General features: G+C 43.0%; 5 protein-coding genes across 15 annotated transcripts; 2 read left to right on the top strand and 3 right to left on the bottom strand.

Moving 5' to 3' along the window:
• Nucleotides 1-1,374: 1,374 nt before the first annotated feature.
• On the bottom strand, nt 1,375-2,116 carry LOC147458618 (uncharacterized). The gene is made up of 2 exons (XM_086510082.1): nt 1,968-2,116; nt 1,375-1,869 (listed from the first exon to the last, which is right to left on the bottom strand). Exons 1-2 carry the CDS (start codon nt 2,104-2,106, stop codon nt 1,457-1,459), a joined length of 552 nt encoding a protein of 183 aa, XP_086366208.1. The 5' UTR covers nt 2,107-2,116; the 3' UTR covers nt 1,375-1,456.
• A 210-nt stretch (nt 2,117-2,326) lies between these two features.
• Nucleotides 2,327-4,013, bottom strand: LOC147458617 (uncharacterized). Of its 2 annotated transcripts, XM_086510083.1 has the most exons (3): nt 3,932-4,013; nt 3,272-3,388; nt 2,327-2,788 (listed from the first exon to the last, which is right to left on the bottom strand). In XM_086510083.1, exons 1-3 carry the CDS (start codon nt 4,011-4,013, stop codon nt 2,340-2,342), a joined length of 648 nt encoding a protein of 215 aa, XP_086366209.1. In that variant the 3' UTR covers nt 2,327-2,339. The 2 variants fall into 2 exon arrangements, 1 of the variants encoding a protein (XP_086366209.1); XR_015187761.1 differs by lacking the exons at nt 2,327-2,788; nt 3,932-4,013 and adding an exon at nt 3,579-3,855 and having other exon boundaries at nt 3,271-3,388.
• Nucleotides 4,014-4,083: 70 nt separating this feature from the next.
• LOC147458616 (phosphatidylinositol 4-phosphate 5-kinase 1-like) lies at nt 4,084-63,158 on the top strand. 9 transcript variants are annotated; one of them, XM_086510072.1, is made up of 11 exons: nt 4,084-4,285; nt 5,237-5,694; nt 6,203-6,403; nt 7,740-9,113; nt 9,208-9,381; nt 9,868-10,038; nt 31,999-32,110; nt 32,257-32,447; nt 33,077-33,252; nt 61,633-61,759; nt 61,867-63,158. In XM_086510072.1, exons 4-11 carry the CDS (start codon nt 7,930-7,932, stop codon nt 62,138-62,140), a joined length of 2,409 nt encoding a protein of 802 aa, XP_086366198.1. In that variant the 5' UTR covers nt 4,084-4,285; nt 5,237-5,694; nt 6,203-6,403; nt 7,740-7,929; the 3' UTR covers nt 62,141-63,158. The 9 variants fall into 9 exon arrangements, with proteins under 9 accessions (XP_086366198.1, XP_086366200.1, XP_086366199.1 ...); XM_086510074.1 differs by lacking the exon at nt 5,237-5,694; XM_086510073.1 differs by lacking the exon at nt 4,084-4,285 and having other exon boundaries at nt 5,128-5,571.
• Nucleotides 63,159-99,009: 35,851 nt separating this feature from the next.
• LOC147458615 (uncharacterized) lies at nt 99,010-99,483 on the bottom strand. The gene has a single exon (XM_086509663.1). The coding sequence runs from the start codon at nt 99,481-99,483 to the stop codon at nt 99,010-99,012; it is 474 nt and encodes a 157-aa protein (XP_086365789.1).
• Nucleotides 99,484-100,174: 691 nt separating this feature from the next.
• Nucleotides 100,175-103,856, top strand: LOC147458614 (uncharacterized). 2 transcript variants are annotated; one of them, XM_086509662.1, is made up of 6 exons: nt 100,175-100,412; nt 100,551-100,596; nt 100,804-100,810; nt 102,311-102,442; nt 103,371-103,455; nt 103,657-103,856. In XM_086509662.1, exons 1-6 carry the CDS (start codon nt 100,343-100,345, stop codon nt 103,809-103,811), a joined length of 495 nt encoding a protein of 164 aa, XP_086365788.1. In that variant the 5' UTR covers nt 100,175-100,342; the 3' UTR covers nt 103,812-103,856. The 2 variants fall into 2 exon arrangements, with proteins under 2 accessions (XP_086365788.1, XP_086365787.1); XM_086509661.1 differs by lacking the exons at nt 100,175-100,412; nt 100,551-100,596; nt 100,804-100,810; nt 102,311-102,442 and adding an exon at nt 102,791-103,294.
• Nucleotides 103,857-121,896: the final 18,040 nt, after the last annotated feature.

Raw genomic sequence — 121,896 nt, 5'->3', positions numbered from 1 at the left:
TCTTTGAACACCGATGCGAGCGGACATATACAATGGTGTGGGAGTATACCGGTTTGGGGCAGGTCAAAAATGTCAACCATAGGAATAACTAAGGTTTTGCAAGCTTTGGAAAAAGGGGTTTTGTTTTCAGGTGAATTTTGTTACAAAGAAATGTTCAGTTCCCCACTTAATAGCTTCAAGAGTGTACCCCAATTGTCCGGTTGAAGCAATCTGTACCCCATACTCAATCGCACTCCAAGACAGCATTGTCATAGTGAAAGCCATTGGCAAGCCAAACTTGACATTGTAAACCTGCATCGTAGTATCCTCCAACTAGGTCCACCTGTGTGCATGCATACAAGGGCACGTTAATATGCCATCATGAGAAGGCATCAGCATCATGGGTCTAGAGCTAGATTTTGATGCTACTATAGAAGGCTCTGTAGTGTCCAGGAAAAGAAAACCCAAGTTTGATCACTACAAATAGATTAGATTTAGGTGCAATATGGCAGATGAATGCTGTAGGAAAGCTATACACCTTTCACATGTTAGAGCTTCAGCTACACTCAAGACTCAAACCTCTTGATGGAGAAATACAACTCATTGATTTCTTGATACAAAAGACGGTAGCCAAGAACGGATAGAAAGACAATAGATGTAGCAGATGATGCATGTGGCATGTCCAACCAAGGGCACATGATCTAGAAGGGAGAGCAAGGATAATCAAGCACACCAAGATGTATAACCACAATATCTCCCTACTAGTGTTGATGCCTAATAATATAGCTGCTTCTAAACTGTATGCAAACTACATTGCTTCCAAAATGGCATCAAGAAGCGGGCGATCTGACAGAAAAATTACAAACCTCAAGCACAATATGCATGATCCCAAATTCCCAATGTTTCTCTGCTCTGTATGCCATTAAAACCTGACTTACCATTTGGCCTCGTTGCCTATTGTCAACTTAAAATTGGACTGAGGCAAAACCTCTTGTTTTGGTAGCATACCCACTTTGCTCAGATTTGCAGACAAACCACAACTATTGGATACTGCCTGAGGGTTGAGCTTCATAGGTTCCATAACTCTTTGTTGAGGCAATGCAGAACAAAATCCTCCTTCTTGTGCTTCAATACATTGTCTAAGGCATTGAAATGTGCACCCGGCTTCACACTTCTTGCATGAGGGAGACATTAGAAAGTAAGGATCCGGCTACATATCCAATTTCTAGATTAAAGATCTTGAAGCGTCGGTCGTGGCGTGTGGCAATGGGACATATACAATGGTGTGGCAGTAGACTTACAAGCAATACAGCACTACAACATGAGCCATTTCAAGTTTGTACATTCAAACACAACCTTCAAACACCGTAATCAATGACATTCAAAACAATTAGATTAGGATCACCCAAATCAGGGACATCAGTTACAATACGAAACGATTAATGAAATCAGAGTAGCTTCACCCAAATCAGGGGCATCAGTTACAGAATGAAAGATTTATTGACATCAAGAATGTGGGTCCTATTACTGCTGAGCATTTCTCTCGTAACCTGCTCGTGAGATCTATATTTTGTCCACTATCTTGGATAGTGCATTGGAGATGCCATCCATAGCGTTGACGAACAGGTTTTGCCACTTGCAATGAATCCCCATGTCTTGCCCTTCTTCCATGTTCCGCCTCCTCCATGACCTTCGTCATGTCCTTTGTAGCTTCCTGCAACCCCACATCCAGCATGTGTGTTCTCCGTCGAGCTTTCTTGGGCACTCCACCATTTGTAGGGGTCCTATCAAATGTAGAGTTCTCCTCGGGTGCATCCATAGAGGGTGATGTGTGAGGAGATGCAGCCGCACTGGCAGGTGTAGCTGGAGCATCTTGTCTTCCAGAGGTCACTGCATGATAACACATTTGTTTTAGTAGCAAAAATCTGTTTTGAATAACTAATTTTTTGAAAGAGATGAATAGATAACAAGAAAGGCCGTTGACATACCATTTGAAGTATCCATGACTGAAGCTGGGGGCTCCAACACTGGATCATAGCCCATGCATCTTTCCATCAATTCAAACAATTCAGCTTCAAAATTGTTATGCGTGAATTTTTTCTCAATTGCCCTCTCTCTTGGTGACATGGCCCAGTAGCTGCTCTTGCCCGATGGAGGATTTCTTTCCCAATCGCTTATATCCTTGTAGCTCTAATACAGGCGACGCCACTTCTCGTATGCGGTCTTCCAATCAACATGGAAGTGGCGTTGAGCGCACAAGGCGATGATGTCTTCCCATTGTTCCTCAATAGTCTTTGACTTTTCAGCTATCACTGCATGAAATCTCTTGTCATCATACTGCTTTTTTGACTCAATCAGAACTATTGTATTTCGAATGTCCCAATGGAAACGCCCAGTAGAAGACTTCTCCTTTGTTTGAGTGCTTGTTGGGGCCGTCCTCTGCGCTTCGGAACCGGAACCTGTGCAGGCGGAGTAGGTGCATTGCTTGCCTGAACTCCAGGACTTCCTTTGGCCAGCAAGGGAGAGCTTAGCATGGGTGTCCTCGGATTGACAATTGATAAAGTCATTGGGGACGGATCTTCAGAGTTGAGGTCAAAAGCAAAGTCGGTAGAAGGTTGCGAGTCATAGACAACTTCCTGAGAATCAATCATTGCTTGCAAGTTGTGCTGGCTTGGTGGAGCAATAAGAGGGTTGAACTGTTGCGAATTGGTTGATACAGACCCATACTGAGCATGTGCTGGCTCTCTCGGCCGTGGGGGACCAGTGACGATGGGCGAATCCACAAACATGAAGGGGGGAAAAAAGGATCCTGCACCCACAACAATTTAACCAGTCCAAATCAAAAGAGGCAGACCTCCCCATCACAACATGGAAAATTGTTCCTCGACAGCTCAAAACAAATTGAGAGGAGAGCAACCGTAAACCCGTATTCATGGAAGGACAAAATTTGTCAAAGCAATTCTGTAATGTCAAAATAACACGTGGATTATGCCATTGAATCCGAGCTTAGGCTTTCACAAATGAATGGCAGACCAATGCAAAAATGAAATGTAGCAAAGCACCGCGAAACAGTAGGATGATGAAGACAATACTTTTTATCTTGAAAATACATGACAAAAAATCTGTTCCAGCGTTTCTATATGGACTATTCCAATCCATCCGGGCTCAGGCTGTCACAAATGAATGGCACAGCATGGACTGGGACTGGTACTGACACCATATGTGAGGCATAATTAATTGGAGGAGCAAGGGAGAACCAAACCAAAACACATATGAGATGCGAGAGGCAGACCTGGTGATCGCCCATTGCTTCCTTGTGCCATGTTGGTGAGGTGAGTCTTGATGGGGTGAAATTCTGCAGAAGGGGAGCTCTGGCATCGCGTTTGTAGTGTGCTACCAACGAAACCACCTTCGATTGCGACCAAAATCAGCGCTTTCTGTAGAAGCAGAGACTGCCAGAGACACACACACACACACACACACAGAGAGAGAGAGAGAGAGAGAGAGAGAGAGAGAGAGAGAGAGAGAGAGAGAGAGAGAGAGAGAGAGATAGAGAGATAGAGAGAGAGAGAGAGTGCACGATTCTGTTGAAGCAATACCTGCTAGTGGCGGTCAGGCGGTAGCTGTGACGACTACGATCAGTCCCTGGCGACTTTTGATTCGTTGGCTATTCGAAATCCTGGCGAAAAAGGCAAAATGAATTGCATTGCGAGTATTTAGGCGTAATCTTACTAAATCAGCGTGACCTCTTTTGAAGGCTTTTAAATTTATACTACTAATTTTATAAGTCCCTAGCGGGACCCGGCTCTTAATGGCTCCTAATGGTTCGCTAGTAAAGAAATTCGTTTTTTTTCGAGATCCTGTCCCAATATTCTCTCTCCCAACCCCCTTTGAAAAACAAATCGCACCTCCCTCCCCCACCCGTCTCCTCGACCCCCTCCGGCTCACACACCTCCCTCGCCTTGCTCCTGCCCCGTCTCGCCGTGCGGCTTGCCAGGCACCTCCTTCCCTTCCCCCACCTCCCGCGCGCTCATCGCATGACTGGAGGAGCTCTTCCCTGCGGAGAGAGAGAGAGAGAGAGAGAGAGAGAGAGAGAGAGAACACTCCCTCGCCCTGGTCCTGGCCCTGTCTCGTCGTGCGGCCTGCCTCCCCCACCTCCCTCCCCTTGGTGCATCTGCAGCTCGCCTCTACAATGAGCGCTGCTCTGCCCCCTGCTTGCTTTCGACGGAGCCCACGCAGCTACAAACAGGATTGCCGACTCAGCCTTCGATGCCAACCTGCTCAGTGGGGAAACGCAGGAATAGAGGTCGACCTTCAGTTTCTGCTAGAGGACGCGAGCCTGCGAGAGCGCGCGCGCGCGAGAGAGAGAGAGAGAGAGAGAGAGAGAGAGAGAGAGAGAGACCCAAATTGGGAAAAAAAGCCTCACCCTCCACGTGTCTTGGCTCCCTCCCCTCCCCTCCCCTCCCACTCTCAGCCTTCGACAAACTGCACTGCATTTTTATAGTACTAGCTTTGTAATTACATAAATCTGTTGCATTGGAAATTTGGATGATTGATGATTTGATCTGTACTTTTTGCAATTTCTTTGAAAGGGAAAAAAGCCTGGCAGTTTCCAGTTGGCGTCATGCTGAGGATCAGCTGTTGCTTTGTTTATGCATGAAGTTTGAAAGCTATGCGGATGCTAAAACTTCACAATCTGCCTCATATATTATTTGAATGGAGTTGTGGAGTCTTAATTTAGGCCCCAGTGCGGTCATGTGCAAGCTTTAAGCAATAATTTACATCTCCTTCCAGCATCAAAACATGGCTGATGGTGGTCATGATAAATAAATAATATTTGTTGATTATCTCTCCCAGCATGCCCAATCGCATCATCAGCTGCAGATTGAATCAGATCGGGCTAGTTTGCTTGATGCATTACCTTTAATTTCCAATTATTGTAGTCAAGCGACGCCCAAATGCCACGTTTGTTTTTGCCTTGCACATCTGCGCATACGCATGGCTTTGCAACAAAGCAAAGTATCCAACCCATGGAGCATGAAGATCTCACATGAACTTCTCTTAGGAATGGGGCACTGGGGATTAAAAAAGGTTCTCATGAAGCCAAAAATGCCAACTTGTTGGGCCCTACCCAGCTAGAGCTGGAGAAAACCAGATCTTTTTCCGAGATTAACAAGTCATGCCAATGATTAAAATTTCCATGTGCGTGGAATGTGGGATATTTAGAAAAAGGCTAGCTTTGTCTTTTGCCTTGCAGGAAATTGAGGAGAAGCTCAAAAGTTAGGCAGAGGAAAAGCCAAGCAAAGCTTGAAAACACCAAAAAGTCAAGAAACTTCAAAATTTTTGGAGGGAGCAGTGCATATCCCCACACACACACACACAACATGGTGACATAGGTCACAAGCTGCCAATTCAAAGCTGGCCCCCTTATGATAATGCTGATGACAAATCTCTCCCTCGGTGTCTCTCTCTCTCGACCCCCTCCCTTCCGCAGACTCTCTGTGGTCCCCAATTTCCAAATGCAAGCAAAGTGCAGTACCCATCACCAGCTGATGACAAAGCGCAAATCTATTCAAAGAATCTCAAACTTAGGTTCCTTTTCTTCCTACTTTTCATAATCAATCTGGCACTGTAGCTCTCGTTGCTGCTGAACTCCTGCGCTTTCATGTGGGGAAGAAAGAGACACACTTCTGCCCACGTGCAGATAAGAGCGAAGTAAGCCCCGGCCCCCTAATTAGATACGTGCGTGTGTGTGTAAATTATTACCCCAATCTGCCCTTCTGTAGGACTAATGGAATCTGCTTTCGAAAAAGACTCAATGCGAGCTGTTGTGTTTTTATTTGATGAAAAAGAAGAGACGGTGATCGAGAGAGCTTTGAAGATTCTCTCGATTTGGGCGCTCACAAATTTGTTTGCAACTTTGCATTTTGGAATTTTGGACGGCCAAGCCCAACTTTAGTTTTTTGTGACTAAATTAAGCTATGCCTTCTAAATTGAAGCGATTGTTTTGTCTAGTAGGGCCATCTCTCTTGCATCAGTCTAGCACTCTGCACCGTAATTATTCGTTTACAAAGCAAATTATTGCTGCATTTGAGGCGCATTTAATTGTGGGTTTATTTTTAGGCGAATGTGTGTCTTGTTTGCTATTTTGTTGAGTTTGAAACGAAAATCTGGGTAGAATTAAAATGAGCAGGACTGATAGAAAACGTTTTGTCCACAACAGCCGTTTCGATACCGATGATCACCTCTGCATTTAAATAAAGAGTTTGGAGATGGAGATCGAGATGGGAATGAGGTGGAGAAGGCCAGTTAGGGGACACGCAATTAGACACAAAGAAACTTGCAAGAGTGGGCATGGGCATGGGCTGCAACCTCCTGCTGCTGCAGTTAAAGACGATATGCATCCCATCACAACAGAAAACATGTGAGCCTACCTCCCGCCCTCATTCATGTACCTGTCTCTTCCTTGTCCCTGCTCTTTACAATGTGTGTGTTTACGCGGCCACGGCTATGCCTTTTGGGTCGCGCGCGCTCGTGTGTGTGTGTGTGTGTGTGTGAGAGAGAGAGAGAGAGAGAGAGAGAGATGCAAATTTGGTGAAGTTGTTTCTGTACTCTGATCTTTGAAGGATTCTCTGGCCTGCATTTTGAAGACATGCATTCAGCAGCTAGGAGAAAGTTTTCCTTTCCCGATTAACAAAACAAATTGTTATTAGAGTAGCTGAAGGCCCTGAGCGTATGGAACATGTACGGCACTGCGAGTGGGTATGTTACACACATGGGCGGACGCTCACCCATATTGGGTGGTGCAACGATATGTGCCTATGTCTATGTCTGTGTTTTTGTGTTTAAACGGATTAGCAGTGTTGTAAGCTGTATTTTGTGTGTGATACGGTATTACCTAGGCTGTGGGGCCATTGGGTCTCCTGTTTGCTCTAGTGAGCACTCGTATGTGTCACGTGTGTAAACCTTGTAGGAAAAGCACACACCCCCCCCCCCCCCCCCCCCCCCCCCCCCCCAAAACAAGGGGCGGGGAGTGTCTATTTGTTTGTGCACTGCGCTTTGAAATGTCCCGAGTCCTGACTCCTGTGGCTGTCATCTCGATGCATGCGGAGCTTTCTGTTGACTTAAATGCCGGAATGAGAATGTCCAACTTCTCTCTGGTATTCGGGAATCGGGGAGGTACAATGTACATCATGTACATATATCAGCCTAACAGTACCATGCTAGTAACGTTCTTTCACATTTAATGCTGGAATTTTCACATTCACTGTTTCATGCAACTCTCTACGTGTAGGGAGGTTCCGCCTTCATACTACTAGCCTTTTCCTTCCTGCCGCTGCAAATGGCAATGCTCTTAGCCTCTTTCTGTATCCCATAATCCCATTTCTTGATTGTGCGTGACACTGCGTTTGTGTGTGTCACTGTGTAGTCTGTATTTCTTCATTTGAGAGAGAGATTCTTTAAGACAAGAGTGGACGGCTCGGTATGATGAAAATTATGAGGTAATCATTAGCGCATTGGCCTCTTGCTATCTTCCCGTATTCACTAATGGAGAGGGGAAGAGAGAGGCCTCTTGCAAGTTGCTATCGTCCCGTATTCACTAATGCGCGCGCGCGCGCCCCCCCCCCCCCCCCCCCCCCCCCCCCAACACACACACACACACACACACACAGAGAGAGAGAGAGAGAGAGAGAGAGAGAGAGAGAGAGAGAGAGAGAGAATTTTGATGATCACACTGATGAAATTAATTTGATACCCAGCGTGGAGATGACAGTGTCAAAATCAAGCTAAATGGTATACTGTAGGCAACCGTGGTCTCAAGACAACGTGCTGGCTGTTTGGCAGTAGACATTCAAGTAACATGGTATATTACTGAGTAAAGATAGAATTCTTTCTTCCTTTGAGCTCACTCTTGTTTAAGGAGGACGACAGCTAATCAAGGAGAGCTTCATGGCACCTGGCGGCCTTTTCTGCATGTCTGGGCCTGTTGCCCACGCAGATGATGAGGATGATGACCATTGTGGCTACCTACAAATACAACAAGGAGCTCTGTTTCAGCCATTGTCTCTTGGGAGTAAGAAAGGTTCTGCTGCATTGCAAGAGCCTGCTGACAAGCAAGACTCTGGTAATCACAGATTAAGTGATGTTGAATTTTTGACGGATCAGTATTCGGAATGCTGCGTAAAATTTCAGTGCCCAGGTGGTACGTGCAAAATGCTATGGTCCTCTGATGCATGCTACAAAGGTGAGGTCTTGGATGGCAATCTGCATGGGGTGGGTACATATACAGGTGCAGATGGGACAGTGTATGATGGGAACTGGATTCTAAATAAGAAACATGGCTTTGGGGAAAAAAAGTATGTGACTGGGGATGTGTACGAGGGCTCATGGAAGTGGGACATGCCCGAAGGGCAAGGACACTATCTTTGGAACGATGGCAGCGAATATTGTGGGGAATGGAGAAAGGGTTTGATGTCTGGAATAGGGGTTCTCACATGGGCAGGCGGAGATAGTTATGATGGACAATGGCTGAATGGTTTGGCAGATGGCCATGGTGTCTATACATGGGCAGATGGTAGTGTATACATGGGTACTTGGAAGGAAGGTCTGAAGGTTGGGCCTGGTAGGTATTTCTCACCTGGAAGAAAGAGTGCAGATGATGCTAGCATGCCCGCTGCATGCATGAGTTTTCAAACGACTTCTGTCATTGGGGACGCACCCATCAACAGCTTAAAACAGAGTAAGTCTGATTCGAAGAGTGCTACGGCTGCAGAAGAAGATTGCCACTCTTGTCATGACTACCTGAAGAATTCAGTAATGTCGGCACAGCCTCATACTCTCACAGCAGTTGCTTCTCCTGACAAAGAGCAAGAAAGCCTTTTGATACTGGAGAGACTTCAGAAAATGGACAGCACCATAAGTCTGCTGAAATTTGAAGACACAATCAATGCATACAAGCCCTTGGACAAGAGAAGATCAAGCGCCTTTTGTAGAGAGCAAGCTGTAGATATTATCAGTCCAAGAAAGAGTGACTTTGATATGTTGTCTACAAGACATGAAGAAAAACCCGGCCAGGTGGTTGATGAAAGCCACAGAAGCTACAATCTAGTGACAGCATTGCAGCTGGGAATCAGGTAAGCTAAGAAAATTTACATTGTCTCTTTGTGGAGTAGTTTCGTGGGTTTGTTCTCTGGAATAGTCTCAATAAACGGGTGGGTTCATGTTTAGATACTCTGTGCTAGAAGCGTCATCGAAAGATCAGGGCAAGAAGCTCTCTCCTGGTGATTTTGGACCCAAAGCAACGGTAAAGGTCAACCTTCCTAAAGGGAGCACTCAACATAGTACAGACTACCTGGACATAGCTGATTTTCAATGGACTGACTATTGTCCGACCATTTTCAGGTTTGTTTCATGTGAAAGCTAGTGGTGACATCTTGAAGCATGAGACAGTACTTGAGCACTGAAGTTCTTTAAACATGATAATGCTGTGTAGTTTCAACCAATACAGGATTGTGACCAGATTTAGTACTCGTTTCCAGGGATTGACAAATGCACTTTGTATGCATTCTTCCTACTTGTATCTTACGTAACCTCCGGTAGTATAGTCCCTGTAAGTTGTATTTTCTCATCTCCCAATTTGTGGCAAGCTTTAGATCCTTGCATTGTCTAAATGTCGTAGTCTGTGCAATCATTTAACCTGATCATGTATCCTAGCAGTGTTTTCTTTTGAGCTCCAGATGAAATACGTAGATAAGCCAATTGCTTTATTATCGAATTCTTGCCAAGAAAAGCTGGCTCCTGTTGCCAACTCTGTCTGGCTTATCGGTCATATTTTTCATTTGCAATCATTTTTGCTCTTGCATCTCCATCTTAGCTATTATACTGCAGGCAATTGCGTGGAATGTCCAAGATCGTTGGAGCTAGTTACTGTCAATCTATTTGTGGAACTGCAGGATTGCGAGAGCTTCCTTCTCCTGGTAAAAGTGGGTGTCTTTTTTACCTCACACAGGATGACCGCTTCATGATAAAGACATTGAGAAAGGCAGAAGTTAAAGTGAGGTATTACTTCTCAGCAACTCATGCTTAGTCATAATATCGCTCCATAGATCAAATGTTTTATATGCACTTTTACATTGGTTGCCTATGTTTCCACATACAGCTGTTTCAGAGTAAGTCAACTAAACAAAAACCTCTTTTGCTTGTAAGGCAAAAGTGAGATTGTTAATAATGCTTTAGTGGCAGTGGCAAGTACGTCCGAGCTACTTGCTGCAAAAGAGAGAGTAAAATGAAATGATATATTAACGGCTTCGAAAAGGCCAAAATGACCTATGAGACCAAACTGTTACAAACTGGGGAATCTGATACCATGTCTGGGTACAAAAAAAGAGGGATACTATAAAGTGAAATCAGAGGTGCTACTGATTGGAAATGTGTATGGTATGTGTGATCACTGATACAGTGTGTGCCCAATACAAGAGGGTGATATAATGGGTAATGAGTCCATCCTCATATGCATTCTGGATGTCGGGCTAGTATGGCTCGAATCCTCTGCTGTAATCTCCATCGATGCTGTGAAGCTCCTCTCCTCAGTCGTGGGCGTCTCGATCTCCCTAGCTCCGATGCTCGATCAATGAGAGTACCGCGAGTGAGTATGAGCTGAGCTTTGCACTGGTGGCTGCTCCTCTAATTGTCTAGTGTCTGGTGTGAAGAAATGAGTAATCTGTCTCTACGATTGTCTCTCTCCAGATCTCCTCATTAGACTGCCTCTGTATGTGTGTAACTCAAGTAGATACAGTCCAAGGCATCTCTGGTCCTGATATATCATGACTCTGGAGAAAGGTCCGAAGCCTTCTTTGAATAGACAGTGGAAGCGACCCCGTATCTCGTAGTACACTGTACACTAACATATATAATGCATCTCCGTCTCTGGCTTCGTATGGCATAGGCGGCATATCCTGATGGCTGTTGGTATCCCTCTGAATCTACCAGTCTCAATCTCAAGCTGGTGTGAGGATGTCCGTATCTGACCAGTGGCACACCGTAACACATGAGATAGATGTGTATCCATATAGCTGGGTCGAATCACAAACCCATCCCTGTGTTGAAGAAGATGGTCTTTCTAGAAAGCCATCTTCATGCCCAACGCCTGTGTCGTCTCTATCCATGTCCTCTGGTGTCCAACTGGGTCAAGTCCTGGTGAATGAGTCTAGTAATCTCCATCCCTGTAAGAGACAACGATGGTGCATCAAGGGAGTACTGAAAAGGAGGTAACCTGTCCATATTGAAGCCATTTATCTGGAACCATGACGACATCTGCACCTACCTGCATGATGTGTCCCCCTGTAGAGCTACCTGTGCTGGGCCCATGCCTATGTGAGAACCAAGTAAACCCATCTGATGCGGGAAATAGCTGTAGGCCATTAAGTATGGCCAATCCATGTGAGGCCCCCATTGCCATTAGATATTTCTTGTACACAGTGTACTCCTCATCCTGTGAGCGTCTATCAAGCCCCATATCATTGGTATCTAGCTCTCTCAATATCATCATAAAAAAATTGTATGATGGTTTCTTGTGCGGGCATTAAAGTCTAGACCTTGCACTTTCCTTCAAGGGTGAATCTGGGCTTATCCTGGATTCATGTAGGTATATATATATATATATTAAAGTCCCCCAAAAGCATGATGTCACCATCTTTGGAAAACTCCCATATGTCCTCGTCTGATAGCGAGAAAGGGGATTGTCCTCTAGGTGTGGCATACACGGATGTGCTAGGGGCAAAGTTACATATAGCAATGTACAAGAATCTGCCCGTCTCAGCCCTCAATTTTACCCACATGTATAGTTCCTGATCATCTCTCCGAACAATGGGCAAAGTAACATATAGCAATGAACAAGAATCTGCCCGTCTATGTTACCCACATGTATCTTGCCTCATCATCTCTCCGAACAATGTGCACAAGCGGTTGTAACTCTTCTCTGAATAGAACTCCTACCCTTTGCCCCTGTCCTTTGATCTCGTCTCTTCTCCCGCACCGTCATGCGGAGTGTCGCTCCAATATCACCTGTCACAAACCAGTGCGTGGCATATCCAGACCGGACACACACACATTCTCTCTTGCAGTGGCAGAAGCCCCCGGAAAAATCACGTTGAATGCTGACGTGGCATTGCTGTACGGACTCCCGTAGTTTGCGCCGTGATTCACGGAAAGTAGTACGGACAAATGACGTGGCAGCAACGTACGGATTTCAGCTTTCTGGACCTGCTTTATTCTACGCACTACAGTAGGAGAGAGAGAGAGAGAGAGAGAGAGAGAGAGAGAGAGAGAGAGAGAGAGAGAGAGAGAGAGAGAGAGAGCCCTTTTTGCTTTATTATGATGCAAGGGGTTCAGAGAGAGAGAGGGAAGCCTCTTTTGCTTTATGCTACGTATTTGAAGAAAGAGAGAGAGAGCTTTTTGTTTGCTTTATTCCCGAGAGAGAGAGAGAGAGAGAGAGAGAGAGAGAGAGAGAGAGAGAGAGAGAGAGAGAGAGAGAGAGAGAGAGAGAGATGGTGAAAAGTACAAGGCTTTTGCCTTATTTTAAAAGCTTTTGATTACCAGCTTTTGGGGCTCTGCTTTTGGCAACCCTTGTAATCTTTAAATATGTGAGGAGGCCTCTCACAACTCAGAGCATCTGGACGCAAGGTCTGAGTGTGAGCGTCTGCCCGCACTCTTGTACTTTGAACATAGATTAATACAAAAAGAAATACCGAAAGGGGCGTCAGTCTTTGGGGCCAATATCTCTAGGCAGGAACTCCGCTAGGCCAGTGTTGAATCAATTGTGAACTGTGAACTGTTTTGAAGTATTTTTTTGTGCTGTGGCGGTTGATTCTTGACTTGGAGTGTCCAAGTCTGTTACTGTGGTATCAGAGCACGATCGATTTCTCTTCTACGGGAAATCCGATCCCTAATTTTTTTCCGCGGTACTTATGGCTTCAGGCAAAGATTAGTCGACTCCCTCTGCATCCGGAGATGCGGGAAGGGATCACAACGACGATTCATACGAGGAGTATGGCCCGTCTCTGCCTACTCAGGCGGAGCTCGAAGAGATGGAGCGTCAACGATTGATCGGCGACGCAACATAGATGATGCTCAATTTTGCGAAGGATCCAAAATTTGCAGAATATATATGAGCAAGACCTGTTTCGAGGAGGTGCACGCGCTATGGGCGGCAGACCACAAAACCACCCAAGAAACCTCCTACTCCCAGGATATACACAGAGCAAGAATTAGAAGAGGTGGTTGATGCACGAATTGCTTAGCTTTTTGACGTGCAAAACAAAGCTAAAAAGTAGAAGAAAGGCGTTGACTTCCTGGGTTATTTGGGTCGTCAGTTTACTTTTGAATCGGCAAGAAAGCAGAAGAAGCGTGTTTGATTTGAAGGAGTATCCAGTTCTTCTGCTTCTTCTTCTTCTTCTGACAGTTCTTCTAGCTCATCTGACTTGAGTAAAGAAGACAGAAAAGGCCAAAAGCGAAGCTTCGGAAAGAGCAAGAAAAAGGCAAAGAAGTCTAAATCTCGTCCCGAAGTTGACAATTCTACGAAGGACTCGTCTTCAGATTGTTAGGACTCGGATGACAACATCTTTTATGCAAAGAAGAAGAATTTTTATAAAGCCAACCAGTATGACTTTTTGGAAGACAAAAGCAAGAAAGTCCAAGAGTTTAAGGAAGGTGGACAATCAATTAAATTTGACACGTTTTCTGGTTATAGAGAAGCTTCAAAGGCTTTGTCTTTTACACAGCAGTTTGACATCGCCTTCTCTGGAGAGCGTTACTCAAAGCACTCTAAGATTCGCCGAGCTGCCTCTTACTTCAAGGGGAATGCTCGAACTTGGTGGTCCACGCTTCTATTAAACAGGACAACGCAAATTAAATGGCTGAAATTCAAAAGGCTTTTTATTTCTTCTTGGTTGACTCGAGAGTATGAACGCGATATACGAACCATAGGGACGCATTCCGGAATGGGGAACGGGGCTCAAATGGATTTTTAGTGTTAAAAAGAGGGCAAGACGGCAAGTGGGGACGGAAAAGTGAGGACGAGAAGCCCAAAAAAGGGCGTCCCCTGTGACTATGATACGAACTGCTTGGAACCATCTTCGAATGACCAAGAAGGATATAGTGGACGCTTATTGCGAGAGATTCTGGAGCTATTTTCTACCCGCCTCTTCATTCAAGAAGATCTCGTTCAAGGAACAGATTGAGTGGTTTACCTTGGGTCTACCTACAGAGATCCGAGATCACTACTTAGAACAAAAGTCAGCTTCCATTCAGGAGGTGATGAGTCATGCGAAACGGGGTTTTGCCATTCACTCTGGCAGTCTGACCTACCCCACAGATGAGATCATGACACAGAGTTGAACAGACTTTGAAAAATGAAAGTAGGAAGAGAAAGAGCAACCCAGAACAGAAAGACAAGGATTGCACGACCCAAGCTTACTCCTCAAGAGAGGGCTCTTTACATAAAGCAGGGGAAGTGCTTTGAATGTAAGGAAACTGGGCATATCTCCGCGAATTGACCTGACAAGGCACCGAATGAACAGGATGAAGAAAGGCTAGAAAGTTCTAAATCAGCTGAGAAACGTGGCAGAAAAGGCAGATAATAGTAGAACTGGTTCCACATTGCGTGTTAGGTGCAGCGGAATGAATGTTGTATTTTCTCAAGATTAGTGATCCTTATTGCTCAAGGTTCCTTTTAGTTCTTAGGGAAGGAGAGAGCCTTCCGTCTTGGGGAGAGTGCTATGATCACAACACAAAGTGAGTGGATATTGTGCGTGCAAGTGAATGAGACTGAGAGAAGGAGAGAGAAGAGATACGACACCCGAGAGGTTGTAAAACCCTCCTCCGAAGGCCCCACTCTCGTCGGCGCGAGTGGTCTAATCTTTGATTGCACGAAGGTGTACCTTGCGTATGCAATGGACTGATGCAATGGGACTATGCCGATGACAACGACGGTGATGACGACGACGACTTGATGGCTGAAATCTGGGATCTTCTAATCGCTCAATTTCGGGACTGTTTCAGTGGCTGAAAATGACTGTTTTGGCTGCGTTTTTATGGCTGAAAATGGGGGAGCATCTGCAGCAACTAGGGATGAACCGTCTGCTGCTGAGGCTTGCTGAAAACGCTGAGCATCTGCTGTCGCTAAGGCTGAAAACCAAAAACGCTGGGCAGATTTGTGGGCTCTTTTTTGTGGGTCTTTGATGCTGAAAATCTGCAGGTTTAGGGCTGAAAATTTAGGTTTATTTAGGCCGAAAACTGATGGTCTATCCGGGCTGAATCTGCTACCCTTTAGGTGAAAATTGTCGGTCCTTATCTGCTGCTGAAATATAAAAACGCCAGGGGCTGAATTGGTCCTTCTGTCGCCGGGGTTCTGCAAATGCAAAAACGCTAGGCTGATCTGCTGTGTAGCAATGGTGCCGGGGCTGATCTGTTGTGCACCAACACGCCAAGGCTGATCTGATCCAAAACGCTAGCTTTAGGCTTGTGAAGCAAAAACGCTAGGTCTCTTGGGGGGGTCTGTTGAGAAGTTCCCTGTTGAGCGTGGAGCTCCCGCTGCCTCTTCTGTTGTGGAGTGCTATCTTTGGGTTGCTTATATATTAACTTACCCAATTTGCCCTACTGACTACCCAACAAAAGTCACTTAATAAATAAGTGAAAAATGTCAAAAATAGGGAAAATGGGATAAAGTCACTTGAAAAATCCCCAAACTGACTGTGGTGGAATCTGAAGGGAATAATGATGATCATGCTGTTTGCAACCGGAGGATATGCATCTATGCTAAGTGACTGGGCATGCACGGTCTACGAATAGACTCACAAAGTGCCAGATCACTGCTAATCTAAACTGACTTGACTAACGGAAACCTTGCTATCGTGTAGCTTGTCCACGGACACATAGGGTTGGGATGTGTCACGTGACATCCCCTCCTTTTCAAAGTGAGGTAATGGTACCGAACTCTATGGCGTCGAGGGAGATCGCCAAGAGCATCCGGAATCCTGGAAGGGATTCTTCGCCGGCCCACTCTGATGTGTGGGTCGTGCGGTACTTGAACTTCATGAATGTCTGCAACGCTTGCTTATTTGGGCCGTGCTGAAAGCGACACAAAGTCTTTTGGGGCTCCTTCGTTGCTTCAAATTCATTTAGAGTCCCGCTTCTTTCGTCTTCAAGAATCTCTCTTGCTGAAAATTCCTGAAACCACTTCCAACACAAAACCATGAACATACCCATTCCATGTAAAGCGAAGGAAAAAAATCTTGTCTTCGCTAAAGACTGTGTATGCAATGTAGATGAACATAGAGGAGTGACAACCCGTTCATCAAACACATGCAAACCATGCGCTCGAATCTTTTCTGTTAGATCAAAATCAATCATTTGTGGTAAATCACAATGGAAATGCTCATGCTTGGTGCTCATACTATCATGTGCTCGTTCGGAAACTGTGTCATGCCAAGGAAGAGACATGGAATGCGACTTCCTTACATACAAACTTTTCAGCTTTTCATGAACAATACTCATATATGCGTGCTCATCCATGAGAGAAACGTGCTCAACATGCAATATGTCATGCCTAGGAAAAGGGATCACATAACGATGTTGACTAAAATACAGGAAACCTTCACGAATGAAACACTCGAACAATGCGTGCGTATCAATCATGCGAACACATAATACTTCCTGTGATGGTTCTTTGGACCTAGGCTCGAGAGCCAAGATCGCTTCTGCGGGATCTATCGAATCTTCTTGTGGGGGATCTGTGGACCTCGACTCGGAAGCCAATATCGATTCTTGGTGATTGATCGAATCTACAACGAGGTTAGTTGCGCTAGAAAAAGCATCCACTAACACATCATCCTTGTGAACAATCACATCATCTTCATGCAACTCATCATGCTTGGAAGAAATCAAATCTTGATCATGTAAATCATCATGCTTGTCAGTGTCATCCAAATCATTATGCAAATCATTGGCATCCAAATCATCATGCTTATCATTGTCATTCAAATCATCATCATGCTTCACACAATCATGCAAATCCTGGGGGTCATGCTTTGGAGAAGAAGAGACTGAGAGAGTCTCCTTTTCCCGATTCTGTTGCATCTGTGCCTGAGCTTGAGTAAAGAGTCGCAATAACTCTTACATTTGTGCTTTGTTCTCGCGATAAAATTTTGCTTCTATGGCTGCCCTTCTTTCTTGGTACTTACGCTCGATGGCTGCCATGTCTTCTTTGTAGGCTTTGCTTTCTGCGTCTCTTTCTGCTTTTCGTGCTTCGCGTTCTAACTTCTTGTCCATCATCCTCTTGTCGAAAGCCTCCATAGGAGTTAGTGCAATCGGTGTTGTAGGTGGAAAAGGGTCGGAAAAACGTCATGGTGGGGAAAATTCTTCTTCGCCTCTCTCATGCTCATCACTTCCAAGCGAAGTATCCATTCCGCTTCGAGTGATGATCATTCGGAAGTCGTGGGTTCTAAAGTTCACGAGGAACTTGGGTTCTTGGTTCTTAAGTTCACGAGGAACTTGGGTTCTTGGGGGTCTTGAGGTTCTTCAGTTCTTGAGGTTTTCTTTTGCTTGCAAATCGCGTTGGAGAAGGATCTTCTCTTCACCCGAGTTCTACTCCTTTCTGCGGGTGCACCCCTTGGCGGCCTTGCGCTCACACCAAGGTTCCTTTTTGCCACCTCACGTCGATTGGCCGGTCGCTAAGTGCACGGTCCGCTCTCAATGAGTGAAAAGAGACACAAGGGGAGGTTGGACAAGCCCTTCTTTCTTGGGATTCTTGTCACTCTTCAACAAAACACGATTAGGAATCGCCACGCCCAAGTAAACTTGGGTTCGTGCGATCTCAACAAGCAAAAAAAATTCTTGTGGTTCTTCTAGTTCTTTCCTTGAGTAATGCAGAACACTTCCAAAGCTCTGATACCAATGTTAGGTGCAGCAGAATGAATGTTGTATTTTCTCAAGATTAGTAATCCTTATTGCTCAAGGTTCCTTTTAGTTCTTAGGGAAGGAGAGAGCCTTCCGTCTTGGGGAGAGTGCTATGATCACAACACAAAGTGAGTGGATATTGTGCGTGCAAGTGAATGAGACTGAGAGAAGGAGAGAGAAGAGATACGACACCCGAGAGGTTGTAAAACCCTCCTCCGAAGGCCCCACTCTCGTCGGCGCGAGTGGTCTAATCTTTGATTGCACGAAGGTATACAATGCGTATGCAATGGACTGATGCAATGGGACTATGCCGATGACAACGACGGTGATGACGACGACGACTTGATGGCTGAAATCTGGGATCTTCTAATCGCTCAATTTCGGGACTGTTTCAGTGGCTGAAAATGACTGTTTTGGCTGCGTTTTTATGGCTGAAAATGGGGGAGCATCTGCAGCAACTAGGGATGAACCGTCTGCTGCTGAGGCTTGCTGAAAACGCTGAGCATCTGCTGTTGCTAAGGCTGAAAACCAAAAACGCTGGGCAGATTTGTGGGCTCTTTTCTGTGGGTCTTTGATGCTGAAAATCTGCAGGTTTAGGGCTGAAAATTTAGGTTTATTTAGGCCGAAAACTGATGGTCTATCCGGGCTGAATCTGCTACCCTTTAGGTGAAAATTGTCGGTCCTTATCTGCTGCTGAAATCTAAAAACACCAGGGGCTGAAATTGGTCCTTCTGTCGCCGGGGTTCTGCAAATGCAAAAACGCTAGGCTGATCTGCTGTGTAGCAATGGCGCCGGGGCTGATCTGTTGTGCACCAACACGCCAAGGCTGATCTGATCCAAAACGCTAGCTTTAGGCTTGTGAAGCAAAAACGCTAGGTCTCTTGGGGGGGTCTGTTGAGAAGTTGCCTGTTGAGCGTGGAGCTCCTGTTGCCTCTTGTGCTGTGGAGTGCTAACTTTGGGTTGCTTATATATTAACTTACCCAATTTGCCCTACTGACTACTCAACAAAAGTCACTTAATAAATAAGTGAAAAATGTCAAAAATAGGGAAAATGGGATAAAGTCACTTGAAAAATCTCCAAATTGAGTCTGATGGAATCTGAAGGGAATACTGATGATCATGCTGTGTGCAACCGGAGGATATGCATCTATGCTAAGTGACTGGGCATGCACGGTCTACGAATAGACTCACAACGTGCCAGATCACTGCTAATCTAAACTGACTTGACTAACGGAAACCTTGCTATGGTGTAGCTTGTCCACGGACACATAGGGTTGGGATGTGTCACGTGACATCCCATCCTTTTCAAAGTGAGGTACTGGTACTGAACTCTATGACGTCGAGGGAGATCGCCAAGAGCATCCGGAATCCTGGAAGGGATTCTTCGCTGGCCCACTCTGATGTGTGGGTCGTGCCGTACTTGAACTTCATGAATGTCTGCAACGCTTGCTTCTTTGGGCCGCGCCGAAAGCGACACAAAGTCTTTTGGGGCTCCTTCGTTGCTTCAAATTCTTCTAGAGTCCCGCTTCTTTCGTCTTCAAGAATCTCCCTTGCTGAAAATTCAACAAAGCACTTCCAACACAAAACCATGAACATACCCATTCCATGTAAAGTGAAGGAAAAAAATCTTGTCTTCGCTAAAGACTATGTATGCAATGTAGATGAACATAGAGATGGAGTGACAACCCGTTCATCAAACACATGCAAACCATGCGCTCGAATCTTTTCTGTTTGATCAAAATCAATCATTTGTGGCAAATCACAATGGAAATGCCCATGCTTGGTGCTCATACTATCATGTGCTCGTTCGGAAACTGTGTCATGCCAAGGAAGAGACATGGAATGCGACTTCCTTACATACAAACTTTTCAGCTTTTCATGAACAATACGCATATATGCGTGCTCATCCATGAGAGAAACGTGCTCAACATGCAATGTCATGCCTAGGAAAAGGGATCACATAACGATGTTGACTAAAATACAGGAAACCTTCACGAATGAAACACTCGAACAATGCGTGCGTATCAATCATGCGAACACATAATACTTCCTGTGATGGTTCTTTGGACCTAGGCTCGAGAGCCAAGATCGCTTCTGCGGGATTTATCGAATCTTCTTGTGGGGGATCTGTGGACCTCGACTCGGAAGCCAAGATCGATTCTTGGTGATTGATCGAATCTACAACGAGGTTAGCTGTGCTAGAAAAAGCATCCACTAACACATCATCCTTGTGAACAATCACATCATCTTCATGCAACTCATCATGCTTGGAAGAAATCACATCTTGATCATGTAAATCATTATGCTTGTCAGTGTCATCCAAATCATTATGCAAATCATTGGCATCCAAATCATCATGCTTATCATTGTCATTCAAATCATCATCATGCTTCACACAATCATGCAAATCCTGTGGGTCATACTTTGGAGAAGAAGAGACTGAGAGAGTCTTCTTTTCCCGATTCTGTTGCATCTGTGCCTGAGCTTGAGAAAAGAGTCTCAATAACTCTTGCATTTGTGCTTTGTTCTCGCGATAAAATTTTGCTTCTATGGCTGCCCTTCTTTCTTGGTACTTACGCTCGATGGCTGCCATGTCTTCTTTGTAGGCTTTGCTTTCTGCGTCTCTTTCTGCTTTTCGTGCTTCGGGTTCTAACTTCTTGTCCATCATCCTCTTGTCGAAAGCCTCCATAGGAGTTAGTGCGATCGGTGTCGTAGGTGGAAAAGGGTCGGAAAAACCTCCTGGTGGGGATTCTTGACTTGGAGTGTCCAAGTCTGTTACATCACCACCCTTCCATCCCGGTAAAAAGCAATCTTGCCTTTTTCCCTTGTCGCTCTAATACCTGGCATTACCTCTTGCATATGAGCAATCTGCAAGAGGGTGAGGTCATCTCCAAGAAAGATGTCCGTCGTCTTAAGAGTTGGTCTCTCCTTCAAAAAGTCCTTCTGCGCTTCCATGGAGGGGAAACGAAGGATGAGTGCCCTTGCCTTTGAGGTTTTCCCCTTGCTTCCACTTTTCTTATTGCCCACTCTCGAAGACCTCGTATCCGTTGGCTCATTGACCCCTGTCATAGTCACGAGTTCTTTCACCTCTTCATCAACATTATCTTGATCTTTGAGGCGACAGATCCTGACGTATAAGGAACGCACAAGTCTCCTTTGCTCCTCTTTAGTGTCAAGTTAATGATGGTAGGTGTGTGTGTGTGTGTGAGAGAGAGAGAGATTTGATTTGATTTGATTTGGTATTAACGTCCACGGAGGGCCAGAAATGACCCATGGGACCTCAAAGTGATACATAGTCTTCCCTCACGGGGGTGTATGGTGTGGTGTGTGTTATTTTCTTTTTGTGTTCCTATGAGTGTCTTTTGATGCTCAAGTATGCAGGTGAGGTATGTTCTGAGAGCTGTAGGGGAGGGGTCTGTCTTGGATAATAGGTCCGCAAAGGTAGGGAAACCGCTTAGAAGTGGTTGAAAATTAGCCCGGATGTGAGCGTATTTTGGGCATTCCAATGTCACATGTGCTTCATCTTCGGGAGCTTGCATTGTACATGATGTGCATATCCGTTTAGAAGCATCAATTTTCAGCCAGCCCTCTGTTTCTATTTTGAGCATACGTGACCTTGTGCGCATCAAAGAGATGGCTCTTCGTGCCATGTGGGGCATGGGTGTTCGTATGTGGTCTTGGGTTTCCATTGGGTTTGTGCTATAGCCTTCCCAATACTTTGTGTTGACATGCTTGCAATAGTATTCAAATTTCGAGCGGTGTTGCGTTGTCTTCCACTTGGTGTGGAGGCTATTTAGTAATGCAATTTCAAAATTCAGCATGTGTTCTCCCTCCTTGCCCTCCTCAATAGGCATGTCCACATATGCCTCTACATTCCATTTAGCGAACCATTTCTTAATGTCCTGTATGAGGCTCGATGACAGAAATTTGCTTTTTTTTTTGTCCTTTGCGGCGCAAATCCCGTTTCCCATGCAATGCGGGGGATTCGAGTAGTAGGCATCGCTTTGACCTTCATGATATACGTGTACTTTTTTTGCAATGCTTTCATTTCTAGTGGTCTCTTGCCTGTCTCCAAGAGTAGCACGGAGTATGGTTTCGTCTTTTTGACCCCCATGTGTCGATATAGAAACTTTTTCTGAATTTTTTCAATTTCATTCCATGTGTGGGCTGAAATGCTTGCTCCCCAGATTTCCACTCCGTAGAGGATGGCTTGCACTACGCATGTCTCAAAAATGGTCGCTTTTATCTCCCATCTTTTTATGCTCCTTTGTGTGCACATGTTTTCAAATTGATAGTACTTGGCATGGCCGATGTCAATTCTATTATGTGCGCATTGTCCCCAAGCAATTGTCCCCAAGCATAGTTGCACGGGATTTCAATCCCCAAGTACTTGAAACTGTCGACTTTCTCAATTTGTTTCCCTTGATACATGAGGGGGGCGTGGATATCCATCTTACGAGTCTTTACAATCATGAACTTTGTTTTGTCTACATTGATTGATAGACCCATATTTTCACAAAAAGCATGTAACGCATCGACCAATTTCTGTAGAGCTGTAATGTCATGGGCGAAAAGAGCCACATCGTCTGCATAGATGAGCATGAGAAGTGTAAGCATCCCGATGGCTGGTTCATCCCCTTCTAGTTGAGGGAGGAAGCTTTCTATTTGATCAATGCACAATCCAAAATGAGTAGGGGAGAGAGGGCATCCTTGTTTGACCCCCATGTTGCTAGAGAAAGCTTTGGACAGCCCTTTGTGCGTTTTTAGTTGACATATGACTCTGTCATAGAGACGTGCTACCGCGCTCTTGAGATGCATCGGTACTTTTATGCATTCCATCCTTTTCCATATACCCATTCTCGGGACCGTGTCAAAGGCTTTGGTGAAATCTACAAAGCAACAATATAATGTTTTTCCCTTTAGCCGACTCTCTTCCATTAATACCCTGAGTGAAACAAGGTGATCAATGGTGCTATGTTTTGGTCGAAAACCTGCTTGTTCTTTTGCTCGTTTTTCATTTGTCTCTGCCCATGTGCTTATGCTTTGTTCTAAGATGCTTCCCAAAAGCTTTGCCATGCAAGATGCTACCATAATGGTACGGTAGTTGGTAGGCTGATTTACATCCCCTTTTTTGTAAAGTGCTTTGATCCAATTCTTTTGCCAATCCTCTGGTAGCCCTTGAACAATGACTTGGTTTAGCATTCTATGAATCTATGTATCCACTCTCTGGCTCTCGTACCTGACCATTTAAGCATTTCTGAGTTCAAGTGTAGTATGTCCGGAGCTTTCCCATTTGCAAGTTTCTGTATGCCTTTTTTAACTCTTTCGGAATCAAAGTGGTCTTGGGCATGGAGATCGGTTTGCATGTGTGGCATATCTTCCGCATTATTATGCACATATAGTTGTTCCACATACATGTACATGTCATCTGTCCTTATGTCCCCCATAATGTCATGTCTCCGTCCTTTTATTTTCAGCCATTCCTTTTTGGGATTTTTCTTGAAGTTGGCTATGGCTTGTGTCTCCGTGCGTAGCTCATAGTTTCTTCTTTTCCGCCTCTTGAGATTTGTGTAGTCTTTTGATAGAGTTTTCCATTCCGTGTTTGTCGTTGACAGTGCCCGCAATTTCTTTTTTGACATACTTGCACTCTTCATCAAACCATGGGTTATGTGGTAGCCCTTTAACATGATTTCCTCGCCGATGCGCTTTTCCCATTGTTTGTTCCACGGCGTCACATAGAGCTTGTTTGAAAATTGGCCATGTTTGTTCAATGTGTGATGGCATGGGTACATGAGCACGCGCATTGTCTAGATGTTCTGCATACATTCTTTTCTTGTCCACTTGCATTTTGTATGTCCATGATCGGGCATGGGGCTGTTTTTGTGCTTTTTGAGTGGGAACTTGTAGCCATACATGGATTGGGGTGCGGTCCGAATTGGGTGACCTCTTCCCTATTGTAAAATTACTTACAATATGGGATGCCTCATATGCAATCAATACATAATCAATAACACTCATGCCTTTGTTGGCCGTGTAGCATGTGCATTCTCCCGATTTTTCTAACTTACTTGTTCCATTGACGGCGATTAGTTGTAAGTTCCATTGACGGCGATTAGTTGAGCAATGCAATACCTTGCGGGTTTGTAATAAGATCTTTCGAACATCTCTCCCATGTGGGATCTAGTATCTCATTATGTTCAAGCATTGGAGGTGTCATGAGATCCACCATTTGCATTTGCGCATGTGCTATGCGAGCATTCATGTCCCCAATAAGCATAATCATCCCTTCTTGTGCATAGGCATGGATATCGGCATACAGATCCTCGAAAGGGTAATTCTTCTCTACATTGAAGGCACCATAGAATGGTGACTCTCTATGGGGGATGTAGCACCCGGCAATGAACATAGGTTTAGGTTTTGTGTCAAACTTGATCCATATGTACCGGTAATGAGCATCTGTCTTGCAAATTGTGATCATTTTTCTGAGTTCTTCTTGGTATATCACTGCGACTCCTCCTTGCCCCCTCATTTTTGTACATGGCATCCGTAGGGAGTGTGTGACATATCCTTCAATGTGCGGTATTCTACATGCATCGTGTTCCCATGTTTCCAATAAAAAGAGAATGTCGGCTTGTGGTAGGACTTCCGTTAATCCTTCTCCTTTATGCCACGGGAAGCCTCTGCAATTCCAGCTTGTCACGTGTAGTTCCGTGAACCCATGGGTCTCGCATTGTCATTTTGTTTCCTCTTTTGCTTCCCCTTTCGTGTCCGCTTGGGCTGTTTTTTTGTTCATGCAAGCTTCGTATGCTTCACGTCTGGTCTTTTGTTGGTTCGGCGTTCTATCTTCACTGATGTATAGTGCGCTATCCTTTAAGTAGATGTGGGCGTTGTCGAGGATAATAGCCCTCTTGCGGGCATCGAGAAGTGTGCATACGATTGCCCGATTTGCTTCTGGTTTCTTCTTGCCTACTCGATGTGCACCATATACCACCACATCATGCATTCCGAAGTTAGCGGAGATCATTTCCGTGATGTCGGTGTTCAAGGTAATGACCTTCTTGTTGTCGGATTCGGGGATGCCCCGTATCACGATGTTCATTTTTCTTTTCTCTTGTTCAGTGTATTCTTTGTCATCCTCATTAGCATACATGTCTCTGTTCATTGAGGAAGTCTGAGGCATTGGTGTGTTTGTCAATGCATCTTTCCAAGAGCCCACATTTTCAGATACATTCATTTGCGCAATCTTTTCATCATGTGTGGCTAGCGTGTCTTGCATTGTAGCTGTATGCTTATCAAGAGCACCCTGGAGCTCCTGCATCTTCTCCTCTTGGTGACGGACTCGTAGGTCTTGCATTTGGAGCTTGTGTTCCAATTCTTGGTTTTTTAGAGCTAGGTCTTTGATTTCATCGCTCTGCTTCATGATGGTGGTGTGCATCGAGGAGATGAGTCCCCATATGTCTCGTAATGAGCATGGTGGCGTATTCCCTTCCATGATGTCCGGTTTCGGGGGGGTTGCTTGCTGTATTGGTTTGGGTCCCATGGTGCTTGTAGGTGAGGACCTGAGAGAGAGAGAGAGAGAGAGAGAGAGAGAGAGAGAGAGAAGAAGAAGAAGAAGAAGAAGAGAGTTTTAACGTCGTAGGAAACTATCCCAAGAGACCTTAAAGATCTAGCCGACAAGGAGAGTTGAACTGAAGACCTATTATTCAAGAGGGAAATGGCATAACCAATCTACCACACTTGGGTGATAGAAAGGTTATACCATTTTCCTGTTTTTATTAGCACACACCCACACCCACACCCACACACACACCTGAGAAGAAGAGAGTTTTAACGTCGTAGGAAGAGAGAGAGAGAGAGAGAGAGAGAGAGAGAGAGAGAGAGAGAGATGCTTTTACAATTTCAGCACGAATGGGCCTTGCACTTGTGGAGGCACTTGCGAGGGGAGTCTGACCTCCCATTACGCCCCTTTCGGTCAGTTTGTGCCTGTCCCTATGTCCCCCTTTTTTGCATTTAATCTCTGCAATTTTTCTGTTTTGACTGCTTTTTTCTTCTTTCCTCCCATTCCACCTCCCGGTCAGTTTATGCCTGCTTGTACGTCCCCCTTTTTTGCAGCTAATCTCCACAATTTTTTTTGTTTTGTCTGCGGTTTTTCTTCTTTGCTGATCGTGTCTGTTTGTTTGCTGCATACAATTTCTTTTCTTGTCTACGTTGTATGTGCCTGCTTTTGTTGTCTATGTATGTATTGGTATGCCAACTTACCTCCTTCCAGCCACCCCACACCCAAAGCCAGATAATTCTTGGAACTTATCCAAGGTATCTCGAGATCACCTTGCCTATTATCTTTCTTTTATTATACACCAGTTTTCGTCAAAATATTTTCTTCTTTCCATAACTTCTGGTTGCTCATCTGCAACCATATCCTCTAGCGCTTCTACTACAAAAGGTCGAAGAAGACTTACTTCAAAAGCGTAGTGTATCTGCAACGATGGGACAGTAGTAATTTGAAATGATACAGAGTCCCCACAAAACATTTCAAGTTCGAACAGTTTCACTCTCGAAATGTTTGTTTCACACCGAAACATTCCAGCCTATTGATAGAGCATAGTGAAGCGTGGGACAAAAATGTCCTTGCATAAAATTGGGTAAGCATCAAAACTGGTGAAAGATTGAAACAAATTGGAATTTGTTGCTATTGAATCAGCATGTGTTCACCCGACCAAGCAAAACGTTTCAATGCTTGAAACGTTTCACCTTCTAAACTTGTCGAAAAGAGTTACGAGGGGACCATGAATCTGAAAGATGCATCATTTATCCTTTATGTGAAGTGGAAAGGCTCGTGATTCCGCATATTAAGCTTCGGTTAACTTATCCTTTCCTCGAAGTTTTCTTAGTCTGGCCTTCTCACTCGAGAAGAATCCCCAAACCACTTCCTTAAGCTCCAAAACTGGTCGATGTTTATCTGCTGCCTTTTCTTGCATTTCTTGAGACCTTTAAGGATCTTGAACTCAAAATTGGTGAAATTTTCTTGTCACCCTAAGCAATCTCAAATGGAGCTTTCTGCATAGTTATCCGGAATGGAAAATTGGAATGGGGAACAAAGAATGGCAACTGGATTGGAATGCCATTCCCTCTTGCGGATACTCACGTCTGAAACACGAAATGGGAAGCTAGAATGGGAACGGGGAACGACGACTTGAAAATGACCATTCCCTGTAACTATGGCTTTTTATGTGGAAGTGTTACAGGCTTGGACACTCCAAGCAAGAAATCAATAGCAACACACGAACAGAAACTGCAAAAGCACTGAACTTAAATAGGAGCATAGAGAGAGACAACATGTAGATGCAGTAGCCCCTAAGACTGGCGCCCCTTTCGGTATCTCTTTATTATTATGCTTGCAAAAGTACAACTCCTCGAGGGTCCTCTGATCTCTTGTACTTTGATGATTGATTAATACAAAAAGAAATACCGAAAGGGGCGCCAGTCTTTGGCCGTAGCACCAAAGGTGCCATCATAGGTAAGGAAAGAGATACTCTTCCCTCCCTCTTTGAACTTCTTGAGCTTGGACGACTTCTTCCATGCGGCATAGGATTTCCTATGGCCTCTTCTTTTTGATGGTTCAAAGGTTGCACCATCTCTTTCTTCAGAAGGTGAAGAATTTGAGGAAGATGGAGAAGACGGTGACCTCTTTCTCACCTTTTTCTTGCCTTGATCTTCGTTGTCTTCACCATCACTTTCGTAAGAGGAAGAGGATGAAGAAGATGGAGAAGAGGGTGTCCTCTTTCTCGCCTTTTTCTTCTCTTGCTTTTTATCATCCCTCTTTGAATTATGGTGTGGAGAAGTATGCGATGGCCTTCTCCGCTTGGGAGGCGATGGAGAGCGTTTAGCCTGCCGTCTTCGTGGAGCCATCTCCGCCGAGGTGGCGGGAGACTCACTTCTTTCTCGTTCCTTCGGTGGAGGCTCTTGAGTTCTCCTTTGGGAAGGAGATGCATCATCAAGAAGTAAATTCTTGAGCCTTTCGTATGGATCCTCTTCTTCTTCCCGAATTGGAGAGAGACCTCTTTTGGAAGTCTCACAAGGAGGCCTCCTAGGTGTTCTCTCGTCATGGTAAGGAGCTTGGAGAATCCCATGAGCACGGAGCTGCTGTTGCACTTCACTTTGGAGAGATGGATTGCCCATGGCTTGTTGAAGCCTAGAAACAAGATAGTTAACAAGCATCGGGGCATCATTAGTAGCTTGCTCATTAGCAAAATCAAAGTTATCAACATTAATTTCACTCTCTTTACTATTGTCAGCCATTCTAACAACTTTTAGGTGTAAACTTTTTAGGTGTACTTTGGCACTTTAAGCCCTAGTTGCTACTCCTCTTTACCCCTTTAGAAAAAGCACTCAAGCTACTGTACCCGTGGCTCGAATACCATTAATTGCAAGGAATAGAAGAGAGGGTCGTTCAAACACCAAAACAACACCGGCTCCTGTCAAGCTTCTAATAGCTCAATAGTGCTTAAGCCGTAGGCAAGCCCTGTAGGACTCCACTATTAAGACCATAGCTCTCGACGGTGATGCCCCGTTAACTGCACGAAGGCAGGCGCACTACAAGGCTGAAAAATCCCTATTCTACTTACTCACATGCAATTAAAAATACCAACCATTTATAGCTAGCTTGAGGACCTCCCTTCTTGAGCAAGAAAAGAGAAACCTTGTGCTCTGATACCAATGTAACATTTAATGGCCTAATAACTTGTGTGTAGCGGAAAATGGCATGAACATAGTGAGCATTTCATTAGAATAGTTTCCTAATGAGAATAACAAGAGTGCTTGGGTGGAGAGAGCAACAAAAAGCATAACACCTAGTTAGATAGCATGAACAATACTTTCAAAAGAGAGAGAAATTAAGCTATTGACAACAGTTGAGGACCGGATTTGCATGGAGCCGGTCCCCCCTCCAAAAGGCTTTGTATTATGGTTTCTCCCATCAAGAGAGACATTGTACAATACAATTCTGTGTGTTCCTTCAAGACTAGCTAGTGCAATGAAGATGGAAACTTCATGCACCTAGCAAAACACTTATCAAACACAACATCAATTCCCTCACGGTCTCAGACCCAAGACCTCACACACCTTCGAAGATGGTGAGAGCTAGCGGGGTATGAGAGTAGATTGAGAGGAAGGAGTATTCTTCCGAGAAAGATGTACATCTCCTCACATAATCACTCATATTAGCATAGCTTAGCTTAGTAATTAGCATGGTAGAGGAGATGAGCATGCATTGAAGCTTGGCTCTTGGTTGGATTTGCGTCACAAAGCCAAGAGTTGTTGGTGTAGGCCTCCCTTCTCACAAGCTTGGAGTAGGTGATAAGCTTTCCATTAAAGCTTGAGAAGAGAGAGAGAGAGTCTTCTTACTTCCACACATGAGTTGTGTGTGTGTGAGAGGCAACAATGCCTTTGAAAATTCAGCCCCCTCTCTCTCTTGGTCGACCCCTCTTGCTATTTGCTCATGCTACTGTCTCATTGGACCTCCCCAGGCCTAGCCAATGGTAATTAAGCAGTATAAGTGATAGTCTTCTGACATGTGTCCCGCTTTCCCCTTTTGTGAGAGCTTTAGGTAATTAATAAATGCAACTAAACTCTCATTGGACCCCTTTGCCTCCTGGCCAATAAGAATCAAGCAAGCCATTGGGCTGCTGAATGCTCATTGGTCCCCTTGGGAGACTGTCCAATAGTCTTCTAGAGAGCTTAATTCTCATTGGTTCTTTTATTAAGTGTTTTTAAATTAATTAAACTAGATTTACTCTAGCCTAATTCTCATTGGTCCACCTCCAAGGCCATCCAATAGGAATTGGGTACACCTTGTGGGCATCTGGGCTAGGGAGCTGACATGTGTCCCTCATTCCCTTTGTGTAAAGGGAGTGTGTGTGCGTGTGACTTTCTCTCTCATCCCCTACTTCTTGGGCTCTCCCCCTCCTTTGTAGGCCTTGAGAAGACTTTTAATGACACACACCAAGCATCCAATTTCCCTAGTGTTTGGCCTTTGGACACAACCTTTGAATTTTGGAACCTTAGCATTTTGGAAGTCTTAATGGGCTGAACCTTATGGTCTTTTAAGCCCATTGTTGCACATTGTTCTTTTGCAGATGGCCCCCCCTTTGGATCCCTAATTTCCCTTCTTTGGATCCCTACTGTGGTCGGTCTGCTAACTTAACCAATATTCTAGCTTTTTCTCCCCTGGCACATTAAATGATCAGTTTAACATGAGAAAATCATTTAGGAGAATTAGATATTGATTATTATGACACCAAGTCTGTTACAGTGGTATGAGAGCACGACTTATTTCCCTTCTACGGGAAATCCGATCCCCAAGTTTTTTTCCGCGGAACCTATGGCTCCACACAAGGATCAATCGACTCCCTCAGCATTTGCAGATGCGGGCTGGGATCACAACGAAGATTCAGGCAGAGAGTATGGCCCGCCTCGGCCTACTCAGGCCGAGAGACAAGAGATGGAGCGTCATCAATTAATCGGCGATGCAACGAAGATGATGCTCAATTTTGTGAAGGATCCCAAATTTGCAAAATATATGAGCGAGACTTCTTTTCAGGAAGTGCATGAGCAGTGGCAGAAAACCACTACACCACCCCCGAAATCTGCTTTCAAGAAACCTTCTGATCCCAAACAATATTCACAGAAGGAACTAGAAGAGGTGGTTGATGCACGGATTGCTCAGCTTTTTGGCGCACAGAAGAAAGCCAAAAAGCATGGCAAAAAGCAAAAGAAAAGCACTGACTTTCCAGGTTATTTGGGTCGTCAATCGACATTTGACAAAGCAAAGAAACAGAAGAAGCATGTTCGATTTGAAGGAGTACCTAGTTCTTCTTCTTCTTCTTCTTCTTCTTCTTCTTCTGACAGTTCTTCTAGCTCCTCGGATTCGAGCGAAGAAGACAGAAAAGGTAAAAAAGCGAAGCAATAAGCAACGCTTCGGAAAGGCAAGAGAAAGGCAAAGAAGTCTAAATCTCGCCCAGAGACTTGACAGTTCTATTGAGGACTCGTCTACAGATAGCTCAGATTCTGATGGAAACTTTTATGCGAACAAGAAGAATTTTTATAAAGCCAACCAGTATGACTTTCTGGAAGATAAAAGCAAGAAAGTCCGAGAGCTTAAGGAAGGTGGACAGTCAATTAAATTTGACACTTTCTCAGGATATTCAGATGCTTCGAAGGCTTTGTCTTTTATACAGCAGTTTGACATCGCTTTTCGCGGGAGGACGCTATTCAGAGCACTCCAAGATTTTCAACACAACTTTGATCAATTTAATCAAAATAAATTCAACAAAACGATTGATTGAATAATCACAATACACAAAGAGAGCAACATAAGCAAGAATCAAAACACACGACACCATACAGAGTACCAACCATTCTCCTCAATCAATATGATTGGGTGTTTGCCTTCCGCCTCTTTATTCATCTCATGGAGCATGAATTACAATAAGATAAATATATGGAAGATAAGAGAGCATGAGCTATGCAATCGAGAAAGTGTATGCCATGATTAAGAGAGAATATTAGCAATAAAGAGGGCAAAAGTGTATCTTCTGTAGGTTTGCTATTATGGATATTTTGATAGCTTTGTTAGCTTTGAAAGGGGGATAAAACATCAGATCGCCTCATTAGGATGCTCTCGGAGCTCTCGTCTCCCTCTTGAAGAGTCAACAAGTTGATTCATGTTGAAAAAGTACGACGCGCAACCGGTGCGGACAAGCCCTCTGGGGTGCGTACATGCCCCACCACTGACTTGTACATTGCCATGACCCCCCAAATGAGCTCTGTGGGTACTCCCATCTCCTGTAATCTGCGCATCAATCTGGCTCTGGGTACTGTGTCAAATGCTTTGCGGAAGTCCACAAAGCTACAATAGATCCGTAGAAAGAAAAAATGCGAGAGAGAGAGAGAGAGAGAGAGAGAGAGAGAGAGAGAGAGAGAGAGAGAGAGAGAGAGAGAGAGAGAGAGAGAGAGAGAGAGTATACATTACATATATATTCGATTTGTTCCTTGTTGATTTTCATGTAGACATTTCTCAAAATGCTTCAAAGGTACTGTAAGCACATTTACAGTTATCAAAATACTCTTCTCACAAAGTTCTTCGGGGCTTCATGGTGTGAAACTTGCTGGTGGTCAAAAGGTAAGTTAATAATGGCAAAGTACACACTTGACTAAGTTTTCTTTGCTGCTTCAAAAAATGCAGTATGGCAGTGCTTAGTTTGGTTACATCCCTGTTGTGTATTACATGGGAACAAAAATCTAATCACAGCTATATATGTCATTTAGCAGGTTCGAGTTGTGGTAATGGGCAATGTTTTTGCTTCCAAGTGTCCAATGGGTAGAATCTATGACCTGAAAGGTTCTTCTGAAGGCCGCATAGCAAACAAAAGTGAGAAGTCTGCTTTTGCACCAATGAAAGACCTGGATCTGGATGTTGTGCTTCAGCTTGAACCATCTTCTAGGCAGAACATCTTGGAGTGAGTAGAGTGCTATTTGTTCATGCAGTAAGAGTGTTGTCTGTTCTTTATCGAGAAGTTTCTGGCCCTTCTTAGTTGTTCATCTCTGCAATGAAATGCATTTTAACGTTGAAAGCTGCATCTGGTGATGAGTTGACGGCATACATTGTGTGGTTGCATATCAGGTTTCAGGTTTCTTATGGACATTGTTTAAGGCACATTAAAAGTTCTCTTCTAGGTTTCCAACTTGAAAAGCTTGCTGCAATACGTTCATTCCGAATCAACAGTGTATGACGTACAGCGGGACGTAATATTTGTTGAGTTCTTTTGATCAGACAACTGTAACCTGATGAACAATGAAGGAAGAAATTCTTTATATGAGTATCAATGCTGAATATTGTAAAATCTGGCTGGTATTGCAACAATTTTGGCAAAAGGGCAGCACCCATTTTTTCAAGAAAGAAGAGCAGGAAATGCATCATCATAAGCATTTTCTTTTAGCTAGTCTCCTGTGTTACTCATGTCCGCCCTTGGTGAGGGCTGCTTTATGTTTACATTTGTATCAGGTTCTTGATGTGTACTAGAATCATTGAGTGATTTTAGCCTCTATCGTTCTTTTATTAATTTAAAGCTCTGCTTTTCCTGTGTAGGCAAATAGGCAAAGACTGCAAGTTTTTGGAGAGTGAGCGGATTATGGATTATAGTCTACTATTAGGCCTTCAGTTTAAAGACAGCAAGCATGACAAAGCATGCTCTCAAGCACAATGCTCGATGGTCGATATACCGCTGCACAAGGTGGCTGCATCAAATTTTACCGCAGAGTATGGTATGCTCCTAAATTCGCCAAACCGAAAGTCTAATGATGCTTACTGTAGGTGTTTCACACATAATCACAAGCTATTGAACCAATTGTTTTGGCAATTTCTGTTCCACTAACTGCCAAACTGAGCATGATCAATCTTATAGCATCTCACTGTGGAAAGATATCGGTTCCGGTCTTGGCATATGGATTTGCTAGCCTACAGCTTCCGCATGCTCATCAGCCGCTCAACATCGACAAGTTGTTCTGTTCTCGTGAACAAAAAGATGTTGTCAGTAATAGAAAGACTGGCTACAGGCTGCAGAGATAGGTTGAGGAAAAAGCCAAGTGAGCCTGTAGGTTTTACCATTCTGCTTAACCATAAATGAGCTCTCTTTTGCTGCCTGAATGACGATGTTCTATATGTGTTTCTTGTCATCGCACCCCACTACCTGGGTCTTTTGGCAGGGTCAACCTGCCAGTGCTCCAAAAATGCTCAAGCTTCCATACTATTTTACTCCTTGCACCTCTCAGCCTTGCCTACCCTCCTCTTAGAAAAGAAAATGTGTAGAAGCTCCTTCGAGCTTCTGAAATATCTTCACTCTCTTCTCTCCCCATGAGATCGTCCGAGCGGAACTGGGAGTTACACTCATTGTGGTCGAGGCACTTGCTAGATCAGTATCCTACATACATGGCTTGTGGGAGCTTCCAGGTCATCGTTATGCTAAGGTGGCGGGAGACTCTAGATGTTTCAGTTGCATGGCTTTACTATGGACAGATTGCCATCCCTTTCAGTACGCACGGTCACTCACATTCACACATTCGGAGATCAAGAGGATCATCAAATGAAATCTCATGCAGATTATTATAGAGAGGTTATGGATGACTCCTCCTTGGGAGTTAGGCAAGAAACTGGTATTTAATAGAGAGCTTTTTCTTTGCATTACTGAGGATGGATTTATTTTACCACCGAGATACATGGATTCACACCTCTCACACAGGTTTTGATGTGTCATACGACAGCTTCGGACCTCCTCCCATCAGCTGTAGCACTGAACTGTGAATGGACCTAAGTGTATCAGCTGAGAGTCTGCCTCCAATGGACATCCCATCAGAATCCAGGGTAAAGAGAAGACTCACTTCCAATGCGTGAAACCAGATGCAACTCGATAGCTGGTGATGATGACCTAGTGGGATTCCCTGCAAATAGAGTGGCTTACTAGAGTCTAGAGCTTGTGAGCCTCATGGACACCGATGTTGGGATGCCTCCAATGAAGTCCCACCTCCAATGCAGTACTTGAGGTAGAGCTCAGCTCATATGCAGAGAGGGAGGGACTCAGAGCCCCGGGCAGTTAGGTTTCAGACAAGCCTTCAAATCACATCTTCGTTCTGCCGCCTGTGCTACCTCATTGATGGGGTAAAAGCGCGGAAGAAAACACTACACTTGTTGTTTTGTGGACTTCCACAAAGCATTTGATATAGCTCCATGTGAGAGGCTCTTTCAGCGCCTCCAGAGCTTAGGTGTACCTTCACATATGACCTGGGATATATATGCTTTATATGAGCAGGTGATAGGGAGAGTACGCTGTACGCTGCCCTGGAGGCTTATCAGACCCTGTTGCTATCACCATTGGTGTGAAGCAAGGATGCCCACTCTCCTTGACCCTCTTTGGGATCTACATTGATGAGATCTCAGATTACATACTGCAAGTTGATGGTGAGGGTGCAAACCTTGGAGGTAAATGTCATGCTTTACGCTGATGACATTGTTTTGATCTCTAAGTCACAAGAGGGCTTACAATAACACCCTAAACCGGCTCTTGACGACTTTTGTACACAGAGAGGGTTGACTTGGAACCTTGGAAAAACCAAGGTCATGATCTTTCATACTTTGAGGGCAATCGGGAGTGCTACAATCTTTATGGCTGCAATTAGACAGGTAGATGTGGTGGAGTCTTATGTATACACCTTTACCAGCCCACCTGGGCGCTTCACCATGGCAAAAGTGGCTACCGTTAGACCAAGGATGCATTCCAAACTCATATTTATCATTCTTCTCATACCGACTATAAATACAAGTACTGGTATTATTACTGAACGTACTGGTCGTTACTTACACGCACTCATCAGTACATATGCATATGAGAGCATATATGTCAGTGTGTTTGCATGCATATTTACATGTATGCAACCATGCCTATGTAGATGTAATTAATACTTAACGAATTTTCATACTGGTAGTGATTACCCGTACTGTACAACGTTTTCTATTGTTTTTTTGTCTACCGTATTTATCGTACCTATCCACCTTGCGATAGACTCACCAAAGGATATGTGGCTTTGGCCATACTAGAGAGGAGATGTCATTAGGCACACTTTCAGGCCCCACCGCAAGGGGTGGCTCTTCGACACTTTGGTCACCCCAGCTTTGTTGTATGCTGCAACATTATGGGCTTTTGAACTATCAACCACCTCATGGACACAGATTGAGAGACCACATATATGTATGATATCGCGCTTGTTCTATAGCAGGCCCTCAGTACCACATGACATTATTCGGACAAAGTTAGCTACTCCATCTATGCTGGTCGAGGCTATTTTCCAGACAGTTTGCCTCATTGAGAGGATGATAGAGATGCCATAGGAGAGACTCACACCCTTAGCCTTCGAGGCCTCCAAATAGATCTCAGAGTTAGGTGAGCAGGATTCTTGGTACTCACCGGTGAGAGAGTGGTTTGGAGCATGTGGACTAGGCATGGATAGATTACCATCCTTCCAACACGACCCCGACTCACCCTTCATTTAGCTGTCACACAATGAGAGGAACACACTACTCAAAACAAGATCTATGTCAGTTCTACATGAGAGAAACATGGATCGCACCTAGACAACCTCTTCCCTTGAAGATGTTGTATTGCAGTGAGCATTGTTGTAGCGTTCTAAAATGCTATAGCAAGGGGCTGGCATCGTGGAGCCGTTGGCGTTTTGAGACGCATGGGGGAAAGGTACTCCTTGGTTGTGTTCTAAAACGCGGTCTGTGACAAAAGCACGAGCGGTAGGCAGCATTTTGAAACGCTCTTCGGCAGTAGGAACTTGTTTCGGGAGCATTTTGAAATGGCAGTGCAACGGGAGTGATCGATGGAGTAGCATTGTGAGATGCATGCCTTGTGAAGCCAAAACTGGTAGCGATTTGGGTGTGCATTTTGAAACGCACGGTAGCAAAGGAAGGAGTTCACTTGGAGTAGCGTTTTGCAGTGCACATCATCTGGAGCCGACTAGGCTTGAGTCACCTTCCCCAGCATGGAGAGCTCATGAAGGCAATGGCAAAGGCAAAGACAATGGTTTTTTGCACGAAGCTTCCAGCTTGAATGACCAACACCAACTATCAGCTTTGGAAACTTGACCAGTTAGCAACCTATGCACAACATAAGTTCTCGAGGAAGCTGTCAATTTGTTTGGCTCCGGGTTGTGAAGCCAAAAGCAAATGCACGAGTTCGCTAGAGGACAGAGGCAAAGGCAAGCTTGACAAGGACGGCAGGGCTAGTACTCAGTTAGCCGCCTCGGCACGTACTAAGTTCTCAAGGGGTTTGGCAACCCATTTTCCTCGGAATGGTAACACCCAAGGCAAGGTTCAAATCTTGCAAAAGAACAAGGCATGCTTGACGAGGATGACAAGACCAATGCTCAACTGGTACCCACGAGGTCCAAGAGCAGTTGTTATATATGTGAGAAGATTCTGTGTGGCTCAAGAATGCAAAGTCAAAGGCAAAAGCAGGAACTCACAAGAGGACAAAGGCAAAGGCAAAGGCAAAGCTTGTAAGAGATAACAGTGATAATTTGACAAAGGAGATCGGCATGGCATACATGGTGGTAGCCACAATGGCCACAACGCCAGCTTTCTAGTTAGGCGGCCGCCACTAGCTTCAGCCAGGGAGAGGCTTGTGAGTGGCAAAGAGGGGCAAACAAATGTTTGGACGTGATGTGTTCATTGTTCACGAATGGGGATTCTTGGATGTGATTCAAAGTTCATTGTTTAGGAATGTTTGGACGTTATGTGTTCATAGTTCACGAATGGGGACTCTTGGACGTAGTGTGGTCTATTATTCAATTTTTTGGGAGGCAATCGATACTCAAAGATGAAATTCTTCTAAGGTAAAAAGCTGGGAGTAGCGTAACTGAGGTGTACCCAGTTTGAGGCCTCTGCTGGGGTGTCCATGCTAGCTTCTTCATTGACTTGGTCTTCCTACATTTGTCCACTATGAGCTGCAGAGAGGTGATAAAGTTATAGCCATCTCAAGTGAATAGGCCAATGTGATCCCAATATTTATTTTGGCTTTAGGTATTTATTTTACTTATTTGTCAAAGTCTTGGGTAGGGCAATTTGCTTAGGGGGGTACTTATGGTCCCTAGGCTACTATAAAAGCACACCTTGCCCCCATTGTAAATCATCAATTCATTGCCCAATTGGTTGGTTCAGCAATCTCTCTCTCTCTCTCTCTCTCTCTCTCTCTCTCTCTCTCTCTCTCTCTCTCTCTCTCTCTCTCTCTCGCGGGCGCGTTTATCCTCCCCATTGCTCTACATTTCCACATCGTCGACTTTGACAAAAGATTCATGTCCATCAAGTCCAAACCAAGCTGAAAGAATGTAACAAGTAAAGACAGAATTTCAAGTAGATACAAATAGGCTCAATCAAAATCAAACAACTCTAAATATCCACAATCAGTATTTGCAAGCAATTTGTTTTAGAAGTTCTTCAGCCATCCATACCTCATAGAGCATTAGACTTTCCAAGGTATTGCATGATGATATGCCTTTGCGGCACTACAATGGTAGCATCATTTCTCCTGATGCCAATTCATTCCTAATAGAGCATCATAATTCCCAAGCTTCATGATGTGAAATGGGACTTATCCTTGGTATCCTTGAATAGAAACTGAAAGCAACTCAATGAGGGGTAAATTTTTGTGTATCTTTTGTAGCTAACTTGGATTCGATTTGAGTTTCCATTTGATCATAGTCAATTCCAAGGCTTTTGACTGAATCCGAGGAAATAAGAATTTTCGGAAGTTCCTGGATCATTGAAGATCATTGTTGCCCCAACTTTCACCTTCTGCTCAATGAAATTCATTAGAAGAATCTGGAGCACTCTAGCCGGTATAGGCATTTGGCACAAGATCAATAGTTGTTTTTGCTTTCTTAGCAGGCGGCTATTTAGGTGCCAAAGCATTTGTACGCTCTGGAGAACCTTTAAATGTATGTCTTGCCTCCAAACATCCGAAGCATTTGCTTTTCGGTTTTGTAGTTTCCCTTTGCTTTGCAATGAGCCAAGGACATTGAGGTGGCTGGTTTTGCTGATCTCGAGCAGTGAAATGTTTCTCACTGTTTTGGTCAACTCTCTTCATCAGATAGATCTTTAAGGTCTCTTGGGATAGTTTCCCACGACAAAATACTCTTCTTCTTCTTCTTCCTCTTCTTCTAGTCTTTTCAAGCTAAAAAACGAGTCTCCGTATCATGAACTTATACCCTACCACTACATGATCCATAAGTTCTCACATAGTTGTCCCTGCTTGGAATGACAAAACTCTTGTAGTGGTGAAGGCAAGCTAGTGATGTATCGGTCACAATCAACCTTCAAGGTTCACTTTTTGAAGAAAGAAATTGGCAGATACACATCCCAAAATATTTGATTATAATCCTCTAAGGTGTCATTAAAGGTTCATTTCTACACTAGAAGCTACCCTCAGTTATGAAGGAGTTTACTTTTGGATTTGAACGATAGGACATGATTTAGTGCTTTTACCACTCTTTAAAAATAACCCGTGTTGTCAAAGTTGCCTTTAAACCAGCGTCACCGCGAAACTTTTAGACCCAAAACGGTTCACCCTCAAAACATGGTGTTTCACCTTGAAACGTTTGACACTCAGCCAAGATCTCACTGAACGTTTGCCCAATGATCAATCTTAATACAATTATATGAGATAGTCTTATTTCGATGTCAACTACAATTTAACACAACTCTCTGTCATATGTGACCACAAAGAGAGAGAGAGAGAGAGAGAGAGAGAGAGAGAGAGAGAGAGAGAGAGAGAGAGAGAGAGAGAGAGAAGAAGAAGAAGAAGAAGAGTATTTTAACGTTATAGGAAACTATCCCAAGAGACCTGAAAGATCTATCCGACGAGGAGAGTTGAACTCAAGACCCGTTATTCAAGAGGGAAATGGCATAACCAATCTCCCACACTTGGATGATAGAAAGGTTATACCATTTTCCTCGTTTTATTAGCGCGCGCACTCTCACACACACACACCTGAGAGAGAGAGAGAGAGAAATGAAATGAAATGAAATGTTATATTAACGTCTTCAAAAGGCCAAAATGACCTATGAGACCAATCAGTTACAAAATAGTGAATCTAATACCATGTCTGGGTACAAAAGAACTAGAAAAGAACTAGAAGTGGAACAAAATACTACTACTACTACTACAATCTAAAACTACGTGGGTGTAGCAGCTGATACAATAGGTACCCGGTAAACTGGATGTAACAGTGTGTGAAACAAAGATGGAAGAAATGGTGAGGATCCATCCTCATCTGCACTCTGGATGTCGAGAGAGTATGGCTCGAATCTTCTGTTGTAGTCTCCGTCGATGCTGTGTAGCTCCTCTCCTCAGTCGCGGTCGTCTGTATCTCTGTAGCTCCAATGCTCGGTCGATGAGAGTGCCAGTAGTGGTCGAATGAGTGTGGGACGAGCTCTGCAGTGGTGGCTGCTCCTCTGGCTGTCCCATATCTAGTGAAAAGAAATCTGTAATGTGTCTCTGGGACTGCCTCTCTCTAGCTCTCCCCAGTAAAGTGTCTCTATACCTGTGTAACTCAAGTAGATATAGTCCAAGACATCTCTGATCCTCATAACTCATGACCCTAGATAGAGTACCAAAACCCTCTCTGAATAAGCAATGGAAACGCCCCCGTATCTCATAGAACACTGTGCAATGACATATGTAGTGCAACTCTGTCTCTGGCTCTCTCTGGCATAATCGGCATATCCTGCTGTCTGCTGGTATCCCTCTGAATCTACCAGTCTCAATCTCGAGCTGATGTGAGGATGTGCGTATCTGACCAATGGCACAACGCAAACCATGAGACATATGTGTGTCCATGTAGCTGGGTCGAATCACAAACCCATCTCCTGTGAGGTGGAGAAGATGCTCTCTATAGAAAGCCATCTTCGTGCTCAACTCCTGAGGCGGCTCTATCCATGTCCTCCTGGTGTCGAGCTGGATCAGGTCCTGATGAATGAGTCTAGTGATCTCCACCCGTGTAAGAGACAGCGAGGGTGCCTGAAGAGAATACTGGAAAGGGGGCAACCTGTCCATGGTGAAGCCATGCGTCTGAAACCATGAAGTCATCAGTGCATACCAGCATGAAGTGTCCCCGTGTAGAGCTAACTGTCTGGAAGACTCAAGGGCCAATCTAGCATATCTGTCTCTAGTAGTATCCCATAGGCTGTGCACAAAGGACACTGATCTGGTAAGCGCCTCAATCTCCAAGGGGGGGGCAGCTAGCTCTGCTCGAATGATCGCGTGAGGTACGGAGGCCTTGGCTCTAATCAATCGGGAGATCATAGATACCAAGGGCCTCTCCATACGTCTCCAACCATCCTGGCCTACAGAAGGTCCCCATACCTGTACCCCATACATCATAGCTGAGGCTACTAAAGTATCAAAGAGCCATAACTTTGTCCGAGGTTCCTGGAACTGAACCTGCGAACACATCCTCTCCAAGCCTCCCAAGGCCGCATAAGCTCTGGTTAGTCTAGTCTTTGCTGCTCTCCCCAAAGAAAACCTCGGCCCAGTGAAGACTATCCCAAGGTAAGTGTATGCATCTGTATACTCCACAATCTCTTGACCATACGTGAAGGTCGGTGCCGATCTCCTGATCCACTGCGGTGTGGTGTTAAACACCATGACCTTGGTTTTACCAAGGTTTACAGACAATCCACTATCCTCTGCAAAACTGTGTAATGCATCCAACTGTCGCTGCATACCCTCTGGTGAGTCAGAGATCAAGACAATATCATCAGCATATAACAACAATGGGATCCACGTCCCTGCCAGCTGGGCACCTCTATCACCCTCTCTGTCAATGTAATCAGACACCTCATCAACATACATACCAAATAGAGTAGGAGACAATGGGCAACCCTGTTTCACCCCGATAGTGGAGTGAACTAAGTCAGATATCCCCTCTGGGGTGCGTACATGTCCCATCACTGATCTGTATAAAGCCATAATCCCCCAAATCAACACTGTGGGCACCCCCATCTCCTGCAGTCTGCGCATCAGTCGAGCTCTCGGTACCATGTCAAATGCTTTGCGGAAATCCACAAAGCTACAATAAATCCGTCTCCCATGTGACCTGCCCTCCTCAATGATAGCTCTGAGTGTCAGAATATGGTCAAGAGTGGAGAAACCCCTCCTGAAACCTGCCTGTCCCTTTGCCCGTACACCCTCACCCTCTGCCCAGTTACTCAACTGCTGCTCAATAATGGATGCATACAATCGTGCCAGTGTGTGTCCAACCATAATAGTGCGGTAATTTCCAGGCTCTGTAGGATCACCTGCCTTGAATATAGGCACAATAGTAGACAACCTCCAAGTCTCAGGTAATCCCTCACACATGGCACGATTGAACAACACTGCAAGAACCTCCATCAGCATATCCCTAGCATGTATAAAGTGCTCCGCTACTAGACCGTCATGATCGTAAGCCCTCCTGGTCCTCATCCCGTCAATGGCTCTCTTTACCATCTCAGTGGTAAAGAAGGTGCTCGTAGGTGGACATGGCTCTGTAGGATCTGGAAGGGGATCCTGCCCAGGAACCGTATATAACGATGTCGCATACTGGCCCCACACATCAGGAGAAGTAATCACTGGGGGAGGGGAGTGCTCATGGAAGAGTCGCCATGCCTCGCCTGAGTCTCTACTCAAGAACAACTGATACAAGTCTCGCTCCATCTGGGCCAGGTAAGCTCGTTTCTTCTTTCGCACAAGGCGCCGGAAAGCAATCCGCGACTGTCTGTAGGTGATGACTCCTAAATGAAGATCCCTCTGAAGCTGGGCTCTCATCTCTCTGCACTCCTCATCATACCAACTATTCTGGGGCATGCTCCCAGAATGTCGCCTCCGATCCGGTTGAGTGTGTGGGTATGCCTCTGATGCTGCATCATGTAGTGTCTCAGTCAATAAAGTAGTGCACTCCTCTACTGAGAGGCCTGGAGCAACTGTGCATAGACGATCCCAGATCGACTCTGTATAAACCGAGTCAGTCTCTGGTGTAAATGTATAACGGGTGTGTGACCTGCCTCCTGATTTCTGGGCTGTACTAAACTGAAAAGATACGGACAGTGTCAAGAGAGCATGATCCACTGCTACGCCCACTGGTCTGGCTCCCACTGTGAAATCCTGAATACAAGGAATAAAGCTCGGCTGTGTCATAACATAGTCCACTGTACTGGCCCCATGTCTGTGTGGAAAGCATGTGAAGCCTGCTGCTCCAGGAAACCGCTGTAAGCCATTAAGTATGGCTAGCCCATGTGTAGTCGTCATCTCCGTGAGGTATCTCCCATACTCAGTCTGCTCTCTGTCATGTGAGCATCTGTCAAACCCCAGCTCACCCACATCCAACTCTCTAAGCATCTCATCTGAGGTGTCGTAGAAGACTGTCTGACAGTTGCCCGTTCGAGCATTGAAGTCTCCTAGGAGGATGATATCACCATCCCTAGAAAACTCCCATATATCATCATCTAGAATTGAGAAAGGCGACTGCCCTCTGGATACAGCATATACTGACGTACTGGGGGGGAAGTAACATATAGCAATATATAGAAATCGACCTGTGTCAGCTCTCAGCCTCACCCACATGTATCTAGCCTGATCATCTCTCCGTACAATATGTAGTAGTGGCTGTAGCTCCTCCCTAAACAACACCGCTACTCCTCCTGAACCTCTACTCCCATGCTCAGATCTCGTGACTGTTCTGTGGGCTGTCTCCCATTTGTATCCCACCACATGTGGCAACAGTTGGCTAGGGGCCTGGTGAGTCTCTGAAAAGAAAACAATGTCCTTGTCTCTGAAACTGTCCTCAAAGGCACCAACATCCAACCTCATAGACCCATTACAATTCCAAGTCGCCATCCTCAATGTGGTCCCATAGGTCTCGCACCGTCGAGAGAGAGAGAGAGAGAGAGAGAGAGAGAGAGAGAGAGAGAGAGAGAGAGAGAGAGAGAGAGAGAGAGAGAGAGAGAGAGAGAGAGAGAGAGAGAGAGAGAGAGAGAGAGAGAGAGAGAGAGAGAGAGAGAGAGAGAGAGAGAGAAATGAAATGTTATACTAAACGTCTTCAAAAGGCCAAAATGACCTATAAGACCAAACTGATACAATCCTTGTGTCTGAGTACAAAAATAAAGTGAAGTAAAATGAAAAACTAAAAACTAAAAGACTAAAATCGTCAGCTTGATCCCAAAACTTTGCAGTAAAAACTCCGAGAGAGTAGAGATGTGTTAGGACTCGCTGCTGGTGCCGCGCCCACCCCCCCCCCCCCCCCCCCCCCCCCCCCCCCCCCCCCCCCCCTCACGCGCCATCGTTGCCCCCTCGCCGCATGCCCTCGCCGCATGCACCTGCTGCGCGTTGCCCAGCCCACCCTCTGCCCGCCTGCTCACCCTGCCCGCTCTTCGCCGCTGCCCTACCCGCTTGCCTGAGCCCGCCAATCCCGCCTCCCAATCCCGCCAGCCTCGCCTCGCATCCCCGGTCTCCTTTCGTCAACGACTCTTCGTTTTTTCTTCACAGTATCAGACAGAAATGGAGGCTCAAGCTCCGCCACAGAGGGACTCCTCCGAAGTCCCCTCGCCCGACCCCGCTGAGCCCACCATTCGGCTTGCTCTTTCACCGACAGAGCAAGCGAGCCTAGGCGCAGAGATAGAGCGCTTGCAGGCGACTTCTGTCATCTGCAAGATTCTCGGCACCAGACCTAGAAGAGGAGAGTTGCGTGACCTTCTCCAGGCCCGCCTTCTCGCAGAGGTGGGCAAGATCTTGGACGTTCAGATCCTCGGACGAGGCTACTATCAGATCGAGTTTGAGACCTCCAAGATGGCGTCCAAGGTCCTTGCCATGAGCCCCTTGACCATCCGAGCAGCTCGAGCCTACTTTCGACAGTGGAGACATGGTTTTGACCTTGCTTTAGATGTCTTGGTAGAGGAGGCAGACATTCCCATCTCCGTCTGCTTTCTGGTTTGCGGAGGGAGTACCTACTACTTTTATCCAGGATAGACTCAGCGATTGGGACTGTCCAGGAGACACCTCGCACAACAACCTCAGTAGCTGCCAAGGCGGCCAGCATTCCCTCAGTTCGCGTTCTGGTTAGGGACACTCACTCTCTCCCGAAGGTCATCCTCCTTCCTCGGGTGAGTGGAGGTTGGTTTAGACAGAGTGTGGAGTACTCGGGTCTCCCAAACTAGTGCTTCATTTGTCGACAGATGGGCCATCTTGCGAAGGCCCCTCCACGGAGGAGGCCTTGACCTACACCACAGACTCAGCCCCAGCCTGCAAGGGCCGACGAGCAGCCACAGGCAGAGACACAGAGCACACAGGCAGAGCCACCCTCCGAGCCTGGGGCTCTAGCGGAGAAGGGATGGCAGCAGGTTCGTGGTCGACAACGGCAGGGGCCACAACGTCAGCCTGATACTCAGGGTGGTCCTCAGGCGCCTGCCCAGCAGCAGTGGGTTCCCACGAGGAACCGATTCGGTCCTCTTGAGCAGGACGAGGTCCTTGCTCTAGCCCCCACCTTAGCTTCACCCTCGACAGCTCCCCCTCCCCCCCCCCCCCCCCCCCCCCCCCCCCGCCTTCTGCTCCCGCCGCCTCTCCTCCTCGCCCCTCTACCTTTGCCGATTCCCCTCGCCCCACTTCCCCCTGCTCCTACACCCCCCCCTCCCGCTCCAGTTCCACAGTCGCCCAAGGAGGCAGAGCCATCCCCGGCTGCTAGGAGATCTCTTGGCAGCGCCTTTGCCACGAGTCGCTTGGCGAGGGAGGGACAACCTTTCTTGCGACCCCCTTTACAGGTACAGACGTCTCCCTTTGTAGCAGTCCCTCGTGGTCTGATGAGCTTTGACATTTGGCGCCGTTGGGATTTCTTTGACTATGACTTTACACGCTTTCTCGGCGACTCCTCAGCATACCATGAGACAGCCTGCTTCAGGGTTCATGTTCTGTTCCTTACAGCTAGGGGGATAGAGGCATTGGACTCAGCGCTTGGCTTCTCTTTTCCCCTTTGTGGCAGGGACCAGACTGAGTGGACTCTCGACTCAGTGTTGGAGTGGTTGCATACACAGGCCCTAGAGTTCTCTCACCACATGGGAGACCTAGGAGTTACATACATGCTGTAGACTTTGTGGCCATTGGCCAAGTTTGCGGTGACCCCTCAAGATGCAGCAGGATGTAGACACATTGTGGTTCACTTCTTTGCTGATACGCAGTGCTCGCCATGCTATGTACACATTCATGAGGACTTCTGGACAGAGGAGGTTGCTTTACGTACGGCTCGGTCTACCTTGGCTTGGGCCAGGCACTCTTTGCAGTCATGCCTATCTAAAGGACGCGCGGATGCGGATTACTCCCCATCCAAGCCAGCCTCGAAGATAGCACGTTTAGCTGCTGTGGCAGCATCTGTTCTCTCTCGCTCCCCATCAGGATCGTCTCATGGAACGTATAGGGTCTAGGTGGGCCCCAGTTTTAGCGTCAGAGGGGTCGACTGCGTCAGGAGCTTCAGCGTTGCCTTGTGGGAGGCGAGATTGATCTCCTTATGCTACAAGAGCATCATTTGGGTGAGAGCCGCATTAGACGTTGTGGTCAGCTCTTGCGTGGATGATATGATACTTTTTGGTCAGCGGCTTTTGGACCTGGATGCATCCGGGGTGGGGTATGTATGACTATTGCGGATTCTTTGCAGTAGACCAATGTGGGCAGATGGATTATTGTGCCAGGCAGGGCTCAGTGGATCACTATGCAGGTTCAGGGTTGCCTTGTGGGCTTCCTGAACATTATGCGCCCAATGTGGCAAGTGCACGAGCAGAGTTTTGGTCACAAATTGTTGAGTCTCTTCTCGCAGGCAGAGCAGTGGTGCATAGGGGGTGACTTCAACATGTTGGAGGACCCTTCTGACAGGATTGGTGGTAGCCATGCTACTGTCCATAGAGTTGAGCTAGCAGCTTGGGAGAGGTTTTGTATGACTTTGAGGGTTTCGGATGTGTGGCAGCACTCTAGCTTTGTGAACCTCCTCAGATAGCTTGGCCTTCTCTCGTTCGGACCGCAGAGTGGGAGGAGTGAATCTATCGCGGATAGATCGCTTCTACACTAGTGACCATTTCTGTGACTTGGGTGGGACAGTTGGCATTTTGGCAGGGACATCCTTCTCGGACCATGCACCAGTGATCCTCACAGTGGCAGATAGACAGAGGAGGGGGAGCACGATGCTTCGCATCCTTGAGAGGGTCTTGCTGGACTCTGCACTCAGAGAGCGAGTAGAGGCTCTCTGTTCAAAGAGCTTGGACATGCAGGATTCTCCTGCTGACAGAGTGGCCTCAGGACTAGCTCAGCTTAGTCGTTTCTTTCTCTAGGAGTCGTTGGCTCGCCTGGCTGCAGCGAGAGAGGAGGAGCAGCGTCTCATACGGGGCGTTGCTTCCTTGCAGAGGATGCAGGAGCAACATCCAGACAGTCCTTGGTTGGAGGAGCAGTTACAGTAGGCTCAAGAGCTTGCTAGCACAGAGGAGCGGCGCCATGAGTTTGCTTTCCATCGACAGGCATCTCAGTGGACATAGGTAGGTGACAGAGTGACTTGTGCTTTCTTTGAGGCAGTGGGACCTCGGCATACGCATGCCAAGGTCAGTCAGTTGAGGAGGCCCGACGGGTCAATTGCTTCTGAGCCAGAGGACATGCGTGCAGTTGCTACTGACTTTAACCGTGAGTTACTGTCTACAGAGCCTCAGTCAGAGTGTCAGGATGCATGCAGGGAGCAGGTGTGGGCACAGATGCCTTGCCTTGTGACTAAGGAGATGCGTCAGAGGCTTGAGCTACCACTTCAGCTTGAGGAGTTGCACACGACTCTTAGTGCACTCCCGTGGTAGCTGTCCAGGTGAGGATGGCTTGACTCCCAGTTTTTTCTTGGAGTACTGGGACTTGCTTGGCTCAGATCTGTGTAGTGCTTTTCAGTACATCTTGCATAGAGGAGAGATGACTGACAGCACGAGTGAGGGTCTCATCTACCTCATTCCCAAGGAGGGTGGCTCCTTGGATAAGATTCGACAGTGGCGTCCCATCACCATCCTCAACTCAGCCTACAATATTCTTGCCAAGGCTCTGAGTTTGAGGATCCAGCCACTTCTAGAGAGCCTTATACATGGGACTCAAACAGGTTTTGTCAAGGAGCACAGTATCCTTGACAACATCTTTACTTTTTGGGAGGATTCTGCCCTAGCGTGGCTCCCGTGGTGAGGATCTGGTGATTCTTCTTCTCGATTTTGAGAAGGCCTACGACAGAGTTGACTGGGACTTTCTCGAGGGCACTCTACGCAGGATGGGCTTCTCAGATGCTTGGATCAGAGGGGTGTCAGCTTTGTACAGACGGGCACACAATCATGTACTTTTGTCAGGAGGTAGGGGTGATCGTTTCATGCTCACACGTTCGGTCAGACAGGGCTGCCCTCTTACCCCATTCCTCTTTCTGTTCTATGCTGAGGCGATGAGCAGGTTTTTGGTGTCGCAGTAGGTTGGTCTACGGGGCTTAGCACTCCCTATTCGGGGAGATGAGCTCCTGGACGCTGAGTTTGCTGACGACTCAGCCTTGTACTTGGATGGCCAGGAGGCCAACCTCCACAGCTGTGAGCAGGCTCTTGAGACCTTCTGTTGTGCATCTGGCGCATTGGTCAACTGGAGAAAGACAGTGGCTTTCTCGGTTGGTAGTGCTCCTGTAGCCGATTGGATGCAGGTGAGGATTTCAGGTGGATCCCCCCAGGGAGTGCAGTTCGGTACTTGGGCTGTCAGGTTGGTTTGGACTTATCTCCCGAGCAGCAGATTGCTCCTCTCCTCCTGTCTATCAGGAGGAAGTTGTTACATTGGAGCTCTGCACGACTTTCTTTGGCTAACAGAGTTGTAGTGGCCAACCAGGTGTTGTTGGCTACTATGTGGTACATCACTTCTTGCTGGATCTTCTCTAGTTCTTGTATTTGCCAGGTGGAGAGGCTGATCAGGAACTTCCTTTGGTCAGGGCGTGACACTCAGACAGCCCGGGCCAGAGTGGCTTGGCAGGTCATCACTCTTCCTTGTTCACAGGGAGGGCTTGGGATCATTGACCCAGCACAGCAGAGCAGAGCCCTTCTTGGGAAGTTCATCATCCGAGGACTTCTTCCAGGTGAGGAGTTCTGGAAGGAGTTCTTGCTACAACAGCTTCGTGCTAGGGTGCCTCAGGCAGGAGGCCCCTGACAACCTTCCACTAGATGGATCTTCACAGTGATGCACGGAGTTGGTTTGAGCAGGAGACTGGAGGACCGCTTCGCTGTGGGTTTGCTTCGATCTTGGGAGCACTTGCGGCGAGGCCTGGAGCAGCGGCAACCTACTTGCACGGAGGAGCGCCTGCGACAGCCCCTTGTTTGGAACCCCATGGTTAGCTTTCAGAGAGGCCACTTGGTAGTCGACCTCATGTTTCCTGGGGTCCCATGGCAGCGGGTCCAGCACGCTCTTTAGGTGACTGGTTACAGTTTTCAGGCTTGTCAGAGGAGCTGCAAGGCTTTCAGCTTCAGGGCATGAGAGGGGTGCAAAGCATGTGCAAGGACATCTCAGAGGCAGTTCCAGTTGAGTGGCTCACACCTCTCGAGTTAGCAGCGTCGAGATGGATGGGAGCCTTCACGCGACTGGAGGTTCTCATCTCAGTTCGGGCTTGCTCAGAGACTGTTCCCTCCCTGTTTTTCGAGTTACAAGGTGAGGGACGCTTACAACGAGTTGTAGTAGAGGCCCCGTTGGTGGTAGAGTGCTGTTTTTAGAGGATCCGAGTGGTGGGCATGTGTGGGAGGACTTGTGTCATCGATCGTGACCCAGCTGCTCTTGAGACTGGACATTGGAGACTGTGGGCTTAGGAGTGCTGTCCACTGGCATGAGTACAGTGGGATCCTGGAGAGTGGCTTTGGAGGGATCCTTTCTCTTCTGCAGACCACCCAGGTGTCCCTTTCTTTCAGTACACCCTTTCTTTCAGTACACTGTTCGACTGGGACGTCACATACTGGCAGCACAGAGATAGGCTCGCCCTGTTGCTGCAGCACCTCATTTGCAGGAGGAGGGTGTCACAGCTGAGTTCTTGACAGCTTTTTGGGAGAGGTTGCGGGCGGCCGAGGTGGGTCACTTTGTTTCAGTGGCTGATTGCACACAGAGCTATAGCAGTTGGAAGCTTGCTGATGCATAGTGGTCTCTCGGCCGCATGCGCAGCTTGTGACCATCTTGTGGAGAGTCAGCGTCACTGTCTTTGGGACTACCCCTTGGCACAACAAGTGTGGCTTCGTGTTCTTCGGTTGATGCCTGCTCTTTCCACGGCTCGACAGTACACTTGGGGGGCAGCTGCTTGGTCCACTCTCACGGGCCCGGCACTTCAGTTTGAGCTATCTTCCACCAGCAGGATGATAGTGATGCAAGGGGGCGACCTACACTCCAGCCTGCTACAGAGCTTACTCCACAGGAGTGGTGCAGTGAGAGAGAGGAGTGCTGGGAGCTCATCAGTGGCCTGACACTCTGGTTCGTTTGGCGGGCCCGTTGCTTCTGCATCTTTGAGGCTCGCCCTGTACCACCAACAGAGATTGTTCACGATCTTTGGTTAGAGCTGATCCACACCCTTAGAGGACAGCTTGAGAGACTTCAGGGCAGAGAGGCCTTCCTTCGACTTTGGCGTCTTGGGCCTTTTTTCACCATGCCCAGGGTGTACTCAGATGGCACTACCGTCCACCTGTGTGGCTCTTCCCTCCCCCCATTTCTTGATTTAGCCTCATTGTACATATACTGTTTTTCATCAGGAGAGTCTCCCCATCATGGTTGTTGTAGCCCTCTCTCCAAGAGGTGGTTGTAGCCCTATGGGCAGTTTCATTAACTAATAGAAGGATCTTTTTCTATTAAAAAAAATCGTCAGCTTGAAAATCATCATCATCATTATGCATGTGCGAGGATGCCCGGCATCGGGCGTTGTTCGAGAAAGTATTGCATCGGTTTTTGCTGGAGAGCTTCATCAATGTCCGCCTCTGTAAATAGTCGTATTGTGCATCTCCCATGTCGTGCTAGAATAGTTTTGATTCTCTGGTGGAGCCTCCGTCGATGTCGTGGTCGCATTGAGGCCTTAGCCCGAATCATCCGAGAGATCATAGAGACTAGAGGCCTCTCCATACATCTCCATCCATCAGTGCTACCAGATATGCCTTGGTTGTCCACTGAGGGCCCCCAAATCTGAATCCCATAGAGCATAGGTGAAGCCACTAGAGTGTCAAAAAGCCACAGCTTTGTTCGAGGTTCCTGAAACTGAACCTGCGAACACATCTTCTCCAAACCTCCCAAGGTTGCATAAGCTCTCGTCAATCTAGTCTCCTGCTGCTCTCAACGAAAATGCCGGTCCAGTGAAGACTACCCCAAGATAGGTGTATGCATCTGTATACTCCACTGTCTCTTGGCCATATGTAAAAGTAAGTGCTGACCTCTGACCCATTGCGGTGTGGTGTTAAACACCATAACCTTGGTTTTTCGTAGGTTAACAGACAATTCACTATCGTCGGTAAATGTGTACAAAGCATCTAAGTGACGTTGCATCCTCTCCAGGGAGTCGGAAATCAGCACAATATCATCAGCATATAACAATAGTGGGATCCATGTCCCTGCCAACTGTGCTCCTCTATCACCGTCCCTCTCAATGTAGTTAGCAACCTCATCCGCATACATGCCAAATAGTGTAGGAGATAGCAGGCAGCCCTATTTCACCCCAATAGTGGAGCGAACCTGGAGTGCGTACATGCCCCACTACTGACTTGTAAAGAGCCATCATCCCCCAAATCAACTTTTTTGGAACCTCCATCTCTTGCAGTCTGCGCATCAATCTGGCTCTGGGCACTGTATCGAAGGCTTTGCGGAAGTCCACAAAGCAACAATAGAGCCTCTCCCAGGTGATCTCCCCTCCTCAATAATGTCTATGAGTGTCAGAATATGATGTTTCTCCTGAAACCCGCTATCCTGTTGCCCGAATCATGATAGTGTGGTAGTTCCCGGGCTCCATAGGGTCCCCTGACTTGAAGATAGGTACAATCGTGGACAAACTCCAAGTATCAGGTAGGCCCTTGTACATGGCACGGTTGAACATCATTGCTAGAAGCTCTGCAAGCAAATGTTTGGCATGTATAAAATGCTCTGCTACCAGGTCATCGTGATCATATGCTCTCCTAGTCTTCATCCTATCAATGGCTTTCTTAACCATCTCGGTGGTAAAGAAAGCACATGTGTGTGGGCATAGCTCTGGCGGATCTAGAAGAGGTGGCTTCCTCGGGACAATGTAAAGAGATGATGCATACTGACCCCAGACCTTCGTAGAAGTGATGGCCGGTTGGGGGGAGTGCTCATGGAAGAGTCGCCATGCCTCGCCTGAATCCTGGCTCAAAAACAATTGATATAAATCCTGCTCTAGCCGAGCTAGAAATGCCCTCTTCTTTTGTCGTACCGAATGTCGAGAAGCAATCCCGTGACTGCCTGTGAGTAATGATACCTAGAAGTACCTTCCTTTGAAGTCGGCGGGCTCTCAACTTTTTGCACTCCTCATCATACCAGCTATTTTGGGGCGTGCTCCCAAAACGTCGGCGCTGCCTAGGCTCAGTATGGGGGTATGCCTCTACTGTTGCATCCTGTAGTGTCTGTCAATATATAAGTGAGCTCCCCTAAAGGTCTTCCCGGATCCTCTGTGCATAACCATCTGTAGATACCATCTATTTAGACAGAATCAGTCTCTGAAGTAAAAGTGTATCGGGTATGTGTAGGTGTCTGTGCCAGTTGCGCTGTGCTGAACTGGAATGAGACGGTAAACGTGAGGAGAGCTACTGCTACCCCAATAAGCCTGAGCCGATTGTAAAGTCGTGAATAGAGGATATGAAACTAGGCTGAGCCAAAACATAATCGACTATGCTGGCCCCATGTCTATGAGGAAAGCAAGTGAACCCACTCGACGTTGGAAATTTGTGGAGGCCATTCAAGATGGCCAGTCCACGTGCAATCCCCAAATCTGTCAGATATTCCCCATATCCAATGTGCTCTTCATCCTGCGAACACCTGGCCAATCCTATATCACTGACATCGAATTCTCTCAACATTTCCTCTGAGGTATCGTAGAAAGCTATCTGAGACTGGCCCGTCCTGGCATTGAAGTCTCCCAAAAGAATGACATCTCCTTCCCTAGAGAACTCCCATACGTCCTCATTCAATATCATGTAGGGTGACTCCCCCTTGGGCGATGCATAATGAGATATGTTGGGGGCAAAATAGCATATTGCAATGTAGAGTTGCCTACGTGTCTCTGCTCTCACTTTAACCCACATATATCTGGCCCGCTCATCCCTCCAAACAATACGAATGAGGGGTTGTAGCTCCTCCCTGAATAGGACTGCCACACCTCCTGACCCCTGTCCTCTATGCGTTGATCTCACTTCTTGCCTACAAGTAGTCTCCCAATGGTATCCCGTCACTCTGGGTAATGTGCCGCCAGGAGTTTGATGCGTTTCCGAGTAAAAAATAATGTCTCTTCCCTTAAAGCTATCCTCAAATGCGCCTACACTAGCTTCATTGATCCGTTACAATTCCATGCTGCCATTTTAAGGTTGGTCCCATAGGTCTCGCACCGTCATGCAGTGCGTTTTTCCAACACCACTACTCTCCCTCCCCTGTAGAAAGCAATTTTTCCTTTCTCCCTTGCCGCCTTGATCTTTGGCATCAGCTCTTGCATGTGTGCTACCTGTGTTAGAGTGAGGTCATCACCAAAAAATATCCCAGTTTGCTTGAGTGTTGGTCTCTTCTTCAAGAATTCCTTCCTAGCTTCTAGTGTTGGGAATCGTATAACGGGTACTCTTTCCTTGGGCCTTCCTTTCTCATCACTTCCCTTCTTGTCAACTCTCCAAGCACTTGTGTGTGTGGGTTCAGAAATACCCATTGGCTTCAAGAGATCACTTCAAGAGCTCTTGCACTTCTTCTTGTACTTTTTTAGTGTCTTTGAGACCTATAACACGCACATGAAGGGCTCTAGTCTTTCTCTTTTGCTCCTCCTCAATTGTCATATTGATGATAGTCGATGTCCGTGTGGCTTCTGGCATCTTATCTTTTCCTTTCTTTGCGTCCTCGATCCACTTTTCAGCTTTATCAACCTTCTCTTGTGTTTTGAATAGGTACTCCGCCCACGAAGAGGTTGTTCTTGCCTTTTGCTCTTCCTCTTCTCGTAGAGTTTTCGCCTGGTCCTTAATGCTTTTGAGCTCCTTGATCATTGAGGGTGGATTTTCTTCCTCCTTTGCGAGGTCATTTTTTGCAAGCTGCAAGGTCTCCCTTAAGTGCTTCGATCAATGCATCCTTTTCAATCATGCGTTCTTCCATTTTTTATTTCCAGGATTCAAACATAGACAGTGCATCCTCTAATCTTTTATGCGTCATACATTCCTTTATATTCACTTCTGCCCTCACAATCGTCCGCATTTCGGCCTTCAATGATGCGTACATCTCATCACGCTTTTTAAGCTTCTCGTTGTCCAATTCTTTCCTCATATCTGCATACATAGCTTTTTTGTAACTTTCCGCATTTGCATACATCTCTTTTTCAATGTCACCCCTCAAGAGGGTCAGCTCCGCCTTAATCATCACCTGTACCTTCTCATACATTAAGTCATCTTTGACTCTAGAAAGTTTTCACAGAACCTAGCGATAGTGTGCTGCTACGCCCAAATGTCACCTTCGATTTAGGCGGGTTTTCATTAATGTTGTCATCCCCGACATCAACTGGTTGGTCCATCCTCAAACACCCTTAGTGTGCCGAGTTTCTATGTGCGTACTGCAGTTGCCTCGACCAGTACTACCTTTGCCTCGCATGAACTTTCCTTAATCGAGAGAGGAAACCCGATAAAAGAAAGTATTGTGATAGAAGACTTAGAGAGAAGAAGCCCTTGTCACAAGCGTGCCCTGCATCCCGTGTCGCGTGACCCTTGGTCTCAGCCCCGCGTTGCTTGCCTACACGAGAGAGAGAGAGAGAGAGAGAGAGAGAGAGAGAGAAATGAAATGATATATTAAACGTCTTCAAAGGCCAAAATGACCTATCAAATTGATACAATCTTCGTGGATCTAATACAATGTTTGGGTACAAAATAAAAAATTGAAGTAAATTGAAAATCTAAAATCATCATCATCATCAATGCCCGAGGATGCCCGGCATCGGGCGTTGTCCGAGAAAGTATTACATGGGTCATTGAAGAGCATCATCAATGTCCCCTTTGTAAATAGTTGTACTGGACGTCTCCCATGTCGTGCTAGAATAGTGCTGATCCTCTGATGGAGCCTCCGTCGGTGTCGTGGTCGCCTTTATAGACGTGGGCATCTAGCTCTCCCGAGCTCAATGGCTCTATCAACGCCTATACCTCTGGTATAGGTGGGCTCTGAAGTGTGCTGTGAAGCTTGCTCATCTGACTGCCGAGTCCCTGCTCTAAAGAAGTCAATGATCTCCCTCTGTGAATGTCTCCCACCTCTGATCTCCTCAAGAGACTCTCCCTCTCCCTGTGTCTGTGCAGCTCTAGCAAAAGCACTCCGAGGCATCTCTGATCTTGATAATTCACCAAAGCCCTCTCTTAATAGACAATGAAATCGGCCTCGTATCTCATAGGATACTGGACAATGACAAATGTGATGTAACTCTGTCTCTGGCTCTATTTGACATAACTGGCAAATCCTAGCCTATGTTGGCACTCTCCTAAATCTACCAGTCTCAGTCTCTAACCGATGCGATGAAGTGCGCATCTGCCAATAGCACATTGTATCCCATGGGATAAATGAGTGTCCATATAGGACGTCCTGATCACATATCCATCTTTTGTTAATTGGAGAAGATGTTCTTTATAGAAATCCATCTTCATACCCAACTCCGGTGTCGGCTATATCCAACTGCTCCTAGTATCTAGCTGAATGAGATCCTGACGTATGAGTCTAGTGATCTCTATCTGTGTGAGAGATAGGGAGGGTACATCCAAGAAGTACTAGAACGGAGGTAGTCTATCCATGCTGAAACCATGTGACTGAAACCATCTGCCCATACTAGCATGTTGTATCCCCCTGTAGCGCTAGCTGTCGGGATGACTCAAGGGCTAGCCGAGCATATCTATCTCTGGGAGGTCCCATAAACTATCCATGAAGGATCCTGATCTAGTAAGCGCCTCGATCACGAGATGGGAGGTAGCTAGTTTGGCTCGAATAATCTCATGTGGCACTGAGGCCTTAGCCCGAATCATTCGAGAGATCATAGAGATTAAAGGCCTCTCCCTACATCTCCATCGATCAGTGCTACCAGATCGCCATGGTGATCTACTGAGGGTCCCCAAATTTGAACTCCGTAAAGCATAGCTGAAGCCACTAGAGTGTCAAAAAGCTAGAGCTTTGTTCGAGGTTCTTGAAACTGAACTTGTGAACACGTCCTCTCAAGGCTACATAAGCTCTCGCCAGTCTAGTCTCTGTTGCTCTCCTCAATGAAAACACCGGTCCACAAAAGTCTACCCTAAGATAGGTGTATGCATATACTCCACCATCTCCTGGCCATATGTAAATTTGGGTGCTGATCTCTTACCCCACTGTGGTGTGGTGTAACGGTGTTAAACACCATAACCTTGGTTTTCCCCAGGTTAAGAAACAATCCACTATCATGAGCAAACGTGTACAAAGCATCTAAGTGACACTGCATCCCCTCTGGGGAGTCGGAAATCAACATAATGTCAGCAGCATATACCAATAGTGGGTTCCATGTCCATACCAACTGTGCTTCTCTATCACCATCCCTCTCAATGTAGTAAGAAACCTCATCCACATAGATGCCAAATAGTGTAGGAGATTGCGGGCAGCCCTATTTCACCCCGATGGTGGAGCGAACCAAATCTAAAATCCCCTTTGGAGTGTGTACATGCCCCAATATTGACTTGTGTAGAGCCATGATCCCCCAAATCAACTCTGTGGGCGTTATACTTTGCTCAAAGATTAATATAAAAGAAATACGAAAGGGGCGCCAATCTTTGGGGCCAATCTCTCTAGGCACGGAACTACGCTGGGCCATGTCGACTAAGTGAATTGTGATTTTAAAGTTGTGAAGTATTTTAAGTGAATCTCTCTCGTGTCGCGACAGATACTAGACTTGGGGTGCCCAAGTTTGTTACAGTGGTATCAGAGCACCAGGCGTGTGCTTTTCTCAAAGCATACTGGTCCTATCAAATTGCAGACAAGGCACTCTTGGAAATTGTTATTTGAGGTATCTTCGGGTCCTGACCCCGAACTTAATAGCCACTCCCACCCTTCATACATCACGCATCGGGCGCGCTCCCATCTTCATCGCTCTGTCTTACAGGGCATAAAGCCATAAAGAATCCCACATTACTTACGGATTCCAACAAGAATCAGTCGACTTCTTCTGCATGTGCTAATGCAAGAGGAGATCACGAAGAAGATTCTCTTGATCAAACAGAAGAAGAGTACGGCCCACCTCGGCCTACTCAGTACAATCTTGAAGAGATGGAACGTCGATAGCAGGTTGACAAGGCAACAAAGCAGATGATTAAAATTGCGAAGGATCCTAAATTTGCAAAATTTTTATCTCAGCAATCCATCGCAGAAGTGCACACCCAATGTGTGGCAGAAAGCCACACAACCACCCATCAAACCGGCGATCAAGAAGCCTTCTACTCCGAGAATGTTTACTGAAGAAGAACTCCATGATGCGGTCCAGGCCAAAATCAATCAGCTTTTGGACACGAAAAAACCGTCGGAGGAAAAGCAACTGAAGCAACGTAACAAGGGAACTAATTTCTCGATTACTTGGGTCAAAAATACACTTTTGAAAACGCCAGAAAGCAGAAGAAGCGTGTATGCTTCAAAGGATTGCCCAGTTCGTCCTCATCTTCTGACAGCTCGGACACCTCATCTTCTTCAGACTCGAGTGATGAGGACAGGAAGGGCAAGAAACGACGGAAAGATCACATGTTTTATGCAAAAAGAAAGCATTTTTCCGAAGCCAATCAATATGATTTCCTCGACGACAAGGGCAAAAAACCCAAAGAATTCAAAGAGGGAGGACAGACAGTTAAGTTTGAGCACTTTTCAGGGTGTCGAGATGTTCTCAAGGCTTTAGCCTTTGTCCAACAGTTTGACATAGCATTTTATGGAGGCCGCTATACAGAGCACTCCAAGGTTAGACGGGCGGCATCCTTTCTGAAAGGCAATGCACGGACATGGTGGTCCAATGTTGTTAAGGAAACAAGCGCCGACAAAGTGGTTGAAATTTAAGAAACTCTTTATTTCTTCATGGCTCACACAAGAATATGAATGAGACGTGATTACTGACTGGAACCATGTTCGGATGGTCAAGACAGAATCTTTGGATTCTTACTGTGAAAGATTCAGGGAAATTTTTCTACCTGTTCCATCCTTTAAGAAGATCAGTTTTAAGGAGCAGATTGAACGATTTTGTTGTGGACTTCCCAAAGAAATTCGAGACTACTATCTCGAAGGGAAGTCCGAGTCTATACAACAACTGATGAGACACGCGAAGCAGGGATTTGCTATACATTCGGATAAATTGACTTACCCATCAGATGAACCTTCAACAAGTCATAGCAGAAACAATCAACGAAGAGATAGACGACCTTCTCTCACAAAAGACCAAAGAGATGAATATTTCAAAGCAGAAAAGTGATTTGAACGTGGAGAACAAGGACATATCGCTACACGGTGCCCCAAAAGGGCACAGGAATCAGGATGATTGGCAGATTGAAAGAATAGCAGGACGAGGCGGTACTCGTTCAAGAACAAATTTTTGAATTAGCATTATTTTGCTTTATGAATTTATGAAACAAGGGTTCCTGGAAGATGATTTTAAATTTTGAATAAAACTAATGTTTTATGAAAGAATCTGTGAATTCTAGAAAAAGGGTAGAATTGAGAATGAGATGGAGCAGTGATAGCTCTTGAATGAACTTGATAACGAATCATGAATCATGATTGATTCAATGGAATGAATGATTGGACCACTTTGTTCAGTATGAACTTAGTGATGGATTGGGATTCGCGGAAAAGATTCTCGCACACGACAGTGCTTGAGGCGAACGATTCTCGCACACGATAATGCTTGAGGCAAATGACTACTTGCACACGACAGTGCTTGAGTGAAAAAATAAAAATAAAAAAATCTCTATAGACATGATTGCAATATGGGATTAGTTAACCCGACATCAATGAGGTCCAGAATGGATCTAGATGTGGTTATTGAATACGTTGCTGGCAGTCATTGTCTGAGATTTGGAATGAATGTTTCTGTGATGTCATGTGCAGTGATGTGATTGTCGTCTTTGTACAAGTGCTAGATGTGTCATGTCTAGTGTGTCGGTACTAACAGTCAGTGTCTACTAAGACAGTTTATGGCCTCTATCTGTTTTGCAGGCGTAATCGAGGGCGATTACAATTCTTTCAAGAAGGGGGTATGTCACAAACTGGTGACGTGGGAGGTCCTCAGACACAAACACACATACGTGGACTGTTGACGTGGCAGTACAGACAAACTATATGGACGTCCGCTTTATGCGATGATAGGCTGACGTGGCAATTGTACGGAAACTTGGATTTTCCGTTGACATGCTGACGTGGCAAGCTGTACAAACATGCCTGAAATTTGTGCTGACAACTGTATGGAAATTCCGTGAATTGCGCTGACTGCTTTTTGGACAGTTTTTGGAGCTAGTAGCTTTTTGGAACTTTGTTTTTAAGTTTAAAAGCTTTTGGGACAGCTTGCTTTTGAGTTTAACTACTTTTGGGGCTCTGCTTTTTGGCATCCCTTATAAGATTAAAAGAGCCCTAAGGGCCTCACTCTTCAAAGCATTTGGACGCAGAGTTTGAGAGCAGAGGACCTTGCGGGAGTTGTACTTTGCTCAAAGATTAATATAAAAGAAATACCGAAAGGGGCGCCAGTCTCTGGGGCCAATCTCTCTGGGCACGGAACTACGCCGGGCCGTGTCGACTAAATTGAACTGTGATTTTAAAGTTGTGAAGTATTTTCAGTGAATCTCTCTCGTGTCGCGACAGATTCTAGACTTGGGGTGCCCAAGTTTGTTACAATCAGCTCTTGCATGTGTGCTACTTGTGTTGGAGTGAGGTCATCACCCAAAAATATCTCAGTTTTCTTGAGTGTTGGTCTCTTCTTCAAGAATTCCTTCCTAGCTTCCAACATAGGGAAAGGTATTATGAGTTCTCTTTCCTTAGAGCTTCCTTTCTCATCACTTCCCTTCTTTCCCACTCTCCAAGCACTTGTGTGAGTGGGTTCAGAAATGCCCATGCGCTTCAAGAGTTCTATCACTTCTTCTTCTACTTTTCCAATGTCTTTGAGACTTGTAACACGCACATGAAGGGCTCTAGTCTTCATCTTTTGCTCCTCCTCAATTGTCACGTTCATGATAGTAGATGCCACTTTTCAGCTTTATCAACCTTCTCTTGTGTTTTGAATAGGTGCTCTGCCATCAAGAGGTTGTTCGTGTCTTCTACTCTTCCTCTTTGCGTAGCCTGCTCCTTAATGCTTTCGAGCTCCTTTATCATTGAGGGTTGATTTTCTCTCTCCTTTGTGGGGTATTTTTACAACCTACGAGCTCTCCCTTAAGTGCTTCGATCAATGCATCCTTTTCATTCATGCGTTCTTTCATGTTTTATTTCCAGGATTAGAGAAAGCTCTATGACTTGAGCTTTGCCCCCCTACCAAGCGATATAAAACGGAGCTACATGCCAAGATGCAAGAGGAGAAAGCCACCCCATGACTTGTGAAAGCCCAGTCGCTATACATGAACAGTCACAAAGCTGGAGTATCGGCTCACTACTGTATCTTAGGTCAAATCTCATAACATCTACCACACGCGGCACCATGTCCAGAAGATGGAATGAGTGTAGGATATGTGGTGTGTATTTGATATATGATTTGTAGATGATGGTCCTTTTCCAAAATTTCCTGGGATCTTCTCAGTCTTTGCACCTTCCTAGCCTACAATGAGGGTTTGTCTTACAGAGGGTGGCCTTCAGGGTGAGTCATCGCTTCTGAGCACAGTCAAGGGTATCCTTGAAATATAGCAATCCAACAAGCAATTGAATAAAAAGTTTGCTAAAGCAAAGTTCTTAGTCGCTTCTAAGCACAGTCGAGGGTATCCTTGAAATAGAGCACACCAACAAGCAATTGAACAAAAAAGTTTATCGGTAGCAAGAGGAGGCAGGAACATTGGGGGAAGATGAACCTAAGAGTTTAGGCTACAGGCACAGAGAGAGCTTAGGGGGACAGTTGAAAGGAGGTGCAAGCAACTCTTCTTGCAAATGAAGGCGTTGAATATAGAGGTTTGTAGGTGATGAGCCTCTCCTACACAAGATTGCCCTACTTTAGCCATTTCTCCAAGTCACTGAGTCCTCTATGCATTCTTAAAGATTCGGCATTAGTTTAAGACGAGCAGCAGTCAGAAGTGAGGTAATCTAAATTCCGCAATTCTTTCTTGCCAACCTCCGGGGCCTAACATTCTTCAACAACAAAGATGCGTAAGCTTAGAAATCTGCAGAACACCCGCAGAGCAAGACAGAGCACTATGGCTGTACCATGTCATTGATTGTGCACTTTCGAGTTTACTGCCTTGGAGGATATATTTACTCCAAAGTTGAGAAACTGGCCGTGGAGAAGTCCATTTTTTATTAGAATTTACCTTGAAGCGTCTAGAATCAGAATGCGTGTGTGATCAGTAGCGAACATGAAAGTGTAATGGTATTATTCACAGCATCAAATATCTTGTGGGGAAGTTTTTTATTATCCCCATTGCAGAAATGCCTACAGGGGTGCGAAAGAAGGAATCGGCTGAAAATATACTTCTGACAGAATATGGTCGTCATTTGGAGCTACCTACTGAGAAATTCGCAGTAGATAGTTAACACTTGTTACTTGACATTCGATCTTAATTTAAGCAAAGGGATTGATGACTTTTTGTGGATCTGAAAGATGGCAGCTTATCGGCTGGATTTGTTTCCAGGATGCATGTGTAGACTGATGTGGTGAACTTGTGAGCAGGAGACAACGTGAAGCCTGACATAAAGGGCTTTCTCGAAGACAGCAATCCTTCGAGGAGGTTTAGCTTCGAAACATCAGGTTTAGAGCAAGAGACTCACATTGCTCATTTGGACCTGGAACAAGCAATGTAAGTAATATCCAGCAATTTTTCAGCTTTATAATCTTGATCGCTTTTGAGCTTTACTCTATACATTATGTGCCTTTGCATAGTAATAGTATATGTTTGTTTTTCAGCAAGCATGGCATACAACAGCACAGTGCCAAAATGTTTTGTAAGACTTTCCAGGAATCTCTGCAGGCTGATTGTGATGCCCAAGAAGTTATGCTTTACTTTGGAATCATTGATATCTTACAGGAGTATGATCTGGGAAAAAGATTGGAACATGCCTACAAATCACTGTACTTTGACCCTCTCACTATTTCAGCAGTGGATCCTGCTTTGTATTCGAAGCGATTTCAGCAATTAATGCATCGAGTGTTTGTCGAAATAACTGGAGAAGATTTATGAGCTCTTATCTTTTGCAAGCAACACTTTTGGGCTAAGATGGAGGAAGTCAGGTTAGACCTGTGTCTTAATCAAAACAAACACGACTTGGGCTAGAATGGAGCGTCAAAGTCACCCAACAAAGAATGAAGACATTCATCAGAGTGTGCACAATGCCCCTTCCTTTTGATGTGGAGATCCTTCTATAAGCCATGCAGGCCAGTAACTAGTGGCCTTCAATGCCTTGTGCAAAAGATAATCTGCTGAAATTACAGCTCCCTTGCTGATCCTTGGCAGAAAGGGGATTTTTCTTTATGGAAAATTCCATACAGATCCTGGGTGCATGCACATTATGGCGTTTTATGCACACAGATGAAATGGATGGGCGGATTTCTCCAAAAACCAGCTAATATCGAGTGTCTGAAAGTGATGTTTGTTTGGACTGCTCATGACTTGGATGGGGAAAATTTCCCAAAGGCCGACGACACCTCAAGGCTTGATGTGGCATACCAGTTCTACGTATTTGTGCAAGACCAAATTATTGAGGGTAGGGAGCTGTTCAAGCAGCCGTGGGAGGCTGAACCTTGGTCCTAGGCGCACAGGTCGCTCAACAACAAAGTGTGGTGTTCGTGAACCTACATGCCTAAGTTGGGGTTCATATTCCAAGGGCCCCTTGAATGCCTCTGTACCCTTGATGCAAATGAAGGGAAGGAAAAGTCCCTTGCATTGCTCTGGAAGGCCAGGGGGGATGAATGTGGTGCTCCAAGCTGCAGGCAATTTGAATGATTGCGTGCAGAGGGTCTGGTCTCCCTTCATGTGTTTGTATCTCTGAATAACTCGATTGTAAATAAATCCTTCAGCCATTCATCTGCTCTTCACAAAAACCTCCCTCTGAGTCATCTAGAGCTTAGTCTAGTGCATCATACCATTTAGTGGTAATGGTCATGATAAAAGGTGTCTAAAGGAGAGAGAACCTTTTTTTACTATTTGCTTGGGAATGTGAATAATTTCTATATGATGAAACAATACTCCTTTTGTGTTATTCAAGGGAATATTTTTGTTTTGTATAAAATATAACTCTTTAAGGTCCTTTTGATGAAATAGAAAAAGAGATTTCAAATTGGTTTCCAGGTTGTTGTGAATGTGTTTCTTGAATGCATAAGATACTCGATGACATAGGATTCGAGTCATAGACAGTATCTAAGTAGTGTGCATTGACGAATATTGTGTCGAATAATTGAATGATGATGTTATAAGTGATGAGATTGCCCAAATTCATGATTGCATTTTGTCATTTGCATGTTCCTTTTAATACTACATCGTTTGTTTTAGTTGTTCATGTTTTATTGTTTCAAAAAGAGACGGATTTCTAAGGTTTTCGATTTGTAACTACACGGTGCATAACAAGATGTGAGTTTTTATGTTTGAAAGATTGAAAGCTAGTGTGTGTAGTTTTGATCCTTGGGATGTGTAAATCGTTTGAGTCAATGTGGGTTTAACAAATTGAGTTCTTGACATCGTATTTACTAGAGTTTTTTCAAGTTGAAATTGTTTTATGATTCCTTGAATTGGTGTACAACCTATTGATATAGTATTTGAGAGAAGATGTTGATTTTCATATCTAGCATGTTTGCCTACTTTTTTATTCTAAAGTTTTATTCAAAGAATGGTCTCATTTAAGATTCCACGGTCATTCATTAGTTCTTCTTATATGTTTAGATTCATGAATCTTATTATATGTGTGCACACTTTGTAGATTCCATGCGTCATTCATGAGTTCTTTGTATGTTTAGATTCATTGCGTAGAGTTTTAAGAAATTGGTTTAAGCTGTAACATTTTCTGAAAATGTCTGAGCTGACTTGGGTTTTCAAAACTCTTTACATTTTTGTTGTAATTTCATGATTTCTCATCAAGAGTTTTAAAGATCTCTAGCACTTTCGGTTGCATTATCAAACATGACAGTCGTTTTTGTGTAATTGTAAATTAAATAACATCTAGTTGCATACTTGTCAGTGCATGTTGTTGGTAATGATTGTTTATGTTATTGTATGTATGGTACTTTCATGGACTTTTAGTTAAGATATTGATAAAGTGTTCATTATATTGACACATCGTTTTGATTACTTCAAAGTTTGTTGAGTTGTGAGTGTCATAATGAAGGAGTTAGTAACATTAAAAAATATATATTGTATAAGAATATCCAAATATTACAGATAGCTTGCTAGACGTAGATCACCATAAAGTATGACATGGAAATTGTTGAATGGTTTATTATGTAATTTGTTGATGGTACAAAGTCTCACAACAATTTATTGGAGAGCGTTTTGTTCAATAAGAGGTATTTTGTCCATGATTAATAATTGTAAATGAGTATGTAGTGATCAAAATTAATGAAGCTTTTCAACATTCATAGAAGTTAAGTATGTGGTTATTAAAGACAAATGCAATACAAAATGTGAAGTAGTTCTATTGATATTAAATGCATCTTTCTCAGTGTATGTCATTAGCAAAGCTTTGGTTGTTTCAATTGTTTAGGATCTTCTGTGAGGAAGAAATGTGAAGGTTTATTTGGATGAATACGTTTCTTGAGCATGATATTATCAAACAAGAGACACTCTTATGGTTAAGCATTTGTAAACTTTGATAGTATTCATTGTTTAGTATCATTAGAAGTTTTGTGTTTATAATCATACTTTTAGAAATAATGTTTTGACTAGGAGATTAGACATGATACAATCGTACATATAATTTTGTGGAGATATTGACAATTGTAATGTTTGTGAATAGTGTTTTCATGATTATAATTAAAAAAAATTACATTGTCTAAACTCGATTCAACAAAACGTGTGTACACAATTTTCCATATATAACCATGAAAATTCTCATCAATGTGCTAAGGTAAAAATAGCAAACATTGTTCACAATATGTTAAAAAATTTGGGATCCTATCGAGTATACCATATTTTGTTTGTGGAGATCGCAATGGAACAAACTTACATCCACATTGCTTATAGAAGTTTTCTAAAGTTCTTTTGTTGCTTCGATTGTCAACAATGGTTGAACGAGTATGCTCAAATAATAATGATTGTATTGTAAAGTTTTTTTTGAGACCTACTAGAATGGAGTTTTCATTACCAATGGAGTAAGGAAATATTGTATATTTTATCCATACTTATAAATACTCCCTCACAAAACTGTATTGACCATTGTATGTTAACCCTCGTCTTTTTGCAAATGTTATCTGTGATGACATGATTTATTCTTTTGTTTTATTTAGATAACCCACGAGTAATTATAATTTAGACCTAATTCTTCTAACATCTTATATGTGATCGCCTATTTTTGTTTTATTTTTCTACACAGATTACAAATCAATGGCATAGTGTCATTAGCTTTTCTCTTTTTGGTTAGTAGTAATTAATATCTAAAAATGAGTCTTTCACAATATCCAAAAGTATTTATGGGAGTGTCTTTGATTATACTTACAAAAGGGAGAATTATTTGTTAGTAGTTTCTTAGACTATTTATTTTTTTAGATTTTTCAATGTATTGTTGGACGTTTTTCAAATTTTTAGTTTCATGTCTCTCTCTCTCTCTCTCTCTTTTATATATATATATATATATATATATATATAAATTCTTTCGTAATTGTATCACAACTTTCATTTAGATACAATGATAATATATTCTCTAGTGATTCAATTTGATATGAAATCCATGTTTTATAATGTCTCTTAACTATCAATCATTCTTCAAAGGATAAACAAAGAGATATCCATGTTGTTCAAAAAATAAGTAACCTAGTTTTCTTATTTTTGAAGTCATACAGTTAGTAGTGTAGAATGTTGTATAGATGGATTATTTAAACTTTTTTGCAATTTGTATATTTAGTGAAAGTGAGTTATCTCATGTTTGTAAGAGTGCACCAACCTTGTTGTAACAATTATAAATCATTACAATCATTTCAAGGAAGGATTCTATAGTACTCATTGATGCATTACCTATTTAGTTGAGAAAGCAAGTCCATGGAAAATCTATCAAGGAGCTCAATGAACATACAATAGGTTGAAGCAAAATGAAGGTGTTATCATTAATTAAGTGCATATTAGAAAGAAATCATTAATGTTAAGATTCACAAAGTGTTGCAACCATCATTTCAATTAAAAATTTTTCAGATGTTTATCATGGTAAGTGTGACTTTGTTGCTGAGTGGGAGCTGTGAACTAGAACTCTAAGTGGAAAAGGTACCCTAGTGAAGTAAAAATATTATATTTACAATGAAGGAGAGAGAGTCGTTATGTAGGCTGCTATTGTAAGGAGTTTTAAAGTTGAATCAGAGTCATTATGTAGGTTGCAATTTATGAACAAATATTTCTAGGAGGTTTAAAGCAGAAGCAAAAACTAACATTATAAACTCTCTATCTCACTTATCAATGTACAACAAAGTAAAAATGCTCTATCTAGCACACTAAATTCCATTGCTTAACAAAAGCTATCATGCTACCTACTAGATTAATCTTGAATGTGCTAGAGCGCATCGTAGATGCAAGAATATCTCTTGTGACAATCATGCTTTTAGAGTAGATATAGAGAATGATTTATCAAAGTGCAACGTATCATTTACCATAGCATCAAGAAGATATGTAGCTATCACAATACTTTTGAAACTCTGAATTTCACTTGCTTTGAAATCTCAAAAGCCTTAGTAGACTTATGAAACAACATGCAAAATGGACCATCAACTATTTTATAAACTCTGCTAGATATTTAACTATGAAACAATTGAGATTAAATTATATAGGATCAATAGCGAGCAAACTTGTGGTTTCACTTCAATAATCCTGTCTCTTTTTGTATCCAAGGATTTTGATTTGCTTCTAGTGGCTTTTGCAACAAATCACGATGTTAAAAATTAATCTAAATTGGTACCAAAGTAGGCAAAGTACGGAAATCTAATGCAGATAGTGTGTTCTCACAATCTAAGAGAGTTCTGATGTTTTTGCTAGCATGCATAACAATGTGACCATTGTCAGTAATCCTTTTAATTTTGTGATCAGTCCTCTCGACCAGTCACAAAAGATAAACTAAAAAGAACATATTTAGTTCAAAAATTTCATATACTAGTTGAATGTAAAAATCTCTCTAGAAAAAGCTCTTTTGATACTTATGATAGCTTGATTGTGAGGTTTGGAACCGTCTACAACTAAAAGCTTTTCTCATATGAAAGAAGTATCAATATCTAATTTTTCATTCTTAGGAAAAAAACATTGTATATCAACTTCTTCGTGATGTACCCCAAAAGGGTGATTTAGCTTAAGGATTGATTAAGCATGGATGAATGGGAAGAGGGTGGTGGCAACAGCTATACCCTCTCAAAAAGTAGGGTAGTAGGGGGCATGGGGTGATAAGCCCTGTTGCAGAGTGTGCAAGAGATGAAAGGAGAAGGGGGAAGGGGATGAAGCACAACACAGTTGGTTAGTGGAGAGGAAAGTGAGAGAGTGTTCAACCCTCTCACTTTCTCTCCCTATATTGATTAGGAAAATAAAAAATGTAAGGGTGGTTTCCCATGGCCACCTGGCCTACATCCCAACAACCTCCCACTTGAAGGTCATGGTAGCCAATAGTGGCATCAATATAGTTAATCTATACAAAGTTGATGAAGCATCTCCTAGGCTTCATCCTACACCCATAAGTTCTATGCAATGTGTAAATCGCTCCGAGGCTAGGCTCTTCGTGAGAGCATCTGCGGGGTTGTCGTCAGTGTAAATCTTGACAAGCTCAATGTGCTTTCCAGCCAATGCATTTTGTATGACATGTTATCTGACTTCTATGTGTTGCGACTTTGAGTGAAACATCGGATTCTTTGCCAAAGCAATGGGCGTCTGTACTCAACTTCTTTAATGTGCTTCTTGTGCATTTTTGATTCATTGAAAATCACGTGTGAGCTACAAACAACTTTGTTGGATTCTGGTTGTTAGAGACGATAGCCCATCTCTTCATTTGCACCATAGCTAATAAAAATGCATTTGTGTGATCTGGGATCTAACTTGCGATGAAGTTCTTTGAACACATGTGCATATGTCTCACATCCAAATACACGTAAATGCTCATAGCTTGGCGTTTTCGTAGTCCATAATTCCTTTAGAATTTTGAAATTCAAAGGAGAACTAGGTGACGTGTTGATGATGTGCACTATTGTCAAAACAACTTTCCTCCAAAGCTCTGGAGTAAGCTTCTCCATAGACATCATAGAGATAACTCGCTCTTGAATCGTGCAATTCATTCTTTCAGCTATTTTATTTTGTGCAGGTGTGTATGGAGCAGTAAACTACCGATGAATGCCTCTTCGATTGCAAAAATCCTTGAACTCCATGGAGACGTATTCTCCACCATTGTCCATGCGAAAAGCTTTGAGCTTTTTTCTTGATTGGTTCTCAACCATGGCGAGAAATTTTTGGAACGTAGAAAAGACCTCTTCCTTACGCTTAAGGAGATACACCCACACCATTCTGGTAGAATCATATATGAACGTGAGAAAGTAGTTTGTCCTCCTAGAGTTTGATGTGGCATTGGACCACACAAATCACTATGCACTAAGTCTAGAGGTTTGCTTAGTTTCTTTTTCAATGGCGAAGACGTCAACCTAATCTATTTGCCGTATAGATGATGCTCACACAATGGAAAGTCTGTGTAATCTAACACAGGTAAGTAGCCAAAATGCTGAAGTGTTTTCATTCCCTTTTGGCTAATATGCCCTAGCCGGCTATGCCACAACTCAGTAAACGGCAGCTCAGAAACATAGATAGAGTGTTCGTCAACACTCGAAACAAACATAGAGTACATGAATCTATTTTTACGGCCTTTCATCATGACAAGGTTGTTCTTGCGGATCAGCCAAGAACGATTACCAAAAACTGTAGTGTAGCCAAGATCATCCAATTGCCCTGTAGAAAGCAAGCTCTTTGTAAGCTTGGGCACATCTCTGACATTTTACATCACAAAAGTAGTGCCATCATGGTATCTGAAGTTTCACATCACCAATGCCAATAATATCAAGCTCGTAGGAATCACCAAGCTTAACTATGCCATGCATGGATGCATAAGAGAAAAACCACTCTCTATGCGGTGTGACATGAAAACTTGTACTAGAAGCAAGAATCCAATTCTGTTAACCCTCATCCTGTGCAACCAAAGCATCTAGAGTGAGATCTGAAGTGAAAATGAGAACATCTGAGGGATCTGTTGTCACCTCTGCATGAAACTCTATTGGCATGATGTTTATCACTGGAGGAGGAGCATCCTCTACTGCAGTGGTAGGTATGGGAGACTCAACCACATTGAACTCCTCAATCTTTACTATACTTTTTCCTTTGCCAGAATTATCCTTTTGCATGTTTTTTTGATCTCTTATGAAATTGCGACAATCCTTTTTGTAATGGCCCTTCTTGTGGAAATAGTAACACTCGACATTTCTGGTACTGCGGTCTCTACTTGAGTTCCTGTGTCTGTTAGGACTACGAGGATTTTGCTCTCTACTTTTACTTTTGTATTTGTTCCTGTCACGGCCTTTGCCTTCGTTGAACTGCCAGCCATATATGCATCTTCATGACTAGCACCGTCGAGAGATGTACGTCAAATTTATTCAGTGAGCAACGCATCAGTGACATCATTGAATAGTAACTTTCCATTCGAAGCTGAATTGCTAATGGCCGTGCAAAAGATGTCCCATGAACTGGGTAGAGAGCATAACAAGAATATAGACTTGAGTTCGTCGTCAAACTCCTTAAAGTCCTGAGATGTCAACTGACTGAACAAGGAGTTGAACTCATTTAAGTGACCAGAAATTGTGCTACCTTCTTTCATTTTGAGCTTCATAAGTTTTTTCATGAGAAAAACTTTGTTGGATGCACTTTTGCTCTCCCATGCTGAACATAAGCTATCCCAAAGTTCCTTGGTTGTTGTCTTCTCTATGATAGTGAAGAACACTGACTCTACTAGATGTAGACGTATCGTAGCCATGGCTCTCGCATCCAAAAGCTCCCAGTGAGCTTGCGTGTAGTCATCATCTTCTGCATGCTCTTTCAACGGTTTTGATAGGCCTTTGTTTGTTAAAACATCTTTTATGCTCTCTTTCCACATGGTCAAGTTGCTGCCATCGAACTTACGAATGAGATACTCCTCCTTTTCTGAAGAAGAAGCCATCACTGACAAGAGGGTTTGAGAGGTGCCAAACTATGGTGAGAAGCTGCAAAAATTTGGACAGAGTAACCTTTGTATCGGGAGTAAAATTTCAATTAAAATAGACTCAAAAGTGCCAGCAATGAAAGTCACGACTTGCGGGAAGGAAGTCCGAGAGAGTTTCTTTTGTATGAGGAGTCAAAACTTAACTCAAAATACACATAAATGTGCCAACTGCACTAACTGGGCATCTACTACACAAAACCGTTGCTGTGTGATTGCCAGCTCGGCGTCAAGAGCACAAAAAACCGTCCAGATACATATCCTATGGCGAGGGTACTGTAAAGGGAAACTCCAGCTACCTGTATCAGTGAACGTGTCTCAACATCCCAGCACAAAGAAAACCTCACGCTATCGACCCTCCAAAGGCTAACACAAACACAAATGGACTAGCAGCGGTCTCAGAAAGGGCTCTTTTGGTCCGAGTCTCAGAAACGGCCAAGAAAAACTACCAAAATAGCCAAAAATGGCTCCACACGTAGTATAGTGGGTGGTGCTCGCAACTCAATATACATGAGTAAAACACGCTCAAACAGGTGCCAAGAATTGTTTGCATGCAGTAAAAGTGATCCCTAGGGATATATCTGCTCTGAAAAAATCTCAGTAGCACTAGGCATGCTCACAGAAAAATGCATCTGTCAACGCATCTGTCTGCAGAGAATGTGATGCTGAAATGAATGCCATATTGCCTGTGAAAGTGCTATGTCTAGAAACCTGGAGAATCTTCTATGTAAACAGTTTGAAAAACCCCTTGTAACCTGTAACCTGCGTGTTAGTGTCGCTTTGTGCCGATTTTTGTCGTTAGGCAAAAATACGCTAGTCGAATAGCCGCCAAAGGTGTCATAGCCGAAAACCGTGCGTACAGCGTGATCGGTGCGCTCGGTGTTCGGGTGTCACTCCTCTATGGTAGAGGTAGCTCACCCATATGTGTGGAAAGCACAACTATCGATCGCGAGAAAAGTCGTCCGCGTGAAACTGGTGTCGGGTCGGATATCTAGGAATCCATTCGCAATGTGTAAGGATGTCGAGCCGGTGCCAAAACGTGTCGGTGTTGATGTCGACTCCCATCCCCGGACAACTGTGGCTAGTTGAATAGTCGTAGACAATGCTCGAAGTCATCGTCAACGCTGTGTGTGTGTGTGTGTGTGTGTGTGTGTGTGTGTGTGTGTGTGTGTGTGTGTGCATGCCCGAGAGTGGTGTCATTGTCGAAAACTAAGAGCAAATATACTTGATGTCAAAATGTCGAGAGTAAGTAGGCTCGATGCCAAGAAATTGGATTGATGTTGACGTCGGAGCCGAAAAAATTGGCCTCGATATCGGAGAGTCCGGAGGCGGAGATGGGAGTCAAATTCAATTTCGGAGCCGAATTTTGCAACCATTGTTATGTTCTCTCTCTCTCTCTCTCTCTCTCTCTCTCTCTCTCTCTAGCACTGTTTCTCAAAAGAGGGTCTCTCTTTACTCAAGCTCGAGACTGGTGGTGGGAAAAGTCCTTGCACACACAATGTGTTTGTGTTAAAAGGCTTTTTAAAACAAAATCTGAATTCTGTCGATTTCAGTTCTGCCGATTTTTTGCAGGGATTGATGAGTCAAGCAGACGAAGGGTGTTTGTGTGTGTGGCTTCCCTTGCTTGGCCTTGGCTGCCTACAGCGTGTGTGTGTGTGTGTGTGTGTGTGTGTGTGTGTGTGTGTGTGTGTGTGTGTGTGTGTGTGTCTTGCTCGCAGCTCAATTTGCTGCAGTAGGGATTGATTCTTGTGCTCGATTGCTTGATTGCCTCAAATGCAGTGCATATTCCCTGCTTGATTGCTTGTGCAAGTATTGCTTAGGCTTCGATTGTGAGGGGGTTTCCCTCCATCTTCATTGGCGGCCATAAAGTAAGCCTATAATTTTAATTTTAAAAAAATCTCTAAATCTCACTTTTCACTCTCCAAAAGCTCTCCTAACCAAATACATGGTCAAAAAAACTATTTCTTTGACCAAGATTTGTATTTCTCAGTAGTACCCTCTATTCTACCTCTTCTCTCTTCTCTCTTTCCTTCTGCCTCCAAGCTTTCCATAGATGCAGCACAAAAGAAATCTTTCCATAGGTGCACCACTTGTCTCTCCCTTTCATCCACACCATCCCTTTGAACTACTTCTGCTCCCCTTGCTCCCCATTGAACCACTTCTCCCCCTTCCTCCAAGCTTTCCATAGCTACATCACAAATGGAAGCTTTCCATAGCTGCACCACCTATCTCCCCCTTTCATCCACACTATCCATTTGAGCTACTTCTTCTCCCCTTGTTTCCCATTCAACCATTCCTCCTCACTTCATTCTTGAAGCAACAGGCTTCTCTCTCTAACACCACAACTCTTCTTCTTCTGGTGCTACCATGTCAGTCCCCTCCACTTCAAGGAACCCAAAGGATGAGATAGAGGCAGATTGCTTGCGTAACACTAGGGATTTTGATGGGGAATGCATGCCACACATGTTTTCTAAAGGATCTTGGATCTTCATGCAACCTGCAGCTATTGGGCTCATCGAGTTTGAAACCGTGGCAAACTTGACGAACATTGGAAGGGGAGACTTCTTGGTTTCAAGAACCATAGAGTCAATGGCACAGTGGCCATTGGTCACCACATGTACTCTTGGTGTTCCATGCGCTTGAGGAATGAAAGCTCAAGAGATTTCCCAATACATTGTAAGTTGTAAACATTGTTGGTCGCGGATTGTCAACGCTTGTTATTTGTTTTTGACTTGATAGTTTTTGGTGTTGTCATAGATATATTCCCATCCTACTTTGTTGAGGAACACCCAATCAAGAGTCTCACAAGAACCTTCAACGCTCTTCATGCCGAAATTGGTTTTATGATGCTTGCAACTCGCCACCTTTGATTATGTTGCAACACGGAATCTTCTTCTACTCACACATGTATGTAGTGAAGGCCTCGAAGGATGGATATGGTAAGATCATTGCTGTTGATAAACCTTCATTACTGAGCCTGGAATGGCCACAACCCAATGCGTGGTCACTCTTCTCGGTGAAGGAGAAATGCTTTCCGGTATTTTCTCCTCATTAAAATTTGGGAAGGCTTCCAGATCAGTAGGGCTCAGTTGGTGCTGCCTCGTGCATATTTTTGTATACTTGTTCAAGACATTGCCATTCAGTGTGACACATACTATGTTTTGTAGCAAGAATGTCATGTATGAATCACTAAAAGTGGTATTTGGAGATAATTGGGGAATGGTTGAGGGAGTGCACCAAGGAGACAAATAGAAGTGTAAGGTGGAGGCTTCAGGTATAGGGATACGATATTTGAAAGTACATACTACTTTGTACCTATTTTTCCACTACGAGTGTTGGATGTGTAAGAGTGGAAAGTGGATACCCTTACAATCCAGGTGTTGCTAATTTTTGTGACATTTGGCATGCCCGTTACTTTGTCAAATGGTGTTTCTGAGATTGTGCAAGTTAGTGAACACTGGACACTCACCAACATACGAGAACGCTTGATTATCTTGGGCTACAAAGATATCAAAGATGCTTACTTTTGTCTCAATCGGCAAAAGGTGAATTCAATTTTTACGTTGTCTACATGTGCCAATTGTTAGTTTTGTTGAAAGCATTTTTGTTGTTTCAGATTGGTAGGCGGATGGAGGCAACCATGAAAGTGCAAGAGGAGTGGAGGCTTGGCAGCGCACTGTCTTTAAGTTAATCTAATAGAAGAATGTAATCGGCTCTAATGCCACGCTGTAAAGCATTCTGCTTAATGCAAGTTTTACACTTTTTTGTCGTTATAGTATCACCTTCATTGATTAACTTTTCAAGATTTTGTTGGGTGTTTGTATGCGCACCCATGTATGTTTGTATGTATATCAAAGAGCTTTGGGATGGTATCTTTTTCTGCACCGGGGAGGGAGGGGGGGAGGGTATGTAAAGGGAAGGGGGCTTCTTATTCTTTTGTCAATGCTTGAGAGAGAGAGAGAGAGAGAGAGAGAGAGAGAGAGAGAGAGAGAGAATGAGTGAGAGAGAGAGAGAGAGAGAGAGCGAGAGAGCGATGGCAGCACATACTAATGCATCCTCCTCCCACGTAGTAGCAGTGTCAAAAGAGCCACACACCCCCTTTCATGATCCTTTCTTTTCCTAGAGGACACCAAATATGTTGGATGCAATGATTTTCACAGCTTCTTCACCTGCACAATGGATTCACAAAAAATCATGCAACTCCACAATGACACTTTTCATGAAATCATAGAGTATATGCATGTGCATATATTCAAGTATGCTGTGAACTTTCAAGACAACGCCATGCTATGGTTGCCATCATGTGGTATGCTTCGCTACATCCACAAGGGCAACATTGCATTTTCAAAGAGACTAGCCCGCTTTGAGGAGATTGCAAAAGAGGCAAACCACTTCCGCCAAGTGACAAAGGAAGTTGGAGAATCCTTCAAGAAGCACAAAATTGGGGAATCTTCAACATTTCCACTCTCTTCTTCCTTGTCAATGAGAAGCCCTCCTTGGAGGAGATGGAGATCCTGCGTCTGGCAATGGATGTGGTGTTGCCGGATTGTAAAGATCCCAAGACCACCCCTATAGATGGCCAGAGTGAGCAAAGACTGCAAGCCACCGAATATCCCCACGGCTTGGAAGGGGCAATTGTAGTGAGAGAACAGATTGATGGCACCTCCAAGTTGCCCGACCTTGAGAGCCGTGACCCTGCTGCAATCCGCGAAGTGGAGATTAGACGTCTCAGGAGCATAATTTTAGAAGATGAAGAGTATTTATTCTTACATGATCTAGAAAAGGCTTTTGGTGTTCGTCTAGATGAGTATGCACCAAGATGGAGTTCCCCCTTGATCCTATACTAGAAACTACAGATGACAAGCTGCTTCCATTGGGGGACTCTGTTGCTGACACAATTGCACTAGTGACAGTGGATATTCTCACTACAGAGTAGAGTGAAGTCACAGACGAGGAGTTTGTTGCAACACAAGCCACGGTTGTTGCCAACCAAACTCCTATCTGCATCGACTTGCTTGGTTCTTCGTGGAGCCCCCGCAAGGTTGATGAGATCAAATCCTCTATCAACCTTGAAGCCACACCAACTATAAATGATGACGATAAGCAACAAGAGATAATACTAAGCATCTTGTACATTGATAATTCAACCTTTCTTGTTTGATTTTGGTTAATTACATTTTTGCAGGATGTTTTGGACGTGGATTTGTGGGCTGGCCAGAAGGGGGGAGAGTGCATGGTGTTTGGGCCTCAGGCAGCCCTTGCACACTACATCAACAAACTACCAATGCAGGATGTGTGCATCATACACAAGCATTTCTCCCCCAATGGCCATTTTGTTTTGTGGTTGCTTAAGGCCACAAGTAAACTCTAGTGCTTAGCCACCATCCCTCAAATAGTCCATGTAATTATTCTAGTGAAAAAATCACTTGCAATTGCCACTTTTGGCATTGGTTTTTGCGGCAAGGTCATGACATGCATAGCGCTTTGTCAAGCCCTGGGGGTTGACAGTACCCAAGCTATAGATGCTTCTGTGCTTACATCCATTCTACCCAATGCTATAGAACATCGTAGAGGGATCGCAAAGCGCCTCCTATCAAAAGATAGTTAAGCCGGATGTACAAGCTTTTAAATGAAAATTATCTCTCTTGTCCATGATCTTTTGAAAAGTTCAATTTATTGATTTGATCATGTTCAGTGACAAGGCAAACTGTGAAAATTCTACCCATTTGTAATATGTATTAACTATTTGAATGTTGATTTTGTACATTGAAAAAAATTGTCCAAAAAATGGCATATAGAGTACTTTTTGTACTAGATGTGCCTTGTATGTGACAATTTAGGCCAATCTGAATGTGTCCACAAGGCAGCGAGAAAGTTCCCTGCAAGCCTGCTATCTGGCCAAACATCGTTGCCTTGTGGACACAACCAATTTGGCTAATTTTGCCATATTATGGTAAATACAAAGAAAATATTTTACCTAATGGACAATTTCAAGCCAATCAATAAATTTATTTAGCTTTAGTTGCCATCATCATAGCTATATCTCCCAACTGGAGAACCTTTTGTACAGTTGATTATCATCTCACCTTCAACCATTTAACAAAATAAATATAGACAAATATAGACATTAAATGTGGACATTAAATTTACATAGAGTGACAAAAAGAGACGTGATTGTATTTGTCACAAAGTGAAAATACATTGAGCTCACAAGAAAACTTGAATACAGTACAAGGGTTCCAAAGCAAATTTGATTCCAATATAACAGTTAGTTACAAAAAGAGGTTTTGACTCCAGAGGGTATCACCTATGCCTTAGGCGACTTGCAAGTTGCATGTCCTTGGCCATGATTGTTACACGCTTGGCATGGACATCACATAAGAACGTGTCTTCAAAGGGACTGACCAAATAAGCCTCTATAGCCTCCTGAATTGATTCGAGGGCAATTGCAGACATCCAAAGCTTTGTGATGTAGCTTTGTAGCACTTCCTTACATGTCATGGTGCTTTCCTAATAAGCAGGTCCGCTGTCTTTTGGTAAACGCTCGACAAAATCATTGTGCTCTTTGAGGTCAACGTTGTGGGGACCTCTAAGCTCCTTGTGACCGTACTCTCTGTGGCTTCTTGTAGAATTTTGACTTTTGATGGTGCTTGGGAGGTGGTTGGGGGGCATCTTCATCCAGATCATAATCTTCATCATCACTGCTTTGCTCATCATTGTTGGGTTGATGAGAAGGCATGGCGCCCTTTTCCCTAGGTAGTGACTTGCCGACCATAGTTTGGCGACCTGGGCCAGATGGCATCACACCCATCTGGCCTAGCAACGTCTTTCCGGCCACCCTATGATTCACTGGGATGTCCTCTCCTTCCCATGATAGACGCTCATTGGACGTGTTCGTCTTTGTGCATTCCGGACCAGCTAGCTCTTCTAGTTGCCAATTTTCATGCATCTTCTGTCTTTTGCGTGCCTCATTGGTCTTTGGATTCTTCTTTGCAGTCTGTTTGGTCCTTCCCATCTAGAAAGTGCGTTTGGGGGGCTTCTCAGAGCTTGTGGTGTTCGGTGAGGGAAGGAGTGTTATGTGTTTGTGAAGGGAAGGTTTTCCCTCTGTATATAGGGTGGCCATATAAGGGTGGGTTCACATGGTGGAAAAGAGCCACTAAAAGCACGAGAAAATAATCTTTTGAATTTTAAAACCACATGAAATTAGAGAACTATTCAAACACACGGAACGAAACGTCTACTTGTAAAATTGTGTAAACGATCAAACAATGAAAACACTCAATCCAAAAAAAGAGAGGATTTTGGCACAAGAAAATATGATGTAATGCTCAGATTACGGGGATAACATGTGCACCCAAGTGCAATGGATTTTCCATTATCATGAGATTCTAAATACATCTACTACCTCTTGACCCAAACTTTTCCCACCCAGTCCTTGATGCTCGCCACACTGCATGGCGTGTTGGACCTTGTGAGGATCTCCAACGCTCTAAGGAATGAACACGGACCAAAAGATGAGCTTCTTTTTCCAAGCGTGATGATCTTTCATGTTCAATTGACACTTCACATCCAAAGGTGTTGTGGTAAAACCAGTTGAACATTTCTTGAAGATTGTAACCCCCTCCATGTCTTCTATTCTTGAAGTAGACACCCTTGGCATGGTAGTGTGAATTCTCCATACCTTGCATGCTCCAAAGATCCAATGAACCATGCATGTTCATAAATTATGCACCATGGGCATAGAGGATGTGTTGCCTATAAAGCCACAACACATCAATGATCAAACCTAAAGCATAGTACAGACCAAGTCAAAATAGCAAGCACTCACCATATAGTGTGTAATGTTTGATTCACCCCATGCAGTGACGACTGCCTTTGTGAACTTCACCACCAAATTTTTAAATTATTGTCGTTGCTCAATGGTTGTGTTTGCAAGTCAGAGTATCTTCATCATCTTGTCACAAGGCAGATCATAAAGAAGCACATAAGAAGATCGACAGTGAAATACAAGCAGCTTTACAAGAATTCCGGCTATAAGAATCCCTTTCTCTCAAGATTAAAATTGGAGGGCTCTCCCCACCAAATGGTGCACCAAGGAGGACACCCACGAAGAAGCCATCATCAAGCTCAATGACATTCTTCAACCAATTACCATTGAGCCCAAAACTCTCTCTTGGATCAACAACATGCATAGACCTGTGCCACCTGGTCAATGCATCCTCACTTTCAAGAAAAAAGAAGAACGGATGATGCTACTATGCCAATTTTCTCGTTGAAAAGAAGCACAAACGAGGCTACTACGCCAACCTTCTCGGGTGGCCTCAATAAGGTCAATGAGGGCATGCACACTTGCATTAGCAACTAGGGGCATGGCTTTTTGTAGGAGCCGCCACTTGCCACTTTATATTAATAAGGTCCAATACTAGGCCAGGTGTCAAGAAGGGGGGTTACGTCCCCATGCACAAGGCAGCATGGGAGGATCCACGAAAAGGGGGATGGCGGAGCTTCTGGTGTGTGTGTGTGTGTGTGTGTGTTTCGGGCTCTCAATTTTGCCATAGACACTGGTATCAGAGTTGTAGGCCATTCCTCTCTTGCTTCCATAGAGCTGTTCTAGCCTTGATTTATCAACTTGCACTCCTTAGCTCCTTCTTCAACGAGAGTGGAGCCCTTCCCCAAGTTCCAAGCACTATTGTACACAACCCAAGGAATTGACCACAAATCAACTCAAGCTTAAAGCAAGCAAGCTCGAGAAGATGCATGAAGCCTGTAAACAAGGTAATGGGCAGTCCACCATGGTGGTAAATCCATCATCTAGGAGTTTCAAAATCCCAAGCCAGCTCCCTCTCCACTTGACTCCCCTTAGGTTTTGTTTTGTTTTTCTCCTTTTCCCTTTACCCCTTGATGGACCCTCAGTCCCTAACTGATATGTATCTTATGCATTCACCTCGGAAGAATAGACATAATGTTTTGTTTTGGTCGCATGGATCATAGCTGACCTTTGTGGATGATAAGTTAAATCTCTCTCTCTCTCTCTCTCTCTCTCTCTCTCTCTCTCTCTCTCCCCCCCAAAAAAAAAAAAAAAAAACTTGGGAGTTTTAACTCTTGGTTTCTCTTATTTTCAATGTTGTAGGGATGAAATGTTTGTAATGCCAACTTGAAATTTTCTCTCACACACAAAACATTTCAAATATGTAGGACTTGTAGGATTGGCTACTATGATGACTTGTAGCCTATGATCGAAGATGAGGGTTCATAATGCTTAGTGTTGAGGGTGCATCATTATCCTATCACAGCTCAATCAAAGTCACGTCTGATTATCCTATCACGACTCAGTCACAAGTTACGACCATAATTGGCTATTTTAAATTTCAAAGAGAGTGATAGAGAGAGAGAGCGGGGTAACTCCCTACTTCAAGAGAAAGAGAGAATAATCTCTCAATTTTAAGAAGGCAAGAGAAAATACTCTCTCAATAAGCTAACATAGCCATACGGTCTTAATATTTGAAGTCACTTGGGATTGTTCCTATGACTAAAATATCTCCTCTCTCGAGTCTCATCAAGCTTCTAATGCATCTGGAGAGGTGGTGATCACTTATCTAGCTCTATCTTCCCTTTCAAATATCGAAGGTTTGGCAAAGATTACATGAGGCACCCTGCCACCCAGACAATGTTTGCATGTTCCTCCAGAATTTGTCCAAAATGTTGATAAAACTGCTCACACAAGGCATTGGATGTGCTAATGGTCCCACTCTACAATCAAGCCCATTTTCTATGGGGATGGATCTTTTTAGTATCCTACTACAATGATACACTTCCAGCATTAAACATGTACATAAGACACTAGGGGATGATGTCCCATGAACGTACAATAGCACACATAAATTCCTTATGGAGTTTGGCCTTTTTTCATAAATTTAAACTCATTCAAAGAGCTAATGTAGTCAACATCCTTTGTGGTCAAAATCCTTCGACTGGTAAGATATACACACCTCTCTAATGCTTGTTTTTGTCGTGAACTTCAAAGGCCACCCGTCTAACAATCCATCAAACCAAGGGAGGACAAATTGTTACAAATAAAAAGTAATAGATAGATCATTACCATAATGGCAACTAGTAAAGCAAGTGATGACCTCATTCACAAATTGACACAATGAAGGCTACCTAAAGAAGAAGTGAGTAATATCATGATCTCTCTCTCTCTCTCTCTCTCTCTCTCTCTCTCTCTCTCTCTCTCAATTAGAGAGTAGTTTCTCACTTCTTCTGTTGGCTTTAGGAACCACACCTTTTTGCTTTCTTTCGCAAGTTTGTAAGTGGTACCAAAGACAACAAACCCTGCACCCATGATTAAGCACATTGATGGCCTCATTCTTGCAAGTATCTTTGTGTATATGGGTCTAGGTCTAGCTCATCCAAGAAATGTGCCAAAGCCCATACTACAAGCCTCAATTAGATTTTTGATAACTGACTTGCTCTGCTAAATATTGAGATGTTGCAAAACATTTTGATCCTACAGTGATCACCTCATTGATAGTAAAGTTGGGCGACAAATATGGCACATGCATACTCATGTCATTATAAAGCAATCTCCACACTCTTGCTAAAGTGAATCCGGTGTTTTAGAAAACCAAATGTGATCTCTTTCATATTAAGGCAACAAGAGTGCTTTGTTAATCAAAAAACTATAATTAACACTCATAGTCATGGAATTCATCCTAGGAAAGACTTATGCTATCTTGCATTGGACATAAATTGTGATGAACATGACAAGAAACCCCATGAGAAATAGGCTAGAGAAGACAACCATACACATGGATAAATGCTATGGATGGAGAGTGAGAGGAAGATGCACACGAGTAGAACTAAGTGTAGAAGGTGGTTGTAAGGGGGATATGTAATCTACAACAATAATGTGCAAGTAGAACTCGGGGATTTTCATTGGATGAAATTCCCTTGTATTCTCTCTCTCTCTCTCTGATCCGTTTTTTGACCTCGTAGACAGTAGTTCACTCTTTTGATCATAACTTCTTTCTTTGAACTCCGATTTAGGTGATCTATAGCCTCAATTGAAGAGAACGAAGCCCTCTACAACATTGATGTAAAGATAGAATTTTTTTGAGCAATGAAAGGCTCTGCTATAATAGCATCTCAGAATTGAAAAAACTGTCAAAACTTTGCATTTTTTCTGCCGACTTGAGGGCAATTTCGGACAAAACTCGCAAGGGTGGAAAATCCACACTGGAGAATGATGCAAAATCTCCAAGGAATTTGGATGCTAATCCAACCACATCATCTACAATGGAGGCAATGATCATGCGTACTTGGTCTCATTACAAGAAACCGTCAACAAGCAAGGTGAAGAGTTGCATGCACCTGCAATGGAGAATGGCACTTTAAGAGTTCTTGTTGTGGAGAATGAGCACCTCAAGAAGGTTCTTGAAATGCAAACAACACGCTTGATGCATCTTGAGAATGAAGTTCAAGAATGTAAGCGCTCTCTTGTTGACATGAATGTACTGAAAGAGCGCTTGAACAAAGTTGAGAGTGATCATGTATTGAAAGAGAAAACGATAGATACAATATGACATGATGTATGAGTGGTTTCTACATCTCCTATCACACAAGCCATTGTCCAAGCAAAGAATGTAGAGAATGTGCTCAAGAATTGCATGAACGGCAAAAATGCTCAAAAACATCATCATTCGTGGAATCAAGGAGGAAAGCATGGAAACACCCCAATCTCTTGCGGTTGCTATTGAAGATTTTTTTGCTACATACTTTGGCATGTATGGAATCATGGCTTATGGTGCACATAGAGTTGGAAAACTAGGAGTCCCTCGCTTGGGAGAAAGACCTGTTGTATGTACCATGGTTGATGAGGTAAAGAGAAAGATCATCCTTGACAATATTTGGATCTATCTCAAAGGAACGGATTGTAATGTATACGGGGATCGCACTCTTATGCAACAAAATGCACGTCACAAAGCATATGAGGAAAGAAGCAAGAAGGTTAAGGTGTCATCTCAAGAAGAAAAGTCACTTGAGGAGGATGCATATCCACCCAACAAATAGGGACACAAGATCTATGAGACCAACTCACGCTTGCGAATAAGCTTTTGGAATTGTAACGGGTATCCATGGAATACGGGAATTGGCATTGATGAGATTACCAATGACTCCAATGTGATATTTCTTGTCAAAACATGGGAGCATGATGCACAACATGGGAGCATGATGCACAACAAATTCTTGGATTCGAGAAATACGATGTGCATTCTTTGATGTGGGCCAAAAAAGAAAAGCAACATAGAGGCCAAGGAGGCGTAGCAAGTATGATCAAAAAGGGTTTGAAAGATGTTTCCATTGTCAAAGAAGATAAGTATAACACTACTTATGGCTGAAAATCAGTTCACCAAATGGTCAACTCATGTTTGTGGCTGGTTGCTACATTCCTCACTATGACTCCAACTTTTATGCTCGCTTGGATATGGATAGAGATCAGCTCTTTGTTGAACTAGAGGAAAACATTGCTCATTACAAAGACCAAGGTGAAGTCATTGTCTTTGGATACATGAATGCTCGCACAAATACGTTACAACACGATACACAACAAGTCGACATGCCGCATATCTCAAGAAGAATGGATGACTCATACATGTATACTCGAAGTTCTAATGATGCAAAAGATTGGATCACTATGGAAAGTCACTTCTACATATGTGCAATAGTATTGGAATGCTTATTGCAAATGGTGTATCTTTATGGCAAGGCACCAATGACTTTACATGTAGAAAGCACAATGGTGATAGCGTGATTGACTATATGTTGTTTTCAAAAGTCACTCTAGAATGCATACAAAGCTTTACACTTGGTGAATGGAATCTGAAATTGGATCATAGGATGTTATGTATTGACCTCAAGTGTGGTAAAAGACCCGAGCATGTAGCCTTCAATCATGATGTAAATAATTCGTACCTACACCTAGAATTCAAACTAGCACTTATATATGAGGATATGGTGGACCAAATGTTAAGCATGATAGAGCATCAAGACAGCCCAACATTAGAATGCAAGTGGAAAGTTTTTAGAGAAGTAATTTTTTCTTGTGCGAAGGAATGCTTTTCGATGAAACACATGTCTTGCAAAAGGTCTAAGAAGGGTAGCACCAAGAAGAAATGGTTGACATGGAATGTAGTCAAACCCAAAAACACTTGCTAAGTTTGGATGCAAGCAAATACAAGGAAGTATTTTTAGAACGTTCACACACATACAAAGCACTTGTTCAAAAAAATAGGAGAAGGTGGGAAGTCAAAAAACAACTTCTTTTAGCGCAAGAGAAAGCACATACTTTAGAAGATGCACAAAAGCTTATGAGTGTCTTGGATTGGTTTTTCCTACATAGCGGGCTGATTGTGAATGGATCCAAAACCAAGGTTATGCTTGTAAAGACCCTCAATGACAAAATTTCATGCATTGTATACAACAATGAGCAACTTGAAGTCGTAGATAGCTTCAAGTACCTTGGCCTTGAGGTTCCATCCAATCATAAACGGAAGGATTGTGCAATGTGTTGCTTGCAAGCCGGAAGGAGGGCTTATTATGTATTTGAGAACAAGTACAATGCTAGAGAGATTAAGTGTTGGGCTCTGAAAAAGTATCTTTTTGACACATTGGTGATACCTGTGCTTCTTTATGGAGTGGATGTGTGGGGTGGTAGCATCGAGAAGTCTACTTGGAAAGAGTTTGAGAAAGTCCAAAAGCGTTTTCTCACCATCTTTCTTTAAGTCAAGACACAAACACCCTACATGATCTTACTTCTTGAGTCCGGATCACTTCCCATTGAGGTCTTGGGCATGCAAAGGGTTGTGGAGTACATGCTTAAGACACAACATAGCCCTTTGCATCGGCTTCTAGAATCGCATATGAAGAAAGTCAAAAGATCCAAAAGACATGCAAGAGCAAATTACTAAGTTCGGGGTGGATGCTAGACATCAAGAAATGGTTTGGAAGATGGTATGCATGTCACTTGGTCAAGGATGCATCGATCGACTCCCAAGTTATTGAGGTTTTCATACAATGCCAATGTATCACGGCTTGGGAGAAATCCGGAGGTTCTCGCTTCAGCCATTACACCACACACATTACCCCAAACTACAAATCTCTCTTCCTCTCCAAATGAGGTAACCAAACCCATCCATACATCCTTGAGCTTATCCCGTTGAGTGGGATCCACACCATTGCCTCCATTCATCTTAGCTCCCATTCTCTATGCTGCAAGACAGGATGTTGGGGCAAAGGCGAGGAGTCTCATCGACTTTGCACCTTATGCCATCATCAAGTGCAAGAGAGTGAGTACCACACACTACTTGAGTGCTCAACTTTTGACCACATTAGGTCCTCTTTTTCCCATATATTCAGACATGAACTCTCCCTACATACCTTCCTCTCCCAACCACGATGTGGACTCTCTCTTGTGATGCTCATTTCAACCATTTTTGAGCATTGAGAGTCACTTATGACCTCCACTCACACCACTGGACATGTTCATTTGGTCCCATAGGTCATATTTGACCTTTGAGGATGATAATAGAACTATCTCTCTCTCTCTCTCTCTCTCTCTCTCTCTCTCTCTCTCACACACACACACACACACACACACACACACACACACACACACACACACACACACACAACATATATGAAATTCATATCATAAAAGTCAGAAGGACAAAAGCTCACCATCTACATTCACTTAGAGCAGCACAAAAGCAAGGAATTCTAACCAAGGAAACACCTGAACAATCTCCACACGAAGAAAGAACTCGAGTTCTCTAGAAGCTGCATATTCCATAGAAGTATGGGAGAGAAACTTGCTATGCCACAAGCATGATAAAAACAATAGCATCTAGAGAGATACGTAGTAGAAATGTTGCCAACCCTTTAGGTTTCCCTAATAAACCGAGAAACACAAAGAAAGAACTCAAGGTCTCTAGAAGCTGCATATTCCATAAAAGTATGGGAGAGAAACTTGCATATGCCACAAGCATGATATAAACAATTGCATCTAGAGAGATACATAGTGGAAATGTTGCCAACCCTTTAGGTTTCCCTAAAAAACCAAGAAATGAAGTAATGATAGAATCATACACATTAGAAGTATGGTAGAGCTACCTACATATGCTAGAAGCATGACATAGTAGAGCTCTCAATATAAAAGTGGCTAAAGAGAGAAAGACGTTTTGAAAGAAAGGGCAAAAGAGAGAGGGGGAGAGAAAGAGAGAGAGAGAGGCAAGCCAAACATTCAAGATTTTGACATCCTGCATGTACATGCCCCCCTCCTCCATAGCCAAAGCTTATAGCTCTCACAAACTACCATGTTCATAGGTGAGAGCTATATGGAGGAGGGGTCATGTACATCCCCCCTCCTCCATAGCCAAAGCTTATAGCTTTCACACACTACCTTGTTCACATGTGTGTTGAAATAAAGTTAGAACGAGAGAGAGAGAGAGAGAGAGAGAGAGAGAGAGAGAGAGAGAGAGAGAGAGAGAGAGAGAGAGAGAGAGAGAGGTGGCCTGGCAGGCAAAGATAACAAATTGTCCCCTCAATCAAAGAGAGCACCCGGCTGACCCCCAAAAATTTAATTGACACTAAGGCCTCTAGTATGGCAGGCCAAATAAAAAAGAGTGGAAAGGTATGGAAATTCTTTTGTGTGTGTGTGTGTGTGTGTGTGTGTGTGTGTGTGTGTGTGTGTGTGTGTGTGTGTGTGTGTGTGTGTGTGTGTGCACATGCACGCGCATGTGTGTGCGCGTGTGTGCGTGTAGTGGTTTATGATGTTTTCACCAATTGAAAGGGGAAGGCCTTCATGTAGAGGTTCTTAACACTAAAATGGTAACCTAACAGGACATAAAAGTGTCCTTTCAGGGTTTTGGGAAAAAATCCCAAAACCATAGTAGATCCACTCATTTTGAAAAATCCTTTCATGAGCTTATAGTTCAGTAACTACTACATATGGAAAAAATGAGAAACTTGTAATTTTTCTCATCCCTTGGTCACTACAAGCCTCCAAAGTTGATGGACCAGTGCATTTTGCCCAAAACAGCAATTTCTTACGGTTGATTGCATATAAATAAGAGTGGAGATTTTTGTAGGCCATGAGATAAAATGCCCCGTTAACTTCAATGGGTTGGTGACCAAAACATATGGTTGCTTTTACCTCACTAAATTTTTTTGGGCAAAAAAAATAGGTACAAAAAAGTTTCATTTTTGCCATTCTGCGGACCTATCATCAAAGTTTCTATAGTCACGCTCAATACAGATACTATATACATGTTTTCTTAGTTTCCTTTGGGCCTCTGGATTCAAAAGGAGCCATGGAGCATGTCAAAAGGATAATGGATCTCTTACAATTGGAACCTTGGGGGCAATGATAAAGTGCAAAATACAGCAAACATGAAAAAACTGGGTTTAACATTATGACCTCTAGAAACCCATAGAAACTACTCAATATCTAGCCAAGTTTGTAGTCTATGATTAGATATGGTTACTACCTACAAAATACACACAATTGGCCTAAGAAACTAGCAATATTGAGAAAGTTATACTTGCTACTCTAAAATGTATCATATTCTTCAACAATCAAAAAACTCAACCATCATCGTATACTATGCTATATAGCATATTAGGTCCCCCAAAACTCAAGGAAGATTAGCTTTATGTTATACATTACACTTACACAATCAAAATTGAATTTGGATATCAAGAAAGCCACCAAAAAAATCATAAAAGTGCTAATTTTGGCCAAAAAACAGGATTATGAAATTCTTGTAAATTGGTCATAACTTTCAATTTAACACTTAGCTCTCCCTACAAGCATCAAAACATGTTGAGAACTATGAAGGCCTAACCTCTAGCCATCTAAACCTCACAAACATGAAGTTTAGAGTGGTATAGTTGCCAAAAACTGAAAAAAAGCCAAAAACAGGACCCGTTTTTTCACACATTTTAGGTTCAAAAATGTTGTGCAAGAGTAAGGTTAATGGTGAGATCGATACTCAAAAAAAAATGATAAGTTTTTTTCAGCTCATAAGGAAACTTTGTGGATATATAGCACCTAAAAATTCATTTTCATACTCTTCAAATAATTCAAGCAAAATGGTCACTTAACAAGACACAAAAGTGTCCAAGGACATAAAAGTGTCCTATTACCATTCTAGTGTTAATTCTGGGTTGTTATAGGAAGGTGTTAGGAGTTGTACTAAAAACTCATTGTGAAGGGAGGGCTCTCATAGGGAAAGGGTGGGGGGATGTGGGAAGGAGGCAAAGAGAGCGAGTTTTAGGGACGAGGTGTTGGGGTAAAAACCAAGTGTCGGCCGAACAACCACACATACATCCTCTAACATCTAACTCCATTATTCTTTATCGATATAATATGGAATGTATGGCTGTTGTTGCTAAACTATGACTCCACCCATGCACCCTATCTTCTTCTTTTCTAGAGCACACTCTTATGCACACTCTTCAACTGGTATCAGAGTCAAGGGGAGTGGCATCATCTCCACCATTTTGCATACATGAGGCCTTCATATAAAGCTAAGGACTAGAACCTAAGCAACATGAGAAATTGGTTTTGGCAGCTTTGGAACTCTACAAGCCCTGCACAGTAAGCACACGACAATGGTTTTTAAAAGCTTTAGATCCTTGGTGCACCAAGGCTCACATCAAGGCAACATAGAAGGTAGCGCTAACAAATTCTACACAAAAGGGTCTACAGAGTAGCGCTAAGCTATTGTAGGGAAAAGTAAGCATTAAAATTTTAACGCTAGCTAGTGTTGGGCATCCAAAAAGTAGGTAGCATTGAAGGAGCGTTGAAGTTCAAGCATAGATAGTGTTGATTTCTTTAATGCAAGAACCAGGAAGAACTTAGTTCAATCATAAGGAAATAGAAAGTGTTGAATAAGTGTAACGTAGAGCATGGCAACACACTATCACTAAGATCTTCCTTCCCTCTCAATTAGCCTTGTATAATCAACTTAATCCGGCCAGCATCACATGTGTGACAACAAGGGCAATCATATCATAGGGTGGAACATTGTAACTGTCAAGGAAGAGATCCATACATAGCCAAAGCCACATAGATAGAGATTTTGAGAACTCAAAGGTGCTCACTTAGAGTGGATATCTCTAGGAGGCAGAGCTAGAGGCAATATAAGTTTTGGACCCGGCAGATAGACACATGTGGAGATTTGGACCCAAATTTTTTCATAGACATAGTAGGAGCAAGAGTTTGCAGGAGGTCTATACATTTGGCCGCCACAAATATGCACACACACATAAGCGTATAGGCACATAGATTGCCACATAGATTTGTGTTTTTTGGATCGTGAAAGACCTTTTTTCAACCATATCAATTTTGGCTTGATGTATGCCTCATGTGGTTTATGAATCTAAATCACATGAGATTGTACATAGCCATAGACTGGCTTCGTGTGCTGCTTCTATAGGTTCTACAACTAGCATTGGGATATAGGTTTATAGGGACAAGCTATAGATCCTATATTTGGTAGTTATAGAGTTTTGTAGCATACTTTATGATCCATTGGGGGATGCATGTGAGCATTGTTTTGCTCAGAGGTTAATACATTTTTATGCTTTTGTGATTTGGACTACGATTTATGCATTATATGCGTTTGCAGTTTGTCCCCAAAAGGATTGGATTATGCTTGCATCTCTATTGGACCTTGTTTATGCATAGTAGTGATTAGTCCATTCTATGTACGATGAGTTTTGGATACTACCTTGTAGATTGATTATGGAGCCATATTGACATTTATCATAGTCTTGATCATTCTTTAGACTTGATTAGTAGATGGTCCTTGCTAAGCTTGGCTTGAGTCTTTGTTGAGACTTTTGGAGTGTCATGATGAGGTTTTATTGAGATGAGGGATGGACTAGATTCTTTTGACACCATGTTGGTAGTCATTTATGGTCAGAGATTGATAGATTACATGCATCTCTAGCAAGTGGTTACCCTTTATGCCTATGTTTTGTGTTTTGGTTTCTTTTTTATACTCATTTCAATTTGATATTTTACTCCTTTTATTGGGAAAAATTTATCAAAATTGTCCCAATATTTTGCCATGAATTTGACACTTAGCAATTATGGCTTCTAGCTGTGAGAAGGACATTTATGACATCCAAAAGTTCAATGGCACAAACTTGAGTAATTGGAAGGAGAAAATTCAAGATGTTTTGATCTAGAAAGGTCAATTGGAACTATTATTTGAATGCCAAGACAACAATGATTACACAAATGCCCGGTGGAAATCACTTGATATTAAAGTTATATCCACTATTCGTTTGTACCTTGTAAGTTGTAGAGTCAACTAATTTCACTATTGTTGGCAAAGCTACTTTTTGTGCATTTATGGGAGAAATTGTGTAGTACATATGAGAGCAAGAGTGTAAGTAATAAGGTTTACTTGATGAAGAAGCTTTTGATCTTTGTATGAAAGAAGGTAGCACCATTTTTGGACACTTGAATGAGTGTTATCTTCAATCAGTTGACATCACAAGGACTCAATTTTGATGAGGAGGTTCAATTTATCTTCTTGTTATGCTTTCTACTTTCCTTATGGAATACTTTTTTCATAGGCATAAATAACTTTGCACCTAAAGGCAAGTTAGTCTGCAATGATGTAGTATGTAAGTTACTCACCAAGAAGATTTCTTGAGCCTACCAATAGTGGTGATGCTTATGTTGCACAATCTCACAAAGAGAGAGGTCACACTCATGATTGTGACGATTATAAGGATCATAAGAATTCTCATAGCAAGTCTCATGGTTCCATGTGTAACATTGAGTGCTACTAATGCCATAACATTAGGAAAAGTATGAACCCTCTAGGGGCCCTTTGAGATTAAAGTTAATTAGAGGCCAACCAATAGGAAGAGGGTGGTGGACACACTCTATACCCTCAAAAACGTAGGGGGGCAAGATAGCATTACACCTCTTGATGGCTTCTTACCTAGTGAGAAGGTAAGGGAGGTGGCCAAGGGAAAGGGAGGAGGGGGGGGGGGGGGGGGCACCACGTTGACCTCTTTTCCCCTACATTTTGGCCCGGATTTAGAAATACACTAAAAAATTAAAAATTTCAAAAAAAAATCAAAAATCAAATTTTATTTCCTTAAAAGGCCCCAAACCTATCTCATGTTGATCAAAAAAGCATCTTTTACCTTCAAAATGAAAAACATGTACTAAAAACAAAAAAAATCGATTTTTTTCAAAAAAAATCGATTTTTTTCAAAAAAAATCAGAACATCATTTTCTACCCTCCAAAGTCTTTCTAGACATATTCTATAGTTACAATGTCATAAAATCTATCTTACCAACCCAAATGATTTTCTTCTATTAAATTGATCACTTGATGTGGGGGAATAAAAGGGAACAAGGGTTAGAATATAGACATGCGACTTATGGATCTATTTCAACACGGGGCCAAAGTCAAAGGGTCCAAATGAGAAATGGTATGTCAAAGTGCATGCTAGCTAATGGAGCTTAAAGACCTTAGGGTTAGCTTCATTAAAGACCTCCAAAGGTTAGTGCTAAAAGTCCTTAGACCTTTGGCAAGCTAGGATTGTGCTTGAGGTGAGAACCCGGCCGAAGCTTGAGGTGCTTGTCGTGCTTGCGGACTAAGGTACTTCAGGTGCTTGTCGTGCTTGATGAGTATGGTGCTTGAGAAGCTTCCCATGCACGGGGGGGGGGGGTTTAAGGTGCTTGAGGGGCTTGAATCAAAAAGAGACCCTACAAAGGAGAGGAAAATCCCCAAAGTTGGGGCAATCTTTGATTTTACCTCCCACTCACCCAAAGGGTACCCCCTTTCTCAAGGGGCATATGGACACATGTCAGGCTCTCCCTAGGCTTAGCCACATGATGTGCTTGAATCATATTGGTTGGGTTAAAGAGGGGTCCAATAAGCTTCTAGTTTAATTCAACAAATATCTAGATATTATCAAGCCCTCTCTCTCAAAGGGGTAAGGAGGAAACTTGTCCTAATGCTACCCTTGTTGTTTGATATGCTTTATGCATGTGATTGTCTAGGCTTAGAGGAATCATAATTAAGCTTCAGCTACAAGGGGGGGGTCGACCAAGGCAAGTTAGCGGTGTGCTTGGGGGTATACACCCTCTCACACACTCATTTTTCACACATTCTCACTTGGTGAAAGTGCAAGAGCTCCCTCTCCTTCTCCAAGCAAGTACAGAGGTTGAGAGCCTACACCAACACTCTTGGCTATCATTTGCAAATCCAACCAAGAGCCATGATTCAATGCTTAAGCTTTCCATATTCTCCATCTTCATTACTATGCTATTATGCTATGCTAAGCAAGAAGAGTGATGATAAGTGAGGAACTATTTCTTTCTCCTATGAATGATTCTTCTTCCTCTTCCCTACCCTCATTTCCCACTAGCTCTCTCCACCTTCGAAGGTATTTGAGGCCTTGGGACTGAGGCCGGGGATGGTTAATGATTTTACAAAGTTTATGTTATGCTCTTGATGTATGAAGCTTTCCATCTTCATAGCATCACTTATGTCACAAGGAACACAAAGATTGCATTGTACCAAGTCTCTCTTTATGGGAGAATCTATAATACAAAATCTTATTAGAGGGGGGACTGGTTCCACATAAATCGGGTCCTCAATTGTTATCAAGTTGTCTAATTCTCTCTCTTGCAAAAGTATTGTTGATGCCAAGTTAATTAAGTATAATGGTTATGTTGCTACCGCTAATTAAGTTCACCCTCTATGTTCTTAAAGTAGTCACATAAAAATGCTCACTATAGTTCTCTTAATTCTACTATTCTCAATTTTCATATGCCATCTCCATTACATTGGCATTAGAGCTATTGGTTTCTCTTTTCTTGCTTAAGAAGCGAGGTCCTTAAGTTTTCCATAAAAGGTTTGACATGTTCATTGCAATATGGTAGTGGGACAGGGATCTATTACCTTGGTTGAAAAGGACTTAGTGTACAAGCAAATCACTAAGTTCCTCTACAGATGTGGCTCCACGAAGATGGCGGTCTAGATGGTCACCAACTTCTTGCAAGAGGAAACTTGTCCTAATGCTACCCTTGTTGTTTGATATGCTTTATGCATGTGATTGTCTAGGCTTAGAGGAATCATAATTAAGCTTCAGCTACAAGGGGGGGGTCAACCAAGGCAAGTTAGCGGTGTGCTTGGGGGTATACACCCTCTCACACACTCATTTTTCACACATTCTCACTTGGTGAAAGTGCAAGAGCTCCCTCTCCTTCTCCAAGCAAGTACAGAGGTTGAGAGCCTACACCAACACTCTTGGCTATCATTTGCAAATCCAACCAAGAGCCATGATTCAATGCTTAAGCTTTCCATATTCTCCATCTTCATTACTATGCTATTATGCTATGCTAAGCAAGAAGAGTGATGATAAGTGAGGAACTATTTCTTTCTCCTATGAATGATTCTTCTTCCTCTTCCCTACCCTCATTTCCCACTAGCTCTCTCCACCTTCGAAGGTATTTGAGGCCTTGGGACTGAGGCCGGGGATGGTTAATGATTTTACAAAGTTTATGTTATGCTCTTGATGTATGAAGCTTTCCATCTTCATAGCATCACTTATGTCACAAGGAACACAAAGATTGCATTGTACCAAGTCTCTCTTTATGGGAGAATCTATAATACAAAATCTTATTAGAGGGGGGACTGGTTCCACATAAATCGGGTCCTCAATTGTTATCAAGTTGTCTAATTCTCTCTCTTGCAAAAGTATTGTTGATGCCAAGTTAATTAAGTATAATGGTTATGTTGCTACCGCTAATTAAGTTCACCCTCTATGTTCTTAAAGTAGTCACATAAAAATGCTCACTATAGTTCTCTTAATTCTACTATTCTCAATTTTCATATGCCATCTCCATTACATTGGCATTAGAGCTATTGGTTTCTCTTTTCTTGCTTAAGAAGCGAGGTCCTTAAGTTTTCCATAAAAGGTTTGACATGTTCATTGCAATATGGTAGTGGGACAGGGATCTATTACCTTGGTTGAAAAGGACTTAGTGTACAAGCAAATCACTAAGTTCCTCTACAGATGTGGCTCCACGAAGATGGCGGTCTAGATGGTCACCAACTTCTTGCAAGAGGAAACGGTCAACCCAAAGTCTTTCTCCTTGTCACTCCTAAAGGGAAGAGAGGAAACAAAGAAAGAAAAAGGCAAGAAAGAGTTTACCCTCTTCTCTTTCTTCTTTACCTTCCTCCTCTTTAGACGAAAGCAACAGCTATTCTCCTAGAGAATATAAGAGGAGAGGACATCGCAAATCCTACCTTGCGTGGAGAAGGTCCCAAAAGCTCAAGAAATTCAAAGAGGGAGGAAATATTATCTCTTTTCTTACCTATGATGGCACCTTTGGTGCTACTGACAAAGTATTGGCCTTCATCCAACAATTTGATGCGGCCTTTGAAGACGAGGGCTTCACAAAGTCCTCCAAGCTATGTCATGTAGCTATGCACTTCTAGAAATGTGCTCGTCAATGTTGGGCTAGCCTTCATGGCAATGGAAAATCCTCAAAGACATGGAAAATTCTACGAGTTTCCATCATCATAAGCAATTCCTTGCAAGTGATGCAAAGGACAAAGTTCTTACCGAATGGAAAAGTTTGAAGCTGCTCTCCAACGAGTCTATCCAAAAATATGTAGACAAGTTTTGGGATTTACATCTCAAGGCTACTGTCTTTCAATAGATAGACTTCGTTGGAAAAAAAGCAACAATTCTATGCAAGATTACCTGAAGAAATGTCCGAGTATGTCAACTCCCAATGGCTTGGTTCTATCACAGAAGTAATCCACCACACTGTGGTTGCTTTGTGCATCAATTTACAACAAGGGGCTAAAAGGAATGCCAAGCCCATGGAAAAAAAGGATGAAAATGAAGCAAAGGGGAAGAAAAAAGCCCAAAACTCTTCCCAAGGAAATTTCAACAACAACAATCGGTCCAAGGGGAAGGAATTTTACAAAGGTAAAAATAAACTCTCTTTTGAAGAGCTAGAAGCTTTTCGTAAAAGGACCACAAATGATTTGAGTGTGGGGAGCAAGGACATGGCTATCGTTCTTGCCCCAAAAGAAATGCCCGCAATGAGACTCCTAGAGCTTCCATGATCGAAGCTCCAAAAGAGGATTCTCATTGCAAAGGATCACCTCTCTCCTATGCTTGGGGAAAGGTAAGGGAGCATGATGCCTTCATCTTGTTTGACCCTAGCTCTACTTACATTTTCATATCAACGGAGTTGGCCACCAAGTTAGGAGTTCAAGCTCATGAGATGGGAGATGTGGTTGTCATCAATGGAGCCTTCAAGGGGAAAGAAGCCGCACTTACTCCCTTGATTTTTAAATTGAGTCTTCATGTCCAAGGCTATGTTGACAAAGAATATTTCTTCATCTCTCTTCTCCAACATGACGATGGTATCCAAGGGGCACCATGGTTTAACCGCATAGCTACCAACATGAAGTCCCATGAAAGGGGAATCTACCTTACCTATAGAAAAAAAAATCATGGATGATGCTAATGAGTCCGGTCGTACTATACCACTTGTAAATTCTTTTGCTTTTGACAAATTCATGAAAAGCTCAGTTTTTGCATACACGATTTTTGTCAAAGAGCCCCTAAAAGGTCCCAATGTCTCATCAAATGAAAATGGTAGAAATCAAGAAGAATTAGACTTGTCTAATTTTCTAACAAGATTCCAAGATTTTTTTATCGATGATATCTCTATGGACTTACCTCCAAATGAGGGGATGATGACTATCAAAAAATGCTCCTACCAGGAATCTCATTGCCTAACAAGCCTCCTTATCAAGTATCCCAAGCTCAACAAGAGGAGATCATGAAGCAAGTGCAAGAATTGGTAGACAAAGGGATGGTGAGGCTTAGCTCCTCCCCCTTTTGCTCATAGTTCTTTTAGTGCAAGAGAGATACGGCACCTACCGCATCTGTGTGGACTATAGGGCACTAAATCTTATCACTATTAAGAACAGATTTCCCATTCTGCAGGTTGAAGATTTGTTTGATAAGCTACAAGGCTCTACCTATTTCAATAGGATTGACCTTAAAATGGCTATCATCAAATAAGGATAGTGAATGAAGATATAAAAAAGACCACATTTCGTACAATGTTTAGACTTTATGAATATTTTGTTATGCCTTTTGGTTTGAAAAATGCTCTAGCCATGTTTAATCATTTAATGGAGAAAATCTTTAGACCCTACCACAAATTCACTAGAGTGTTCTTTGATGATATCATTATCTACTCCAAGTCCTTGGGGGAGCACAAAAAACATCTCTAGGTGATTTTTCAAGCCTTGAGGGAGAACAAGCGTTTTATCAATCAAAAGAAAAGCAAATTTTTCATTCAAGAGATTCAATATTTAGGTCATATTATCTCTCAGGATGGTATCCATATGGATCCATCTAAGCTAGAGGTAACAAAGGATGGCCTAACCCAAGGAACGTACATGAGCTACGAAGCTTTATTTGTATGTGTGCATGTTATAGATGATTCATAGAAAAATTCTCTCAAATAGCAGGACCATTACATGACTTAACAAAGGAGAGCATTAAGTACTCATGCACTGCTAAAGAGAAAAATGCTTCTGAAAAGCTCAAAGAGAAGCTTACCTCCCAACCAGTCTTTATTATTTTGGATCTCTCAAAGCCATTTGAGGTCCAATGTGATGCTTGTGGTGATTTCCTTGGAGCAGTCTTGCTTCAAGAAGGGCATGACATAGCACATGAGAGCTGAAGGCTCAATGGCTATGGGTCTTGGGTATATACGAAAAAGAGCTTTTAGCTGTTCTACATGCCCTAGGCACATGGAAGCCCTATCTATTTGGGACTCCATTTATTTTTTGAACAGACCACCATAGTCTCAAGTATTTCATGGCAAACCAAGATTTCCAACAAATAAATGACATGGGAAAATCTTTTCTTTCGCAGTTAACATTTCATATTTCTCACATTGCTGGCAAGCACAATCAAGTGACTGATGCACTTTCACAACAACCAAGAGTAAATATGGTGTCAATATCAACTCACAATGATCTATCTTTTATGATAGATGAGTACTGATGAGACTTTAAGTATGTAATTACAACTTTTGCATTAGAGAAGAAAGAAGAACCATTCACCTTAGAGGATGGTTATCTTCTAAATGGCAATAGGCTATGTGTTATCCACTCCCTGCGTGAGAAAGTCATGTGTCGTCTTTCATGGTGATCTTCTATATGGCAATAGGCTATGTGTTAGCCACCAAAGTGAGATAACTAATCTAACGATTCTTGAATCTACTAAAAGCCTATGTCATGGAAGTAGATCAATGTTCTCCAATGAGAGAAGTACCTAACTCTTATAGAGTATGCGTACAATGACATTGTACATACTTCTATGGGGAAAGCACCTTTCAAGGTTAAAGAGGGAAGATCTAAAAGTCCCTCGGTACTTAAAGTACATGGGAAGATCTTTGTTGCTGATGAATATAGCCGAAACTCACAAGAATCTTTTCCAAAGATTCAAGAGTTTATATTTATCTCACAGCAAAGGCAAAAAGGGTTGATACTAATAAGCACAAAAGAGCCTTAGCATTTAAGAAAAATGATTGGGCTCTTGCTAAAGTTTCTCAAGATTGGTCTAAGGCATACTACGGGCAAGAATCCTACGGGCCACCAAGAGTATTATTATAAACCAACAAAAAGACACTATGGTCCTTTTTGAATTCTTAAGCCAATCAATGAGATGGCTTATCAATTAAAGTTTCCCAACCATTGACACATGCATAATCCTACTTAAGCCTTACAAAGGAGTGCCACCAAAAGAAGAAATAGTTGTAGACCCTCCAAAAACTCAATACCAAGAAGAAGTACTTAAATCTGAGTCCATCCTACAACATGAAGGCAAGGTATTAAGAAACGGTAAGATTATCTGACAATATCTTATTAAGTTTAAGAATTATCCTTTTAAAGATGCTAGATGGATACAAGGAACCTAGATTAAGGATAATATGAACCTTGTCAATGCTTACAATGATGCTATCATTTGGGTTGGTTAGATATTAAATTTTATGATATTACCTCTCTCTTGAAATCATAGTCATCCTGGACTATGAGGTAGAAGAGATAAAGCCTTAGTCATTAGTTGATGTTTCTTAGCAAGTAGAGGATCCCTTTTTACCCTACAACATCATTTCGAGATGGATGAATAATCCGTTTGGTGCTTGGGAGACATGGCTGCCGCAAGCATGTTTGCTCTTTAGTCCATATCATAGTTCTAAAGTAGAGTGACAAATTCTACTTGGTGTTTGAGAGACTTCGCCAACACAAACGTGATTCTAAGCATGCATACTACTTGAATTTGTGCATAATAAAAAGAGAATGAGTCTTATAAGACAAAAACATTGTTCATTTAAAATGCTTACTCTAAGAAATTGATCATTCCAATGTGATGCTCGTGCATCCCACCATGCAATCCATAGCTACAAGCTTTATAGCTGTCCCTCAATAATGTGGTTGTCAGTCCAATAGTTTTGTATAACTTTCTTACATCATTCCTTCTCCATCTCAGTAGGTGTAGTTCTCCATTGCTTGCACATGTACTTGTGCTCTTCTTGAAAGATTGTCTTAATGCACTTCTTAGTGTGATCCACCATATTTGTCTCCCAATGAAACTTGCATGACCTCTTTTTCTCCTCCACCTTATTATAGGGACCACCAAAGTAGATTGTGTGCACTGCAATCCAATTTTGTTGAGCCTCATCTGACATGAAACCTCTAAATTGAGGAAGTGGGAAACCATTTTGCACCATTTGGTTGTTTAACATTTTCCAAAATTGAACGTGATCATGGTGATCTTGCACCTTAAACTCACATGTTTCAATTGTGAGCAACTCATGTACATGTGGATCATATACATGGGCTCCCAGTGTGCACCACCCCTTCACCCGATGCACATGATCAAAATGGACCCATTGGCCCTCCAATGATCCACATGGTTGCATTTGATTAACAAGATCCACTCCTGAACCTGGACATAGATGGCATCTTAAACACATGTGGCTGGCTATCATCACCAAGTTGATCAGGAAAAAGAACACCTTGGATAAATGGATATATGCATCTTTGTTTCAGTCTCAAAATAGCATTCAACCCACTGAAGAAAATCTTTTCTAGCAGCCTGGATGGACCTTCTGATTTGAGCTTTTTGAGAGATAGGATTAATTTGATCTAGCACTTTGTGAAAGTAACCCTCTGAAGAAGTTTTGTGAGAAGCACCATCCTCATGAATCAGCAGCTCCATGATCAGGTCCCTTGTGACTGAGACTTCAATTTGCTTGCATGTGCTAGAAGGCTTAATGATTGCCTGAGTGAACACCTTATTGTGAACAACCTCCTCCACCTCTTTAGATAACCCTTTGCCACTGGATGATTATGAAAGCCCATGTGTATGGCACATCTTGTTGTGTCATCTCTATCTCAAGGGATACAATAGTATATGAATGCTTGACAAGTTTTGATACATTCCGGTGATTCACCACATTGCTTACAAAGAAGAACTCTAGATCAATGTTATAACACCTTAAATGTCAACAACACCTACTTATTCTCACTATTCCTTTAAAGGTATCAACAGAGATGGTCTTGTATGTTGTCCAAACTTGTCCATCAAGCCTTTGCTCCATGAGTTTCATGTTAGAACCATCTTTGCAAGGTGGAAGCTCAAACAAATAGTAGCCATCATATTCAAGCGACAGCTCATCAAGATTTTGACTAACTTGTGTTGAAGAAAGAGAAACATGAAGAGAGCTAAACAGAGGAAGCTTCTGAAGACTTGAAAGAATGCTAATATCTTTTTCTACCAATTTTTGTACTTGTAACTTTTCTAGCTTGTAGACACCTCCATTGTTATCATGAAGCTTATACCCATCCCTTCCATCCTCCAATGAAACTATAGAAAGAGACACAACTACATCATCTATAGAAGTTGTAACAGATAGAGTAATGTCTTGGTCTGTAAGTTGAAGATACTCCTTTAGAGCACAAAGACTAATCTCACACATCTCTGTGTCATATCTAATTGAGAGAACTCTCTCTTCATATGTAATAAGAACTTAGTGATGCATTGTTAGAGTAAAGCATCCAAAAACCCCACAGATATCTTGAAAGACAAATGCAGGTTTAGGGAAAAGATAGGTTTGCTTTCAATTTCCAAAGCCAGATCTTGAAAGACAAATGCAGGTTTAGGGAAAAGATAGGTTTGCTTTCAATTTCCAAAGCCAGATCCATAGAAATCATTTTCTTGAGCCATGAGCAAATGTTGAGAAAAAGGTTGGCATTAGTAATAAATGGGATGGTATTTGAAAATTTCGTGCAATCTGTGTTTGATAGGAACATACCTAGTAGTAATCCATGAGAGATAAAAGAATAGGAAAGTAAAATCTTCTATCACAATTCACGAGGAAAGTGAAAGCTTCTGTCACAATTTTCGAGGAGAGTAGCTTTTGATTTATGCTCACTTAAATTTTAAAACATTTCCTTTTGATCTATGCTCATTAAAATTTTAAAGTATTTTTCTTTGAAGATCATTTTCAATTTTTTAATAGTTTTAAGTTTTAAATAATGTTGGGCAAAAGTCACGCTCTTGACCGGCAAGTCTTTGTTTTTGCACTCTTTGTAGAAACACTTTGTTCTCCAGGAACTGCTCAGAGGGGGGTCTGTGTTATTGGATGGGGGGTCTGTGTTATTGGATTTGGAAACGCTATTCTAACAAGGCTGGTGAGGAGAAATGAACCATTTTGTTTTCATTTGCTCACTAAGGGTCCGAGGTTGCTTTCTTGTGCACACCAAGGGTTTGAGGGCTGCGTTTGGAAACGCATTCATGGGAGCGCCGGTGAGAGGTGAACGTCGAACTAGAGAGGGATGGTCTTCACCAAGGTTTTAAGATTTGCTTTTGGAAATGCTACTTGGAGAAGCCAGGTGAGGAGACCAGGTGAGAAGACGTTTGGAGGATTTTTGCAGCCTTCTCAGCTTGAAGCAGTTTGCAATAGTTTGCAGTTGACAATTTGCAGTTCGTAGCAGATTTTTGTAGAGTAGTTCACGGTAGTTGACAATTTGTAGTTTGCAGCAGATTTTCAGTTCGCAGTCCTTAGATTTTCAGTTTGCAGCAGTGGACGGTTCTCAGTTCGCCCTTTGCAGCAGTTCACAGTCTGCAACAGATTTTCAGTTCACAGTTCTCAGATTTTCATTTTGCAGCAACAAATTAATCCGCATCCCAGTTTTGCATGCTCAGTTGAAGTCCAGATTTTTGCTGCCCAAATTAGTCCCGTAGACAGTTCGCATCCCAATTCAATTGTCGCAGTTGAGTGTTGTTAGATCAACAGTTGCGAGGTAGGCCAAAGCAAGTTACCAAGATTCATAATTGATTGACATTGCATGTGAATTGTTGTGCTCTATGCGTTTATCCAAGTCTTAGTGATGGTGCACGCTTTGTTAATGAACCCTTAATTAAAGTGATGGTTCACTCTTTGTCAATGCATGTTGATGCTAACAGCAACATCAAGAGGTCGAAACTTAGCCATGTTAACCACTCTTCAAGCATAGACTATATTTTATTTGTAAAGAGAAAAGGTTTAGCCACAAAGTCCACATTGACTTTGGTTGTGACGTCCATAGCAGAGACCCTTTGAAGTTAGACATGCTCACTTTAGCATGACTTCTACATTTACTGCAAGACAAGCAGGGTAAGTAAACGATGCTTGGTAGCCAAAAGAGAGTCTGCGTATGTGTTTGTCATAGCAGATTGAAATGAAAAAACCTACAAAGAGGAAGACAACTAAGTCTACACCTGCTGAGCAAAGTCCTAACCAAAGTTTTAAAGAAAAAACCGACTTTTGTATCAGTTCAAGCTGAAGAGATCAATGTTGACACTAACCCTTTATCTCAACCAACAAATGTCGTACATGACAAAGATGTAAACTCTGAAGTTATAGAGGATGATGATGAAGATGGAAACAATGCTCTTATAGCAAGTAATATCTAGTTGGCTGCAAGTGGTGATGTTATTGGTCGTTGCAGAGTATTGCCAGGTGATAGGTATCTTCGCATACCTCTATGAAGGTTATTGCCACATGCCAAAGTGAGGTCTCTGAAAATATGTCAGTTCACTTAAAATTGCATTTGTTATAGAGAACTATATGCAAGTGAAGGGAACATGTTGTGTCTCCACTTGTCTTTGCAATGGGAAAGAAACCTTGGTAACAGATATCATTAAGGCTTCTTGGGATCCAATGTGGCTCGAAGAAGATATGGAGTTTGAAAAAGAGGTGTCCTTAAAAAGAGAGCTCAAATTTATGTCAAAGAAAATGTTTTTTGTGTGGGATGGGAATCGCAAGATAAAGTCTTGGATGGAAGTTATAACCAAACTTTTCAAAGAGGATAAATCAAGACATGTGAGAGTTATGTGCACTCTCATAGATCCAAGGAAGGTTTCATAGATAGCTCTTCTTGCTTCTTTGCAACGCATCAACGTGTAAGTTATTTTTTTGGTAATTTTTGATGTACATCGTTCTCTCAAAGGTTTAATTACTAAGTTATCATATCCTTCTTTATGCAATAGGCTAAATGAGCATGCAGTGATTAAACCATTGCTTCAAGATGTGCTAATTAACACCAACAACATATGTGGGACTGATACAAAGGAGTATATTGAGTCTTTTAAAGAGGAGGATAATAAGTTAGTCAAAGGTTGTAAAAGCAAAGAGTCATGGTTTTCATTTTTGAGAGGCTACTTGACAAGGCTTATGTTTCAAGTACTTAATTAAACTCTTTTTTTTGTATAGATAGATTTGGTGTGCGCAATTATAACTTTTATTTGTGAGTTATGTAAAGGTTGAATATAACAAGGAAGTTGCATCGGCAACGCAAACAATTGAAATAACTATGCCAGAAGAACAAAGGGAGGATGCTTTACGAAAGGAGAAGTCAAAGATTCAGAAACGAATTTCGGATAGAATTGGCAAGGTGTGTTTATTTTTTACAAGATAAGTAATTGAGCTTATTTTTCATTTTGAGAATTTAGGTATTTATAATTAAACTTCTGTCAGATTTTACTTTGCATAAACTTAGAATTCTTGCAACTTCTGATTTACAACCTGAAAAAAGAGTTAGAATTTTGAAACTATTAGAAGCTCCAAGAATTACAAGGGAGCAATACTTGACACCTACAAGAGAGGCTGATTTTAAAGGGTAAGTCAATTATCATCTAGAAGTCTTGGAAGACATTGGTATATCCAAATGCTATATTCATGTTTTTGCATGTTAATTTGTGATAGTTGATTGGTGAGAGAAATCTTTTTGGATAGGGTTGAAAGCATGGCCATGTCCTTACTTGAATCTTCACTTGAAAGCATGGAGGAGCCACCGACAATGCCACTAGACCCTACTTTAAGAAAGTATTTTGATGGAGTGAAGTTGGAAGCCCGTAAGTATATGTTTCAAATGTTGAGAAGTAGAGATGCAAGAGGGGATCTCAAGTCAAGAAAAAGTGGTAATGAGACAAAGGAGACTAAGTCCATGAAACTTGAAAAAGCGACCCAACGTGTTGTTTTTAGGTAAATTGAATGCTCTTTTTAGCTTTGATTGTTTTTGGTGTGCATTGATGTGAATGTTTGTTTGAATATGTGTGTCTATTTTAGGTTTTTAAAACACCTTCTTGTCAAAAAGTTTCTTGATGAAATACTAAGCGTTTGCAAGGCATGGTGTAAAGTGGGTGACTCTCTTGCATATTGTCAAGGTCTAGTCGTGGCAAGAAGAGTGGTGATGGTAAGAAAAATACCATATGGAGATTGCAAACAAGGGGAAAACACTCGCAATGTGAGTAATTGCATAACAATTGATAATACTAAGCTCTAAAAGTAATAATACTTTTTTATTGTGATGTGCATGATAGGTACGATGCAGCATATTCATATTTTCTCATCAAATGGGTTACTATCAAACTTTATACTTTGAGGATAGTAAAGCTCTTTTCAAAGGTAATTCATTACAAAGTGATGGTGGTTTTTGTGCTCATTATATGCCTGAAAGCAAGAAGACACAACATCCACAATCCTCTAGGTTGATTTGTGGAGCAGTTCAAAAGAGTATGAGCTTCAGGCTTGTGTCCTATGCACTTGTTGTTCTCCAGGGGGTTCAATGATTGACATGGGTTGTTTTGGCACCACTATCACATGCAGCCATGATATTGGGATATACGTGCTTTGCTTTTGACAATGATGCATCAATCATCGAGGATTTGGTGGAACCTATTAATCTATCAAGTGAGAAGAGGCCAATTGCATCAAAGGAAAAAGAACATACAAGAGGAGTGGAGGATTTTTCTCTCTTATGAATGGCAACCATGCGTTTGTGGATGAAGCAATTTATGTAGGGTGTGGTTGTTAATATGTCCTTCTCAAGCAATGTCTACTTTGATATCTTTTCCATAGTATGGTCTCTTTGGTCTTAAATCTTTGTGGTTTTTTTTTACATTAGAATCATGCTTTCTATTCTAATCTCTTTGGTTTTTCATCAATTTCTCTTTGTTGTTTAGTGTTTTTGTTACACACACTCTCTCTAGTCATGACCTACATATGAGAAGTGTGAGCGGATTACTTGTGTGTCTCTGTAAAAGATTGTATTTTAATCTTCCTTATGTCAAAAATCTTTATGTTTGTGGTTTTAATGACAAATAAGTCATGGATGTTTTTGCCTTAAACATATGGCAAGCATGGTAAGTACTACACATATTGTAAGTAATAACTTAAGGAGAGAGTGAAGATAAATATAATCTAGAGTTTGAAAATGCTCAATAAATTCCCTACATGTGTTGAGGAATAAACAAAAAAAGAAAATGGAGCGTACATAGTTTGTATACAAACATGGAATAAAAAATAAAGTTAAGCGTAGTCGAGTATTACTAGGATTTCAGCTACAAGACATCTCCAACTCATTTGTCTCGCTTGCTTTGTATCCCTCGCTTGCTTTTCAAAGCTCGTTAAATGGTAGCACTCCCTGTAAGATGTAACAAAGAAGGTTGTTTTAGAGAAAAAAAGGTGACATTTAACCTCTCTAACCTTCGACCTTTCACTATTTGACACTCATCGATCTCAGTACCACAAAAGTAGCCTTTGTGCCAGGCACTACAAAACAATTAGAGGTAAGACCTTAGACTTCAAAGCCTATGATAAGAAGACGCACAACCAAAAGTAAGAACTATATTTTTCCCTTGCACCAAGGGGTGTTTTTTTCAAATATGTGATGGTGTTGGCAAGCTTCATAATGTTCTTTTTCTTGCATTTTTTGTTGGTGAGTTTCAGCCTCCCTCTCTGAAGAGGTAATACTTTGTTGTAATGCCACTGTTTTGAACTAAAGAGATTGACAATCGTGCATCCACAAGTGCAAAGAAACACATGCACCCGTAGAAAACTTCTTGCAATAGCCTAATAAGCCTGCTTCTCCCCTCCCAAGATATTGAAGACACGTCAAAAGGCTATTAAAGGATGGATGGAAGTAGCTTATAGGACCAAAAGGGTACAAATGGACATTGTCAACATTTGTTTCACCGGCGGCGCATTGTTCTTGTGATGACCTTTGCTCACCCTCATGTACGGCCTTCGGTGCAAACTCCGTGCACAAGCGAATATATACGCTTTTGGTGTGCGGGGTATGTGGTGGTGGAGGCACACGATTTATGATGTTCGCGAGCACCATGGCAGCTGATGCGTGAGGAAGCAAAGGATGAAAAGAGAGAGGGGAGGAGGGAGATGGGAGGAGACAAGGGGGCAAGGTGGGAGAGAGAGAGAGAGGGGAGAGGAGGAGGAGAGAAGGGGGCAAGGAGGGAGAGGAGAGGGAGAGGAGGAGAGAACAATGGTTTTTTTTTTTTTTTGGGGGGGGGGGGGGAAGATTTTTTAAACAGTGAACTTTCAGTGCTTGTAGGTCAAAAAATGATCTTTTTGATATTCATATATGTTGGGGGGGAGTTTTAAGTAAGAAAATAATTAAGAATGACTATTTTGAAAAAAAATCAATTTTTGGGGCATTCTTCATAGCTACGGTTGAGTGTGTATGGCTGTGACGCCTTATGACTGATTTGGGTGTTGGATAGGACACTGCCAACACCATCTACACTGACAGACAAATTCATTGGCAATTACGAGGAGCCTAGTTTTTCATGCTCGCACAAAGCACATTAAGGTGCATTACCACTATGTCAAGGAGAGGCTCTCAGTAGGAGAGATCAACTTGGCTTATATGCCAACACAGGACAACCTTGCGGATCTTTTCACAAAGGCATTGTCTTGTGAGAAGTGCACGCACAAAGCAATCCAATATGGGATATGATTTGTATCCTTAGAAATTGCTAAGAATACCGCTACAAAGTTCTAGTCCTCTTATAAAAAAATCAAAAATTGCTATATGAGTAGACTATGTAGAAGACTGCTAGATGAGTAGGAGGACAACTATAAATTCTTATAGTGTTCTTTGTCTCTATCCTATCTACATGTATCTCATACTACATGGAAATGATTTCACTTGTAGTCTATGGTTCATGGAACACAAATATGTAGGATATCTCTCCTACACTCAAGATTCAAGTTTCTTCACAAGTGCAGGTATATTGGGACTAGTCGTTATCAATTCATGACATCAAAGGGGTGGACTCAATTGTCATATGTTTATCCAAAACAACGATTGTAAATTGGATTTCATTTATCGATATTAAGTCACTACCAAGTTCAATGTACATTGGTGATACAAATGGAATAAGTCAAATCTTTTGTGCTTGTAGGAAAGCACAGGATAGTTGGGTTGAACTATTCATTAGGATAGTTGGGTTGAACTATTCATTGCTAAGTACTAGTCAATTTGAAAGGAAAACCTAAAGAACGTGCCACTTGGGAAAACATTAGCATTCTTAAGGAAAAAACCACTTTTGTTTTTGGGGATAAAAACTCTTCAAGGGGGAGTTATGTCAAGACAAGTGTCCTATAAGGGCAATGCCCTGGCCAAGGAGCTGACATGCATGGCAAGGGGCCCTGGTAGTTGAGGTAAGAAGTTCTACTTAAGGGATTTGGATGGAGGAGATCAGCATGCAAATACCCCCATGATCCTATACTATATTATTCTCATTTTGTACCATAGTAGGGGCCTTCAATGCCTTTTTCAAGCTCTAATCCTTTGTAGCTTTTAAGAAGGTGGATTCAAGTGACTACAATGTTTTTGGAATTCTTTGGTTATATTGACTCAATTTGCTTTTTGAAGAGATTCTTAGTGCTTAATCAAGTGATTAAACCATGTGGATTCAAGTTGGCCATTGTGCCCCCTTGTGGATTCAAAGATTTTCAAACACAACATTGAATGCCTTCTACCTTTGACAAATCAAAGTTACTCAAATATATACTTAAAATAAAGCATTTTTTGGGCACGCAAAACAATCCCGTGAAGGATAACATAGTAGGTTAATCAATTGCACTATTCAGCTATTGAAACAGTTTGTGGGCATAGATAGAGGGCTACTAGTTGGTGTTGTCCATTTACTTTTAGAAAGGGAGAGAGTAATCTCTCAACTTTGAGAAGGCAAGAGAAAATACTCTCTCAATAAGGTAACATAGCCATAAGGTCTTGACTTTAAGATTTGAAGTCTCTTGGGATCATTCCGTTACAACATTAAAATTAACCCTCTCTCTTCTCATAAAGCTTCTAATGTGTCTAGAGCGGTGGTGATTATTTCCCTGGTTGTGCCATCCCTTTGAGATATAGAAGGTTTGGCAAAGATCACATGAGGAACCCTGCCACCCAGATAGTGGTTGCATGTTCCTCTTGAAATTGTCCAAAATGTTGATAAAATTGCTCAAGCAGGGCATTGATTGTGCTTATCAAGCCCATTTTCTATGGTGGTTGATCTTTCCAAGATCCTATTACAAGGCCACCCTTCCAATATCAAACATGTACATAAGTTCTAGGGGATGATGTCCCATCAACCTACAATAGCACGCAAAAATTTCTTACGAAGCTCAACCTTAGCAAAGCGCTCCACAGATTTAAACTCATTCAAAGAGATGATGTAGTCAACATCCTTTGACTGGTAAAGTACGTACACCTCTCTAGTGCTTGTTTTTGTTGTGAACTTCAAAGGCCACACCTTTGAAAATCCATCAAACCAAGGGAGGCCAAATTGTTAGGAATCAAAAGTAATAGATAGGTCCTTACCATAGTAGCAACTAGTGAAGCAAGTAACGGCATCACATTCAAAAATTGACACAGTGAAGGCTACCTAAAGAAGAAGTGATTATATCATGAGATCTCTCTCTCTCTCTCTCTCTCTCTCTCTCTCTCTCTCTCTCTCTCTCTCTCTCTCTCTCTCTCTCTCTCTCTCTCTCTCTGTGTGTGTGTGTGTGTGTGTGTGTGTGTGTGTGTGTGTGTACCTGCTACCCTGTTTTTTCAGCACCCTATGTGTGTGGCTACCTTGCCCGTGTGACTGTGCAACCAGCTTGGTCACAACACCACTTGTTGCCCCAGTCACATCTTATCAATGTGCTCTACGCGAATATCTGCTCCTGCACGCCTCTCCTGTTCGATGGTAGGTCCGCCCACTGTGCGTCAATGTTCCTCTGCACAAACCTGCTCCTACTCACAAGTCTACAATGTTATGTGCTCTATGCTCCCGTGCACCCCTTAGTCCCCTACAGGTTCTATACAGCTCGCCCAATTTTTAGTTCTCGCTTGGTGTGTGTGTGTGTGTGTGTGTGTGTGTGTGTGTGTGTGTGTGTGTGTGTGTGTGTGTGTGTGTGTGTGTGTGTGTGTGTGTGTGTGTGTGTGTGTGTGTGTGTGTGTGTGTGTGTGTGTGTGTGTGTGTGTAGCAGTTCTAAATCTATATATATACACAAACGAACACAAATTGTTCACAGATCAACAATTATAGAAAAATACAATGGATTTGTACAATAATATATTTGCAGTTGAAAACAAACTTTGTACAAGGTAATGAAGATAATAGAATATAGCTCAGGAAACCGCAAACCCAAAGTCTGGGAAATTTTGCTTCAAGTTTACAAGATCTTCCATATATTAAAAACAGAATGCTTTAATCAAAGAAGGTAGCCCTCACCTACACCCATAGCCACAAGAAAACAATTTGTTAGCACGTGACTGTACGCAGGTGATGCTGGGCATCCCAGTTGTTATCCATGTCACCATAAAAAAAACATAGTTCTTAACTTGTATTTTGTTCTTTTAGATAAAAAAGTTTCTTGGCTTTCTGCCAATCTGATAAGGAAATTGACAAACCCCATAGAGCAGCTAAATATCTAGTATATTTCTTGATTAAAAAAAACTTTCTTTACCGATCCTAAGATTTTAGGAGTATATTAGGGAGATTATCAAAACTAAAAAGAACTTCTTTTCTAAAGGGATTGGAGAGAATTTCACACTATAGAGTTATGCACGAGCAATCTTGAGCCAGATCTAAGTTTATTAAGGACCACCACTTCATGATGTGAGGTAATGTGATTTGTAGCACCACTGTCGAAATACCACACATGTGAATTTGTAGCTACTGACAATCATGCATCATGGACAACAGGATTGTAAGTGCACTCTGCACTAAAAGCCCATTCTGCATCAACATCAGCATTACAGTCTCCTTTCACAGAAGACTCAACAATGGCTGCATTTGTAGTGGAACCAGCATTTGGAGTGGAACCACCCTCTTTCTTCTTAGCCTCTTTGGCCTTCAACTTAGGACACGACTTGATCAAGTGATCATTGGCTTTACAATAATGGCAACGCATCTTCTTTTTGCCCTTATCACCAGAATTGCCAGACGAAGTGCTGCCAGCAAAAGCATTAGGAACAGAATTTTTGCCACTCGCAGCAAAACCATAAGAAGTGGCTGCATTACTGTTACCACCCTTTCTTTGAGAAGCAATAAAATCCTGTTCAACTGCACGCTACCTAGTCCTGTTTTTTCTAGAAAGTGACTCTTGCAACAACAATGTGCATAATGCGTCAAACTTGACAACTTCTGGGTTTCCTTGGGTCATAAGTCTCCAAGTACTAGCAAAAGTCTGGTAAGAATCTGGTAAGTCATCAAGAACAGTCTAGTCTGGTAAGAATATGGTAAGGTATCAAGAACAGTCTGCACAAGGGAACTGTCTGAACAAGGGAAATGTCTGAAATTACTTCACCTGCAGAAATAAGTTGCTCATTGATATCCTTGACACTAGCAAGGAAAGTGTCCATATCATCTTTCTCATGCATAATCTTCGACTCCAGCTCTTTATGCAGCAAAGCAATTTTAGCCTCATTGCAGCTTGCATAAAGACTTGCTAGAATATCCCAAGCCTGTTTGGTAGATTTTGCTGAATGGATGTGAGGAACAATGGTGCACTTCACAGACAACGCAATCAATGCATGAGCCTACGCATCCTTAACATCCCAACGAGCTTGTTCTGCCGTAGGCAAAACAACTCTAATAGCTGCAATCCTTGCAGCAAGACCTGCAACATCCTCAACATCGCCTACATCTTCAGAACCAGGACGTACATCAATGCCCTGCACAATGTTCCAGTCACCCTTTGACACAAGAACATGTTGCATCATATAAGCCCACATAGGGTAGTTGTCCCCATCCAACCTGTCCTTAGCAACAAATATCTTGAACACATCTGTGTTGTTGTTGTCAGCCATGGTAAATGCTGCACCTAATGTGAAAACTGCCCGAAAATAGGAGAAACAGAGCGGGAACAACCTGTGCTATATAGCACAAACCGTAGAAGACTATAAGGCACCTGTTATGCAGAAAACGACACTGACAGAAATTCTGCACAAAATGACGAAATAGCTTGTGCAGTACTGCCTGTAGTGAAAACGTAGGCCGAAATGAGCCCAAATCAAAATTCTGAGCAGACCAAGCTCTTCGAGCAATCCCAAAATATTTGTCGACCTGTGAACGCTCGCCAAAGCTCACTGAAATCGGAGAAAGTGAGCAGGAGTGTGCTGGAGCAGTTGGCGACTAAGCCCGGGAGGACGAGACCTGCTCTGATACCAATTGTTGGAATTAGGGTTGCAGAGAAACACACACAGCTTGGAGAAGATGAAGGAAGCTCAAGGCACACAATAGCGAGTGTGTAACTTAGTGTGCAATGGAAAGATAGATAGCCCTAGAGTGATGGGCGTGTATACAATGCACGGGGGGGAAAACCTCCTAAAGAGGGAAAAAAAGCCCCGGTGGTCCTAATGTGTTCACACACATCACTACCACATGTATATGGTAACAAGGTAGCCCTATCTTTAGATATTCTGTAGTATTCGAGTGGCATCACATACTTGATTGTAGTTGTAAATTATTGGTTTCAAATTTACTCGGCCTTTTTTTACCATAGTACATCACTTACTGGGAGATTAGTTTCCGGGGGCTTATCACTGATTCAGAGTAGTGATGGATTTCTACTAGCCATTAGTGGTTTGACCCTCGGATATTCAAATAAAATATGCTTACCATCATCAGCTAGCTTTTTTTCTCACTCGAGTTTATATGATCCGATCTTTACCTACCATCTTGCAGTTTATATAAACTAAAAAATTCTAATGGTTTGGTATAAAAGGTTCTTTATACTATAAGGAATGTCATAATGTGGCAATGAATGTCCGGGCTCTATAAAGGATTTTTTAGTTGAGAGCATATCTGTCCCTTTGTGTAAAAAACTACCAGGGTTCGAGTGTAATTTAATTAATGATTGTACTGATTATTGGATGGCATAATGTCTAAATGGAAATGGGTATTTTTATGATACTGTTTTTTTCTCAATAGAAGGTAAGCACTTATTATTTGGATACCTCAGGGCTCTGAATATAAGCTGGAATTTCATAGAAAAATAAACTTAAAAATAACTCAAAACAGTGAGCTGGATGGTTCGGTTACCTTGGTAAGTTGTAATACAAATGTGTTTGTAGTGCTCTAGGTAAGGTAACAAATCTTGGACTGTTTTTGTTTTTTTTTTACTGAAATCGACAAAAGGTTATGCTGAATTTACTGAATACTGGTGTCAGATGTGTAGCCCTACCTTCGGATATTTTGTAGGAACTAAGTGGCATCATATACCGGTTGGTGGTAGATAATTGGTTTCATATTTACTCGGTCGTTTTTCACCATAGTGCATCACAAGTGGTGAATATTAGTGAAAGTTTCCGGTTGCTGTTCACCAATTCAACATAGGGATTGATTTCTATTGGCCATAGTTTGTTGGACCCTCGGGTATTCAATAAAATTTGCTTGCCATTGTCTGGTCGCCTTTTTCTCAAGTATATATTAACTGATCTTTTCCTACCATTTTGCTGTATATACAACAAAATGCTTCTAGTGTGTTGGTTTAAAAGGGACTTGATACGATGAGCAATATCATAATTTTTTCCTTTAGCTAAATCCTAGCTTGTGACTTTTATGTAATTTCTTTCTCGGACGATGTCTGAGCTGGCTCTAAGGGACTGAGTCGTCTAGTGCATTTTGGTATGCAATTTATAGCTGGCTTGGGGCAGCAGTATGTTGAACATGACATAATAACATTGTTATTTCTTGATAAAGGAAGTGTATATCTAAACAAAAAAAAGGGGGCGTCTTTGGTTTGTAAATTGGTAAATACTCTCGAGTCTGTCCCTCATGGGAATTTAGTCACTTGTGCCAACAACGCCTCTTATCCAGTTCAGGGAGTTGGAAAGATTGTGCTCACTGCTGCTAATGGAAGTTCCTTCACACTTGTTGATGCATTTTATGTACCTGGGATCAAGAAGAATCTCTTGTCTGTATCCGCACTTGCTAGACTTGGACTTGTAGTCAAATTTGTGGATGACAAACGTACAGTTCATGATCTCAGTGTTGGTGCTGAAATTGTTGCATCTGGGCTTTTGTGCCGTGGGCTGTATAAGCTCACTTTGTATGACAAGTGTGGACAAAATTTTGCAAATGTTGTTGCAGATTCAAGGGCTATTTCAGATGCAAAACTTTGTCATGCACGTTTTGGTCGTCTGAATTTTGCCAATTTGCTGCGTTTGCAGAAAACTGATATGGTTGCTTCTTTGCCACCTTTTGAAGCACCTATCAAACATGTTTGTGAAGGCTATATTTTGGGTAAGATGTAGCGTTCTAAATTTCCAAAGGATGGTTCAGTTCTGGCCACATGCAGGTTGCAGCTTGTGCATAGTGATGTTTGTGGGCCCATGCAAACTCCATCCTTGGGCAATTGCCTGTACTTCGTGACTTTCATTGATGATTACTCCAGGCATGCATGGGTATTTCCGCTTAAAGCGAAGTCCGAAGTTTTTATATGCTTCAAACAATTTCTGGCTATGGCTGAAAATGTCTCGAAATGTACTATGGGCACCCTCCGTTCATATCGAGGGGGGGAGTATATGTCTCATGAATTTAATGCATTTCTGGCTAGTCGTGGGATAAAACACCAATGTACAGTGCCTTATACACCTCAGCAAAATGGTGTTGCTGAGAGGAAAAACAGATCACTTACGGAAATGGCACGATGTATGGTCAAAAGTCCAGCTTTGCCGCATTCTTTTTGGCTTGAGGCCATCATGTGTGCCACTTATGTACTTAACAAGTGTCCTACAAAAGCTTTGCAGTCTATTACTCCATATGAAGCATGGCATGATAGAAAGCATTCTAGTGAGAGCATGCGTGTTTTTGGCTGTTTCGCATATGCTTTGGTGCCACAAGTGCAGCGCAGAAAATTGGATGATAAGGCTGTCAAATGTATTTTTGTTGGTTATAGTGCTGAAAGCAAAGGTTACAGGTTGTATCATCCGTAAACAAAACGCATTTTGGTTTCTCGGGATGTACTGTTTGTGGAAGATTCTGTTCAGCCCTTGCTGTCATGTACTAGAGACAATAATGTAAGCTCACAGGACATTTATGACACTTTGTTGCCTCTTTTCAGTGGTGGAAATACGAATGTAAGTTCCAATGAGGCAAATGTACAGCCTATGGGGGTTTCTAAAAATGTTTTAGATCAGCCTATTACTGATGCAAATGTACATGATGTACTTGATGAGGAAAGGGCTGAAAATGAGCAGGCTACAGGTATGCCAAAATGGCTGGTGCACACTTTGCGTGACAGTAAATTGGATGCACCTTTGTCTAGTCGTACTCGTTCAGGCTCTCGCCATGCATCTTATGCATCGGATTGTTATGCTTTGGCTGTGTCTAGTTTACATGATGTTGAGGAGCCTCTATCTTTTGATGAAGCACAGAATTCAGAAAATTGGATGGCTGCCATGCAATCAGAATATGATGCACTTATAGAAAATGACACATGGACTTTATGTGATTTTCCTCCTGGCAAAAAGGCCATTGGTACGAAGTGGGTTTACAAGTTGGAATGCAAGCCAGATGGTGAGATTGATCGCCATAAGGCTCGACTTGTTACAAAGGGTTATGCACAGCAAAAAGGCATAGATTATGAAGAGACTTTTTCTCCCACTTGTCGTATGACTACTGTGCATTTTCTATGTGCATTGACAGCTCATTTTGGTTGGGATGTACATCAATCAGACATTGTTACTGCTTTCTTGAATGGTGACATATTTGAGGAAGTTTATGTAACGCAGCCTCGCGGTTTTGTCATGAAAGGACAAGAGGACAAAGTGTGCAAATGTAAGAAGGCTTTGTATGGGTTGAAGCAATCTCCTCGTGCTTGGTATGAGAAAGCTGACACTCATTTGGTTAAACGAGGCTTTCGTAACAGTCCAACAGAAAGCACATTGTACGTAAAGCGTGAGGATGATATATTTCTCATTGTGGTTCTTTATGTCGATGATTTGCTGATCACTGGACCAAATGAGAGACATATTGCTGAATTTAAAGCTAATTTGAATGCTACTTTCAAGATGAAAGATTTGGGGATGTTGCATCATTACTTGGGTGTACAGTTTAAGCAGTGTGATAGTGGTATTGCCTTGTGTCAGAAAAGTTACATAGAGACATTGCTATGTAAGTTTGGACTTGAGGATTGCAAACCTATTGCCACTTCCATGGAAACAGGTTTGAAGTTAAGTCTGCATGATGCTGGCGATCCTGCTGATGTCACTCTGTATCAAACTGCTGTTGGTTGCCTCATTTATGTATGCAACATGAGGCCAGATATTCAGTTTGCAGTCTCACAGGTCAGCAGATTTATGCATAGCCCAGGGTCTAAGCATTGGCAGGCTGTCAAGAGGATTTTCCGCTACCTTAGTGGCACTTTACATCTTTGCTTGTTTTATCCCAAGGGGGGATCATTGCCGCCAGACTTACATGCTTTTTCTGACTCAGATTGGGCTGGTTGTTTTGACACACAAGTGTCCACAAGTGGTTTTTGTTTCATGCTTGGCAGCTCATGTATATTGTGCGCTCCTTGCCGCACTGTCGAAGCAAGGGACTTGCCAATACACTGTATGCGAGCCACAAACGGCTCCAAGCACACAACAAGCCTAAACTAGCAAGCTCAAGGAAACAAAGGGTGTGTCACTCACCGCTCTACGCTCGCCTTCGTGGTGGATTCCTCGCCGCGATGAAGAAGAAGCTGCAGTCGTGCCACGCTCAACCGCTTCGCCGCCGTCGTGCCTTCGTAATGCTCGATCGCACACACACTCTCCCTCTCTCTCTCTCTTTCTCTCACACACACACACAAGGAGGTGAAGAAGAAGAAGATGGAGATGGAGCAAGAGCACTCTTCAATTGCACAAATGAGAGAATGAGTAAAAATTAGGTTTAGTTGGCTTTTATAGGAGCTCACCCCATTCACACTTGGGCGCCCATGCTTAACCAACTAATCCCTTGAATGTCCAAGTTAAAGTGCGCCTCTCATTGGCGATCACTCTACCTTTCCCTATTGGACCGACAAGCCCGGTACCTGACTCTACCAAATACATAATACACGTCCATCGTAGGTGATGGGTGTCCGTGTGCCGTGAGGGTTAACATGCCCCCCTTCCTGATGTAGATTCCGTCCTCGGAAGCTATTGAGTTGAAGCTGGGTCGTCGAGGTGGAAGAGCATTTGAGATGAATGTCCTTAGCCTTCTTCAGTCACTGCAAAATCAAACAACATTGGCACAGTAATTGCATTCTCTTAAAAAGCATATGCAGTTTTAGGTAGACACATTGATTGGTCAAAGAATTTCAAACAATTTGTCAGCAATGAACATTAAATTTCAATGTAATCAAATGCATAAACAGATGTAAAGGCAAAAAATTAAACAAGTCTGGGGTCGCTAATTTGACGGTCGAAAGGCACTAAAGATCGAATATTAATACCATGGGTAAGCTTCTTAATTTTCTGTGGTCAATTAAGTTGTTTAATCGCGAGAGCCAAGTATTCATGTTCGAGGGCTGACTAGAGGCTATACCTAGAAAACCTTGTAGTTAAGCTACCATAAAAGGAATTTCTCATGAAATCATCGCCTGACTGATTACTTTTTCTTTGACCCCCCAAAGTCTTTTCACATTGATTCAATTTGATGTGTGTGCTTATTTTGTATGCCTTGGGTTTTTTGCTTTTCAAGGAAAAGCGCCCACACTGGGAACCTCTAGGGCTCTAGTACCATAGGCTATACATGTGAGTGAAGTACCAAATCAAGCTGAGATTTCTTTTCCAGCTTAAAATTTTACATTGTGGCACTTTGATTTTTTGTTTGTTCATTTGCAGCATTTTAATTTTGTAACTTTGGGAGGTCATATAACATTGTTACACTCCCCAGGCTCATCACATTAGTAAACTCCCTTTATAATACTTAAGCTAAAGGTCACTAGGGTTAAGCCCACTAGAAAGCCCTAGTACATTTCATACAATGCTGCCTAAATCGGATTAAGAACCTAAGTAACCATTGCTTATTAGGAAGGCATTCCCCATGGTATTAAGAGAAGATTTCTAATACCTAGCTTGGTCAAACTAGTTTAGTCGGACTGCTTGATTTTTACACCTAAACAAGTGATTATGACAAAAGATTACATTGAATTAAATGTTTGATACTAAGCCAATGTGCTGAATATTATGCTACCAATCACAATCAAAGCAGACAAACATGGATGCAAAAAGATAAGGGCAATGCCAATGGACAAGAAACACCTGTTTGTGTTGATGGTCGCGCTTGATTTGAAGTGTGAACGAGAGAAAGGTTCCATGAAGGTCCAAATCCTATCAATAGCAACACGCTCCTGTACACACTATGAAACAAAAGGAATACCTCCAGGAGGCACATCAGTGGGAAAAGAGAACTTTGCTAATCTCTCAACTCTAAAACAGAAACACTCCTATCGTACTAATCTTACCTACCCTCCATCACTCAAGTGATGAGGATCAAAGGTGTTTTATGGCATAGGTTTCTGTTTCACTGTACCAAATGTGACATGTGTAGGTCTGAGTCAATGTTTTGACTTTAATGTGCATACTCGTTTGCTAATTGCTCTTGCTCCTTTTTTTTTTTTTTTTGTGAGTATAAAGCTATATATATACATTCCCTAAGATCGGAGATTGAGAGGTCAGGGAAAAAGGTTGAGAGGGAAACAAATGAATGATGGATGTCTACAAACACTCCCCCCTTCCTTGGGTAGATCATACCGTTTGAAATGAGCTTGTCACTCTTTGAAACCAATTGTTCCAGTTGGTAATAGGTGAGGATTTTTGCCAATAGTTTTCTATTACCCTAGGTGCCTTGTCGAGTTGCAACGGTGATAAGGTACTCTCCCAGGATCGAACTTGAAGTGGTTCATTAGGTGATTCTTGAACACTGGGAGGTGTGGATTCTTTTGTAGCTTCATGGAGGTCCACTACTATAGATGGAAGCTGTGTAGAAGCTTTTACCTCTATGGATGTATTACATGAGGAGCTAGAATCTTCATGGGACTCCCCCCTTCCTGAGCTAGGTGGAACAAATCGTTCTTTCTTTGGTACCCAAACTAGCTCGGGAGCAGGTGTGTAGCATTCTGTGATCTTTTTCTTTCCACGATCATTGATTCGTTTTGGAGCTACGGGATTGGGCTCACTTGGGTCAGGTGATAGGTAAGAGCACAATCTACGTTTTGGCACCCAGATTTGATCATTTCCTTGATAGTAGCCTTGGGCTTCCAATAGTCGTTTAGGGATCCATCGCAACATTTTCTTACTTTTCTTGGAGCGAGTGGTACATTTCTTACAAGGCTTCTGTTTTTTAGCACTAGCTATGGTCACTAAAGAAGCTTTAGGGACCCACTTGTATGTTTTCTTCGTGACATTAGGATGAGTCTTGTCGGAAGCGATATGCATTGCTTGTAGCATATTTAAGGGTACATGCATTTCATCCCCCTCAGGTGTTACCCAGGTCGTCCCCCTATTTCCCCAAGTGTCTATGGTTGATGCTAGGTGGACCCAATCCACATTGTCTGATTCCGTCATACCCGGTAACACATCCATGTAAGGAGAATCTTGGCCAATGTCTGTATCCTTCTTACAAGTGTAACAATATTGTAGTGGGGCCGAGTGAACTGTGGTGTCAGAGCGATGATCAATAATGGTTTTACTCCCTAAGGGGTGTACCTTACCAGTCACCAAATCCACTCTAAGGACAGAGTCTTGGAATTGCAAATAGACATGATTTTTAGACCAATCGTGAACCATTTGTGCTTCCCTCATGAATGGTCGTCCTAAAATCATTTCATATGACATAAGGTGTTTAGAGAAATCCATTACAATGAACGTATGTCGTACCTTGTGTCCTAGAACTTTGATCTTAAGATCCTTGAGCATCCCCATAGGTTTGGCTATGGTACCATTTGCCATCTTTACCACAATGTTAGTTACACTGAGGCGGGGTTTTCCCATGGATTCCCAACAATCTTTTGTAACGATGCTAACTCCCGCACCACCATCAAGAATTCCCTTAATAGTTAATCCCTTGGTAGTGATGGGTAGGGTCGCATTAGACTCGTCGCCTTCAAAATATTGCCCTAATTCGTTAATGGGTACCTCGATCACAGACTCGTGTCCATCTAAGTCAAGTGATTGCACATGATTTTCCTCATCAATCATAATCGAGTCAGGCCTATTTGGTTGCGCAAACTGCGGTAATCCCGTTCGTAGCTCTCCGTTAAGGAATGCTCGAAGTGCAAGGAATAACTCAGGATCTCCATACAGCTTTGCTATGATCGTGGTTCGGACCTCAGAAGACATGAAGTCCACTAGTTTGGCAACATTCATTGGCGTTTTGCAGGGTGTAGGTCCTTGACTAGGAACTGGTGAGGATGGAATCTCATATTCCTCAATGGGATCAGGTATTCCTTCGTTAAACATCCTTTCCAACAAGAAGGGTGTATGCTCACTTTCTGATGTCCCGTCCTCACTCCCTTCTTGGATGATACTAGATATGGCTAACGGTCTATGGTTCATGTGGGGTGGATGAACTTGCATGGGAAACACTGTGTCATGAATTTTGACCTGCATGGGTTCTGGTTCTAGTTTCCTTTGAGTCTCCTCCACTAAACCTCTTAGATGTTTCACCTGCTCAATCTCGTCTACTGGGTTTGGATACGTCCCAATCTTCTTTTTACGATTCTTCCCTTTTTTCCCCTGCGGTTTATCTTGGGGGTCTTGGATTGGATTTGGAAACACTTGTGGTGTTTTCAGAGGCTCTTTATGGTTTTCTCTCATTCGGTTTTCATTTGGTTCCATGTTACGGTTTTCTTTGTCGGTCTTTCCTTTTGTGGTATTGGTTCTAGTCTCCATTGTCTCGACTGAATCTGAATCATCCTCGAGGTCATTCATATACACGGGGTCATCTCCTGTTCCTATGTTTGTTTTGGAACTTGGCTTTGAATTTTCCGTATTCTGCGACTTCTTCCTTCGTGTCTTCTTTTTCTTTGCTTGGATAACTGACGCGGTATCTCTCTCTTCGAGGATATGTCCTGGCCCTTGAAGCATGGACCGTGTAATCGCATAAGCGGGTGCGACGGGTGGTATTGGCGATGTCACACTAGCAATTTCGACCAAATTCAGGGGTGTGATTTTAGGCGCATTTGGGTTATAGGGGCATTGGGCAATCAAGTGATCTATGCCACAATGATTACATGTGAGTATTGGCATTGCAGACGTGCTCCCTTGATTCACTTGCATCTGTGCAGCATTCTTTTGCAGCCTAATAGGGCACTCCGCTGCTCGATGTGGTCCACCACATTCGTAGCATTGAAGAGGTGGCCTCCTAGCCTGGGTGTTGATATTTTGACCTCTGGATGCGAGAGCAGCAGCTTGATAAACCGGCTTGACTTGTCCCCAACAATCTTCCATGTAGTATATAGGACACTCTTCCAATGTATCAAGTCCGTAGGCAATACTAGTGTCTATTTCCTCCTCACAGCCATCTGCATAAGCATTTGATGGCTCGCAACCCACTTGGTTCATAGGGGCGACTCTTGGATGCGGGGTATGCGGTCCCAGCACAGGAGGTGGTAACGGTGTAGCTTGTACAACATTTTGAGATCTATGGACCATGTGTTGCGGTAGTTGCTCAACAGGTGGAGCAGGCATCAATACAGGAGCTCGAGGCGCATCCGTCCAGGCTACAGGTGGTCTATTTGCCATCATACGTTTGATCATTAAACAATCCTTAGCTTGGTGACCATACCTACCACATGCGTTGCAAGTTCCATTAAATTTTACTCTAAACGTAGGGCACTCACTAGTGCTATGTGGACCTAAGCAAATGGAACACCATTGTTGCTCCCTTCTTGGATACATGTGACTATTTTGAGGGGGTCGATTATCCTTAAGAGACTCTTGGATTGCCTTGGTGAGGTCTGTCAAGAATGTCTCAAATACCTTTGGCTCATTGGCAATGGGCTTTGCAGTCATGGGTTCATACTCAATGGCTTGTGAGCTAGTGGATCTCGTGTCAGTAGACACCCTCATGCCTGCTATCATCAAGTTGTCCTCTAATTGGATTGCATTGGCAGTGACATCTTCCCAGGTTGTGATACCTCTAATCACTAGTCCATTATAGATTCCTTCATTCCTCAACCCTCGAATGAATCGATCAAGCAGTTGGTTATTGTTGAAGCGCTCATTTACAGGGCAACGAGAGTTTAAGTGCTTTAGACGACTAATGAAGTCCCTTACTGACTCTCCTTCCTTACGTTCGGCCTTCTGTAGCTGAGATGCTACACCCCAAAGCACACCTTCTCGTATGTACTCCTTTAGAAACAACCTTCGAAGGGTAGGGTAGATTGTTTTCTCGTCCACCCTTAGGGTCCTATACCAATCTCCAGCCTTCCCACTTAATGTCAAGCTTAAGGCATTGCACTTATGTAGTTCGTTGCGTTCCCCTAAGGAATCACATACTTGTTCAAACACTTCAATGTGTTTCCTAGCATCTTCGTCCCCATTGAATTTTTGCGTGAGTTTGGCAATTTGTACTGCCTTACTTCTAGGCTCTCTATCAGATGCATGATGCATATTTTCCGCGATAGATCGACCTATGGTTTGAGCAAACGCTGCCAAGTCACCTATGTGAGGAGTTAGGGCCGGTGGAGGTACTCTTGGAATCATATGTGGGAGAGGAACGGGTACCGGTCTTGGCATATGTGTAGATGATGCAGGATATGGAACATAACCGGGCATAGGTCCACTCGGGTAAGAGCTAGGGAGCGGCACTCGAGGAGCATAAGCAAGTGGTACAATTGGAGGTGTGGGGGCCATGTGTGCATAAGGGGCTAGAGGCACATATGGTCGAGGCCCCATATTAGGTACTACGACACTAGGTAGTGGCACTGCGCTAACCGTAGATGTCATCGGTACATTCTCTGTCAGGCTTATCCCTGGAGTGAGCACTGTGTTTTCCTTAATAGAGGGTTGAGCCAAGTTAGGGAAGCTAAAGTTGTCGCTCGGAGGCTCAGATTGCATAGAGACCCCAGGTGAAATGACGTAAGATGGGTCCATGGGGCTCATTAGAGGAGTCTCCATTTGAGATAGAGTAGGCTGTTGAGCCTTGCTCGTATCCAGAAATCTCATGGGGCCAGTTGAGAGTATATTTACCCCTCGGTTTTGCCTTTCTGATTGAATAATGCCATGGATAACATTACAGATCATTTTCTGTTGATCTTCGATGCTCGTGGCACTAGAGGTGGATTGTACAATCTCTATCCATCCTACATGGTAGGCGTGGCCAGAGTGTAGATCCGTCAACACCTCAGTGTGGAGGTCGTATGTCCAATGATCATTAATGAACAATCCTTCTAGAGTCGACGTGTTAACGGTTTCTTGTGAGGTAGAAGCAATGTTGCTCCCCGTGGTTTTACTTGTCACCAACGGTACTCTAGAGGGAACTTCTGAAGGAGGCAGCTCAACAGGGCCTTCTTGGTAAGAAGTTGGTAGGATATCCACATGGACACTCTTTGGGGGTGTGGGGTCCACGTGCGATGTGAAAG

This window comes from Adiantum capillus-veneris, chromosome 4 (genome assembly GCF_014529385.1).
Source record: "Adiantum capillus-veneris isolate H3 chromosome 4, ASM1452938v2, whole genome shotgun sequence".
Classification (NCBI taxonomy): Eukaryota; Viridiplantae; Streptophyta; class Polypodiopsida; order Polypodiales; family Pteridaceae; genus Adiantum; species Adiantum capillus-veneris.
This window is presented reverse-complemented; position numbering and strand designations above follow the sequence as displayed.

Bases quoted from the DNA above. Each gene is read 5' to 3' on its own strand.
- LOC147458618 (XM_086510082.1), bottom strand. From the start codon at position 2,106: ATGTCACCAAGAGAGAGGGCAATTGAGAAAAAATTCACGCATAACAAT. The intron at 1,870-1,967 runs GTATGTCAACGG...GTTATCATGCAG, and splicing joins AGTCATGGATACTTCAAATG to TGACCTCTGGAAGACAAGAT.
- LOC147458617 (XM_086510083.1), bottom strand. From the start codon at position 4,013: ATGAGCGCGCGGGAGGTGGGGGAAGGGAAGGAGGTGCCTGGCAAGCCG. The intron at 3,389-3,931 runs GTGTGTGAGCCG...TCGCAATCGAAG, and splicing joins GCAGGAGCAAGGCGAGGGAG to GTGGTTTCGTTGGTAGCACA. The intron at 2,789-3,271 runs GTCTGCCTCTCG...TTGTGGGTGCAG, and splicing joins AAGCAATGGGCGATCACCAG to GATCCTTTTTTCCCCCCTTC.
- LOC147458616 (XM_086510074.1), top strand. From the start codon at position 7,930: ATGGCACCTGGCGGCCTTTTCTGCATGTCTGGGCCTGTTGCCCACGCA. The intron at 32,448-33,076 runs GTGAGTAGAGTG...TTTCCTGTGTAG, and splicing joins TCTAGGCAGAACATCTTGGA to GCAAATAGGCAAAGACTGCA. The intron at 33,253-61,632 runs GTATGCTCCTAA...ACTTGTGAGCAG, and splicing joins AAATTTTACCGCAGAGTATG to GAGACAACGTGAAGCCTGAC.
- LOC147458615 (XM_086509663.1), bottom strand. From the start codon at position 99,483: ATGTGTGAGATTAGTCTTTGTGCTCTAAAGGAGTATCTTCAACTTACA.
- LOC147458614 (XM_086509662.1), top strand. From the start codon at position 100,343: ATGGTCTTCACCAAGGTTTTAAGATTTGCTTTTGGAAATGCTACTTGG. The intron at 100,413-100,550 runs GTGAGAAGACGT...AGTTTGCAGCAG, and splicing joins AAGCCAGGTGAGGAGACCAG to ATTTTCAGTTCGCAGTCCTT. The intron at 102,443-103,370 runs GTGTGTTTATTT...TGTGCATGATAG, and splicing joins TTTCGGATAGAATTGGCAAG to GTACGATGCAGCATATTCAT.